The sequence below is a fragment of the Salmo salar genome, chromosome ssa11, assembly GCF_905237065.1.
Source record: "Salmo salar chromosome ssa11, Ssal_v3.1, whole genome shotgun sequence".
NCBI classification, from domain to species: domain Eukaryota; kingdom Metazoa; phylum Chordata; class Actinopteri; order Salmoniformes; family Salmonidae; genus Salmo; species Salmo salar.
In genome coordinates, this window is record NC_059452.1 from 66064404 (window position 1) to 66208582 (window position 144179).

At 43.2% G+C, this 144179-nt stretch overlaps 1 protein-coding gene across 6 annotated transcripts; it reads left to right on the top strand.

Annotated features, from left to right (window-relative positions):
• The first annotated feature begins 8299 nt into the window (after positions 1 to 8299).
• arhgef28a (Rho guanine nucleotide exchange factor (GEF) 28a) lies at positions 8300 to 115874 on the top strand. 6 transcript variants are annotated; one of them, XM_014128070.2, is made up of 37 exons: positions 8300 to 8729; positions 17373 to 17416; positions 30041 to 30191; positions 30591 to 31001; positions 35277 to 35460; positions 35672 to 35861; positions 39122 to 39206; positions 41673 to 41719; positions 48277 to 48340; positions 62026 to 62135; positions 62279 to 62568; positions 65738 to 65909; positions 66119 to 66242; positions 68838 to 68924; positions 71050 to 71092; positions 72125 to 72226; positions 73453 to 73576; positions 74486 to 74633; positions 75259 to 75314; positions 75504 to 75540; positions 75856 to 75985; positions 76103 to 76218; positions 76326 to 76466; positions 76841 to 77091; positions 77438 to 77563; positions 78920 to 79037; positions 79364 to 79618; positions 79781 to 79857; positions 80151 to 80329; positions 80415 to 80506; positions 80772 to 80957; positions 81130 to 81380; positions 84411 to 84458; positions 91858 to 92046; positions 92275 to 92577; positions 101841 to 102195; positions 113640 to 115874. In XM_014128070.2, exons 2-37 carry the CDS (start codon positions 17384 to 17386, stop codon positions 113816 to 113818), a joined length of 5454 nt encoding a protein of 1817 aa, XP_013983545.2. In that variant the 5' UTR covers positions 8300 to 8729; positions 17373 to 17383; the 3' UTR covers positions 113819 to 115874. The 6 variants fall into 6 exon arrangements, with proteins under 6 accessions (XP_013983545.2, XP_013983546.2, XP_045545813.1 ...); XM_014128071.2 differs by having other exon boundaries at positions 76106 to 76218; XM_045689857.1 differs by lacking the exon at positions 72125 to 72226.
• The last annotated feature ends 28305 nt before the right edge of the window (positions 115875 to 144179 follow it).

Consider the following 144179-nt stretch of genomic DNA (forward strand, 5'->3'; position numbering starts at 1 on the left):
TGCTGTGTGTGCATAATCTCTCTCTCTGCATGCTTACACACAAATAAAGCAAATATTATGTTTTCATAATGATGCATGCATCATTGTGTATCAAAGTGAATAACACTATTCAGCCAAGGCATATCGTGCATGTCTACAGTTGGGATTACCACCACTTGAGGGCGCATGAATGAAATACGTGCCCTTTAGGTCAGAAGTCAACTGGTTGCCATCAATATATTTCATACACGTATCATGCTGTCTGATCAAAGAGAAAAGCCTTATAGGTCTATGTCTGAACAAGAAAAGTTGAGTAGGGAAATGTTTTATTTTTGCTCTTCTATTAATACAAATGTACAGCACCCCAAGAGAGACAGGGATAGCTTTTACAGTCTATTAGTTGAGGTAATGAATCAACTTAAATAGCAGACCACCATCTCAAACCAAACACGTTTTGTGTGACTTTCCAGCCATGTGTTTTTGAGAGGTTAAGAAGAGCTTTAGGAACTGAATTTGCTCAAGTAAAACTAACCATAAGCTGTTGTTCTTGGAAGGCAAAGGTAATGCTCTTGCAGTGATACCGAGGAGAGAGGCTGGGGTAGGTGGGTCGTTCAGGGGCTACCCTAGCTGGGGTGGTAAAGGGGGCTTTTAGCTTACAAAGGGGTTGGAGAGGGGGCTGGAGTAGGGTGGGTAACAAGGGAGTGAACAGGAAGGAACAAGGGGTGACCATGGTATTCTTATCTTTTCTTATTTTTGTTGCATTGTCGAAGGCACCTGCAAGTAATCATTTTGTTGGACGATGTATCAAATTTAATTGATCACGTGCTGGGTACAACAGTGAAATGCTTACTTACAAGCCCTTAACCAACAGTGCAGTTTTAAGAAAATAGAGTTAGGAAAATATTTACTAAATAAACTAAAGTAAAAAAATTATTGATAATAAAAGTTACACAAAATAACAATAATGAGGCTATACAGGTACTGAGTCAATGTGCGGGTGTACAGGTTAGAAGTTTACTATGCGTATACCATACATACGACTAATAAAACTTGAAACTAGTCATAGACCATGCAATGGTGCATGGAATGATCTGGGATGCTGCTGGATGGTACACCTGCTTCTTCCAGTCCATAAAACCTTATGAGCAGGTTTCTCTGGGGCCTTGTTGCCAGCAGCGCCAACAGGACTGCTCACAGCGCCTGGGTCATTTGTGGCTCCCGTGCCTGGTCCTCTGCCTCCTGCTGTTTTGTGCTGGACGACTGTAGCCCATGACGTGATTTCACACAACACAACCAGCCACGGCAGAAAGAGAGGGGGTTTTGTCCCGGGACCCTCTTTTGTGCTGTTGTTTAGTTTGTTTGTTTTCAGAGTTTCTAATGAAGGAGGCCACGAGTTGTGGTCCGTCACTGCCACAGTAGGGACACCAGGGGGTCTGGAGAATAAAAAGCTTCCAGGTCAATAGCATGGAGCAAATCGCCTCGCTCTAATATCTATGTCAGTTATCACACGCAACTCCGGCCTCAGTCGCCTTGTTCCCCCAGCATGTGAAGGGCACTCGTGTGATAAGTCTGCGCTCTTGCTGTGACCATAACTCATACTCCTCACGGCATCTACAAGATAGCCTACTGAGTTGACTGTTAACTCAACCAGGGGCGGAAATCCCGGGGGGGACACGACCCCCCCATCCTGGGAAAAATATGATTTGTCCCCCCCCAATATATCACTGAAACATAACTATGTAATTTAAATAATATTAATAATACGCAATGAAAGCAATTGTGCTGATTATAGACACTTAATAGCGCGTTTTTAAGTTTCAAAAGATTGCAACCCCCCCACCCTTTGCCTCACAATGGTTTGATCCACTGCCAGTTCCTTAGCTTGCTAGGTAACAGAGAGGTCGTATCTACTGTCTGAAAGGCACTCAATGCACGTAACTGACGTGAGGTTAATCCAGTCAATCGCGCACACACACTAGCTGAATATGCAGAGCTAGCGCGCAAATATTAACTATTAAGCTAGCTAGTACCTATTCCATTTATGTGGCGTCGTCAAAGATGGAAATCAGCATGCAGATGATGTAAGTTAGTGCTTCAAAGTCCCTGTGATAATGTTAGCGATAAACTGAAATCCAAACTGAACAGAACTACACTCTCTTCTACCATTGTCTTAAATATATTTAATGGTCTCATTGCAAAAGCTAAATTGTCGCAAGTGAACTTTTATTTATTTATTTTATTTCACCTTTATTTAACCCGGGTAGCAAAGATTATAGCAAACACCACTGAAACTGAATTGGTGCTCGCTAGCTTTGCAAATTCAGCTATTGTTGGAAGCCAGCCAATATGAAACAAACTATTAAAATTACAAAAGGTTGCAGCATATGTTGTGTAAATGGTGAACTCATACAGCTGTCAACTCTTGTCATTTTAATCCGTTTCACATTTGCTAGCTACCTTTTAGATCGAAGCACCAATAGAATGATTGAAGATGATAGAAGCCCATCTCCTACTGTAAATAACCTACACACTGTGTGTGTAGCCAGCCAGCCAGCCAGGTAGAAAAATGGCAGAAAAATAAAAGACGGACATCAGAGTATTTTTCAGTACACCAAAACGCATAGTAAGAACCCTAGTAGCCTAATATCTCAAAGACTAGTTGATAAAATGTTCATAAGAAAGAAATGAAATTCTAATGGAAATGTTTCACAATGATGTCATTAGGCAGAGCAGGCAACAGATGGCAGAGTTGGGGACAGATATGCAGGGTCAGACTGGCAGACAGGGAGTCTCAGGTAAGTTTGTTGAGTCTTTGTTTGGCAACATTATGAAAGGTTCTCATTTTTTTTAAACTTGTAAAATAGGAACATAATTGGAAAATGCCATGGAGACCCCCACTCTCAACTTAAACTGGTGACTGAACTAAGATTTGTTAAAGGCAATGGTATTGCTGTTGTGATTAGTTGTGTAGTTTTGGGTACCGGTAGTTAGGAGTACGGCAAACACCTTATTTCTTTGGTTCCTCAATATACATTTACCATATTACAATGTAGGCTATGTTTTACAGCACTACTTTTGGTGTCCCCCTCAGGAATTGCTCTTGAGAAAATTTCATGTAATTGTCCCCTCAAGTTGATATCAGATTTTCGCCAATGAACTCAACTAACACTCAGCTATTGAAAGAATGATGCTGAGCTGACCTCAACCCTCTAGCAGGCTGAACTATGTTAAATCTGATTATTGGTGCATACTCATTTATGTCTGGAAAATGCCTCAACCACAATTTATTCTGTCTTTGACATGTAATCTATGTGAGTAAATGTAATCAGAATGATAATATACCATCATACATTCTTGACTTTATAACAGAAATTGGATGTGGCAGCCAGTCCCAAAATGTTGCTGAAACAGACTGGCAACCAGGCTAATAGAGAACCATAGTGTTTTTTTAAACTGTGCTTGTATGACAAATATATGTTGATAACATAAAAAATAAATGTAAATGGATGTGTAAGAGGAAGTTAAACAGATCTAAGTTTCAGGTTTTAACCCAAGCTCTTTACTCAATTGGTGTTTGGTGTCTGGGACTAGATCTGCACCTAGGGGCCACCTACCCCAATCTTGTTATTTTTTCCCAGTATGTGATGAAATCTAATGAACACATGGTGGCAGTATAGACCAATCTGTCACACTGGCACTTGACTTGCAACGAATCAAGTTCATGATGAGTAACTGAACTGAAATTGTTGCTATTGAATGTGACATCAAACAATGAGTTGGTGAGTCTGATTGTACTTAAAGCATCAGAAAGTGTTTTTTTATTGTCTTTATAAAATAATATTTAAAAAGTGTATTTCTCATGTACTGAGTATAAGAGATGCATTTGAGAAAACAATGTGTCATGCAGTCATGTCATCTATTGTGTCCAGTTGCACATGTGGGATTAGTGATTTTGACTGCAGATGGCAGAACTGGTTCAGTCCAATAACCTTGATGAATGAAGTGTTGTCATCCGAGGGGCTGAGTCCTCTGGTCTACATTTCACACATTTCTCCATTCATTCAATAATTGCTGCAGGCAATTTGGGATACAAGCTGTACTCAATGGTACAACTGTAGTGGTCTCTGCCTGGTATTCAACTGTTTCCCCAGCACCTGCACGCATTATAGGCCTACTCATAGCTTTATATTTGTTTATGGTTGTGCTGCTGCTACTGCTGTTGTTGCTGCCAATGAGCTGTAGCCTTAACTGATTCTCCAGTCCATGTTTGCTCAATTTGAGTTAATGGGTTAAGCAGGAAGGGCGGTAACTCCATTTGGACTCCCTCTCATTTCCTCCTGTTGCTATGGGCACTAGTATGAGTAATGACCTTGTAGGCATGAGTACAGCAATAAGTTAGTGGAGAACAGCAAGATATGTTTTCTGTATGGGAGGTTGGGCTCACTTATGGTAGACCATATGGGAGGACAAGCAGTGCAATAGATTGTGCAAAACTCACTTCCAATGCAAATTAAGTCTTTTGGATGGCATACAAATATAACTCCCCATGGAAATAAATTGTTCCATACGAATTCATTCTTATGTTGTTAGGCTACCTTTCTACCATGTAATGGGCTACTGTAAAAATACATGTTGGAAACATTTTCAAAAGACTCCTGTCTCTTCAGGAGGCACTGATAAGGGAACATATTATTTTCTACAGTGCCTTCAGAAACTATTCATACTCTGACTTATTCCACATTTTGTTGTGTTACAGCCTGAATTCAAAATGGATTAAATCATTTTTTTTCTTCTTCTCTCACCCATCTACACACAATACCCCATAATGACAAAGTGAAAACATGTTTTGAGAAATGTTTGCACATGTATTGAAATTGAAATACAGATATATCATGTACATGAGTATTCACAACCCTTTGCTATGTGCTTCTACAAAGTATTGACTCAGGGGTGCTAATACTTATACTTAACCCTTGTGTAGTCATATCGTTCTGTATACTACCCTTGTCCTAAGGGTAAAAAATGACCCGCCTTCACTAAACCCATAAAATAAAGTAACTTAATTGAATTTTAAACCCCAAATCAGGTTTGCATGAAGAAACAACCTGTCATTCATCACAAACTTTGATTATCTGGGTTTTCCATTTTCACAATGCAGAAAGACTGCATTTAATCAGAAGACACCACTCGTTTTTATTACAACATACGTGTCATTGTTTTCTTTATTATTATTATTATTATTATTGTTGCTAAATGTACTGCATAGGTGTAAACATACATTTAAAAAAAATTTTTTAGCAAGAGATAGCACTTGTATAGCCTAAGAAAGTAGCAGAAATGTGCAGAAAGTAGTTTTGAATGCATTTTATTGAAAGGAAACAAGTCTTGAACTTTTTTGGCAAAATAGTGATATATTCTTATACTGTACAATGAGGAATTCAACTTCAAAATACTAGTCTTCTCCCATTTTTTTTAACCATTGCCCCCTCCCACAAGGTGTATAAACAACAATATATAAGAATAAGATAATAGATACAAAACAAAAACACGAAGAACAAATCAATCAACTCTAATTAGCACATGTAGGACAGTATGCAAGTGTGTGTGCATGGACTTTGCAGATGTATTTCTCACATGTGCAGCACATAGTATTTGTTTTACAGTCCTTCTTTGGGGGACAGAATTGGCATCTCCTCCTCTTGCCTGCCCCAGCTGCAGCCTCAGGTGGATCAGGACAAGATTCAGCCCCTGAACAGCTTTCACAAGCACTGCAGAGGCTGCTGTGCGGGGGAGGTGCTCCCTTCTTTGAATTTGTGGGGTTACAAGTGCCTTTCCCAGCTGCTCCAGGAACACCCTCGTCTTGTTCCGCTTATCAGGCATCCAGGTAGGGTTGATCTTATTCCATATCACGGAGGCATTGTATGAGGACATATCAATGATGTTATGGAAGATGACCAGGGGCCAGCGGGCAGTCATCCTCCTGCAGCTGTAAGTTACAATCACCTTGTCCAGGTTGTCCACGCCTACTTTGTTGTGATTGTAGTCTAAGATGATGGCTGTCTTCCTGTCCTCACGATCACTGATCTCAGCCGCTTTGTGCAGTGCGCTCAGGAGGACCACATTCTTGTTCCTCTTTGGGAGGTAAGAAACTAGAGTGGTGGTTGGGGTGAAGGCAAACATTGATGAGAAGGCCTCTCTCCCCCTTGTTGCGAGGAGTGCAGGGGGGAGCTCAGGCTTGTTCTTTCTAACTGTGCCAACCATGGTGATCTTCCTCTTCAGGAGCTGCTGGCTGAGCTCATAAGAGGTGAAGAAATTGTCACACGTGACATTGTGCCCCCTCACTCCATCTGTCACATCAAGCACAACCCGCATCCCCTGGTTCTTCTCCGGGCCTCCACTGGTCGGCTTCCCTGTGTAGACTTGCATCTTCCAAGCGTAGCTGGATTGTGCGTCACAGGCCACCCATATCTTGATGCCATACTTTGCTGGGCATATACTGCTGGAAAGGACAGCAACCTTTTGACAAAAGAGATTACTATCAGTAATTAGTATCAGTGTCACAGAAAACATTCACATAAATCAATGATATTACAGCAATACATAATAAAATGAACAGTGAAAATCCCTTACATTTTGAAATATCTGTAATGTACTTCTGAATGGAACCAGTTGCTCATCCACTGTTACTTCAGGCCCAGGGTTGTAGAGGTATGGCAGACTCTCCACCCACTTCTCCCAGACCTCTCTTATGGCCATCAGTTTGTCTCTTACACGTCTTGCAGGTCTTGCCTCATGGTTATCAAATCGTTACATTCTTGAGAAAGTGTGAAAGACTTTCAGTGGCATCGTGGCACGGAAAATCACCCTTCCACTCTCTGCATCCCAGAGACTACATGTAGCCTCTCCTCGGGACCTATACACACCCTCTAAGATTAGCAGCCCTATGTAGGCACGCAGGTCAATCTCATCCATCCTTTTCCAGTTGTCTTCATATTTACGGAAACCCTCCAAATTTGTCATCTCCAAGATGATTTTTTTCGATGGCTGGTGTGATGAACATGTAGAATGTTGAGGCGATGTCCTGGACATGGGCAACTGCATGTCTTGTGGGCCCTTGGGTCATCCTTATGACATTTTGTGCTGCCATCCTGCCCTGGTTGTCATATGGTGACCAGGACCATGTTATTTTTCTGTTCTTTGACAGAAATGTCTCTCTTTCAGCTTGGGGGATTTCTTCATCTGAAGATGATGCATTGTTCTCTGTGTTGTATTCTTCCCCATCTTCTTCTTCAGATACCTCCTCCTCTTCTAAATCATTGTTCCCTTATTCCTGCTGGACATCTGAAAAATCAGGTCGATGACCTGTTGGGCACTGAAACGTGCACTCGTGGCTTCAGCAAAGAGAGAACTTGGGGGGGGGCTGTCATCTGCAGCACCTTTATAGCCTCTGACTGCATTCCCAGTTAGTAAACAATGCTTTCAATAAGTGTTTATTTTGTCTGAAATTTTGTTTATTTGGTCTGAACTTGAGTCATGTGGAGGGGAGATGCTGCACATGCACTAGGAAGTTTTAGTTTTGTCTGAGTTCAATCAGAAGCACACAATCACAATTTCTCATTGTGTGTCTTTGTGGTTTTTGTGGTGTGTAAATGATTTTAGAACTGCCCGGTCAAAAATGACCCTAGACTATCTTTGTACCCTGGTGGTGTACAGCTTTCATGGAAATATGAACAAAGACGATGTTTCACTTTATCTAATGTTGGGGTCACTCTCATCAAAATTCAAGTTGAAAAAATATAATTTAGAGGGTTTTCTCTGCTGTTAACATTGTGGCAGGTCATTTGTTTTACCCTTAAGACAACACACGGGTTAAATGCGATATTTATATATTTCATTTTCAACAAATTAGCAAAAAATGTCTAAAAACATGTTTTCACTTTGTCATTAAGGGTGTGTGATTTACAACAACAAAAAACGATTTAATATATTTTGAAATCAGGCTGTAACGCAACAAAATGTGGAATAAGTCAAGGGGCACGAATACTTTCTGAAGGCACTGTACGTACATAGCAAACCGAGTCCCACTCACCACGACCTCACCCCTGTGCATTAAAAGTGTAAATTAAGTGGCGTCATGTCTCCCATCTCATCCAGGTCTGTGGAAACGTGACGGTGTGACCCGTAGAGGGGAGACCTGCAGCTTCACTGATCAACCCTGTCAATACAGAAAACATTCGATTATTGTTCATTTCTTATCCGAGAATGTCACTGTAAAATAGCTAGCCACGTCCAAACCATCAGCAAACTCCCGAGAGCACCGCGTTAAGGAATTCAGAAGGAGCGTGACATTGGAGTTCGATGCGCCATGATTTTGTGTTATTAGCACATAAAAACATGGTGCTTATTTCTACATATAGTACATAATTAATGAGTGACTGGGTTGTCACTGATGGAGGAGGGGCTGGTCCACCACGCACCGTGGAGGAGAGGGCCGACCGAACGAGCCTGGCAGCAGTGCTTAGTGAAACCCAGTTCTCCAAAAATAAAGTTTGCCTACACTCTTCGTACCGAACTGAAGACTTCACCGAATAGATTCGCAAACTGTCGTGTTATTGATCTTTTTTTACTATTGCCTATTGGGGGGATTAGTAAACGTTAAGAGGTAGATAGGACGTTGGAAAGTGATCGCTCAACTTTCTACACGGGAATCGCTTTCAACAGGTCTAGCGAACAGAGCGCGGACGACTCAGGTAATGTCAAATCCGACAACACAATGTAGCGCTTTGCATCTAGTCTAGCAAAAAATATAGACAAGACAATTTGTAATGTATAACCCCACTCAAAATTCAAGCGGTTGTATGCCAACGCTCTTCTAATAGTAAATTGGCATAGGCTAGTTGACTGCAGGCAGATGATGATGATGATGATGATGAGGATGTTACAATGCGTTATAAATACGTATAACACGGTGTACTGCTGAGGTTGGGCTCTTAGAGTATAGTTCCTCTCAAGGTTTCTTCCATACCTTTGCAATTATTTGCCACTGACACCCAGAGCTTTTCTTTCTAGACACTTGGGTCCAGCCAGGTTTTTGTTAAATACTTTGTGACAAATGCAATACAATGACAAAATGTGCTGCAGTGTTAGTTCCTAATGTATTGTTAGAGGGAGGTCATTTGTTCCATAAGGTCTTGGATAAGGATCTATGTTTTGGACTCTAGTGAGAGTGTTGATAATGCATTGTGTATAGAGCTGTTTCACTTTCTTGTACACTTAGGGGAAAAAGGTGCTATCTAGAACCTAAAAGGGTTATTTGTCTGTCCCCATAGGAGAACCATTTGAAGAACCCTTTTGGTCCCAGGTAGAACCCATTTGGTTCCAGGTGGAACCCTTTTGGGTTCAATGTAAAAAATCCTTTTCACAGAGGGTTCTACATGGAACCCAAAAGGGTTCTTTCTACCTGGAAGTGGAACCAAAAGTTTTTTTTCTTATAAGTGACAAATGATATCGTGTTGGTGGCCTGGACTGACCTGGCACGAGAAGGTTATTTTCCACATTATCTCTGGTTCACTGGAGAGAGTAGTAAGAACCATATTCTATTGAAACCTGCTCCTTAATAACATACAACAGATAACATTTCCACAACCATAAAATCAATCATATTTTCATCCCAGCTATCTTCTAAAATGTTGTGAAGTGACGATAATGGAGCACTTGTCAGGATGACATAGTTTTAATAGGTTATACTGTCTGCAACTTTAATAGCATCATAAATCAGGTTGAAAAAGACGTGTCTAGTCGTTTTCCTATCTTAGTTCACCTGTGTATCAGCCCTTACTGGTTTTGTTTCCTAGACTGAGGACTCACATTGTGCTTGTCTTGGCAGCTGTGTTACATTGTCATCATTCTAGCTTGCATCCCTTTCTCAGGGGCCATGAATCAACACATAAATGAGCATTTAGCTAGATGTTCCTGAGAATAATTTCTATCTCACAACCGCACCTGTTCCAAATGCACCAAAGACAATGAGCTGCTACATTTTGGAATTACCAAACGGTATGGTGAAATCAAGATTCACCAGTTCAGGTAATGTACAGTTGACGTGGGTGATGTCATGTGACAGAAACCAGAGTCATTCACACTTGACCTCTCAGGATATTGACATTTGAAAATATTTGGGTACATGACCAGATGTCAAAACTTGTGTTCCTTCTGGTTTTGACGTGTTTGTCCTCTATTGTGTAGAGAGTGACTGGTTAGTCATTGTTTTCATAAGCTAGTCTCCTCAGGCCCAGTGTCTGGCTAGGGGCCAAAATCAGGTTTCTTACACACAGACGCACTGAAGAGTAGAGCGGTCAGGGTTAGGAGGACGTCACAACACCTGGGGCTTTTTCAAGGTGAGTGGTGTATTCAGGGCTCTAAATTAATATTTTCCCAATGTAAAAAAAAAAAGTTAAAAGCAGCCTAGACGCACCAGAATATATATACATATATTTTTTAAATTGATTGAGATCTAGCAAGAGATCAGTCATGAATTAATTTCTATGATCATTGATCTTTTGAAAAATATATTTCCTTCTTTCGGTGCCCCCAAATGTTTAGATATACTGGTAAAGTAACCAGGTTGTTAGCTAGCTAGCTAATGAGGTAACATAACTGAACAAGGTGTAAACAAATGCCTGTGAGTGGTTTTGGAGCAACCCACAACATGGTTTATGAACAAGGCCTAAAAACAACCTTTTTGGTCCACCAACCACTGTGGCAGGTAGATGAAAAAAAATCTACCAGCCACTCATTACCTGCCACTTATAAATATTACCAACCAATGCATTTATTTGCCATAGTAACACCAACAACAAATACGGTTTCTCAGTTTTGTTTTTCGAGATTTCGGATTTCCCCCAGATTTTCTTCAGGTTTTCACAAAAATCACTTATTTTAATAGAACATCCAATTTTGTTGTTTTTCCAAGTCCACAACAATCCTTAAACCACATCAGGAGATGACCTTTGAGGTCTGGGAAGAAAATTAAAAACATATTTTGGAGGGTATAGTTGCCCTTTAATTTAATTTGCGTACCTCTAGACACAGTATTTTTGCATGGAGTTTTTTTCTGTACCGAATGCACAATAGCAGAGTTTGCAAAACAAAAGACCACCCGATTTATACAATTCCACATGACATTATATCATTCTCCCAGGGTATCCTGCTTTGCAGTTAATGGTGTGCAGTTACTGGGGTAACGGGGCTCTCCCGTGGTGTCTGAAAAGATGGGAATCTTCAATGTCTCCTCGCTAGCAGTTCTTTCCAACTCAAACTAACATTGGAAAACAACCTAGCATGTGAACAAAACAAATGTAAATATCCAAGAAACACAAAGACAAAGTCACACTGAGTATGTTTACATGAGCACTAATAATCTGATTTTATACTGATTATGGCAGTAGGCCGAGTGTGGCGTTTGTCATGTGGACACTTTACTCTGCTAATCTTAATTGGTGTCAATTCAAAATCAAAGAAAGCATACCCTGATTGCCCAGAAAAGCAGTTGTTTCAATCTTTTTAATTATTAATACATGTTAACAGCTTAATCTGTGTTCTAGCAGTGTATTTTAGATGCTCATGTGCCAACAATGGTAGTGCAAGCCTCCCTCTTTTGTGTGAGTGAAGAAAGTGCGGGGAAAATGAATAGTTTTCACATACAGACTTTATATGTATGATCTCAGAATCAAATAGGCTTTGCAAACATTTATTTAGATTGGCGATTTTCTGCGTTTATTTAAATAGGGACTATGCAGAAATGTCCATCTTTGCCTGGTTGCTAAAATTAGAATAATTCGCCTAATTTCAGTTTGTGACCAAACAACCTTTTTTTAACTAGGCAAGTCAGTTAAGAACAAATTCTTATTTACGATGATGGCCAGGGGCAGGACGTCAGATTTTTACCTTGTCAGCTCAGGAATTCGATCCAGCAACCTTTTGGTTACTGGCCCAACACTCTAACCACTAAGCTACCTGCCGCCCTAGCAAGTATAGTATAAAGAATCATTGTACCATCTAAACCGCCGTGAAATATAATTTCCATAACCAAAAATATTGTATTTTCAGCTGTTTGAAGCTGGTGTACAAACTAAAGACTAAAAAATAAACTTAAGGGAAGCATAGAAATATTGCATATAGAACAGATCTACCGCTTCTTAGACTTGCTTTCAATGAGAATGACAGATATATAGCTCACATTTCTATGTGAATTTGGTCAGGTCACCTACAAGGTTACATATTGCAGGTTTAAGTCCCATCAGGTAGCCTGATTTCAGATGTGTCCATTAGTGATGCGCAGGTTGACTCATAACCCACAGTCACTGTGGTTGTATCCGCGGGGCGGGTAGGTTTAGAGTCATTAAATATTATTTTATCTGGCATTAGTACGTAATTCTAGGCTATAGGGCCTAACTGTACGCGCATCAAATAGCCTACACACCAATCACCAAATGCTTTTGGGAACGGGCAAAAAAAAGTTAACATTTATTCATGGAGGCAAAAAAGATAATGTCGGAGTTTAATTCAATAAGAGAAAAGCTGCGAAATGGAGAGTAAAGAGTAAGTAAAGTAAAGAGAAGGGAGGGCCAGAAAAGTAATGTTTTGAAAAGTTTTGGTGAACTGGTAAAAGAGGATTATAGCAGTGTGATGATTGTGAGGCACTATACCATTTCGACAGTCACAAGATAGATTTCAAATAGGCTTCAACTGTAGCCTACTGGTCAGATGGGTTAAATAGAATCTAAAATCTGGACACTGACTGTAGGTCTATAACCTCTCACATAGCCTTATAAACTCCTGCAGAATTAAGCATTTCTTGCATGTGAACAAACAGCTGACCCGCGCACCACAAGTGTCCATATAAACGGGATTATTAGGAAAAATCATTCTTCTTGCAAACGCAAACGTTTTAAACAAACTATTATATTGATCTGACTATCCATTTAACCTTGAGGGGCTATCAAGATTAACCAGTGTGAGGGAACAAACCTTGATTAGGGAGTATTAGGCAGAAAGGAGGAAAAGTGTAGAGCAGCACCCTTGGCCAAGGGTGTGCTAGAGTGTCCACCCTTAGTGGTGCATCTCCTGCCAGGGCAAAGAACAGCGGGCAGTGTGCGTCTTTGTACTATGTGAAGAGATCTATGGTGTCTCGACCGTATCTATCCCAGATCTGGTTCAGCGCTTGGGGATCGAGCCTCCAATCCCCATGTCGAGCCTCGAATCCCCTCGAATCCCCTAAAATACCTTGACTTTGTTGTCCTTAAGCCATTTGCCAAAACTTTGGAAGTATGCTTGGTGTCATTGTCCATTTGGAAGACCCATTTGCGACCAAGCTTTAACTTCCTGACTGATGTCTTGAGATGTTACTTCAGTATATCCACAATTTTCTTGCCTCATGATGCCATCTATTTTGTGAAGTGCACCAGTCCCTCCTGCAGCAGGAGGGACTGGTGCACTTTTTCCTCCAAACATAACGATGGTCATTATGGCCAAACAGTTCTATTTTTATTTCATCAGACCAGATGACATTTCTCCAAAAAGTACGGTCTTTGTCCCCATGTGCAGTTGCAAACCGTGGTCTGGCTTTTTTATGGCAGTTTTGGAGCAGTGTCTTCTTCCTTGCTGAGCGGCCTTTCAGGTTATGTCGATATAGGATTTGTTTTACTGTGGATATAGATACTTTTGTACCTGTTTCCTCCAGCATCTTCACAAGGTCCTTTGTTGTTGTTCTGGGATTGATTTGCACCAAAGTACATTCATCTCTAGGAGACAGAACCCGTCTCCTTCCTGAGCGGTATGACGGCTGCGTGGTCCCATGGTGTTTATACTTGCGTACTATTGTTTGTACAGATGAACGTGGTACCTTCAGCCATTTGGAAATTGCTCCCAAGGATGAACCAGACTTGTGGAGGTCTACAATTTGTTTCTGAGGTCTTGGCTGATTTCTTTTGATTTTCCCATAATGTCAAGCAAAGAGGCACTGAGTTTGAAGGTATGCCTTGAAATACATCCACAGGTACACCTCCAATTGACTCAAATTATGTCAATTAGCCTATCAGAAGCTTCTAAAGCCATGACATAATTTTCTGCAATTTTCCAAGCTGTTTAAAGGCACAGTCAACTTAGTTTATGTAAACTTCTGACCCACTGGAATTGTGATACAGTGAATTATAAGTGAAATAATCTGTCTTTGAACAATCGTTGGAAAAATGACTTGTGTCATGCACAAAGTAGATGTCCTAACCGACTTGCCAAAAGTATATTTTGTTAACAAGAAATTTGTAGTGTGGTTGAAAAACTAGTTTTAATGACTCCAACCTAAGTGTATGTAAACTTCCGACTTCAACTGTATATGCGACAACGCAGATTTCCTCCCAGAGATCATGGTTAGCCGTCCCGATGCATAGGAGGTTGCCCATCTCCTGTAACAGCTCCGACCTGGTAGGCCATCAGTAGGGATGTGTTATTAAATCAAATGTTATTGGTCACATACACATATTTATTGTGGATGTAGCAAAATGCTTGTGTTCCTAGCTCCAACAGTGCTGTAATATATAATAATTCACAACAATACACACACATCTAGAAGTAAAAGAATGGAGTTATTAAGAAATATATCAGTATTATGACGAGCAATGTCGGAGTGGTATTGACTAAAATACAGTAGAATAGAAACCAGTGTATACATATGAAATTACTAAAGCAGTGTCGTCGGCAAACTCAGAGTCCATACTGAAAGTGCCACAGACTCGTAGACCTTCTGGAGGATTGAGACTGAGAAGCGCTCCATCTTTCCAGGAAGGGAAATGCTGGTCAGAGAGGACACAGCTGGGCTTATGGTGGTTGGCCAAGGATTGCTCTACAACCGGAGGCTTGCTGAAACCCAGCACTTCCATGCCCTGCATGTCCAAAGCTGCAAACTCCCTGTCAGGGCATTGCTGTACAGGGGCTTTTCCTAGTTACGTTTGGCTAACGCCAAACAGGCTGGGACCGTCGGGAGGAGTTGCTTCCCTGGGATTGTGCAAGAGGGGATTCTCTTCTCATCGAACCAGACCCTCTCGGCGTTGCCGCCCCCTTCAGGTGCATTCCACCCAATATTGAGTTTGGCTGCAGCCCGCTTGCAAACATCAATAAGCCAGTACTTCTTATTGGGTTTCAATGCTCCGCTTAGGGCACTGGAGGGCCTTGAGCCCTGGGCTTGGAGTTCCTCTTCCCGATTGTCTTAGTCAGGGAAGAGACGACTAATACGGTCATCGTCATCCCCTTCGATAACGAGCTCCCCCTCCCCCGATGTGTGTTTGTCAAACAGCGGGTGGAAGTTCGTGGAGGGAGCTCAGGAGGTCTGGGGTCGGGGTTGTGGAGTTTCCTCCTCGCCCGGAGGCTATGAGGAAGAGGAGCCTCGAGGAGGGGCTGCTTTACGCAGTCTCCGTTTGAGGCCGGTCCTCGGCAACTCCTTACAATGCATGCAGGACACCGGGTGAGCGAGAGCCGTCAGTGCATGTTCTTCCCCCAAGCAGGTGATACACGAAGTGTGTGTCCTTGCCAGCTATCATAGCCCCACATGGCTAGCCGGTGCCGGGGCAGGGGTGTGCAGGTGCTGTGCTCGGTTCTCCTTGAGTAGGGGTAGCAGGTTCCATAACTCTGAGGGACACACAATGGTTTTATCCTCGAGTTAAAGGGATACTTTGGGATTTTGGTAATGAGGCCTTTCATCTACTTCCCCAGAGTCAGATTTTTGTGTCTCTGTGTCCAGTATGAAGGAAGTTAGGGGTAGTTTCACGAGCCAATGCTAACTACCATTAGCACAATGACTGGAAGTCTATGGGTATCTACGAAGCGAATTCTACTCAAAGCAAATCTTTCCTTTCGGTCAGTACTCACGTTCGGTAGCGTTATGCCTTGCAGTTCTCCTGAGAACAGTGAAGCAGGAAGACAAGGATCAAGTCGTGCTGAGGAAAGCTTAGAGAGCGAGAATGACCAGAGTGCGGTGCGTGGGGACTTATAATGAGTAGGGTCTCTCCTCATTTGCCACTCGACCTGTCTGACTTCGAAAGATGTTGTGTGATTGGACCTTCCGTAGTGATAGGCTTGTCCAACGATATCCCATAGTGAGATACCGAAACAAATATTTGAAAGAGAATATATAGATTATTCTACATCAGACAGTGACACACATAAACAGCGACCCTACACACACAAACTGTTACCCTGCACCCATATTACGAAAGTTCCGTTTTCTATCCATAGTTCCAACGTTTTTTTCTGACCCCACAGCCGTGAGAGTGATAACACCATTATAGAATGATAATATCATGAGTGACAATACCAGACAATAACACCTGTTACAGGATCATGAAAATCACGCCCCAGCCCGTGGCATCAGACACCTTATCTATTGACAAGGATATCCTCTGACTACATTAGCAACCGTCAGTGAAAAGGACAGTGATATTCATTTCCTGTGACATCCATCCAGCACACCACTCAGAGTATCACCTGTCAAAATCTCTGGGTGTTCATGTAATTTGAGGGACTTTTATCATGGAACGACAGTGGAAAATGTAACTCATAAGACAAGGAAGATTTCTTGGTTGCTTTCCTCTTTGATAGTTGTTTCTCATCATTCCCGTGTCTAGACTGAGCTATACCACTATAGGGCTGACAGCATCTCTCTTTCACTTTGAAGTCATGCAGTATTCACACACACAAACAGCTGAGAGTGTATTCAGACTGGATCAGGTGTATGCAGGTGGCTAAAGTTACACTTTCAGCATAGTGTCCTCCATTCCTGCAACCTGCCACAAAATAGAGAGAGAAACACAGAAAATAATGTACCCTGCAAAGACAGACTACACACTAAAACCTTCCACTTTTAGCTGATTCTCTAATTCTGGGAAAGTTGAGGTAAAATACATGTCTTCTAGACACCGACAGACAGATTGGATCACTCTTTCCCATGGAGTAAAAAAGAGAAATAGGAAGGGACGGAGGAATGGAAGGAGAGATGGGATAATAATGAAAGGATAACGGTGTTTCATAGAAGACCTCATGTTCCGACATACCAGGATGAAGAGAAGATTAGGTTGTGTTCCGCATGGAGAGTAGAGCCTTGTGATGCTGTAGCTCTGACTGCCCAATTTAATAAACTGCTTCAGTACTGGAATTACTGTAGAGAGGCGTTTGGACAAAATCTGGGATATATTTTCATGGCATGCTGATCATTGTTTTGATGATTACAGTGTGTCGTTAATCAGATTTATGCAGGGTTGTTGTTACATATTGGTTATTACAGTTGTACTATGGTTGTAATAATATATATGACCGTGCCACTTTTCTTCTTATTGTTTCATCAGATGCTCAGAACATGGAGCTGAACAGAGGAGAAGTGCCTCTATATGTAAGCACTGCTATACTGTTGTTCATTCTCTGTGTGTGTGTGTGTGTGTGTCCTACATGAGTGTGACTACCTGTAATGTTTCTCCTCAGCTACCTCTCTCTCTATGCCCTTTCATTTTCCCTCTCTCCGTTTCCTCTCTCTCCGTCTCTCTCCGTTCCCTGTTTCTCCCTCCGGTTGGTGGTTGACTGACTGGCGTTGTGTTGAGGTTGGGCTGCAGGTGAAATCTAACCCTGGTGTGTTACACTCCCCTGGGATAGAAACCTTTTACATCCGGCCTGGTCTCCTACTGAGACCACTAAAAGCCCATTCTTTTATACGTGTGTGTGTGAGAGACAGCATGTGTGTGTTTGATAAATAGTGTGCTCAAGTGGTAAGGAAATAGGGCCCAGTAAAAGAGAGAATGACAACTATAAAAGATGAATGTATTGTTTATTGGTTCTGAGCAGGTAGGCCCAGACCTGACTGTCTATATGTTTATTCTAAAGGTCAGTACATGTGTTTTCTATTTGAGGTGAATTAGGAGTGGGTTTTCAGAAGGTCATTTTAAAGCTTCTCATTTATTTTCATTAAATGTGTAATGACTCGCTCTCTTACTCTCCTCTCTTACTCTCTCTCTTCCCCTCACTCTAATACTGCCTTTTTTTCTCTCCCTCTTCTCCTGTGTGGTAGAATCCTGGGTGGGCCAGCCAGCCGGCTGGCCGGCCAGTCGCTGAAGTTTTGCCAGATTTCTGGACAGAGTGAGAGTAGAGTATCAGTTTGTTTTTTTACTAGTTTACCAGTGTTTCAGAGTTGACCTGAAGACGTTTTATTTCTGTTATTGAGAGCCTGGTCGCCTGTTTGATCTGTAAATCTGGCCGCAATAAGCAGTCACTGGGTCACATGGAACACGCAACATTCATGATTCATATCCTAGTTTTCTCTTGTTGTTTAGACCGTTATCTCTGATTACAGAACTTAAATTCTCTAGTGAGCCGTGACGTTTTTACAACAGTACTTTGAAGTACTCACAGATACTCACTTACTCTTACTAGAGTTGACTAGGTTTTACCATGTTTCAGTTTAACTCTCACTGGTATATGTCTGTATGGCCAGAAATGTACCATAAAGGTTGAACCTACACATCTGTCTTACAAGGTGAAGTGTAGTCTCCACCCTAAGGTCATAGCTCTGCCTCTGCAGCACGGCTCCTCTCACCTCTGAATGAGAGCCAGACTTAAATGCTCTGCTTTGTGGATGTAAGCTGTGCTATATTTCACTCATTTAAAGAGTTATTATAACTGGCCTGTAAAAGTTTTATGGTGTAGCGGACCTGCACAAAGACAACATAGAGCCTTGCCTCTCACCACACCAGAAAGTCCACAATCAGTACAATGAACAAACGGTAGTATTGATAGAAGTTCTCACTGTGTAACTACCTGTGTCTGGTCTGAAGAGGTGGTTTGTGGTTTGTGCTGTGTGTGGAACCTTCAGACTGCGATTTACTGAGTTTGAATGAGATGAAGTGTGTGTGTGTTTTGGGGTGTGTGTGTGTGTGTGGTATGTGTGAGGTGATCTGGCAGTGCTTTTGTTGGCTGGCTATGAGAGATTACCAGGTAGACGACTGGCAGACCGCTGGTGATTTGCGTTAGCGGAGGAGAATGTGAGGGATTCTATTTAAGTGATAATGCCAGAGAAGCCGTTGTTGGGTGGATATATTGCCACGGGTGTTGTGCGGCCCGAGACGAAGTCGAGCCAATATATCCTCCAAACACCAGCTTCAAGGGCGTTAGCACTTTTATGCAACATATTTTCATTAAAAACGTTATTTTGATGAATTTATTCCTGCCATTTCATCCTTCCACAAGATATAGTCCCGACACAAATCTAGGGTTGCTACCCAAGCCGGCTGGTTGTTCGTTCTATCGGTTCGGTTGCCAGAGACGCGACTCAGTCATTAAGTCTTTTTGTTCTGTATCTATGGATGCAACCCAGTCGTTTGTCCTAAAAGTTCTATTGCCATACAGGCTGGCAACGTTCTTATCCCTTGCTTACTAGCTAGCCAACTACGGCAAACTTACAGTCATGTCAAACAGTGCAGCCAGAATAACAAAAAAGTATCTGCATTTGCATAAGCTGTTTTCTAGTGACATTTATTTGCATACATCCATAACAATGAGCTAAAGATGCACGATTTCACCTGGCTCTCTCGCCAGGACACTGTTGTTCAGAGGAGTTAGCCAACAACACAGCTAACGCAATAACTTCAAACTGAAGCTGGAAAGACTGCAAACTAGCTGCACTTCGTTTCGTTTTACCTGTTTTTTCTATTGATATTTCTTTGTATATATAAAAATTATGCTGATTTATGATTTCGACTGGCTGAGAAAAGCTGCCTGCCTGTCTGTGTCATCCCGACTCCTGAAACTTTCATACAATGCCACAGCTGGAGATCGAATTTGAATCTTGAAACAATATTGCAAATGTCAGAGAGACAGACAGCAAGGTCTCCGCTGTTGAAAACTACATGTTAGTCTAAAAGAAATATGAGATAATGTCTAGATGCTTTTTATAGTGGAGATCAAGTTTATACATTTCCTGGCTGGGCTGATGAGACAGTGGATATGCGCAGTCAGATGGAACAGAGTAAATAGGTATTTTAATTTAATAGACTTAGCCGGTGGTAACTTGTGGAACAGACACCGGCTGGAATGCAGTTGTAACCAATCAGCATTCAGGATTAGACCCACCCATTGTATAGAAATAGTTAATTACAGGGGGGGAAAAAGTATTTGATCCCCTGCTGATTTTGTGCGTTTGCCCACTTACAAAGAAATGATCAGTCTATAATTTTAATGGTAGGTTTATATGAACAGTGAGAGACAGAATAACAACAAAAAAATCCAGAAAAACGCATGTCAAAAATGTTATAAAATGACTTGCATTTTAATGAGGGAAATAAATATTTGACCCCTCTGCAAAACATGACTTAGTTCTTGGTGGCAAAACCCTTGTTGGCAATCAGAGGTCAGACGTTTCTTGTAGTTGGCCACCAGGTTTGCACACATCTCAGGAGGGATTTTGTCCCACTCCTCTTTGCAGATGTTGTCGAAGTCATTAAGGTTTCGAGGCTGACGTTTGGCAACTCGAACCTTCAGCTCCCTCCACAGATTTTCTATGGGATTAAGGTCTGGAGACTGGCTAGGCCACTCCAGGACCTGAATGTGCTTCTTCTTGAGCCACTCCTTTGTTGCCTTGGCCGTGTGTTTTGGGTCATTGTTACGCTGGAATACCCATCCACGACCCATTTTCAATGCCCTGGCTGTGGGAAGGAGGTTCTCACCCAAGATTTCACAGTACATGGCCCCGTCAAATGATGCGGTGAAGTTGTCCTGTCCTCCAAAGCATAATGTTTCCACCTCCATGTTTGACGGTGGAGATGGTGTTCTTCGGGTCATAGGCAGCATTCCTCCTCCTCCAAACACGGCGAGTTGAGTTGATGCCAAAGAGCTCCATTTTGGTCACATCTGACCACAACACTTTCACCAGTTGTCCTCTGAGTCATTCAGATGTTCATTGGCAAACTTCAGATGTGCATGTAAATGTATTCTTGAGCAGGGGGACCTTGCGGGTGCTGCAGGATTTCAGTTCTTCACGGCGTAGTGTGTTACCAATTGTTTTCTTGGTGACTATGGTCCCAGCTGCCTTGAGATCATTGACAAGATCCTTCCGTGTAGTTCTGGGCTGATTCCTCACCGTTCTCATGATCATTGCAACTCCACGAGGTGAGATCTTGCATGGAGCCCCAGGCCGAGGGATATTGACAGTTCTTTTGTGTTTCTTCCATTTGCGAATAATCGCACCAAATGTTGTCACCTTCTCACCAAGCTGCTTGGCGATGGTCTTGTAGCCCATTCCAGCCTTGTGTAGGTCTACAATCTTGTCCCTGACATCCTTGGAGAGCTCTTTGGTCTTGGCCATGGTGGAGAGTTTGGAATCTGATTGATTGATTGCTTCTGTGGACAGGTGTCTTTTATACAGGTAACAAGCTGTGGTTAGGAGCACTCCCTTTAAGAGTGTGCTCCTAATCTCAGCTCGTTACCTTTATAAAAGACACCTGGGAGCCAGAAATCTTTCTGATTGAGAGGGGGTCAAATACTTATTTCCCTCATTAAAATGCAAATAAATTTATAACATTTTTGACATGCGTTTTTCTTGATATTTTTTTTGTTAGGTTTATTTGAACAGTGAGAGACAGAATAGTCTCTCACTGTTCAAATAAACCTAACAGTAAAATTATAGACTGATCATTTCTTTGTCAGTGGGCAAACATACAAAATCAGCAGGGGATCAAATACTTTTTTCCCCCACTGTATGATTATTTAGAACCACTTTTGTCAAGGGGAAATGAAAGGTATACATATTGGTGTGTGTTTGTGTGTGTATGTGTATCCCTGGTGCAACTATGCTTTGATAGAGGGGGTAAGAACTGCTGGTTGAGTCAGTATTAAAGTTTGGGTCTCTATCTACTGTACATACAGTTGTGGTTAATGATTACTGTAACCTCTTTGTTTTTAGCAGCGGTGGAAACGGTTGCAGAAGGGGGGGGGCATGGCTTAACTCTGTCCGGAATTGGCGACAGGGAATTATTCAAAATTATCCACAGATCTGAGCGAAAATGTTGCGGTGTGAAAAAATACTCTGATTGTGTAGCTTTTTATTTAGGTGATTTCTAGTTCTCAAAGATCATATAAAAAAATATTTAAGTCAATTATCTTTTCTAAATACTTTGTCTGGGATTACCGTAAATTCCGGACTATAAGCCGCAACTTTTTTCTCACGCTTTGAACCTCGCGGCTTAAACAACGACGCGGCTAATAAATGGATTTTTCCCGCTTTCAATTTATTTTATTTTTTTTAAAACACATTCTGTGACGTGCTCAGTTTTTTGGCGGCATGAAGCTTTCATTAGACCAATGAAATTGCCGAACGGGTTAAGGTCAAACAACTTTTTTGTTTACTGTTTAGATTAAATCGAGCACTCTCAAACTTATTACGGTAGTCATTTTGTCACCCTCATCATGGCAAAGACATGGAGAAATGCATATGATGCAGCTTTCAAGTTGAAGGCGATTGATCTGGCTGTTGGAAAAGGAAATAGAGCTGCTGCACGGGAGCTTGGTCTTAATGAGTCGATGATAAGACGTTGGAAACAGCAGCGTGAGGAATTGACTCAGTGCAAAAAGACAACTAAAGCTTACTGCTAATTTTTTATTTTTTGTTACAAGCCGTGTTTCGTTAAAGCCTATTTATTTATGTTACAAGCCGTGTTTCGTTAAAGCCTATTTATTTTTGTTACAAGCCGTGTTTCGTTAAAGCCTGTGTAAAGTTCATTTGTTTCAATGTACCGGTAGGCACCTGCGGCTTATAGACATGTGTGGCTTATTTATGTACAAAATAATATATATTTTTAAATTCAGTGGGTGCGGCTTATATTCAGGAGCGCTTAATAGTCCGGAAATTACGGTAGTTATTTAACTGTACACTGAAAGCATTTTTCCATCCCAAAAATGGCTTTTAAACAAATAAATAAAAAAATATATATTTGGTGTGGCCGCCGCTAAATTAATACAGGGGAAACACTGAATCTTTTAGTGTATCAGATAATGAAGTTCATGTTTTTGCCATGCCTGGTTTACCAAACTGGGATTAACAGGAAAGTCTCACCATGTCTTTCCTCTATCACTGGATGATATGAAGCTCAAAGTAGAGCAATAGATGTCACGCCCTGATCTGTTTCACCTGTCCGTGATTGTCTCCACCCCCCTCCAGGTGTCGCCCATCTTCCCCATTATCCCCTTTGTATTTATACCTGTGTTCTCTGTTTAAAAATGTTTGTACAAACTGGCCATGACTGACCCAACACACTTGGACCAGCTCCGCAACGCCATCTCCTCCCAAGGAGCCACCATTGGTAGGCACAAGGAGTTGCTTCGCGGCCTGATGGAAGGGTTCCAGGCCATGGCCGAACGTCACGACCTAGTTTTGGACGCATTGCGGGAGCAATTCCGTGTGTTGCCTACTAGGCAGTCTACCACAACGGTAACCTCCCAGCCCCTCAGTAACCTGGCTGGTAGCAGCGCCGTCACCCAGGTTTCCCAGGAACCCCACTTACCTCCCCCGGAGCGCTACGATGGAGATTCCAGAACCTGCCGGGCCTTTCTCTCCCAGTGCTCCCTTGTTTTCGAGCTGTAGCCTATTTCGGTCCCCTCGAACCGCTCGAGGATAGCGTACATCATTATGCTGATGTCAAGGAATGTTAGAGCACTGGACGGGCGCTCTATAGGCTGGGTCACCCACCATACCACCCCCATCAACCTACGAGTGTCGGGAACCACAGTGAGACGATCCAATTCCTGCTAACTGAGTCTCAGCAGGTTCCTGTGGTATTGGGATTCTCTTGGCTCCAGCGACACAATCCCTCGATTGACTGGTCTACTGGTGCCATCATCGGCTGGAGCCCGTTCTGCCACACTCATTGCCTGAAATCAGCTCTGCCTTCCCCGGGATGTCTTCCTGGGTGCTTGGAAATTGCACCGGATCTCTCTGCCATTCCTGTGGAGTACCAGGACCTCCGGGAGGGGTTCAGTAAGGCCCGGGCCACTTCACTTCCGCAACACCAACAAGTAACCAAGGATGTTAAGCCGGATGCTCTGACACGCCGCTATAGCCCCGCGGCTACACCCCCGGAAGCCGAGACCTTTCCCCCCTGCTCCAAGATCATTAGCCCCTCTGCTGTTCATCCTCTGTTGCCCTGTACCCTCCGTATACTTCCTACTTTTCAGGTGTCTAGATGTAAACCCATGTCTCACAGCCCTTCGCTAGGTGGCGTCCCTAGAGGGTGGGTACTGTCACGCCCTGATCTGTTTTACCTTTCCTTGTGATTGTCTCCACCCCCCTCCAGGTATCGCCCATCTTCCCCATTATCCCCTGTGTATTTATACCCATGTTCTCTGTTTGTCTGTTGCCAGTTCGTCTTGTTTGTCAAGTCAACCAGCGTTTTTCTCAGCTCCTGCTTTTCCCCATTCTCTCTTTTTCTCGCCCTACTGGTTTTGACCCTTGCCTGGTTTTGACCCCCGCCTGTCTGACCACTCTGCCTGCCCCTGAGCCTGCCTGTCGTCCTGTATCTTGGCCCCACCCCTCTGAATTATCGACCCCTGCCTGCCTTGACCTGTCATTGCCAGCCCCTGTTGCTGTAATAAACATTGTTACTTCAACACAGTCTGCACTTGGGTCTTACCTGAAACGTTATAATAGAGGCCTTTTGGATGCAAGCAACTATGATAAAACACATTAAGTCTACTACATAATGTGTGTTGCTACATTGCACAGAAGACCCGCTAATACAATTCTAATCTTCTGCACCAATCATCCAGTGCAATAGCCTTGGGACAAGGTTTTTAAAGACTTACATTTAGACATGATGGTAACTTTCAATTTTGTGTATCGTTCTTCATACATGGTACCAGTAGGTTTGCACCAAAAAATTCAGGTTACTTTAACAAATAAGTCCCTATAATGCTTATGATGCCATGCGAGTTTGAGTGTCAGTCATTTTGACTTTTACATTAATGTGTCATTAGTGTGCTAGAATTGTTCAGAGGTATGTGGCTCAGGCAGTGTACTGTAACATTTCTCTGTTCCGATGTGCGCACACACACACAAAGCCACCCTGAAGGCCTCAGTGGGATTCACATTCTGGAATGTACATTAAGGTTCCCTTTGCCTTGTCATGTGCATAGGTATAAAACACTGTTTTATATCTATGGTCATATGTGTCTTCCTTATCGTTCTGGAATTATTTTTGTTTGTTTGTTTGGCTTGATTGATTGTCATTGAGTAATCTTGAAATGCTTTTGGGTGTAGGATACTCATATATATTTTTTTTTAACCTTTTATTTAACTAGGCAAGTCAGTTAAGAACAGATTCTTATTTTCAATGACGGCCTAGGAACAGTGGGTTAACTGCCTTGTTCAGGGCAGAACGACAGATTTTTACCTTGTCAGCTCGGGGATTCTTCGATCTTTCGGTTACTAGTCCAACGCTCTAACCACTAGGCTACCTGCCGCCCCAGAGGTAGCCTGCTGTATAGGTGCTGAAAGTTGGTATGGCAGTTGAAATGTCAGAGTTCTATGTTGGAATGGCAGAGTTCTAAGCACTCTGGCCTCAGATCTTTGATGTATCAATGGCGCCGGAGAAGAAGGCTGATGTTTTACGTGTCCCCAACCGATTGGGCTTTTTGTTTGTTTATTTGCAACTTATTTTTTAACTTATTTTGTACATAATTTTGCCGATACCGTCTCTTATGACCGAAAATAGTTTCTGGACATCAGGACTGTGATTACTCACCACGGACTGTCAGAATCCTTTTTTCCTTTAACGAGTCTGACGAGCCCGACACAAATTTAATTACGACTTTCTCAGGAACAGGCCAGATCCCCATGATTTGCGTGAAGAAGAGGCGGAGAAAAGGGGCTAGAGGGTGGGCTGCCTTCTGAGCATTCGTAGACGATCGAATAAACCCCCACTTCCTTCCATTCTGCTAGCAAACGTGCAATCTTTGGAGAATAAAATCAATGACCTACGCGGAAGATTAAACTACCAACGGGACATTCAAAAATGTAATATCTTATGCTTCACAGAGTCGTGGCTGAATGACGACACTATCAAAATACAGCTGGCTGGTTATACGCTGTACCGGCAGGATAGAACAGTGGTGTCTGGTAAGACAAGGGGCGGCGGACGATGTATTTTTGTAAATAACAGCTGGTGCACGATATCTAAGGAAATCTTGAGCTATTGCTTGCCTGAGGTAGAGTATCTCATGATAAGCTGTAGACCACACTATCTACCTAGAGAGATTTCATCTGTATTTTCGTAGTTGTTTACATACAACCACAGACTGAGGCTGGCACTAAGACAGATGAGCTGTATTCCGCCATAAGCAAATAAGAAAATGCTCACCCAGAGGCGGTGCTCCTAGTAGCCGGGGACTTTAATGCAGGGAAACTTAAATCCGTTTTACCTAATTTCTATCAGCATGTTAAATGTGCAACCAGAGGGAAAAAAACTCTGGACCACCTTTACTCCACACACAGAGACGCATACAAAGCTCTCCCTCGCCCTCCATTTGGCAAATTTGACCATAATTATATCCTCCTGATTCCTGCTTACGAGCAAAAATGAAAGCAGGAAGCACCAGTGACTAGATAAATAAAAAAGTGGTCAGATAAAGCAGATGCTAAGCTACAGGACTGTTTTGCTACCACAGACTGGAATATGTTCCGGGATTCCTCCGATGGCATTGAGGAGTACACCACATCAGTCATTGGCTTCATTAATAAGTGCATCGATGACATCATCCCCACAGTGACTGTGAGTACATAACCCAACCAGAAGCCATGGATTACAGGCAACATCCGCACTGAGCTAAAGGCTAGAGCTGCCACTTTCAAGGAGCGGTACTTTAACCTGGAAGCTTATAAGAAATCCCACTATGCCCTCCGACGAACCATCAAACAGGCAAATCCTCAATACAGGACTAAGATTGAATCGTACTAAACCGACTCTGACGCTCGTCGCATGTGGCTGGTCTTGCAAACCATTACCGACTACAAAGAGAAGCACAGCCGAGAGCTGCCCAGTGACACGAGCCTACCAGACGAGCTAAATTACTTCTAAGCTCACTTCGAGGCAAATAACACTGAAACATGCATGAGAGCACCAGCTGTCCTGGAAGACTGTGTGATCACGCTCTCTGCAGCTGATGTGAATAAGACCTTTAAACAGGTCAACAATCACAAGGCCACAGGGCCAGACGGATTACCAGGACGTGTACTGCGAGCATGCGCTGACCAACTGTCAAGTGTCTTCACTGACATTATCAACCTCTCCCTGTCCGAGTCTGTAATACCAACATGTTTTAAGCAGACCGCCATAGTGCCTGTGCCCAAGAACACTAAGGTAACCTGCCTAAATGACTACCAACCCGTAGCACTCACATCTGTAGCCATGAAGTGCTTTGAAAGGCTGACCATGGCTCACATTAACACCATTATCCCAGAAACCCTAGACCCACTTCAATTTGCATACCTCCCCAACAGATCCACAGATGCAATCTTTATTGCACTCCACACTGCCCTTTCCCACCTGGACAAAAGGAACACCTATGTGAGAATGCCTATTCATTGACTACAGCTCAGCGTTCAACACCATAGTGCCCTCAAAGCTCATCAATAAGCTAAGGACCCTGGGACTAAACACCTCCCTCTGCAACTGGATCCTGGACTTCCTGACGGGCTGCCCCCAGGTGGTAAGGGTAGGTAACACACATCTGCCACACTGATCCTCAACACAGGGGCCCCTCAGGGGTGTGTGCTCAGTCCCCTCCTGTATTCCCGGTTCACTCATGACTGCACGGCCAGGCACGACACCAACATCATAAATAATTTTGCCGATGACACAACAGTGGTAGGCCTGATCACCGACAACAATGAGAGCCTATAGGGAGGAGGTCAGAGGGGTGCCAGGACAACAACCTATCCCTCAACGTGATCAAGACAAAGGAGATGATTGTGAACCAAAGGAAAAAGAGGACCGAGCACGCCCCCTTTCTCATCAAAAGGGCTGCACTGGAGCAGGTTGAGAGCTTCAAGTTCCTTGGTGTCCATATCACCAACAAACTAACATGGTCCAAGCACACCAAGACAGTCTTGAAGAGGGCACGACAAAACCTATTCCCTCTCAGGAGACTGAAAAGATTTGGCATGGGTCCTCAGATCATCAAAAGGTTCTACAGCTGCACTATTGAGAGCATCCTGACCAGTTGCATCACTGCCTGGTATGGTAACTGCTCGGCCTCCGACCGCAAGGCACTACAGAGGGTAATGCAAACTGCCCAGTACATAACTGGGGCCAAGTTTCCTGCCATCTGCCATCCAGGACCTCTATACCAGACGGTGTCAGAGGAAGGCCCTAAAAATTGTCAAAGACTCCTGCCACCCCAGTCATAGACTGTTCTCTCTGTTACTGCACGGCAAGCGGTACCGGAGCACCAAGTCTAAGTCCAAGAGGCTTCTAAACAGCTTCTACCCCCAAGCCATAAGACTCCTGAACATCTAATCAAATGGATACCCAGACTATTTGCCCCCCCCCCCCCCTTTTTACAACCCTGCTACTCTCTGTCGTTATCGTCTATGCATTGTCACTTTAAATAACTCTACCTACATGTACATATTATCTCAACTAACCGGTGCCCCCACTCATTGACTCTGTACCGGTGCCCCCTGTATATAGTCTCGCTATTGTTATTTTACTGCTGCTCTTTAATTGCTTGTTTCTTTTATTTCTTATTCTTGTCCTTTATTTTTTTAAACTGCATTGTTGGTTAGGGGCTCGTAAGTAAGCATTTCACTGTGAGATCTACACCTGTTGTATTCGGCGCATGTGACTAATAAAATTTGATTTGATTTCATCAAAGCTGACCCACGAAGTCACTTGTTTTTAATAAGGGCCATTCAGATCAGTCCTATTATGATTCTGTAAGAGGATTAGAACCTGTTTCTCTACTTCGGGTCTACTATGCACTTCAGTGAATAGCAGAACACAGCTCCACTAGTTGTTATTGTACATTATTGAAAGACCAGGGAAGTTAAACTAGGCGGTTGCGTGTGAGTGCGCTTGTTTGTGTGGGTGCACGCGTGCACTTGTATGTGTGGGTGAGTCCTGTCAGCATATCAGATGTGACTTCTTTTTTTCGAAATCATTCTTGTTTTGAGGCTAATAGGCTGTTTATTCAGGCCACTTGCTGTTGAACTTGTTGTTGTTGCAGTAGCTCAGGGCAGGCTCCCCTGACGTCACCTGTGTGTGTGCGGATCACTCAGAAAGAAGATCATGCTACAGAGCCCTGATCTAATGACTCCTGATCCCCCAAGAGACCACAGATGGGTTAGCGTGACCTGGCTGTTGTTGTTTTCATCAACATCATGAGAGCGTTAAGTTAAAAGTCATGTTGGTTATAGGCTTTAGAAAAATAGGCTATAATCAGGATGTGGCAGGCATGGAGGTTGGAGCAGGGCAAAGGCCATTGGATCCACATTGGGGATCGACCTATTCGGATATAGCTGATTCCCACGGGCAGCGCTGGTTTCCGGCTCTGCTTGGCCCAATTTCGGATGTGGCGTACAGTGCGTTTTCGTCAATTCCTGTGTAATATTAGGTTGCTTCTTGTGTAAATATTTTCCGTCTGGATTTTAATGATTTGTAGTTCTTCAATCAAAGTCGCGAGAGTACGACTCCCCATAATTGTATTGTACCTTGTTTCTTTCCTTCAGAGAACAGTAGTTATAGTCCATAATGTAACGTTATGAATGGTGGCCTTGATGAACAGTCACTGGAATGTGTTGATGCGCTGTCTATCTTCTTCTCATTTTCTGTTCTTCTCTCTAGATAGAAAACCAATGAAACCATAATGTGACATCACACAGTAAAACCCTTTTTCCACCCACCCCCTTTCTCTCCCTTTGTCGTTCTCTCTCGTTCTCTCTCTCTCGTTCTCTCTCTCTCTTTCTGTCGATCTCTCTTCTCAGGGACAATTGGAAGTGTGTGCTGTTCTGCAGGTTCCAGATCTAGAACCAGAACAGACAGAGTTCTATGTGGTTTTAGAAGGTTCCAGACTAGCCCATGTTACTGTAGGGAAAAGAACAGAGGATGGAAAGTCTCTGTGCTTCACTGTTCCAGGTGAGTCCCACAATTCCTGGTGCCCATTGATCCCAGATCAGTCTGACAGTCACACACAGGGCTACTGACTGAGGTTAGAACAGAACCCTTAGTTTGATACAGGGTCATTGCCTCCAGTTATCATTAGTTCCCCTTTTATTCAAATTTTAGGTCATAAATAACATGGATTCTAATAAAGTCAGATGTATTCATAGGAGTAGTTTGCCTAACTTAATGAAGACCATGTTGGTCCAAACATTGTTGCTAGATCACAAGCTTCAATAGAAATCATGTTTGGGAGCAGAAAACTATTCTTGTCTTATTGTGTCCATATTAGGACAGCCTCGGTGTCAGCAGGACTCTCAGACCATATTGTCATATTCCATCATCAGTCGCCTGTTCGTCTCCTCTCCTCCACAGGTCATGACCTTCAGGAGACTGTCTCTGTCACAGCGTATTGCCACACAGAGGGCAGAGCCAAGCCCTGTGGAGGCGGGGCCTCGCTGGACTACGTCTGTGATTTGCCACAGGAAGTGGCCGAGTACCTGCTAGCCAATAGCGACTGTCTGAGTCCCCAGAGCCACCTGGAGGTCCTGAGGAGGGTTTCAGCAGCTCCAGGGGAGGGGAACATGAAGGGAGACAGGAGTGCTGGCTCAGGAGAGCACTATCTGGGGAAGAGAGACCAGGAGGATGGCTATGTGGGTGGGAGACCCAGACCTGATCCAGAGGTGGAGTGTCGTCTCAGGGAGATGGATGAGAGGATAACCCAGGCCATGGCCAACCTGGACTACCCTCTGGAGTGGAGCGGCAAGGCCAGCCAACCTAGAGAAGGTAACTAGCTATCCTAGTTATCCACTTAGCCAATAGGCCTATGTCATATAGATTACAGTCAGTAACAGGTAAGGAAGATATGCCCCAAGACAGTTATCCCTGTTCAGAAAGATAAATAATTATTGAAATGAAACAATGAAAACAATAGCTTCTGTATAGGCTACACAGACGTATTCAGATGAATGCCATCATTTTTCAGTCATAACATTTCAGATAGTGCCATGTAATGTGTTCACACACAGAACAACACTCACTTAACTCAACTTGTACTTACTGTGGCTGGTGCCATGGAACCATGGTAAGGGCAATAATGCAGACTACACATACTCTCTTTCAATGTGCTTATGTCATGTTCATTGTCACATGAGCGTTTTATATGGTGTTACATTGTCTCTACAAGTAAGGGAGGAAATACTATAGACAGACATCATCTCTGGTGCCAGCCTGTTTCTGCATGCAACACAACAACAATGCCACATGGATAACTTGCCAAACAGGTCAACAGAACCAGCAGTCTGGCAGAGACAGACTGGCACCACTATGGCCAGATTCAAACGAAAGCCTACATGCACACAAAACTCATTATCAAAACTCGTTATTTAACTTTATCAAGCTAGTGAAAGCACAAGGATCGTGATAACATTAGTTTGGACTGTGTGTGTCATACTGAGAAGGGAAGAGTGAAGGGGGATAGAGAAAAGCACTCCATTCTAGCCACAGACCAAGTTCACCCACAGCTTCTTACGTAAGAGGGGGGGGATTGTGTTTTGTAAATTGTGCTCTTCAATGCTTGCCCGTCTCATCGGAAAGGTCGCGTATTGTCTGTGTGCCTGAGTGTTGGTCTCCACTACGGGACAGGAATCTCAGTACGCTCCGTCTTTCTCGCTCTTTCTCCTTTTCACATTCTCTGTCTCTCTCTCTCTGTCTTTCTCTCTCTATAAATATAATTTGAAGCTTTTGCAAATGAGACAAACATCTGCGGCTCTATTTTTGCTTCCGCTAAGGAGGCGCAAATGTCAAACACATATTAGTTTGCAATTTTGTCACGTAAAAATGGGCATTTTCCAGCCCTTACGCCAGGTTCGGCAATTTACCTGACTAACATCAACTCGCTGGCGCTGAGGTAGGAGGGTTGGGAATATCTGAGGTGTCCTTAAAAACAAGCGCAGAAGTGACATTTTCATGCAGCGCTAATGGGAAATTTTAAGGTCCACAAAAAGCAGGTCTTAATGTTCACGCAGTTGATAATGTTGCAGCCTATCCAGCCATGACACACAGTGCCCACGGAACGAGAGATGTGCCTTTTGTGCCGGTGAATCTCGTATTAGAAACATAAAAAATAAATGATAGGTTTCCCCCCCCCATTTCGTTTAATTTAATTAAAAACAAGCATAACCTACCCTCTCCTTAATCAAGGCTTGCTTAGTAGCTTCTCATAAGTGCTTTTTTTTAATCCTGGCCATGCATTAGCCAAGCAGCCTATAAATAAAGAGGTTTTAAATGGTCTACTGAAAGGTTTTTGCCCTCATGCTTTTTAATGATTCACAATTCACATACCTGCGTACTTCATTCCACTTAAGCTACCCGTCCCCATTTTCAAAGAGCGCCTCTCGTCCGATTACCAAAGACACGCTCTTCCAAACTATTCAGTCCTCCTGTAATGCCATGTCAAAGGCAGATTGTTTTTTGAATGTGCCTCAACGGTACAATTGACGATAGAATTGACAGGAGCCTAGTATTTTTTTTTTTTTTTGTCCTGCCCAATGCATTTGCCAAATAGCAGCCTATCAATAAAGGGTTTGGCTCATTTGACTTCTTTGAAATACATTTTAACCACCAAATCTTTATTCAAAGATCAAGTTTGGGAGCATCAAAACAGTGAGCTGACATTCTTTTTATCATTATTTTAGCCAGCTCCCGTTATAATTTTGGATGTGCGTAAAAGCCTCCAAAGTCGACCTTAATATTATATGCCCACGGGGACCAATTATGGTACCTATACCTGTCTTTAGACATACTGTAGCCTATTTAAAACAAGTTGTTTTGATTAGAATTTGATTAGAATTATTCACTCTTTTTTAAGCCTTATGAATAGTGAATTTAATCTTGCTTATTGACAATGTTCTGATAGTCCATGCCTCTGACATGGCAGATATAATGGAATGTACTGTAGGCCTCGCCCTTATCAGTGTGGATGTTAATTTTAACAATATATTTCCATATTGAAAGCCATGCAATTAGAACTACAATGTGGACTGCAAACATGTTAAACCTATTTAGCAAATATGGGATAGGCCAACATACATGTTGTTTCTGTAGGCTCTTTAACAAACTAGGCTATAAAGGATTAACATTCAAACTGGAGTTGATGACAACGCAATACATAAAAGACCCTAAATACTCAATTTTAAGCAACCACATATTTAGCCATGGAGCATGTTCTGACTGGCCAGTGAGGGGTCAAGCCTTGACACACCTACAACTTGTTTATTCATTAAAACCCAGCCTTTTCGCACCACCGCCAGCTACTGCGGCCATAATTCCGGTTGTGAAAATAGCTCAAATATTTATGGCACACCCCCGAACCTATAGCGCTAGTGCTAAGATTTAGCATTGCATTAGGTTTGTTAAAATAATGTCTCTAAGGACATTTTTTAATACATTTTCTTAGTTGACTGAACTTCGACGTGGAAGGTACAGTATTTTCCCCTCATTTACAGTTCTTGATCAAGTAATTGGGTCATGGTAATGTGGTACATCGTTAAGCATTTGTGGCACAGTATGAGTAACTGTGGGAACGAACACAGCGTGAGAAAGATATGGAGAGAACGTTCAAGTTTAGGACAGCGATTTAGAATGAAGAGATATAGACCTATCTCGATAGCAACTATAGCTTTCTTTCTTTGTCTTGCTGGAAAGTATAGAGGTTCAATGACCATTGACTGACCTATTTCCCCTCCTAAAAAATGTCATTCAGTGTGTGTAATCAAACACAACAAGGATGTGTGTGTGCCCTGCTCTGGGCTGCAGCCACCTGGTCCCTCCAACACACTGGCTTCATTAAAACATGCTGAGCAGGTTTAGAGGGTTACCGTATTTGTGTGTGTGTCTGGGCTCTTCTGATGATCTCTTGCTGGCTTCTGTCAATGTCATGATCAGGATGGGAATCCCTGTCACTCTCAATGTCTCATCTCTTCATTATGAGGAAGAGTTACTGAAGTTGCCTCTCAAATGACACCCCATTTCTGGTCATTAGTAGTGTACTAGATAGGGAACAGGGTGCCATTTGATATGCTGCCTGACTCAAACAGGGGTGAATTCTCCCAAGGACTTGTAGCTAACGTGGTACTTAATTTTTTCTCAATACCACAGCCCTAAGATACAAGCCAGTATAATTATATAATATAATAAACTAACACCAGTGTGACAAACCTGACCTGCTTTGTTGGTATGCATTCTCCATACAGTTTTATAGTCTAGATAGACTTCACACAGCATGACACACATCTGGATTGTGTGTTAGCTACAGTAGGCCTTCATACGGTACCATGTAGTTCTGTTCTTGTCTATTAATGTTCTGTATTATGTCATGTTTCATGTTTTGTGTGGACCCCAGGAAGAGTAGCTGCTGCTTTTACAATAGCTAACGGGGATCCTAATGAAATAGCAAATACCAAATGTATGTGTTCTAGCTACAGTGCATACCATCTATGTGCATACCATGTACTACTGTGTGTGTGCACAGTCAGAGTGTATTTCGGCATTCACACCTGACCTGGAGCCAGGATATGTGTGTTTAGGTCTAGAGAGTGGAGTATACACAATAAGTGTGGATGGTGAAGATATCGTGTGAAGGATAACAGGTTGAGTGATCTATAGTGGAGATGTAAGAGGCCACAATGTTCTTATACGGAGGGCTGGTCACCTCTGGCCTAAATACTGTCTGTATTCGTCTATTTTATGGAACACAGTGTTGTCTGTGTCTGCAATGTTATTAACATTGACTACCATGTTATTTTACCCCCTCTTACCTTCTCAATTCAATTGGCATGGGAAACATGTTTACATTACCAAAGCAAATACTAAAACAATAAACGTGTAAAAAATCTTCTGAAATTAACAGTAAACATTACACTCACAAAAGTTTAAAAGGTATAAAGGCATTTCAAATGTTATATTTTTAGCTATGTACAGTTTTTAAACAATGGGCGCATAGTTGAAGTATGGATATCAGGGGAAAATAAATAAATAAACTCTCTGTCTCTCTCTCTGCAGAGCACCAGCCCAGGGACACTCTCCTCCACCTCTCCGTGCGTCTGGGTTTGCTCTGTCTCTCCCGCTTCCTGATTGGCCAGCCCAGGGGTCAGAGGGCACTGACCCTGCCAAATGAGGAGGGGGCCACACCCCTCCAGCTGGCTCAGAACGGAGGAGACCACACCCTCTTTATGGCGCTTGCCACGTGAGTCTCCGCCTCTGCATCACAAAAGATTACATCATCATCATGTTTTTTTATTTATTGACTTCATTTTACCAGGTAAGTAATTGAGAACACAGTCTCTTTTGCCATAACGACCCAAGAGCAATGATTCGTGTGAGTGATTAATGTCATAAAAAAATTGCCAACTCAATCAGATAACTAACACATACCTTCCTACTTCACTTCCATACAGCCCCCCTGTCCCACAGAGGTCTCCCCCTGTCGGGGTGTGCTCCGTGTGGGCAGATAGGACTTGTGTGCTAAGGGTATGTCCTCGGTCTGGCACCCTTAACCTTACCTTCCTGGGGGGCCCTGAGAGCAGTGTTCTGGACAACATCCTGGTTCTCAGAGAAAAACTGACGGACCACAATATCCTCAGACAGGTGAGATCAGGGCCCGTATCCACAAAGCGTCTCAGATCACGTATCCACAAAGCGTCTCAGAGTAGGAGTGCTGAGGATCAATTTTGCCTTTTGGATCATAATGAATACGTTTATATGGACAGATCCTAGCTCCTACCCTGCAATGCTTTGTGGATATGGGCCCAGAATTCAGACCAGTGTTCAGTTTAGCTCAAGGTGTTTCAGGTGAGTCCAGTGGATTAGGGAGGAAAACATTGTGAAGATTTTGAGGAAAAACTAAAGCTGACTTAAACAAACTCCAAAACAAACTATTGGTGTTTGATCTGTCTAATACATGTTTTAACTAATCCACACATGATTGGTCTAGTTTTTGGACTTGTTCAAACCGGTGGATCTTTAATTACAGTTTGTAATGGGGATGTTACACACACTGAGTCGTAAACATGTGATCACTTAACTGTTGAATGACATAGATGCCACATAGTGACATGAATACGTCTGTTAAAAGATTAAGTTACATAATGTTGTTGTAGCCACCAATTGCTGCTGCTTGATTATAAAATAACTGGGAACATTCATAGGCAAATTGTAACTGTACACAGTGGTCAATTTATTAGGTACACCAACACGTTCACCAAAATGGTTCACTCCTGTAGACAGTGAGTCACATGTAGGGCTGTTATGGTGACCGTATTACCGCCACACCTGAGGTTACGAGTCATGATGGCAGTCAAATTCCATGTGACCGTTTAGTCACGGTAATTAGGCTTCTCCAAGCTCTGATGCTGCTGATGCTCATTAGTAGCCTACCAAACTTGCTAACAGCCTGGTACTCTGCACTCTATTGTCCTTCTAATCACACTGACATCAATGCAAATGTGTCGAAAATCTAATCAAACACTTTATGAGAGCCCATGAGCTCATGTTACGCAACATTTCTATAGGCTATGTAATTGTGCGAGAAAACAGAGTGATGGCCTCTATTAAAATGTGGATCCCATCAGCTTTCTATAGGCTAGAGCTACTATATTTATTTCTCAACCTTCATAATATTAAGCACATTGCTTCTCTTTACAACAGGAGTATAGCCTACCTGGCTGGCATGAAAATGAACCACGACAAAAGCGTTCTCCATTCGTTATTTAAGTGCATAGATGACATGTATTATTCTTCCCTGCCTCTGTTTTGATACAGGTGCATGGTAATGGTCCATTCTAAATCAAAGCTAATTTCACACATATATTATTTAGTATATGTAAAGAGAAGATTAAATCAAGAATAGTGGTGACAATATTAGCCTATTACTTGTGAAGGATGCCCAGCTTTAGGCAAACAGCGCATGCTTTTTTTGCGACTTTTCAAATCATAGTCGCACACCTCATGTAGCCTAGTCCATAGGCCTATATGTTTTGATAAGGTTTGTATCACAGCTAAAGTGGTCAAATAACGTCTTAAAATGAAGCACATTAATCTGCTTTTTACAATGGGTTTAGAGCCTAACTGGCATACATGCACAGCGCGTGAGTTTGGGGAAGATAATTTTCACCATAAAAGTTCACCTTTTATAATAAAAGCATTACATGCATAATCACATTTGTGGTCACTTTTGAGAATGGTGCTCTCCTGCTAATGTAACATTCCCGCTTATAGCCTACTTCCGTGTGCGCATTGCTGTGCTTATAATGTGAAGAAATAACTCAACAGTTTATCAACATTTTAAGCTAAACGTTCTCATCTGTTGCGCCAGGCTCATTGCTTATAACAGTTTTTTTATTCTAGTAGTTGTATTAATTTGCGATCGATCGCATCTCACAACTGTCCCGGACCATGTTTGTAATATTTATTTCTCGTACAAAATGGAATAGGTCAACTTTGGTACTATGGAGGATAGTAGATTGACATAGGCTAATGCTTTTGCTGTTCGTTAGGCCTACTCATCTTGTTGGCTGACGAAAAGTAAATGTGGACAGTTCTTCCCATATCTTCAATATGCCCCTTGGAATTGGATGAGGACGTGCGCAGTTGTGTACCCAATGTGTCTGTCTTCACTTGTAGCCTGTGAGAAAGACCCGATCACGTGATGGAGAGTCATGTGAGTGAGAGGTCCTTCGGCACGCAGCAGGGAGAAAGGAATTATAATTATTATATTCTGCCCAAGGGCTCAATGGCCACCTGCCGCAAAAGTCATGGATTTTTTTAGGGGGCATTATGGCCACACAAAGCGGATGCAGCCGAGAAATTCGAGACATTATCAAGAGCTTGTCAAATTGTGAATGAGAGACTGATGAAGTACTTTTTTCAAATCATCATGCAGCCTTAGAATGTATTACAAATCAAAACACATTTCCCAACATTTGTATCTCAACTAAAGTTACATTAATAACTCTAAATTAAGCATATAGGAGTACCTGTTTCTTTGTTAACTGCTCAACACAGAATAGCCGCATGTGTGGACTCCTTTGAGCATGGTATGATTGTTGGTGCCAGGCGCGCCGGGTTTCAGTATCTCAGAAACTGCCAGTTTCCTGGGCTTTTCACGCACGACACAGTATCTAGGGTTTACCGAGAATGGTGCGACAAACAAAAAAATCCAGTCAGTGGCAGTCCTGTGGGCGAAAACAGCTCGTTGATGAGAGGTCGAAGGAGAATGGCAAGAATTGTGCAAGCCAACAGGTGGGCCACAAACAGGCAAATAATGGCGTAGTACAACCGTGGTGTGCAGAACGGCATCTTGGAACGCAGAACTCATCGGTCCTTGTCACGGATGGGCTATTGCAGCAGTCGACCACACCGGGTTCCATTCTTATCAGCTAAAAACAAGAAGTAGGCACGCGATCACCCAACAGTGGAGTCAGGATTTGGCGTTAGCAGTCCATGGCCCAATCCTGTCTGGTGTCAACAGTACAGGCTGGTGACGGTGGTTTAATGGTGTGGGGAATGTTTTCCAGACACACATTAGGTCCATTGTTACCAATTGAGCAATGTTTCCATGACCCAGATAATTCAGGCTGTTCTGGAGGGAAAGGAAGGTCTGACCCATTACTAGATTGGTGTACCTAATAAACTGGCCGATCAGTGTGTATAGCTGCTTCATCAAAAAATACTTAAGTGAAAATGTAATTAATTAATTGACTATGTTTTACTGTAATAAAACCTTATAATATAATGAATGCATTTACATTGAAATTCATAGGCTGTGTATAGTATAGTTTACCTACAGTATATATGATTGTTATTATTTTTAAGAGCATGTTGTCACAGAACTCCTGTTTTTGGCACAGATCTCAGCACTGAGAGGTGATGTTGATGTTCAGATGGAGGACAGTGACAGAGTGGATGTCCATACAACTGATACCAGTGACGGAGGTGAGGGTGAAACACCAAACTCAGGATTGTGGCTTTAACTTAGTGATGAGTCTTTCAAAACAAACTCTGTCCAGAGAGTCACGGTGCTTTCCCTGGGTCCCCAAACAGCACTATTTACCAGTGGACAGTCTCACTTACCACAAATAGAACAGGAAGACCAGGCCATGAACAGTGTTTGCACATGAGACACACAGAGAGAAGGGCAAAGCCCAGTCCACACGCACACACACACACACCACGCTGACCTGCGTGTATGTGGCTCCATGACGCCACACACACCACCCAGCCAGCACACACGTGTCATGTCTGAGTGTGTTTAAATTAACTAAACAGACGATGCACACTCACTACACAAATGTCAGCAAGTTGCGTGCTATACAGGATACACACTGCACAGGGATAAGCAGTGGGAAATGTACATTTTCTTTTACTAGCAACTCAGATTTTTTTTTACCAGCCAGAATATTTTGTTTATCCATAATTGCACAAAAAACAGATGAGCATGCTTTCTAATATTTAAAAAAAACAAGAAATATATTACTAGTAATATAGTATATTACTTGCTTCATTTCATTTCATTTTTGTGACCTGCGTCTTTTAACCAATGTACAGTATTTAGATCCAATAATAAAAACAGATAAACAGTTCTACAACAGAACATCAATAATCAACAAAGTGCCTGCCCTGCCACAAAATGCTGAGTGATATGGTTTATTTATTATTATAGTTCAGGGCTCAACGCTGACATTTTTTATAAGGAGTACATGATGTGCTCCTAAGTAGAAATGTAGAAGCACACAAATAAATCTAGTTGAACAATGACTAAAAGTTAATGAATAAAAGTCCAAGCTCAATCAAGCACAGGCATTAGGTGAGACATTTTCAGCTGGCCCTTTAAGGGATGGGCTGTTACAGTGGTAATTTGGGAACTTGCTTATCTGTGATGAAAACAATCTCACACTGCAATGTCTTCTTAGCAGCAGACAGTTGTAGCAAACACAAACTAACATTGAAAAACAACTTAGCATGTGAACAAAACGATGTAACTGGCCAAGAAACACGAGGACAAAGTCACACTTTATGAGTCTTTCTTGTCTGTTCGACCAACTTTTACATCTGGGCTTTGGATTTAAAAAAAAAACTTTTTCCAAATGCTCCGCCAACGTGTCTGGTGAAATATACATTCTCACCCGCCAATGACAAAATCTACCCGCATTTGGCGTGTGTTAATTTCCAACCATGGTCTGTATGAGAGAGATTAATAAAGCAGAGGAGGGAGGAAGGGAGAGGGAGAGAGTGGTGGTTGGCCCCACATTCAGTTGGTCTGAGACCCCTTCTAAGAACCAGTTGAGATGATGAAAAAGATGAAGACACTGTCTTACGATGCTAAGTGTGTGGAATGTATGTGTCTGGGGTTTGCGTGTGTGTTTCTGGGGAAAAAGGTCCTGTCTGGTGTGTGTCTAGATGCCTCCTTCAGTAAATACAGCTTCATGGAGCAAGTCTTGGATGACCTAATATGACTTGGCATAAAATAATAGCCATACACACACACACTAGACAGATGAGGTGTTGGACATGGTGTGAGTGTGTGTGTCAGAGCTTTGGCCTCTCCGTCTAGAAGCTGTCCATATTTACTGTCTCTCACTCTGTCTGTGTCACAGACAGAACGTCTGTGAAAGGCTGTAAGTAAAGCTACACAGCTGCTCGGATAAAGCAGATTTTTTTTAACTTCAACATCCTGATATCAATTCCAACTGTTTCTCTCGCTCTCTTCCTGTAATTAGTTTAATTTACCAAGCCTTTTGGGGAACACACACAAACGCATGCACACACACACACAAACGCATGCACACACACACACACACACACACACACACACACACACACACACACACACACACACACACACACACACACACACACACACACACAGAAAGCCCTTTGTGAAAAAATCAGTGGTGTAGGTGAGAGGTTAGGTTGGGACTCATTCCCTCTCTTCTGGGTGGGCTGCGGTGGTGCCCCCCCCCACCCCCCCCCCCCACCCCACACACACACACACATCTCCTCAGACACACGCTGCCTCTCTCTCTCTCTCTCTCCGTTTCTGGTAACCGTAGTGACGGCAGGCTTGATATCGATGCATACATAGAGAGACAGGACAGGAAGTCTTATCTCAGTATCGACCTCACCCCACAGCAGCCCCAGCTAGACTGGAAGGAAGCACTACAGATCTATAGACCTGTACATAACAACCACTCTCTACCATTTTTTCCCTGTTGCTTTAGCTCCGCTGCTATAGACTTCTTAGTTCCTGCAGAATATTGGCAGAACAGGACATAGCTAGAGGTTCTAGAAGTCAAGCAGTGATTCCAGCATATTTAGTGGAGAGGTCACCTGTCTCTTCTTGTGACCAATCACTGCTTAGGGTGTTAAAGGGTGTCGTTGTGTCTTTCTCCTCTTCTGCAGGTCTAGGCAGGGGGCTGCCAGTAGAAGACCTTACACTGGTGGTTAGAGTAAGTATACTGTCCTGCTTTTCTTTTCAAATGAAATGACTTGGTACATCAACGAGTTTGGTGTGCATGTGTGGATCTGTTTTTTGTTGTTGTGTGCATGTGCTTTTGTGAGGCTGATGAGAGTTCATGTGTGCACACATTGTTTGCTCTTTCTCTGGGAATGCTTCTTGCCTTATTGTGTGTGTTTCATTATGACCATTCTGAGCAGTGCTTCGCTAATGGACTGCCCACATACATTCACCTCATCCTCTGCTCATAGGTGCGTGCGTGCATGGCTATCTGCTAAAGCTTACTTCATTTTGTATTTTTTTTATTATTTTCACTTCACTATTTGGCTTTGCAGCCTTCTTCAGTGTGTAGGTGCAATTTAATTCAAACCAGCAGGTGCTTCTAATCACGATTGCCATTCATCTGCCAATCAGGGATGTGGCTTTTTCTGGTCTACCTGTATACAAGTTAGTCACAAAGAAATACAGAATTATAAGTTATGCGAGCGGGCACGAAGGGCAATTCATGAATGAATTGACTTACACGTCTGCTCACTTGTGTGCCATAAACAAGCCCTTCAGGGTCTACAAATTCAGAATGCTCACGAGCAGCCGGTTGTTAGTCAGTGTGCCCGGGTGATTGGTTCACCTCCGTCGACCAGAAGGACACATAATTTTATGTGGCCATATATCCCCCTCACGGAAAATTCCTGAGGTTCCATTTCGAGGCTGTAGCCTCCGAGTTTCTGGTCGTCCCTTTTGGGCTTTCCCTCCTGCCTCGCACTTTTGTGGAGGGAGGATTTGGCACCTATGTGATGTCAGGGGCTCGGGATAATAGACTACCTGGACGATTGGCTGGTGGTAGCGGAGTCGAGGGAGCAGGTGGTGTGTTACACATATCCATCTGGTTTCCCATGTTCAGCTTCTGGGTTTCATAGTGAATCAAGAGAAGAGCTGTTTGACCCCGTCTCAGCACATTCCGTTTCTGAGTCTCGAGTTAGACTCAGGCAAGAATCGTGCATTCTTGTCCCTGGAGAGGAAGGCCGGTTTCCGTCTTTGCTTGGCCCAATTTTGGTTCAGTCACATTAGGGATGATGGCTTCTATGATAGCTGTGGTTCCCCCGGGATTGTTGCTGATGCGACCGTTCCAGCGGTGGGTGATAGAGACTCCACCTGAACCTGAACCACCTGAACCTGAACCACCTGAACCAATCACTCCGGGTGTCCCTCTCATGCCTACGAACACTGGCTTGTTGAAGGGACCCGCGGCTCTTGTCTTTGGGGACCCTCATCGGTTGAGTTATATTCTGCAAGGTGATCGACAGACGCATCCCCCCCTGAGGGTGGTGTGCACTGTGTGAGGGCAGCTCAATTTCAGGGTTGTGGACAGTGTCGCAGAGAGCACTGCACATCAATTACCTGTAGCTTTTGATGGTGTACATAGCACTAAGGTGTTTTCTTCCGTTGTTGGCAGGCCAGCATGTGCTTTTGAGGACCGACAGTGGTGGCATACATCAACAGACGCGGAGGGGTGCAGTCTCGCCTCCTCTTATCCTTGGCTCGCTCACTACTGCGGTGGAGCGGCGCGCACTTTCCCTCGCCACGGGCGCCTCAACACGGGTGCGGGTCTGCTATCCAGGAGGAGCCCTCGTTCTTGAGGGCCTCCCAGATATGGGAAATGTTCGGCAGGGCCGACGTAGATCTTTAAGCGTTGCGAGAAAACGTGCATTGTGGGCTGTTTTTCTGGATAAGGGACCTCAGTGCTCTGTTGGGAACGGATGATCTTGCACAACAGTGGCCTTGGACCCTCCTTTATGCTTTTTCCCCCTGTGGACCTGATTCAGCGGCCTTGGTTCGTGGAGATCATTCGCCTTGTAAGGGAGTGTGTACACTTATTAATATGACATTATTAACGGGGCACCACTTGCTATAAGTCAGCAAGAAACTTTAAAATAGCTACAATTATAACTACGGTTAACTTATAATTCTGAAGGCAATTAAGTTCCTAAAATGTCAATGCAATGCATTCTTGACAGTAGATGTCTTTACAGGATTTATTTAGAAATATCCAGGATAAAACAATGAATGTACAGGATGAATGAATAGTGGAGATTTTGATGGAAATAATGTACGAATCAGAATAAGAAAAAGGATAAGGGAGTTTGTCTAACATATTTATAATATTATTTCAAATATAAAATTAACAGAGACAGGTATTTCTAAAGGAGAAATACAGATTACATGATCACATCAAATCAGGGAAAAGAAGGTGAGGTTGAGCTGGAAAACTCTTATCTGTCTGGAACCAATGGTCTTTAGAGAACTGTCCATGCAAGCAGAGTCCAAAACAAAGGATTTCAGTAGTCCAGAGAATCCCAGAAGAGGGGCATCCTTGGATTGTTTTATGGTTCATATGACAGCAACCATGGCTGGTTGGCGTCGGAAAACACAAGGAGTGGTGTTCACACATTCAGTTTATAGTCCTGGACAGGAAGAGGTGAGGCCTCCCGTCAGGAGAGCTGTGATTGGTTCAGTTGAGGGAATAGTTTCTGGGGTTGGGTCAGCCCCATTCATCGCCTGCATTGTTCTGTGACTTATGGCAGGACATGAGTTAATCAGTTGTCCACATAAATGGAGGGCACTTTGTACACTCTCATAATGTCTTCCACCACCTGTGTGAAGACTGTGCGATCTCACAGATACCAAACAGTATACTTTTCCGTTGTCAGAAAAACATATCACACACGTTCTGAAATTAAATTTTACTACACACACATCAACACATAATCATTTTCAGTCCGTTCACGCTGTTTGCTTGAGGAAATAAGAGTTTTGCGTGCAGTGTATTGTTCTCCAATGGAGAAGTTCATTGGCTGTGTTGTAGTCATCCTCACTCTTCGTCAGAACCCTGCTTTTTCCATGTTTCCGGCAAGCCGTCAAAGCACCAATTTGGTTAAACTTGCTGCCCTTGAGCTGATAGGAGCTTTGATGTAGACTAGAGGTGAGAGATGAGAAAAGAAGGGAAGGAAGACTCCTCCTGGGAGCCTGCTGTGAGTGGTCCCCTTCTTTCTTTGTTCTCTGGCCAGTGAAGAGAGGTCCTTGTGTATTGTCATTGTGGTTGACGTTTGGCGTGGATGTGTTAACTCAACACTCCTCTACAGCCTTTTAGGCGGGGACCTGCGGCAATTCCCGTTGAGCAGGGACCTGTTGTCCCATTTGAAATCTGTGGGGGGTTTTTGGCCCCTGAAAGGTCCAATCTGATGGCAAGGGTTTTACCTTCGAACGGTATTGCTACTATACAGTCTGCAAGGGCACCCTCCACGAGAGGGTTGTATTGATATAAGTGGCAGGCAAAATAAAGGAATTGTTCCTTTTCAGAGCTCTCTGTTCTTACAGGAGCTTTCCGAGCAGGGCCGATCATTCTCCACCCTGAAGGTGTACAGTGCATTTGGAAAGTATTCAGACCCCTCTATTTTTTCCCCCCACATTTTGTTATGTTACAGCCTTATTCTAAAATTGATTTAAAAAAAATACCCCACAATGACAAAGCAAAAAAAGAAAATGTGAATTTTTTTCACATTTAGGCCAGACAAAATTGATTCACTGTTTAACGGATTTTCCCCCCAGAAAAGTGAGGCGAGTGAGCATAAAATAAAAATAAATACTATTAGGTGGATAAGGAATAACAGTACTTTACCACATTGTCCTAGGCTATATTGACATGAACAGTAGGCGAAGTATTCCATTTGACTGATTTTTAGATTATTATTAATACACAAATTAACATTAATGAACATTATTCACATAGGATGTATAATAGAATATTGCATTCTAATTATACATCCTATCATATTCAAAAATTATTGGGAAAAAAAGTCATGTATAAATGTATTATCAGTTCATTAATCTACTTAATTGTATTGCCTAACAAATTCAAGAATGATTGACAATAAATAATTGTAATCAAATGAAAATGTTGATGCAGCCTCCCGGGTGGCACAGTGGTCTAAGGCTCTGTCGCAGCCGGCCGCGACCGGGAGGTCCAGGGGGCGGCGCACAATTGGCCCAGTGTCGTCCGGGTTAGGGAGGGTTTGGCCGGCAGGGATATCCTTGTCTCATCGCGCACTAGCGACTCCTGTGGCGGGCCGGGCGCAGTGCATGCTGACCAGGTCGCCAGGTGTACGGTGTTCCCTCCAACACATTGGTGCAGCTGGCTTCCGGGTTGGATGCGCATTGTGTCAAGAAGCAGTGCGGCTTGGTTGGGTTGTGTTTCGGAGGACGCATGGCTCTCGACCTTCGCCTCTCCCGAGTCTGTACAGGAGTTGCAGCGATGAGACAAGACTCATACACAAGACTCATACATAAATCCAGCCATAGAGTATAACCTTTAATAATCCACAAAAATGTTTTGTTTCTAACATGCACAATCAGAAGCATCAATCTATATAGATCAAGCGTGACTAAATTCGAGCCCAGTAACACATAAGTATTCAGACCCTTACTCAGTACATTTGTTGAAGCACCTTTGGCAGCGATTGCAGCCTCGAGTCTTCTTGGGTATGACGCTACAAGCTTGGCACACCTATATTTGGGGAGTTTGTCACATTGTTCTCTGCAGATCCTCTCAAGCTCTGTCAGGTTGGCTGGGGAGCGTCGCTGCACAGCTATTTTCAGGTCTCTCCAGAGATGTTCGATCAGGTTCATAACCGGGCTTTGGCTAGGCCACTCAAGGACATTCAGAGACTTGTCCCGAAGCCACTTCTGCATTGTCTTGGCTGTGTGCTTAGGGTTGTTTTCCTGTTGGAAGGTGAACCATCGCTCCAGTCTGAGATCCTGAGTGCTCTGGAACAGGTTTTCATGAAGGATCTCTCTGTACTTTGCTCCATTCATCTTTCCCTCGGTTCTGATTAGTCTCCCAGTCCCTACCACAGAAAAACATCCCCACAGCATGAAGCTGCCACCACCATGCTTCACCGTAGGGATGGTGCCAGGATTCTTCCAGATATGACACTTAGCATCAGGCCAAAGAGTTCAATCTTGGTTTCATCAGACCAGAGAATCTTGTTTCTCTTGGTCTGAGAGTTCTTTAGGTGCCTTTTGTCAAACTCCAAGTGGGCTGTGCCTTTTGTCAAACTCCATGCCTTTTACTGAGGAGTGGCTTCCGTCAGGTTCTTGGTCACCTCTCTGACCAAGGCCCTTCTCCCCTGATTGCTCAGTTTGGCCGGGCGGGCCAGCTCTAGGAAACATTTCTAAAAACCTATTTTTGCTTTGTCATTAAAGGGTATTGTGTGTAGATTAATGAGGGGCAAAAATTATTTAATCCATTTTAGAATAAGGCTGTAACGTAACAAAATGTGGGAAAGGGGAAGGGGTCTAAATACTTTCCGAATGCGGCGTATATGGCCACTATTTCAGCGTGTTATGTGGAAATTGATGGGGCGATTCCAGGGGCTCTTCTCCTCGCGGTGCGGTTTTAACAGGTGTGCACCGTCTCAGGCCGGTTTTCTATTGCGCCCACTTGGGATTTGGCTTTGGATGTGCCGTGTGAGGCCCCCTTTGAACTGATGGCGTCTGTGGATCTGAAGATCCTCTCACACAAGAATGCCCTACTCGTGGCTTTGGCCTCGGCTAAAGGCGTTGGAGATCCACGTGTTATCCGTTCACCCCTCCTGTACGAAGTTCGCCTTTGGCAACTCTAAGGGGACGTTTCATCCTAATGTAACCTTTGCCCGCAAGGTCATGACTATGTCCTACAGGTCTCTAGCTTTTTAGCTTTTTCCCTTTTCACTTCCTTCGTTTGCTTCTGAGGAGCAGGGGAGGTTAAATGCCATGTCCAGTACGAGTGTTACGCATGTACATTGAGCGGTCCAGGGGTGTCCATTTGTGTGACCAACTTTTTGTCCGTTTTGCTAAATCTGCTTGTGGTCGAGTGCTTTCTAAGCAGTATCTATCCCACCCGATTGTGGAGGCTATTGCTCTGGCATATGACATCAAAGGGCAGGAATTACTGATTGTAACGAGTGAGAAAGTTACAGACGCACAAATCATACCCCCAAGACATGCTAACCTCTCACCATTACAATAACAGGGGGTTAGCATTTTTTGGGGGGTATGATGTTTGTGCGGCTAACTTCCTCACTCATTAGAATCACGCCTGACAAGGTCAATGAACACCGTGCCTCACTGGATCATTAGAATCATCATTATTCACGATTCATTCAGGACTATCCGTAATCATGGTAGCATCCACATTTATTTACAATAAAGGTGACTCCAAAATGACACACTACACTATTTACCATTAATTTCGATTGGGCACAAAATAATCTAAAACACAACCAAAACAAACAGCAAATGCATCCATCAAGTTTGTAGAGTCACAAGCTTGATGTAACCACATACTAAACTTTTGACTTTTTTAATACACATATAAGTGAATTTGCCAATACTTTTTTGGTCCCCTAAAATGGGGGGACTATGTACAAAAAGTGCTGTAATGTCTAAACTGTTCACCCAATATGTACCCTCAAATTAACCTCATAGATTTTGTATCATTTCAAATCCAAAAAGGGTTTTGAAGAGCAGCTCGTTCTCTCTCTGGATGATGATGAGGAACTTCCAACATTACAAACAGGTGAGATATATTTATCTGTTTATCTCTCTCTCTCTCAATTTAATTTCAATTTAAGGGACTTTATTGGTATGGGAAACATATGTTTACATTGCCAAAGCAAGTGAAATAGATAATAAACAAAAGTGAAATAAACAGTAAACATTGCACTCACATAAGTTCAAAAAGAATAAAGACATTTCAAATGTCATATTATGTCTATATACAGTGTTGTAACGATGTGCAAATAGTTAAAGTACTAAAGGGAAAATAAATAAACATAAATATGGGTTGTATTTACAATGATGTTCTTCACTAGTTGCCCTTTTCTTGTGGCAACAGGTCGCATCATGCTGCTGTGATGGCACACTGTGGTATTTCACCCAATAGATATGGGAGTTTATCAAATTTGATTTGTTTTTGAATTCTTTGTGGGTCTGTATAATCTGAGGGAAATATGTGTCTCTAATATGGTCATACATTTGGAAGGAGGTTAGGAAGTGCAGCTCAGTTTCCACCTCATTTTCTGGGTAGTGTGCACATTTTTGTGTTTATTTTATATTATTGAAGCCTTTTATTTTACTAGGCAATTCAGTTAAGAACAAATTCTTATTTACAATGACTGCCTACACCGGCCAGACCCGGACAACGCTGGGCCAATTGTGCGCCGCCCTGTGGGACTCCCAATCACGGCCGGTTGTGATACTGCCTGGACTCAAACCAGGGTGTCTGTAGTGACACCTCTAGCACTTAGATGCAGTGCCTTAGACCGCTGCGCCACTCGGGAGCCATGTCTTCTCTTGAGAGCCAGGTCTGCCTACGGCAGCCTTTCTCAATAGCAAAGCTATGCTCACTGAGTCTATACATAGTCAAAGCTTTCCTTCATTTTGGGTCAGTCACAGTGGTCAGGTATTCTGCCACTGTGTACACTCTGTTTAGGGCCAAATAGCATTCTAGTTTGCTCTGTTTTTTTGTTAATTACTTGACACATTGGAAATAATTCGATTTTTTTCTCATGATTTGGTTGGGTCTAATTGTGTTGCTGTCCTAGGGGTCTGTGGGGTGTGTTTGTGAACAGAGCCCCAGGACCAGCTTGCTTAAGGGACTCTTCTCCAGGTTCATCTCTCCATCAGGCTTTGTTATGAAAGTTTGGGAATCGCTTCCTTTTAGGTAGTTGTAGAATTTAACGTCTCTTTTCTGGATTTTGATAATTAGCGGGTATTGGCTTAATTCTGCTCGTTTTTTTGTGTGCTCTAGGGCAACGGTGTGTAGATGGTATTTGTAGTCCTGGCAACTGGACCTTTTTTGGAACACCATTATTTTTGTCTTACTGAGGTTTACTGTCAGGGCCCAGGTCTGACAGAATATGCGCAGAAGATCTAGGTGCTGCTGTAGGCCCTCCTTGGTTGGGGACAGAAGCACCAGATCATCAGTAGACATTTGACTTCAGATTCCTCACCCCAGGCCCTGTGGAAAGAAATGTGTGTGTTTTTTGCCCATTTTAACTGCACACTTGTTGTATGCATTTCCCCCAACACCACTTTCCGTCAATTGGTATAGCAGACCCTCATGCCAAATTGAGTCCAAAGCTTTTTTGTAATCAACAAAGCATGAGAAGACTTTGACTTTGTTTTGTTTGTTTGTCATACAGTAATTTGGTAAAAAGCCTATTTGACATTTGCTCAGTACATTGTTTTCACTGAGAAAATGTACGAGTCTGCTTTTAATGACAATGCAGAGGATTTTCCCAAGGTTGCTGGTGATGCATATGCCATGGTAGTTATTGGGATCAAATTTGTCTCCACTTTTGTGGATTGGGGTGATCAGTCTTTGGTTCCAAATATTGGAGAAGATTCCAGAGCTGAGGATGATGTTGAAGTATAGCCAATTGGAATTTGTGGTCTGTATATTTTATTATTTAATTTAGGATACCATCAACACCACAGGACTTTTTGGGCTGGAGGGTTTGTATTTTGTCCTGTAGTTCATTCAATGTAATTGGAGAATCTAATGGCTTCTGGTAGTCTTTAACAGTTGATTCTAAGATTTTCATTTTATCATGGATATGTTTTTGCTGTTTGATCTTTGTTATAGGGCCAAAAAGCTTGGAGAAGTGGTTTATCCTCTCTCGTAGTTAAGACAGTTGGTGTGTAAGTGAGAAGGTGAGAGAGCAGATTTTGATGCTCTCAGGAGTTCTCTGTTGTCAGTAAGGAATGCAATCTAAGTAAAAGCACCCGATGTGTAACTCTGGGATGCTGGCCTTCTAGGCAGAGTTCCTCTGTCCAGTTTCTGTGTTATTTTGCCCATCTTAATCTTTTATTTTTTTGACCAGTCTGCGATATGTCTTTTTCTTTGCAATTCTGCCTAGAAGGCCAGCATCCCGGAGTCGCCTCTTCACTGTTGACGTTGAGACTGGTGTTTTGCGGGTACTATTTAATGAAGCTGCCAGTTGAGGACTTGTGAAGTGTCTAGTTCTCAAACTAGATACTCTAATGTACTTGTCCTCTTGCTCAGTTGTGCACCGGGGTCTCCCACTCCTCTTTCTATTCTGGTTAGAGCCAGTTTGCGCTGTTCTGTGAAGGGAGTAGTACACATCGTTGTACGAAGTCACTTTTTTAGACAATTAATGCAAGGGCTCGTCTCCTCACTCTGCTGCTGGCTCCTGCACATTGTTTTCAACAACAATATGCTGGTTAACATTGCTATTATACCTATAGCAACATGGTTTATACTTTTTTACAATTTATTTAACCTTTATTTTACTAGGCAAGTCCGTTAAGAACAACTTCTTATTTACAATGACGGCCTACCTGGGAACAGTGGGTTAACTGCCTTGTTCAGGGGCAGAACAACATTTTTACCTTGTCAGCTCGGGGATTTGATCCAGCAACCTTTCGGTTACTGGCCCAACGCTCTAACCGCTCGGAAAGGGCGCCAATTCAACAGTGCGCTGATGTTTCAGAACAGCAGACAGCGACCGCTATCCAACGAGGGAGAAAGCTCATTTGTTATAAAATGATTGTTTTTGACCGACCAGTCGACTAAATTGGTTCAACCCTAATTCCTACACTATGGACTTCAAGGTAAATCTCAGCTTTGTTAAAATTTTTATCAAGAAAATCGATTCTATGTATCAAAGTGATTCAGGAGTAACATAAAACAAAATAATATACCCCACCAACATTAGACAACTATACAGAAAACCCTCAAATTGCTGAAATTAGTCAATTAAATCAATGATGAGAGAATAGTCAGAATAGCTGATAACTAAAATAGCAATGCAGATATGTATTATAGGTAATGAATGTTTAGGGGAACACTGCAGACTTTGACTTTGTGGCACAGCAGAAAAATGAGTGTACCTCAAATCCAGAGGATGTGAGTTCAAATCAAAGGTGGGGTCATATTTTAGCTGAACAGTGATACCATGGGGGAATTTGCACTTTTTGGAATTGCAAATGTGAAATGTCACATGTAAAGTGTTCCAAAAACACATGTTTTCACATGTGACGTCATGTGTAGTGTCCCAAAGCTGCATGTTTTCACATGATTTCATATGTGATGTTTTCCAAAAACAAAGGTTTTCACATGATTTCACATGTGAAATTTGAAATAATGTGGTTCAAAATGTGACAACATGAAACTACACTGTTAGCCATTGCTGTTCATTTTGTGTTAAGTCATTTATGGTAAATTTTTGCAGTAATAAATCAAATCAAATTTTATTTGTCAAATGCGCCGAATACAACAGGTGAAATGCTTACTTACAAGCCAACAAACAATGCAGTTCAAGAAATAGAGTTAAGAAAATATTTACAAAATAAACTAAAGTAAACATTTTTTTTAACAATATACAAGGGGTACCGGTACCAAGTCAATGTGCGGGGAAACAGTTTAGCAGTTGCCATACCAGACGGTGATGCAACCAGTCAGGAGGCTCTCGATGGTGCAGCTGTAGAACTTTTTGAGGATCTGGGGACACGTGCCAAATCTTTTCAGTCTCCTAAGGGGGAAAAGGTCTTGTCGTCCCCTCTTCACGACTGTCTTGGTGTGTTTGGAACATGATAGTTTGTTGGTGATGTGGACACCAAGGAACTTACCTCTCGACCTGCTCCACTTCAGCCCTGTCTATGTTAATGGGGGCCTGTTTGGCCCTCCTTTTCCATGATCAGCTCCTTTGTCTTGCTCACATTGAGGTAGAGGTTGTTGTCCTGGCACCACACTGCCAGGTCTCTGATCTCCTCCCTATAGGCTGCCTCATCGTTGTCACTGATCAGGCCTACCACTGTTGTGTCATCAGCAAACTTAATGATGGTGTTGGAGTCATGCTTGGCAATGTAGTCGTGGGTGAACAGGGAGTACAGAAGGGGACTGAGCACGCACCCCTGAGGGGCCCCAGTGTTAAGGATCAGCGTGGCATACGTGTTGTTTCCTACCCTTACCACTTGGGGGCGGCCTGTCAGGAAGTCCAGGATCCAGTTGCAGAGGGAGGTGTTTAGTCCCAGGGTCCTTAGTGCCCACAAAGCTCATCACTAAGCTATGTTCCCGTGTGGCTCAGTTGTGGCTCAGTTGGTAGAGCATGGTGTTTGCAATGCCAGGGTTGTTGTGGGTTCGATTCCCACGGGGGACCAGTACAAAAAAAGAAATTCACTCCTGTAAGTCGCTCTGGATAAGAGCGTCTGCAAAATGACTAAAATGTTTTTAAAAAATTTTGTTGAACGCTGAGCTGTAGTCAATGAACAGCATTCTCACATAGGTGTTCCTTTTGTCCAGGTGGGCACGGGGACTATGGTGGTCTGTTTTTAAAACCTACATGTTTCGGACTCGGTCAGGGAGAGGTTGAAAATGTCAGTGAAGACACTTGCCAGTTTGTCTGCGCATGCTTTGAGTACACGTCCTGGTAATCCGTCTGACCCCACGGTTTTGTGAATGTTGACCTGTTCAAAGGTCTTGCTCACATCGGCTATGGAGAGCGTGTTCACACAGTCATCCGGAACAGCTGGTGCTCTCATACATACTTCGGTGTTGCTTGCCTCGAAGCGAGCATAAATGGCATTTAGCTCTTCTGGGCAGCTCGCGGCTGGGTTTCCCTTAGTGGTATGTAATAGTGTTTAAGCCCTGCCACATCCGACGAGCATCGGCGCTGGTGTAGTAGGATTCAATCTTAGTCCTTTATTAGATGTTAGATTTACATTTACATTTAAGTCATTTAGCAGACGCTCTTATCCAGAGCGACTTACAAATTGGTGCATTCACCTTATAATATCCAGTGGAACAACCACTTTACAATAGTGCATCTAAATCTTACAGCAACCATGCCTCTTCAACCTCAGGTGGCTGAAGAAATTTGGCTAAGACCTTCACGAACTTCTGCAGATGCACCATTGAGGGCATCCTGACGGGCTGTATCACTGCCTGGTACAGCAAATGCACCATCCGCAACTGCCGGGCTCTCCAGAGGTTGGTGCGGTCTGCCCAATGCATCACCAGGGGCACACTGCCTGCCCTCCAGGACACCTACACACCTACAGCACCCAGTGTCAAAGGAAGGCCAATATGATCATCATGGACCTCATTCACCCGAGCCAAGGACCGTTCACTCGGCTACCGTCAGACAGACAGAGACAGTACAGGTGCCTCAAAGCCAAGACCGAGTAAACTAAAAAACAGCTCATATTACCAGGCCATCAGACTGTTGAACAGCCATCATTAGCCATCTACCAGGTGATGCACACTCACTACCACAAAACACACACAAGCTATCATACACACACACACCTCATACTCACGAACAAATGCACTCGCAGCCAACACTGCTGTTTCATGTTATAGAGACATTGAACCACTGGTCACTCCCGTTTCACACTGTGTATTTAAATATTGTAAAAAGGAAAGTGGGATACCTAGTCAGTTGTACAACTGAATGCCTTCAACTGAAATGTGTCTGACGCATTTAACCTAACACCTCTGAATCAGAGAGGTGCGGGGGGCTGCCATAATCGACATCCACGTCTTCGGCGCCCGGGGAACAGTATGTAGCTTATTCTAATATCTGTACTACTGTACATTGTATTTTAGAAACACTGTTTATACACACCAGATATTTATTTATATACAGTGCCTTCGGAAAGTATTTAGACCCCTTGACTTTTTCCACATTTTGTTACATTATAGCCGTATTCTAAAATTGATTAAATATTAAAACAATTCTCAGCAATCTACACACAATACCCCATAATGACGAAGCGAAAACAGGTTTTTATAAATGTTTGAACATTTATAAAAAACTGAAATATTACATTTACATAAGTATTCAGACCCTTTACTCAGTACTTTGATGAATCACCTTTGGCAGCGATTACAGCCTCCAGTCTTCTTATGTATGACGCTACAAGCTTGGCACACCTGTATTTGGGGAGTTCCTCCCATTCTTCTCTGCAGATCCTCTCAATCTCTGTCAGGTTGGATGGGGAGCGTCGCTAAACAGCTATTTTCAGGTCTCTCCAGAGATTTTGAAGACCGGGCTCTGGCTGAGCCACTCAAGTACATTCAGAGATTTGTCCCGAAGCCACTCCTGTGTTGTCTTGGCTGTGTGCTTAGGGTCGTTGTCCTGTTGGAAGGTGAACCTTCGCCCCAATCTGAGGTCCTGAGTGCTCTGGAGCAGGTTTTCATCAAGGATCTCTCTGTACTTTGCTCCGTTCATCTTTCTCTCGATCCTGACTAGTCTCCCAGTCCCTGCCAGCTGACAAACTTCCCCACAGCATGATGCTGCCACCACCATGCTTCACCGTAGGGATGGTGCCAGGTTTCATCCTGACGTGACGCTTGGCATTCAGGCCAAAGAGTTCAATCTTGGTTTCATCAGACCAAAGAATCTTGTTTCTCATGTTCTGAGAGTCTTTTATGTGCCTTTGGGCAAACTCCAAATGGGCTGTCACGTGCCTTTTACTTAGGAGTGGCTTCCGTCTGACCACTCTACCATAAAGGCCTGATTGGTGGAGTGCTGCAGAGTCGGTTGTTCTTCTGGAAGGTTCTCTGATCTCCAAAGAGGAACACCTCCTTGAGCAAGGCCCTTCTCCCCCGATTGCTCAGTTTGGCTGGGCGGCCAGCTCTAGAAATAGTCTTGGTGATTCCAAACTTGTTCCATTTAAGAATGATGGAGGCCACTGTGTTCTTGGGGACCTTCAATGCTGCAGAAATGTTTCGGTACCCTTCCCCAGATCTTTGCCTTGACACAATCCTGTCTCGGAGCTCTACGGACATTACCTTCGATGTCATGTCTTGGTTTTTGAACTGACATGCACTGTCAACTGTGGGACCTTTATATAGACAGGTGTGTGCCTTTCCAAATCATGTCCAATCAATTGAATTTACCACAGGTGGACTCCAAAGACGTTGTAGAAACATCTCAAGTATGATTAATGGAAACAGGATGCACCTGAGCTCAATTTTGCGTCTCATAGCAAAGGGTCTGCATGTAAATAACATATTTCTGTTTTATATTTGTTATACATTTGCAAAAATGTCTAAACATTTTTCGCATTGTCCTAATTATTGAAAAAAAGTATAATTTAATACATTTTAGAATACGGCTGAAACGTAACAAAATGTGGAAAAAGGGAAAGGGTCTGAATACTTTCCGAATGCACCGTATAAGCTTAATGTTTAGGAACATAGAACAATAACTGGGATGACATTCACTCTTATGGGACACCAAAAAGAGCAAGCTGAAAGCCATGCCTAGAATAAGCCATGCCTGCAATCTGTTGATAGGCTGACCTTGTTATAGTATTCTGCCTTTCAGCGAGTGATGTGTATGTTGTCAACAGAAGAGTCAGTGAAGCCACGGTATGTTATTGGCAAGGTTGCTAGTGGCAGCACGTGTCCTGTAGGTTACTGGCAACATTCTTCCAGTAAGTTTTGTGACTTTTAGTTTCCAGTTAAGAAATGACAAATTCACAGCAACTTCTGGGAACAAGTTGCCATTCATTTACTGGGAATTGCACAATAACCTCTTCACAGTGAAGCTCATTACTGACACATTCTCTTACCGCGCTTGCCGAACAGACAGTGTCAAAGGAGGTGCGCTACTTGCATCGGCATAACCATCAAACACTTAAACTTCTACAGCACTTCCACTGACGTTTGGCATAAATACTATTATTTCATCATGGCACCAAATATGCTAATGAGGTCCACCAGTACAAGTGCAGTGATGATCACACCTTATATAAAAAATATTGGGTAGAAAAATGTCTCGTAATACTTACAAGGTACCGAACTGTACCATTTGAGTTCATATGTGTACCAGTGAAGTGTACAGTGCCTTCAGAAAGTATTCACACCCCTTGACTTTTTCCACATTTTGAATATCCGTTTGAGCATGGTGAAGTTATTAATTGCACTTTGGATGGTGTATCAATACACCCAATCACTACAAAGATACAGGTGTTCTTCCTAACGCAGTTGCCGGAGAGGAAGGAAACCACTCAAGGATTTCACCATGAAGCCAATTGTCACGGTTGTCGTTGGGTAGAGACGACCAAAACGCAGCAGGAATGTGGATGCTCATCTTGATTATTTATTAAATAAAATGAACACCAAAAGACAACAAAAAAACGAAGACCGACAGAAGACAGTTTAACAGGCTATACTCACAACAGCAGTGCTAAAGACAACTACCCACAAAATCCCCAGGTGAAAACAAGCATCTAATATATGACTCCCAATCAGGAACAATGACGTACAGCTGTTCCTGATCGGGAGCCACACAAACCACACAGAAATAGACAGACTAGAAAACCATAGAAAACCAACACTAGAACATATACTCAAACCCCAGACTACATAAACCAAACACCCCTTTAATAATACACACAACCCCAACCATACAAAACAAATACCCTTCTGCCACGTCCTGACCAAATTATAATACAATTACTCCCTCTGCTGGTCAGGACGTGACACCAATAGTGAATTTTTTAAACAGTTACAGTTGAATGGCTGTGGTAGGAGAAAATTAAGTATGGATCAACAACATTGTAGTTACTCCACAATACTAACCTAAATGACAGAGTGAAAAGAAGGAAGCCTATACAGAATTAAAAAATGCATCCTGTTTGCAACAAGGCACTAAAGTAAAACTGCAGAAAATATAGCTAAGAAATTAACTTTATGTCCTGAATACAAAGTGTTATGTTTGCTACAAATCCAACGCAACAATTTTCAAGCATGGTGGGGGCTGGATCAGGTTATGGGTATGCTTGTCATCGGCAAGGACTAGAGAGTTTGTTTAGGCTTTCCAACATACACTGGGGGACAAATTCACCTTTCAGCAGGACAATAACCTAAAACACAAGGCCAAACATACACTGGAGTTGCTTACTAAGATGACATTGAATGTTCCTGAGTTGCCTAGTTTCTGTTTTGACTTAACCTCTATGGGCTAGGTGGGACGCTTGCGTCCCACCTACTCAACAGCCAGTGTAATCCCGTGGCGCGATATTCAAATACCTCAAAAATGCAAAAACTTCCATTTTTCAAACATATGACTATTTTACACCATTTTAAAGACAAGACTCTCGTTAATCTAACCACACTGTCCGATTTCAAAAAGGCTTTACAACGAAAGCAAAACATTAGATTATGTCAGCAGAGTACCCAGCCAGAAATAATCAGACACCCATTTTTCAAGCTAGCATATAATGTCACATAAACCCAAACCACAGCTAAATGCAGCACTAACCTTTGATGATCTTCATCAGATGACAACCCTAGGACATTATGTTATACAATACATACATGTTTTGTTCAATCAAGTTCATATTTATATCAAAAACCAGCTTTTTACATTAGCATGTGACTAGCATGTGACTAGCATTCCCACCGAACACTGCTGGTGAATTTACTAAATTACTCACGATAAACATTCACAAAAAACATAATTATTTAAAGAATTATAGATACAGAACTCCTCTATGCACTCGATATGTCCGATTTTAAAATAGCTTTTCGGTGAAAGCACATTTTGCAATATTCTCAGTAGATAGCCCGGCATCACAGGGCTAGCTATTTAGACACCCAGCAAGTTTAGCACTCACCAAAGTCAGATTTACTATAAGAAAAATTGTATTACCTTTGCTGTTCTTCGTCAGAATGCACTCCCAGGACTTCTACTTCAATAACAAATGTTGGTTTGGTCCCTAATAATCCATAGTTATATCCAAATAGCGGCGTTTTGTTCGTGCGTTCAAGACACACTATCCGAAAGGGTAAATAAGGGTGACGAGCATGGCGCATTTCGTGACAAAAAAATTCTAAATATTCCATTACCGTACTTCAAAGCATGTCAACCGCTGTTTAAAATAGATTTTTATGCCATTTTTCTCGTAAAAAAGCGATAATATTCCGACCGGGAATCTGCGTTTAGGTAAAAAGAGGAAAGAAAATAAAGCACGGGGTCGACTCGTGCACGCGCCTAAGCCCAGTGTCCTTTGATCGGCCACTTGCCAAATGCGATAATGTGTTTCAGCCAGAGGCTGCCTCAATATCATTCAGCTTTTTCCCGGGCTCTGAGAGCCTATGGGAGCCGTAGGAAGTGTCACGTTACAGCAAAGATCCTCAGTCTTCAATTAAAAGAGCCAAGATGAACAACAACTTGTCAGACAGGCCACTTCCTGTTCAGAATCTTCTCAGGTTTTTGCCTGCCATATGAGTTCTGTTATACTCACAGACACCATTCAAACAGTTTTAGAAACTTGAGGGTGTTTTCTATCCAAAGCCAATAATTATATGCATATTCTAGTTACTGGGCAGGAGTAGTAACCAGATTAAATCGGGTACGTTTTTTATCCGGCCGTGTCAATACTGCCCCCTAGCCCTAACAGGTTAAATCTGATTTGAACAAACTTGACAGAGCTTGAAGAATTTTTTCAAGAATAAATTGCACATTTTGTACAGTCCAGGTAGGCAGAGTTCTTCGAGACTCACAGCTGTGGAATAAGTCAAGGGGTATGAATACTTTTGGAAGGCACTGTACCGTTGACCTTTTTGTACCCCAGGTAACAACGTGGTACCCTAACCATTTTGTACCCCAGGTAACAACGTGGTACCCTAACCATTTTGTACCACAGGTAACAACGTGGTACCCTAACCATTTTGTACCCCAGGTAACAACGTGGTACCCTAACCATTTTGTACCCCAGGTAACAACGTGGTACCCTAACCATTTTGTACCCCAGGTAACAACGTGGTACCCTAACCATTTTGTACCACAGGTAACAACGTGGTACCCTAACCATTTTGTACCACAGGTAACAACGTGGTACCCTAACCATTTTGTACCACAGGTAACAACGTGGTACCCTAACCATTTTGTACCACAGGTAACAACGTGGTACCCTAACCATTTTGTACCACAGGTAACAACGTGGTACCCTAACCATTTTGTACCACAGGTAACAACGTGGTACCCTAATCATTGTTTTTTATATAGAATGAATAAGTAACCAAGAGATTGCAAGTTCAAATTCTCAAAGAATGAACTCTACGTCAAGTGTCCTTGGGCACTGCTAGTTTTACCTTGATGTTATGTTGGTTGTGATTATTTTACAATTATTTACTTTATTCTGGGCAGCTTTTAGAGCAAAGTGCAGAAATGTATTCTTGCCAATAAGTCTATGGCCATATCTCTTTCACGCTCGCAGATCTGGTGGTGTCATTGCACTCTTGTAGGACATTTCAGGTTGCTAGCGACCAAGAGATTATTAGTTCAAATCTTGTTTATGGCTGAGTCCCAAGTGTGGTCACAGTATGAAATTATACAAGATTCCTTACACTAATTCAAATTAGAATACAGCAGCATACTGTCATTTTATGGAAATAACACCTTCAAGTTGTTATATTTACTTTATTTTTACTGCAACTTTAGGCAAAGTACAGAAATGTATTCTTGCCAATCTCCATTATATACACTGACCTGGTGGCGCAGCAGGAACTTCAGGTAGCTAGCAACCAAGAGGTTGTGAGGCTGAATCCCAAGTAATCAGCATACAGCAGCATACTGTCCTTTAACATTAACACCTGAATTTAGCTGTACAAATACAAATAAATATTTAACATGAGATTGTGTTTTCATTTGCTCACATGTTGTCATGTGTAGTTTCATGTTAAATCGCCATGTTGTCATTTCTTTTTTTTTTACATTAATTTCACGAGATCATGTACTCAACGTTTTTAATTTATCACATGTAGCTTCACATGATGTCACTTGTTATCACATTAACTTAACATTAAATTACATGTGATCGCATGAGATCGCACAAGATCACGTGTTCACATGTGACATTCACATATTTTTTTCTGTAAGAGCAACCAAGCAGCTCATATATGGGGAATAGGAATGTGTGCTAAGAGTGCTAAGAACCTTGGCGTGATCCTGGACAACACCCTGTCGTTCTCCACTAACATCAAGGCGGTGACCCGATCCTGTAGGTTCATGCTCTACAACATTCGCAGAGTACGACCCTGCCTCACACAGGAAGCGGCGCAGGTCCTAATCCAGGCACTTGTCATCTCCCGTCTGGATTACTGCAACTCGCTGTTGGCTGGGCTCCCTGCCTGTGCCATTAAACCCCTACAACTCATCCAGAACGCCGCAGCCCGTCTGGTGTTCAACCTTCCCAAGTTCTCTCACGTCACCCCGCTCCTCCGCTCTCTCCACTGGCTTCCAATTGAAGCTCGCATCCGCTACAAGACCATGGTGATTGCCTACGGAGCTGTGAAGGGAACGGCACCTCCATACCTTCAGGCTCTGATCAGGCCCTACACCCAAACAAGGGCACTGCGTTCATCCACCACTGGCCTGCTGGCCCCCCTACCTCTGAGGAAGCACAGTTCCCGCTCAGCCCAGTCAAAACTGTTCGCTGCTCTGGCACCCCAATGGTGGAACAAGCTCCCTCACGACGCCAGGACAGCGGAGTCAATCACCACCTTCCGGAGACACCTGAAACCCCACCTCTTTAAGGAATACCTAGGATAGGATAAAGTAATCCTTCTAACCCCCCCCTTTAAAAGATTTAGATGCACTATTGTAAAGTGGTTGTTCCACTGGATATCATAAGGTGAATGCACCATTTTGTAAGTCGCTCTGGATAAGAGCGTCTGCTAAATGACTTAAATGTAATGTAATGTAATGGAAGGAATCTTTTCCAACATGTATTCTAGAACTACCAAGTCAACAGAAATTGATGTTTTTTTAGCATTCCATTGTCAGAAAGGCCCATTATGCTATTCTCCTCTCAACTGGTATTGGCTAATGGAATGTTGTTTTGATGATTGTGATTGATTGGAACAGACATTCATCTTTGCTAAACCATCATCAGCCTGTTGGTTTGTTTGTGTTTTGATAAACATCAATTAGAATATTTTTACCATTATGGTGTGTTCTTACATAGCACTTGTTATTTTGTCGGGGTCTTAGCCCTCTGTTTGACTGATGGCTCTCACCCCACACTCTTGGCTGTAGTTAGTCTCATTTTTCTTTTTTTTCTTTTTATTAAACTTTTGTTTAACCAGGAAAAGCCCATTGAGACACAGAGTCTCTTTTGCAATGGAGACCTGGCCAAGAAAGCAGCAGCAGTCAATATGTAATTTAGCAACATTTATCATTATCATTCAGAGCGTGTCTCTTGTTGTGTTGTTTTCTCCAGTGAAGTCCCAGACGGCCCACCCCAGAGGAACCCAGAGACAGTTCTCCCACTCTGCTGTGGCAGACAAATCAGCCTCCATGATCAATGGCAGGAGTCAGCTCTCCACAGAGGTACACCACCTTACCATAACTCATGCGATTGATGATGTGGTATTTGAGCAAATACTTTATTGATCTATTTATCTGTTGTTTTCTCTCTCTCTCTCTCTCTCTCTCTCTCTCTCTCTCTCTCTCTCTCTCTCTCTCTCTCTCAGGTGGATGACCTCAAGGCCAAGGTTAGTGTTGTCGGGGTAACGAGGGACAGCTCTGTGACTGACAGCAGGGTGTGGGACACAGTGGACTCAGAGGTCCTCCAACAGGCCACCGTCACCCCTCCACCCCTACCTTCCTTCGGACTAGAGGAGCAACCGTCCCCCTTCGTCTCTTATTCTTCTTCTCCCTTGTCCTCCTCTGCTGACCGAGCCCTCACCCGACTGAACAGCCTTTCCCACTCATACCTAACCAATCAGAGAGGGAGCCCACCTCTGGAGTCACCTAACCTCAGGTATCAAGCTCATTCATGCAACCCCCTGCTACTCAAGCCATTGGGTTTCTTTTTAGATCAAGAGAAGTTCTCTTTCAATTATTTGTTTCGATATCTCACATGTGGGATATGGCCAACTCCTGTTTCGCAAACATGCTCTCCGAAGCCAGGTAGTCTCAACGTATAAACCCTCAGAGGCCCCGAAACTATGATGGGGCAGCAATTTTAAAGAGGAAAGGGTCTAAACCATCTGACCCAGATGGATTATTGGGGTCAAGTTTAAGGAGCTTCTTTAGCACTTCAGACTCAGTGACCGCCTGCAGGGAGAAACTTTGTAGCGGGGCAGGGGAAAAGAGGGAGGAGCATTGGGGCTAGTCACATTAGAAGGGGTGGGAGATGAGGAAATCTTGGCCGGGCAAGGAGACATGGCTAAGTCAAATAGGAATCCTGATGAAGTGGTGATGGAAGGTCTCAGCCATGTGCTCCTTGTCAGTAACAACCACATCATCATCATTAAGGGGCATGGGCAGCTGTGAGGAGGAGGGTTTATTCTCCAGGGGCCAGATTCACAAAACACTTCTTACACAAAAATTGAAGAAGCTTCTTAAAAAAAAAAAGAAGTTCGTAAGTGCAATTCCTCTACAATATCTTAAGATTGAATGATTTTCTTATGAACTCTTCAAATATCTTCTTGAGATGTTTGTTGTTAGGCAACCAATTTAGTTAGCTATCGAGCTAGCAATTGCATCATGTTAGCATATTTTGTACTGAGATTACTGTTCTAAAACATGTTCTTGGGTTTAAAATAATCAATACTGAAACTTTCAGATTAAGTTTGAGTGAATAAAACATGTTCAATTGCTTTCATGAGCTTTTTCTCTCACTGCACTGAGTTTAAGACAAGGGTTTAGCTATCTTGGAATTAAGAAAATTTCCAATAACTTTATTTTCAATAATCTAATTTCTTAACTTTTTGCTTAAGGAAAAACATAAGAAATAGCGCAAGAAAATTTCCAATAACCTTTTTGAGGAATAGCAACTTTGCTTAACTTTCTTCTTAAGTCTACAGTTAAGGAAAAAATGGCAACTAAGAAATGCATTCTTAAGAAGGTTTTGTGAATCTGGGCCCAGGTCTTTAACCGTTTTCCAGAACTTCTTGGGGTTAGACCCACAGAGAGAGAACTGCTCCTTAAAATAACTAACTTTGGCCTTCCGGATAGCCTGAGTGCACTTATTTCTCATTTGCCTGAACGAGAGCCAGTAAGCCTGAGTATGTGTGTGCCGAGCCTTTCGCCAAATGAAATTCTTGAGGTGGAGTAAATTTGCCAGATCACGGTCGTACCAAGGGCTGAACCTGTTTTTCATTATAATTTTCTTTATGGGGGCGTGTTTGTTAACAATACCACAGAAAATATAAAAAAAGAAGGCCCAAGCGTCTTCATTAGAGGGGATTAAGCTGATTCTATACCAATTTACAGAGGCCAGGATCATGAAGGAAGGCTTGCTCATAAAAAATGTTTTGCAAGCGTCTATGACAAATCAGGATAGGTCGTTTCACTGAGCAGCCATTACGAACAGTGGTCACTAAGGTCATTACAGAAAACACCAGACTGATACCTATCAGGATTATTTGTGAGGATAACATCAAGGAGAGTAGCCTTTTCTGGGTGTTTGGAGTCATACCTTGTGGGATTGGTAATAATCAGAGAAATATTTAGGGTGTCCCATTGCTTTAGGACTTGGTCAGGTGGTTTAAGCATGTCCCAGTTTAGGTCACCTAGCAGGACAAATTCAGACTTAGTGTAAGGGGAAAGGAGAGAGCTTAGGGCATTTAGGGTACAGGCCGGTGCTGATGGTGGACGATAACACCCAGCAACAGTCAATAAAGAGCTATTTAAAAGTTTATTGCTTAAAACCAGCAAATCAAATTATTTGGGGACAGACTTGGTGGAGACAACCGAGCACTGAAGGTGTTCCTTGGTAATGATTGCCACTCCACCACCTTTGGAAGATCTCTCTTGCCGAAAAGGTTATAACCAGAAAGCTTAACATCAGTGTTGAAAACACTCTTTCTTAACCACACATCTGGATTGGAGCAGTGAACCCACACTTTCAATTGATCCATTTTAGTTAATAAGCTTCTAGTATTAACGTGCAGAAAACCCAGGCTTTTACGAAAGCAGAAATCAGTGAAGCAGATATCAGAGCATAAGTCAGAATTGGGGCTTGCAATAATAGATGGGCCAGGGAGTACATGCACATTTGCAGATATCATCAGCAGCAATACAATCAGGGCACAGCAGAGGACAGTGAGAGCTCTGCAGTGTTGATTTATGACATTTGAATGTGCATTAGATGGCAACAAGATCATACTGGATAGGAGGCCAAGAGTCCGTGTAACCAATAGAGAGTCAGAGTCCCGAGTGTGGGAACAAACATATTCTGTCCCACGGTCGGATAAACAAGCAAGTTCATAGTCAACAAAAAGCACACAGGAGTCATGAGGCAAATAGCATAAAGCACCAGAAAAAATATAACTTGGGGCTAGCCATTGTAAGTTCATAGTCACTCGCCCCAACTGTGCGTGTGTGTTGGAGGCGAGCGAAAACTCGGGAGAGAGGGGGGAGTGTGGCGGGGGTACCTGTACCAAACAGGGGGAAACAGCTTAAAAAGTTAAATAAAGGTAGTTCAAGAGCATTGAGATATCATATCTGCATTGTTGACTGAAAGAAACCAAAAGTTCTGTATCACAGTTCTGTCTTACTGTACTGCGATAATAAACTGAAGATTACATATATTGCTAGTTCTTACCTGAACAAATATATTCAGTATTTTCTCATAGTGTGAGGCTTTCTCTGTGTGGATACTGTATGTGCAATCCCATACTGTATGTGCTGAAGCCAATTAATTGACTTTTACCTTGCGCCAACTGTTGGTGGCAGCACTTAGAGTATGGATATGAGGAGGCTGTAGTAATAATATAATATATGCCATTTAGCAGACACTTTTATCCAAAGCGACTTACAGTCATGCGTGTACAGATTTTACGTATGGGTGGTCCTGGGAATCGAACCCACTATCCTGGCATTGCAAGCGCCATGCTCTACCAATTAAGTTACAGAGGACCACCAGTGCGTTCAGATGAGCCTTTATGTTGACGTTCCCTCCTCTCTCTCTCTCTCCCTGACAGCCCCATTCCGGTAGCTCTAGTGATTGACAGTGAGGAGGAGGGGGTTCTGGAGAAGTCTCCCTTCTCTCCTCTTACCTTTGACCCTCGTAGCAGTGGGGACGACACCTCCCCAGACCTCACCTGTACACGCACACACTCTGCCTCCTCAGCCGGTGACCCCACCCCCAAAAAGGTACCAGGCAGAAGCTTTCTTGTCCACCCTCACACACAGAGACTCACATAAAGAAATGCCATAGTTTCTCTCCTCCTCCTTTAACAATCTGACTGACTATTCCACTCCAAAGGAGGTTGTAAGGACCAATATATTAGGGCCTACTATAAATCTAAAATGTATCACCATTGTGTTGACCTAAGTGTTTGTGTTGTGTTGTATTTTTCCAGGATATGGGCGACCAGAAGATCAGACACCGCTCCTACTCCTACTCCTCCCCCAAGATCAGCCTGCTGCCCTCCCGCTTCTCCCATGACACCTCAGCCCAGCCTGCGACATCTGACCTCAGCCCAGGTTAGTGTCAGTGGGACCTTTTACAGTTATTAACCCCCCCATTGAGAAACCCTTCCTGAGAACTTTCCCACTAGGCACACAATGGTTGAATCAACATTGTTTCCACGTCATTTAAAAAAAAATACATTAAGCCAACCAGGAATAGATGTTGAATTGACGTCTGTGCCCAGTGGTATTACTTCGATTGGAATAAAGGTGACAGGGTTTTTTGAGAACATGATGATATTGATAGTCCCATCACTTCCAATGCCTTGTTCGTCTTTGCATGTTTGGTCCTGTCCTTCTATGTGTAGTAACGGTCTTCAAAATGGATAAAAGGTCAAAAATACAGTTCTGATAAATGTTACAGCTGCATAAGGGAGTAAGACACTCAACTCTTTTTTTATAAAAAATATTGATTGAATTATAGCACATAAAAAATAGTATAATGAGAGAGACAAAATCTATGGAATCCAGACATTTTGGTGTGACTTCAGGTATTCCATTGAATGTAAAATATGCAGTGCCTTCAGGAAAATATTCAGGCCCCTTGACTTTTTCCACATTGTGTTACGTTACAGCCTTATTCTAAAATGTATTGCATTGTTTTTTCCCTCATCAATATAAATACAATACCCCATAATGACAAAGCAAAACAGTGTTTAGAAATAATAGCTAATTTATAAAAATTTAAAAACTGAAGTATCACATTTACATAAGTATTCAGAGCCTTTACTCAGTACTTTGTCGAAGCACCTTTTGCATTGATTACCTCATCAAGTCTTCTTGGGTATGATGCTACAAGCTTGGCACACCTGTATTTGGGGAGTTTCTCCCATTCTTCTCTGCAGATCCTCTCAAGCTCTGTCAGGTTGGATGGGGAGCATTGCTGCACAGCTATTTTCAGGTCTCTCCAGAAATGTTCGACCGGGTTCAAGTCCAGTCTCTGGCTGGGCCACTCAAGGACATTCAGAGACTTGTCCTGAAGCCAATCTAGCGTTGTCTTGGCTGTGTGCTTTAGGGTCGTTTTCTTGTTGGAAGGTGAACCGTCGCTCCAGTCAAGGATCTCTCTGTACTTTGCTCCGTTCATCTTTTCCTCAATCCTGACTAGTCTCCCAGTCCCTGCCGCTGAAAAACATCCCCACAGCATGATATTTCCACCACCATGCTTCACCGTAGGGATTGTGCCAGGTTTTCTCCAGATGTGATGCTTGGCATTCAGGCCAAAGAGTTCAATCTTGGTTACATCAGACCAGAGAATCTTGTTTCTCTTGGTCTGAGAGTCTTTAGGTGCCTTTTGGCAAACTCCAAGCGGGTTGTCATGTGCCTTTTTAACATAAAGGCCTGATTGGTAGAGTGCTGCAGAGATGGTTGTCCTTCTGGAAGATTCTTCCATCTCCAAAGAAGAACTCTAGAGCTCTTTCAGACTGACATTCGGATTCTTGGTCACCTCCCTGACCAAGGCCCTTCTCCCTTGATTGCTCAGTTTGGCCGTGCGGGTAGCTGTAGGAAGAGTCTGGGTGGTTCCAAACTTCTTACATTTAAGAATAATGGAGGTCACTGTGTTCTTGGGGACCTTCAAAGCTGCAGAAATGTTTTGGTACCCTTCCCCAGATCTGTGCCTCGACACAATCCTGATTTAGATATGTGGATTTGTCTGTCTGCTTTCTTTTCTGAGTGGCGACTTTGTTTACATTATCATCTAATCCAACATCTACATTTTCTATCCCACGAAGGGAAACACTTACTGTAAGTAGACCATTTTCTCTTCTCTCTGTTCATGTAGTTGCCGTGTCAGTGCGTTTAATCCCCATCGATATATCAACTTTGATAAACACGTGGGCCAAAACCTTTTAGTCCAATGTCGATGATTCCCGATGATACTCCTGTCCTTTTGAGACATCGTTTCACACTTTTCCCCGATTAGGAAAGTCCAAGAGAAAAGGGGATTTGCACAGGTAACTGCATGAATATTGTCAGTTTCTATTTTGAAAACAGTCTGTGAAGTGACAGTTCGTTGACAATTGGTTATCCACTTCTCAAACACAGCCAATTGAAAGCTGAACAGAGCTGTATTCTCAGGTGAGCGTGGCTTGAGCCTTGCTACTATATGACTAGGGCCCGTATCCACAAAGTGTCTGAGAGTAGGAGTGCTGATCTAGGATTTGTCCCTATAATCTTATTCATTGTGATCTAAAAGGCAAAACTGATCATCCTAGATCAGCACTCCTACTACGCTTTTTGGACACAGGCCCTGGATTGATCTTATCTGAGGTAGTCTCTCTCTTCACTTATTTGGTTTGTCATGGGAGTTTGGCTGGTACAGGAAGCAGTAGGCCTACTGTCTGTTATTGGATTAGCATGCTCCCTGTGTCGTCACTAACTAACTGTAGCCACTTCAGTAGATAGTCAATACTGTTTATAGCTAACATGTAACTAACGAGGGACCTCTGACCTTCTCATCCAATGGGTTTTGAGAAGGAGGCGAGAAGAGAGGTCGCAAGGAATTAAGGAAATGTAATTGAGATTCTCCCCCTACATGGCTCTGGTCACATCTTTGCCTCCCTCTGTTCCTTTGAGTGGCCTAGTGAGTGCTATGTCCACTCTACCCTGTAGATGGCGTGTTCCACAGTGTGAGCCACGGGCGGTGTCGCCTTCAGGCCCTCTCTCTGTCTAAATCTATGTCTCTACTCCACCCTGCTAGTAAGTACAGCTTACCTTAGATCCTCTATCCTCCACCACGCGCTCCTTGCTAACACTAGGCATGGCAGACATGTGGCTACTGTGTGTGCGTCCGACGTGCAGGTGCATATGTATGTACAGTACCAGTCAATAATTTGGACACACCTACTCATTCAAGGGTTTTTCTTTATTTTTACTATTTTCTACATTGTAGAATAATAGTGAAGACATCAAAGCTATAAAATAACACATGGAATCATGTAGTAACCCAAAAAAGTGTTAAACAAATAAAAAATATATTTTATATTTGAGATTCTTCAAAGTAGCCACCCTTTGCCTTGACAGCTTTGCCCGCTCTTGGAATTCTGTCAACCAACTTCATGAGGTAGTCACCTGGAATGCATTTGAATGAACAGGTTCATTTGTGGAATTTATTTCCTTCTTAATGCGTTTGAGCCAATCAGTTGTGTTGTGACAAGGTAGGGGTGGTATACAGAAGATAGCTCTATTTGGTAAAAGATCAAGTCCATATTAGGACAAGAACAGCTCAAATAAGCAAAGAGAAACGGCGTCCATAATTACTTTAAGACATGAAGGTCAGTCAATCTGGCCATTTTTTCCAGAACTTTCCTTTCCTGTGCAATCGCAATAACCATGAAGCGCTATGGTGAGAATGGCTCTCATGAGGACCGCCCCAGGAAAGGAAGACCAAGAGTTACCTCTGCTGCAGAGGATAAGTTCATTAGAGTTAACTGCATGTCAGATTGCTGCCCAAATACATGCTTCGCACAGTTCAAGTTCAAATCAAAATCAAATCAAATGTATTTATATAGCCCTTCGTACATCAGCTGATATCTCAAAGTGCTGTACAGAAACCCAGCCTAAAACCCCAAACAGCAAGCAATGCATGTGAAAGAAGCACGGTGGCTAGGAAAAACTCCCTAGGAAAAACTCCCTAGAAAGGCCAAAAACCTAGGAAGAAACCTAGAGAGGAACCAGGCTATGAGGGGTGGCCAGTCCTCTTCTGGCTGTGCTGGGTGGATATTATAACAGAACATGGTCAAGATGTTAAAATGTTCATAAATGACCAGCATGGTCAAATAATAATAATCATAGTAGTTGTCGAGGGTGCAACAAGCACGTCCGGTGAACAGGTCAGGGTTCCATAGCCGCAGGCAGAACAGTTGAAACTGGAGCAGCAGCATGGCCAGGTGGACTGGGGACAGCAAGAAGTCATCATGCCAGGTAGTCCTGAGGCATGGTCCTAGGGCTCAGGTCCTCCGAGAGAAAGAGAGAAAGAGAGAATTAGAGAGAGCATATTTAAATTCACACAGGACACCGGATAAGACAAGAGAAATACTCCAGATGTAACAGACTGACCCTAGCCCCCCGACACATAAACTACTGCAGCATAAATACTGGAGGCTGAGACAGGAGGGGTCAGGAGAAACAGACAAGTTCAAGTAACAGACAACATCAACTGTTCAGAGGAGACGGTTGAATTGAATTTCTGCAAAGAAACCACTACTAAAGGACACCAAGAAGAGACTTGCTTGGGCCAAGAAACATGAGCAATTAGACCGGTGGAAATCTGGTCTTTGGTCTGATGTGTCCAAATTTGAGATTTTTGGTTCCAACCGCCGTGTCTTTGTGAGACGCAGAGTTGGTGAACGGATGATCTCCGCATGTGTGGTTCCCACCGTGAAGCATGGAGGTGTGATGGTGTGGGGGTGCTTTGCTGGTGACACTTGTCTGTGATTTATTTAGCATTCTGCAACGATACGCCATCCCATCTGGTTTGCGCTTAGTGGGACTATCATTTGTTTTTCAACAGGACAATAATCCAAAACACACCTCCAGGCTGTGTAAGGGCTATTTGACCAATATAGGAAAAATAAAGAAAAACCCTTGAATGAATAGGTGTGTCCAAACTTTTGACTGTTACCGTAGGTGTGCTTGTATGTCAGTGTTTATGTAGGGTGAGGGCATAGGTAAGTGCATTGGCTGGCTAGGCTATCCTGCCAAATCACAGTGTAAGCTCAACATTGCTGGGGGTGGGGGGGTGGGGTTGGGGGGGTCATCCCTAATGTTGCTCATGCAGTTTCATTTCACACAGAGGGTTCATGTTCTGTCTTGTCCTCCACAGAACGGAGAGAGTTCAGCCTATCAAAGCAACCTCAAGAAAAAAGGTATCTATCCACTGATGTAGAGTGTTTGTCTAAAGTGAATCTGACATTTTTACAGTTCCATACAGTTCTCCCCTAATTCCCAGGCTCTCCAGCCTTAACCAAGACTACTTGGTTGGTTGCTGGGCGACCGAGGGCTGTCTCTCTGTCGTAGAGTTCCTGTTTGTCTTCATATCAAGAAAAGGGGTGGCAGGTAGCCTAGCACTTAGAGAGGCTAGCCAGCAACCGGAGGGGTTGCCAATTCAAAATCCGGGTCTGACTTGTAAAGTCTGGCGGGAAGTGAGCTGGCAACCGCATGGTTGCTGATATCAAATCCTACATGCCGTTGTGCCCTTGAGCAAGGCACTTAAACCCCCACAATAACAGCTCTTTGTTTAACTCCAGGCTTTGATTGTATAACTTTGTTAGTGTGCCACAGCTTGTAGGGCTGTTTTAACCCTGTGTCACAGGTAGTGGCGTACAGATATGACACTTTTTTTTATCAGTACCCAAACTGTTTTTGTAGACTGAACTGCAAGCCCATTGTGCTCAGACAGTGTTTATTTAGCAATGCAAATGTTGTCCAATGCAAATTTCAAATACAATTACTGTGCTCAGATGAAGTTAGGCTAATACACTGTAACTTTGTGACACAGTGAGTGTAGTAGGATTTACTGTATAGTATCCTTTGAGTAAATGGCTCCAGCAAAAGTGGGACGGACAAAGAAAAGGTATCCTCTTTGTTTCCTGCTTCACTATGTCCTTCATTGTGATGAGATGCTGCCGGGAACCATGCCAACTGCCTTTGTCCTCCCTCCGTTCAGGAGTTAAAATGTCCTGAACGCACACGGTCACAGCACTATAGCGCCCTCTAGAGTATGTTTCCTGTACCTGTGCGCATGTTAGTGTGTGTGTGTGTTCATGTACTGTATGTATCAGAGCTGTGTGTGTGTGTGTGTGTGTGTGTGTGTGTGTGTTCATGTACTGTATGTATCAGAGCTGTGTGTGTGTTCATGTTCATGTATCAGAGCTGTGTGTGTGTGTGTGTCCCCCTAGGGAGTTAAAGTTCCGTAAGCGTGCCCAGTCTGCAGACGACGAGGGCAGCGTTGAGCTGGCAGAGTCCCTCCAACACCTCACCCTCTCAGAGTTCCTCAAAGAGTATGTGGGCATCGCCCCCTTCTGGGCTGACAGCCCTGGCCCTTTCTCTCCACTGGGCAGATAGCCCATAGCTTTTAACCCTACAGTAACTCCCCTGATCTGGAAGCCAGCCATCTAATCCCTAGCTTCAGCCTCTAACCCCTTTTAAGCCAACCATTTTAACCCTAGAACTCCCCTGTGTGCATCGTGACATTTAACGTCTACGTTTGTGCCCACAATGCTCTCTGCCTAGCATGGCATCAAAAATAACCTTTCGAGATCGCACTTGTATGCTGTTGATGTCAATGAATGAACCATGTTTGATTACCATACGTGTGCTGCATGTTTCTGTAACTACTACTGTGTCACCCTTAACCCATAGTGCTCTACCACTGACCTCTGACTCGGGGTGAAAATCAATTGCTTTGTAACACTAAAACTTGTGGCAAATGAGCTGCCACCAACTTTAAGTAGACGACACCTTAATGATGGAATTTTGAACAGACTTTTTGTTTGTCTTAATTCTGTAATAAACATCTATGGTTGGCTTTGTGTGGTGCATGTGCTCCAACTGTACACTTGATCCAGCCTGGTATGACCGTCACAGGCTGATTGAACTACTAACCAAGTACCATGTTTACTATAAGGCTTGTGCTTTCATAAGTTGTATGCGGAGTTTATACGTTTTTGTTTCCACGTGGCCTCATTAGCTAGGTTTCCATCCAATTGGTGGCAGATTTTCATTTGAATGTTCTAAATTTCAACTCTACTGAACGTTTTGACACGAAACACGTTGAGTTATGTAGCATATGTGCCCACTCTGGTCTTCGCACGTGCGCTCAAGCCAACAACTCGCAGATACATGAAGAGATTCCTGTTATAGGCAAAAGAGCGAGATACTTTTTAATTGTCAAAGGGAAGAAAATGATCGATCATCATGTCACCAGAATAAGACCCTCGATATTTATTGAAAGCAACATCAAGCTCATTACCGTACATTTTCACCACCCTGTGAAGTTCATAACTTATTTCATCTGTAGTAAAAAGGTTGGATGGAAACCTGGTTATAGATGAAATACTAAGTCAGAAAATTACTACTCGCAGAAACGACTGAGTAATAATTAATTTGAGATGACCAGGCAGAAATAAAGAGAGATCAGCAAATAAGACTGGTATGGATACCGTTTATAAAAACCAACAACATATGGAAAGTCACATATGATGCTGACCCCGTTGCGTCTGAACAGAATTGAAGAAGAGGAGTGGGACAAGTACAACATCCCTTCCAAGGTGGCGTCAGAGAAATACAAAGTGATTCGTACCTTCAGCTTCCTCAAGAGCCGGATGTCGAGCACACGCAACAAGAACAAGGTAAACACTATTTTAACACTAATCGTGAGACTAGGTCAGCACTAATCTTGCCGCCAGACTTTACGTTTAGAGCATATGCCATGTTCAGAGACGTACTCAACTAGACTAAATAATCACAGACAGAATGTAACACTGATTGCCTCACATGTAATCTACACCTCAGTCTCGATCTAACGATCTACAGCTATAAGGACTGCAGGACATACCCATAAAGGGCTGTAAGAACAATATAATTGACTGTCTATTATCACAAAAAAATAAGTTGCTATTATATATTCTATCTATTATCACTTAATTATCGGATACAAGAGGCTATTATCAAGCGATTTTGGGTCGTTGAAAAGCACTATATAAATACCATGTGTTATTATAATAATGATGATAATAATATTTATTATCATCATCCCAACCCTTCTCCTTATACGATAGCATTCACATCAGGATCTGTGCTTCACGTGATAACAAGAAGCAGGAAATGTTTTGGGAAATAACTGTAACCCAAAACACCACTCAAACCCTTGTGTAGCTTCTTTCCTTTTAATCATAAACCCTTTGTTGGTGGATCCGCATTTACAACCCCCCCCAATGTGTTAATGCACTGCACCGTCTCCTTCACAGTGGACTTTAAAATGGGCTAAAATAAGGCGGGGATCCTTCTCACTCAAACTGCTTCAGTTGGATTCAGTGCACATGTGTGGCTATTTGTGGCTACTTCATAGTACAAGTAACCTGACTGATATTGCTTTAAGTCGAGTCTTGCCTATGGTGTTACAGTGTTACAATTACATGATATGCTTTGATGGATTGTGGCTGAAGGGTTTTGATGTAGTTACAGTATATGGGTGTGCAATAACCAGCCTATCCATACCTCTGATGTTCACCCCTGTGAATCTACCCTGGTTTTCCAAGGGGAAGGAGAAGGAAAGGGAGAAGGAGGAGAAAGACAAGGACAGGCAGCAGAATGTACATCGCTTCTCCACGGGGTCCTGTGCTGGACCCACTGTCTGTCTGGTCTGTGACAAACCTGCTACTGGCAAGGAACTTCTGCACTGCTCCAGTAAGTAACACAGTTAACTCAATCAATCCGTCAATCAAAATGTATTAATAACAGCCTTTTTACATCAACAATTAACCAGTAGTACGTCAACTGATCAGTCTAAATAAACAACAATTTGTCGCTCAATGTTACAAACATACAAGCGTATCTCAGTGATCTGTACACCTCTGAACAATGTAAATGAATTGAAAAATATCACATTTATGGATAATACAGTATATCAATACATACTGTAACTCAAGGAAAATATACTGTATAGGCTTTTTTTTGAATTCGACAATGATCATATAATTGACAATGATGGGGCGGCAGGTAGCCCAGGGGTTAGAGCGTTGGGCCAGTAACCGAAAGGTTGCTGGATTGAATCCCCGAGCTGACAAGGTAAAAATCTGTCGTTCTGCCCCTGAACAAGGCAGTTAACCCACGGTTCCTAGGCCGTCGTTAAAAATAAGAATTTGTTCTTATAAAATTTAAAATGTAAGAATTTGTACATAAAATTAAAAATAAATATCTTTAATTCGCAAAAATTTTGCTGGACAATTGTAGAACTTAATTAATATACGATCCTATTCTATTTCCAGTCTTTCATTTCTTCTCTTTATGAACCTATCCCTCTCTCCCTAAGGTTGTACACTCATGGTCCATAAGGGTTGTAATGACTTTGCTCCCACTTGTCTAAAGGTGAGTTTCAGCCTGGATACTTCTGCCTCAACCCACAATCAAACACATAAACATAGACATGGCTAAACTAGTCCAGTGACACATCTACTACTCATCTCTCACTGTTGAACAATGTGATCTAGTTGTAATGTTTGGTTGTCTGGTATTCTACTATCCTTCCTTTTGTTAATCTTTGTTTTAAAACTATAGAAACTTGTGAAGAACCGAACGGCATCCCTCCCGCAGAGTGAGTGTTACATTGTAGAGTTCAAGGGTCACTGACTAAGGACCTTATGACTGATGAATGTGTTTGTTTTTTATGACTGTTTTTCTTTCTTTCTGCCTGCATTTTGTATTTATATTTGATGTGTGTATTTTCTGTAATTCAGGGCTCATCTCTTAAAGAGACCTTGGTCTCAGTATGACTCCCTGATAAAATAAAGGTTAAATAAAACATTTCATTAAATGTCACAGCTCTTTGTTGTCATCATGTGAAGCACACAGGAAGGAATGCTGAAACAATAACATTCCTCCCCTCCCTTCCCTCCTTCATACTTCACAGTGCGAGACAGTCCCTCTTCATGTCTGATAGCCACCTCAGCCTCTCTACCTATGATGAGCCAGAGGGACAGGAGGGAAACAGCCTCCCTCCCCAACCCCCTCTCCAGGAGCGTCCCCTCTGCCACTGACAGGTCAGCTAAGCATCCGCTCCCTCACACAGTCACTCACTCTCAGTATATTACGGTAAGCTTGTGATGAAGATTTTTTGCAATAATGCTTATGTCATTGACATATTGTCACTCTCCCAGCAGGCTTAGCGAGAGTCCGGAAGTGGAGTCTGACAGGAGATGGGGTCCTGGCCGATCAGAGGAGCTCCTACAGACCACGGAGTCATCGTCCTCCACTGACTCCTCCCTCGGAGAAGGTACTGCAGGGACGGGAACCCAGAAGGGACACTTGGAAAAGTGATCATAACGGTTAAAAGGGAAAAGTCACCATCATGTTCTTTTTGTCCCCCCTCTCGTCCTGTAGAATGTGTGGACACCGGTCTCCACAGCGACCTGGCTGCTGATGCTCTGGACTACGAGGCTGAGTCTTGGAGTCTGACGGTGGAACACAAGTTTTGTAAGAAGCAGGACAAACGGGTGGTCAAGAGACAGGACGTCATCTATGGTGAGCTAACAATGTACTCAGAACAGTTGAACCACCATATGTAACCTAACCCTGCTGTTTTGTAGTACAGTTTTGAGTTATGAATGAGTTATGACTTATGAAATGTTATGGGCCATAGCACAGGAATGTTTACGGTTTGTTATTATGGCATGTCCAAGGGGTATATTTGTCTACAGGGACCTTTGTCATCTTTGAAATGTGGGTAATTGGACTTGGAGGGGATCAGTTTGAGCAAGACGAGACGCGGAATCGCAAAAATGTACACGTAATGCGTGGTTGTTTGGGATGCAAGATGATTTGTAGATCTGCGCAGTCTGACTGCAATGTAGTAGATCTCAAACACGCACTGTTTTTGTGTGTGTCCGTCCTCTTAGAGTTGATGCAGACAGAGATGCACCACCTCCAAACTCTGTGCATCATGGCTGAGGTCTTCCGGCGAGGGATGAGGGAGGAGGTCCAGCTGGACGCCGGCGCCGTGGGGCGTGTCTTCCCCTGTTTGGACGAACTCCTCCTCCTCCACCACGACCTCTTCAACTCCATGAGGGAACGCCGCCACAGCTCCGCCCAGCCATACGGGAACAGGAACTACGTCATAGAACGCATCGGCGACGTTCTGCTGCAACAGGTGCACTGTTAAAATGAAGTGCTTGTAACAACAAGGAGACAAAAACTTAACTTTTCTGGAGTGGGGTCGGGACGGAACAGTATTGTACTTTCTGTCATACGGTCAGGAATCTGTGGAGACAGAATTAACTTACAACCCCTAAAATTACATGGAAGTGCTGATTCTCCCACAAAACATGGATAAACACATATGTTTTTTTGTGTGTGTCTGAAACATTGCCAACATCCACTCACTCTCTCCTGTAATTCAACCTCAATAGACATGACTGTGGTATTAATGTTCTGTGACTGATTTCAGTACGTTGGCTCAATATGAGTGCCTGTGTAATTTCTAATTTCTGGTGCAGTTTTCTGAAGAGAACGCAGAGAGGATGAAACAGGTGTATGGAGACTTTTGCAGCCATCACACTGAGGCAGTCACCTTCTTCAAAGAGCTACAGCAACACAACAAACGATTTCAGACCTTCATCAAGGTACGGGCTTGTCTGTTTATGACAACTCTATCAGCCTCAAGAGTTACACTACATGGCCAAAAGTATGTGGACACGCCTTCAAATGACTGGATTCGGCTATTTCAGTCACACCATTGCTGACAAGTGTATACAATTGAGCACGCAGCCATGCAATCTCCATAGACAAACATTGACTTTAGAATGGCCCGTACTGAAGAGCTAGGTGACTTTCAACGTGGCACCGTCATAGGATGCCACCTTTCCAACAAGTCAGTTCGTCATATTTCTCCCCTGCTAAAGCTTCCCCGGTCAACTGTAAGTGCTGTTATTGTGAAGAGGAAACGTGTAGGAGCAACAACGGCTCAGCCATGAAGTGGTAGGCCACACAAGCTCACAGAACGGGACTGGCGAGTGCTGAAGCGCATAGCACGTAAAAATCGTCTGTCGTCGGATGTAACACTCACTACCGAGTTCCAAACTGCCTCTGTAAGCAACGTCAACACAAGAACTGTTTGTCGAGAGCTTCATGAAATGGGTTTCCATGGCCTAGCAGCCTAAGATCGCAAAGTGTTGGCTGGAGTGGTGCAAAGCTCGCCGCCATAGGACTCAAGCAGTGGAAACACATTCTCTGGAGTGATGAATCACACTTCACCATCTGACAGTCCGACGGACAAATCTGAGTTTGGCGGATGCCAAGAGAACACTACCTGCCCCAATACATAGTGGCAACTGTAAAGTTTGGTGGAGGAGGAATCATTTTCTGGGGCTGTTTTTCATGGTTCGGGCTAGGCCTCTTGGTTCCAGTGAAGGGAAATCTTAACTCTACAGCATACAATAACATTCTAGACTATTCTGTGCTTCCAACTTTGTGGTAACAGTTTGGGGAAGGCCCTTTCCTGTTTCAGCATGAAAATCCCCCCGTGCACAAAGCGAGGTCCATACAGAAATGGTTTGTTGAGATCGGTGTGGAAGAACTTGACTGGCCGGCACAGAGCCTTGACCTCAACCCCACTGAACTCCTTTGGGATGAATTGGAACGCCGACTGCGAGCCAGGCCTAATCGCCTAACATCAGTGCCCGACCTTGCTAATGCTCTTTTGGCTGAATGGAAGCATGTCCCCGCAGCAATGTTCCAACATCTAGAGGAAAGCCTTCCCAGAAGAGTGCAGGCTGTTATAGCAACAAAGGGGGGACCAACTCCATATTAATGCAGATGATTTTGGAATTAGATGTTTTCTGAGCAAGTGTCCACATACTTTTGGCCATGTGGTGTATCTTGAGATGATATTTGGAGAAATGATCTGTCCTAACAAGTTAAATTATCTTAAATATTCCACTTGTGACTAATTATTCAATGTTGATTGTCTGTTTCTATAGCAACAAAGTAATAACTATTTGGTGCGGAGGAGAGAGATCCCAGAATGCATCTTGTTGGTGACCCAGAGGATCACTAAGTACCCTGTTCTGTTGGAGAGGATTCTACAGTACACCCAGGGTCGGTCCGTCTGCCTTTCTCTGCTCTGCTGCCCACTGCTGTTAGGATCAGATAAATCAAATCGTGATAACACGACCAGACTTCTTTTTTGTTGCAGGTGGTTGTACCATACAGCTCAGCTATCAGTGATAATATACAGCAGTTACAGTAACAGATTACATGAAACGTTTGTTGTGTTGTATTTGAAATGTTACTTCCATACTGATATGGGGCTGGTAACCGGAAGTATAGTTTTGATCCTACTACTTCAATGTGCCTGAATATTTTCTCTCTCTCTCTCTCTCTCTCTCTCTCTCCTCCCTCGATCCCCCCTCTCCCTCTTTCAGAGGACAGTGAGGAGCACAGGGACCTCTCCAGAGCTCTGGTTTTGATCAAGGAGGTGATCGCGGCTGTAGACCTGAGGGTCAGTGAGTTTGAGCAGGGTCAGAGGTTACAGGACGTCCTAAACCGGATGGACAACCGTAGTGCTGCCAAGCTGAAGAACGGACACACCTTTAGGAAGCAGGATGTTCTGGTGCCAGGCCGGACCCTCAAACACCAGGGCCTGTTACTGTGGAAGACCGCCACCGGACGACTCAAAGGTCTGAGGCACTGATCTATCAATCAATTAATCAACCAATCAGTCAATCAATCAACCGATCAAGCAATACACGAATCAGTCAATCAATCAGTTTCACACTAATGATAATATTGATTAGGGATAACATTGTTCACAATTGTTTTGCTGTCTCTTATCTCTGCAGATGTCCTGGCTCTCCTTCTCACAGACACACTGATCTTCCTACAGGAGAAAGACCAGAAGTTCATATTCGCTGCTGTGGTATGTCTGTGAAATGGTGACATTTGCTATGGAATAAGACAAAATAAACTCTACCGTTCAATTCAGTTCCTTTGGACTCGGTCTGGTAGCTTTGGGCTACTGCTCTCCATTTTATTATATCGGAGGGGTTGGGGAAAAAAGCATCCTGGATGAACTAATAAAGTATATCTGATCATATATGGGGGATTAAGACTCAAAAAGACATGTCAACGTTTACATCAGTTAGTGTTGGCCCCCTGTTTTCATTCAATTTACTAATGCTCTGTCATCCTCCCATACTGTCTGCTCCTCAGGACCAGAAGCCCCCAGTGATCTCTCTGCAGAAGCTGATTGTCAGGGAGGTAGCCAATGAGGAGAGAGGGATGTTTCTGATCAGTGCATCGGCCGCGGGTCCAGAGATGTACGAGGTCCACACCTCCTCGAAAGACGAACGCAACACCTGGATGAGACACATCCGAGAGGCTGTGGAGAGGTCAGTAAGGGGTGTGGGAAGGGTGTAAGTGTGTGGTTAGTGTGTGTGTGAGTGAGTGTGTGTATGCTTATCGCTGTCTGTCCAGCTGTCCAGAGGATGAGGAGGAGAACACTAACGAATCAGAGGAGGAGAGAAGAGCATCTGAAGCCAGAGCCCAGAAGATACAAAGACTACAGGGTAATATGCTACTGTATATTCATAGCATACAAATAGCTTATCTGCAATGATCCTTTCACTTTGATTAGCCCACATTTTCTATAGTATTGTCAAGTAGTGTGTGTTTGTGGATTGTGGGTGCATGAAGAAACTGCACATTACTTTGTGTGTCATTTCTATGTTTATTGTGTAATACTGACTGTAAAGTGCTATTTGTGTATCACTGACTGCTTGATTCTGTGTGTCCATTGTACATGAATAGCTTTATGTTGCATTTATCTATCAGAGAGCCTGTCCAGTCAGGACCATCAGATATGTTCTAGTCTGGAGGAGAAGCTACAGATCTATGCTGAACTGTCTGCCCTGAGGGGCGGCACCCAGGAACCACACCCTGAGCCACGCCTACTGGTCCAGCCACACCCAGAGGAGGTGCCCCGGGCTGCAGTACTGCTTACTGCCGCGCTCCGAGAGGGTCAGACGAGACTCCGCACTTTTAGCCTCACTGACTATTGTTAGCATCATGTACATGTTGTCTATTTCCTGTTGTAGAGTGTCCAATGTCTTTGTCTGTCTGTGGGTCTTTTTGTCTACAGTAAATTCTCTTTCTCCCTCTCTAATCACCCATCTCCTCTCTCCTTCTCCAGCTGAGAACATGAGGACCACTCTGTCCTCCAGGACCTGCTCTCCCTCCAGCCTCTGCAGCCCTCACAGGGACCCCCTGTCCCACCCTGTGTCCCCAGCCAACCCTCCTACCCTCATGGACACCCCCACAGACGTCGAAGCCTCACATGGGGACCCTGATACCAGGGACGGGGAGTGGTCAGCCTCCCAGGCCCTCGTACTGCAGTCACTGACTCAACCCCACACTGGGGACACTCATAATATCAACCTTAAGGTAGGTATTTTATACAAGGTTTTGTTTTCTACCATAGATATTGAACATTTTACCCATAACACCAAGTGGCTCAAATACAAATGGGATTTGTAGTTGTAGCCATAATAAGCTTATTGTAGTCTTTAGCTGCTGAGGTGTACGTCAGTCTGTGTTCATATTGGCCTTGGCTTCTCACCTTCCTCCACCTTCTTATGGTGGTGCAACATTGCTGGCCCAACAGTTGTTTAAATAATTGAACACCATCTATTAGAATTTCATTTCAGCCTTAATGTGCTAAATTATTAATATCTTAATACAGGGAAAGTCAATTTAGCTCTCAAATGTACCGTCTCATTAAAAATAGATGGATAGTAATATCCCAATTTCCTCGGCCACATTTGTGCTACCGTTAGCATCTTGTCCTGGCTGTGAGGTGAATGACTATGATAAAATAGAGTAATATTGACTGAATGTAATGTAGTGTATAGAGCAGGGGTACTCAACTTTTACCCGACGAGGTCCGGAGCCTGCTGGTTTTCTGTTCTACCTGATAATTACTTGCGCACACCTGGTGTCCCAGGTCCAAATCAGTCCCTGATTAAAAGGGGAACAATGGGGGGGAAATAATTGTGGAATTGGCTTCAAGGTCCAGAGTTGAGTTTGCGAGGTATAGAACCTTCAAATTCAAATCTGGACCTTGAGGCCAGTTCCACTTATTTTTTGTTATTCTTCCCCTCTAATCAGGGACTGATTTAGACCTGCTGGGACACCAGGTGTGCACAATTAATTAACAGGTAAAACAGAAAACCAGTAGTCCTCCAGACCGCATAGGGTAAGATTTGAATAACCCTGGTATAGAGCAATGCGATGTACAGCACGTGTCAATCTCATTCCACGGAGGGCTGAGGGTCTGCGGGTTTTTGCTCCACCCTTGTACTTGATTGATGAATTAAGGTCACTGATTAGCAAGGAACGCCCCTCACCTGGTTGTCTAGGTCTTAACTGAAAGGAAAAACAAAAACCAGCAGACACTAGGCTCTCCATGAAATGAGTTTGACACCCCTGGTGTACAGATTCTGTGCACAGACACTACCAGACCACAAAGTGGCGCTATATACTTACATGACCACATAGACTTCTCAGACAAATGGACTCTCTTTAGAAAATGTGCCATGTGATAAGAGGAGAAGATACTGTACTCTCACCACTACATTCTAGTCTAGTCTAGTCCGGGAGTAAGACCGTATTGGCTGGCTTCAACTGATATGGGTATACACTAGTAGTAGGAGACAAAAACTCCCTTGCCATCTACTGTAGAAGTGAACTGTTCATCTTCAGATACCAACACACTGAAATAGAACCAGGACATGTATTCCTTATCAGTTTTTCATAGAAGGAATATCATTTGTGAAGTGATAAAGTCATCTACATTGGCTTGCGAAAGTACTCACCCCACTTGCCATTTTTCCTATTTTGTTGCCTTACAACCTGGAATTAAAATTGATTTTGGAGGGGGTTTGTATCATTTGATTTACATAACATGCCTACCACTTTGAAGATGCAAAATATTTTTTATTGTGAAACTAACAAGTGTGCATAACTATTCCCCCACCCAAAGTCAATACTTTGTAGAGCCACCTTTCGCAGCAATTACAGCTTTCTAGTCTCTTGGGGTATGTCTCTATAAGCTTGGCACATCTAGCCACTGGGATTTTTGCCCATTCTCCAAGGCAAAACTGCTCAAGCTCCTTCAAGTTGGATGGGATCCGCTGGTGTACAGCAATCTTTAAGTCATACCACAGATTCTCAATTGGAATGAGGTCTAGGCTTTGACTAGACCATTCCAAGACATTTAAATGTTTCCAATTAAACCATTCAAGTGTTGCTTTAGCAGTATGCTTAGGGTCATGGTCATGCTGGAAGGTGAACCTCTGTCCCAGTCTCAAATCTCTGGAAGACTGAAACAGGTTTCCCTCAAGAATTTCCCTGTATTTAGTGCCATCCATCATTCCTTCAATTCTGACCAGTTTCCCAGTCCCTGTTGATGAAAAACATTCCCACAGCACCAGGGATGGTGTTCTCAGGATGATGAGAGGTGTTGGGTTTGTGCCAGACATAGAGTTTTCCTTGATGCCAAAAAGCTAAATTTTAGTCTCATCTGACCAGAGTACTTTCTTCCATATGTTTGGGGAGTCTCCCACATGGCTTTTGGCGAACACCAAACATGTTTGCTTATTTTTTTCTTTAAGCAATGGCTTTTTTCTGGCCACTCTTCCAGCTCCGTGGAGTGTATGCCTTAAAGTGGTCCTATGGACAGATACTCCAATCTCCGCTGTGGAGCTTTGCAGCTTCTTCAGGGTTATCTTTGGTCTCTTTCTTGCCTCTCTGATTAATGCCCTCCATGCCTGGTCTGTGAGTTTTGGTGGTTGGCCCTCTCTTGGCAAGTTTGTTGTGGTGGCATATTCTTTCAATTTTTTAATAATGAATTTAATGGTGCTCTGTGGGATGTTCAAAGTTTCAGATATTTTTTTTATAACCCAACCCTGATCTGTACTTCTCCACAACTTTGTCCCTAACCTGTTTGGAGAGCTCCTTAGTCTTCATGGTGCCGCTTGCTTGGTGGTGCCCCTTGCTTAGTGGTGTTGCAGACTCTGGGGCCTTTCAGAACAGGTGTATATATACTGAGATCATGTGACACTTAGATTGCTCACAAGTGGACTTTAACTAATTATGTGACTTCTGAAGGTAAAAAGGTTGCACCAGATCTTATTTAGGGGCTTCATAGCAAAGGGGGTGAATACATATGCACGCACCACTTTTTTTCTTTTTCATATAATTTTTTGAATCAAGTAATTTTTTTTTCACTTCACCAATTTTGACTATTTTGTATATGTCCATTACATGTAATCCAAATAAAAATCTATTTAAATTACTGGTTGTAATGCAACAAAATAGGAAAAATGCAAAGGGGGATGAATACTTTTGCAAGGCACTGTACCAACATGGGAGACTGACTGTTAGTCGTGTGTTTGATGTCTTCTTCAATAACAGGTGGCTCAGAGTGTCCAGAGCTTGACCCAGTTACTCTACAGTCTGCAGGTGAGCTCATCCCACACAAACTCTCTCACACACACACACGCATGCACGCACACACACACACTTTGCATCTATGCATCTATCTCAGTCACTCATTTCCAATTCCCACAAAGACCAATTGTGTTCTCAAATAAAATATAATCTACCGTAATTTCCGGACTATTAAGCGCACCTGAATATAAGCCGCACCCACTGAATTAAAAAATAAATAATATTTTGAACATAAATAAGCCGCACATGTCTATAAGCCGCAGGTGCCTACCGGTACATTGAAACAAATGAACTTTACACAGGCTTTAACTAAACACGGCTTGTAACAAAAAGAAATAGGCTTTAACGAAACACGGCTTGTAACAAAAATAAATAGGCTTTAACAAAACACGGCTTGTAACAAAAATAAATAGGCTTTAACGAAAAATGGCTTGTAACAAAAAATAAAAAATTAGCAGTAAGCTTTAGTTGTCTTTTTGCACTGAGTCAATTCCTCACGCTGCTGTTTCCAACGTCTTATCATCGACTCATTAAGACCAAGCTCCCGTGCAGCAGCTCTATTTTCTTTTCCAACAGCCAGATCAATCGCCTTCAACTTGAAAGCTGCATCATATGCATTTCTCCGTGTCTTTGACATGATGAGGGTGACAAAATGACTACCGTAATCAGAATGATGGGAAGTTTGAGAGCGCTCGATTTAATCTAAACAGTAAACAAAAAAGTTGTTCGACCTTAACCCGTTCGGCAATTTCATTGGTCTAATGAAAGCTTCATGCCGCCAAAAAACTGAGCACGTCACAGAATGTGTTTTTTTGGGAAAAAAAAATTCAAGCGGGAAAAATCCATATATTAGCCGCTTCATTGTTTAAGCCGCGAGGTTCAAAGCGTGGGAAAAAAGTTGCGGCTTATAGTCCGGAATTTACGGTAACTGTATTTGTCACATGTACCGAACTGGTGTAGACTTTACCGTGAAATGCTTGGTTACAAGCCCTTCCCAACTATGCAGAGTTCAAAAATTAAATAGTAACACTAGAGGAATAAAATACAGTACAGGGAGCACCAGTACCAGATCAATGTGCAGAGGTATGAGGTATTTCAGGTAGATATCTACATGAAGGCAGGGTAAAGTGACTTGGCTTCAGCATAGATAATAATAAAGAACAGAGCAGCAACAAAAGTGTGCGTGTTTGTTTGTGTAAGTAGTGTATGTGTGTGGGTTGCAACCCCCCCCCCACCCCTTTTGGACTTTACAAGGTGTCGAAAGCGTTCCACAGGGATGCTGGCCATGTTGACTCCAAAGCTTCCCACAGTTGTGTCAAGTTGGCTGGATGGCCTTTGGACGGTGGACCATTATTAATACACACGGGAAACTGTTGAGTGTGAAAAATCCAGCAGCGTTGCAGTTCTTGACATAAGCCGGTGAGCCTGGCACCTACTACCATACCCCGTTAAAGGCACTTAAATATTGTGTCTTGTCTATTCACCCTCTGGATGGCACACATACACAATCCAAGTCTCAATTGTCTCAAGGCTTAAAAATCCTTCTTTAACCTGTCTCCTTCCCTTCATCTACACTGATTAAAGTGGATTTAACAAGTGATACCAATAATGTATCATAGCCTTCACCTGGTCAGTCTATGTCATGGAAAGAGCAGGTGTTCTTAATGTTTCTATACTCAGTGTAGAGCAAAATACAGTATTCTATAGGTCGTTTTCAATAAAACGTCACAATGCGTTCGATTTGGAAGCTGGGGGACAAGGAGCCTCCTGGCTCCTCTAAAACCGTTGACAATTACGTGCCGTTTTCAAGGGATTGTTAAGGAAATGCTATAACTATATGGTTTTAATATCATCAACTGTTCTCAAAAACCACAAGAAAACCTTAGTAACATTCAGAGAACATTTTAAGAATGTTATTTTAAAAAAGAAACATCCCTTTTTCAGGACCCTGTCTTTCAAAGATAATTCATAAAAACAAAATAACTTCACAGATCTTCATTCTAAATGGTTTAATGGTTTACTGTTTCCCATGCTTGTTCAATTAACCATGAATAATAATGAACATGCACCTGTGGAAAGGTTGTTAAGACACTAACAGCTTACGGACGGTAGGCAATTAAGGTCACAGTTATGAACACTTAGGACACTAAAGAGGCCTTTCTACCGACTCTGAAAAACACCAAAAGAAGCTGCACAGGGTCCCTGCTCTTCTACATGAAAGTGCCTTAGGCATGCTGCAAGAGGCATGAGGACTGCAGATGTGGCCAGGGCAATACATTGCAATGTCCGTACTGTGAGACGCCTAAGACAGCGCTACAGGGAGACAGGACGTAACAACACCTGCACATGATCGGTACATCCGAACATCACACCTGCGGGACAGGTACAGGATGGCAACAATAACTGCCTGAGTTACACCAGGAATGCACAATACCTCCATCAGTGCTCAGACTGTCCACAATAGGCTGAGAGAGGCTGGACTGAGGGCTTGTAAATTTAGGCCTGTTGTAAGGCAGGTCCTCACTAGACATCACCGGCAACAACGTCGCCTATGGACAGAAACCCACCATCGCTGGTCCAGACAGGACTGGCAAAAGGTGCTCTTCTCTGACGAGTCGCTGCTTTGTCTCACCAGGGGTGATGGTCGGATTCGCTTTTATTGTCAAAGGAATGAGCGTTACACCGAGGCCTGTACTCTGGAGCGGGATTGATTTGGAGGTGGAAGGTCCGTCGTGGTCTGGGGCGGTGTATCACAGCATCATCGGACTGAGCTTGCAGGCAATCTCAACGCTATGCGTTACAGGGAAGACATCCTCCTCCTTTATGTGGTACCCTTCCTGCAGGCTCATCCTGATATGACCCTCCAGCATGACAATTCCACCAGCCATACTGCTCATTCTGTTCGTGATTTCCTGCAAGACCGGAATGTCAATGTTCTGCCATGGCCAGCGAAGAGCCCGGATCTCAATCCCATTGAGCACGTCTGGGACCTGTTGGATCGGAGGGTGAGGGCTAGGGCCGTTTCCCCCAGAAATGTCCGGGAACTTGCAGGTGCCTTGGTGGAGGAGTGGGGTAACATCTCACAGTAAGAACTGGAAAATCTGGTGCAGACCATGAGGAGGAGATGCACTGATTTTGACCCCCCCCTTTGTTCAGGGACACATCATTCCATTTCTGTTAGTCACATGTCTGTGGAACTTGTTCAGTTTATGTCTCAGTTGTTGAATCTTATGTTCATACAAATTGTTACACATGTTAAGTTTGCTGGAAATAAACGCAGTTGACAGTGAGAGGACGTTTGTTTTTTTGCTGAGTTTAGTCTAGTGAGTGTGCGTAGTGCAAGATAGAGTCAGTGCAGATAGTTTGGGTACCTTTGATTGACTATTTAGCAGTCTGGCTATTTAGCAGTCTTATGGTTTGGGAGTAGTAGCTGTCTTGGAGCCTGTTGGTCCGAGAGCCGATGCTACGGTACCGGTTGCCGGACAGGAGCAGAGTGAACAGTCTATGGCTTAGGTGGATGGAGTCTTAACGGGCCTTCCTCTGACACCGCCTGATATATAGGTCCTGGATGGCACGGAGCTCAGCCCAAGTGATGTACTGAGCTGTCCACACCACCCTCTGTAGCACTTTGCAGTCAAGGGCGGTGCATTTGCCATACCATGCGGTGATGTACCAAGTCAACATGCCCTTGACGGTGCAGCTGTTGAACTTTTGAGGATCCGAGAGCCCATGCCAAATCTGCCTTGCCCTCTTCACAACTGTGCAGGTATGAGTGGACCATGTTAGGTCCTTAGTGATGTGGACGCCAAGAAACTTAAAGCTCTCTACCCGATCCACAACAGCCTCGTTGATGTGGATGGGGGCGTGCTCAGGGTGAGGTTGTTGTCCTGGTACCACAAGTCTCTGACCTCCTCCCTTTAGGCTGACTCATTGCCGTCGTCAGCAAAGTTGATAATGGTGTTGGAGTCATGCTTGGCCACGCAGTCGTGGGTGAACAGAGGGAGTACAGGAGTGGACTAAGCACGCACCCCTGAGGGGCCCCAGTGTTGAGGTTCAGCATGGCAGATGTGTTGTTGCCTACCCGTTACACCTGGGGGCGGCCCGTCAGGAAGTCCAGGATCCAGTTGCAGAGGGAGGTGTTTAGTCCCAGTCCCAGGATCCTTAGCTTAGTGATAAGCTTTGTGGGCACTATGGTGTTGAACGCTGAGCTGTAGTCAATGAATAGCATTCTCACATCGGTGTTCCTTTTGTCCAGATGGGAAAGGGCAGTGTGGAGTGCAATTGAGATTGCGTCATCTGTCGATATCTTGGGGCGGTATGCGAATTGGAGTGGGTCTAGAGTTTCTGGCATGATGGTGTTGATGTGAGCCATGACCAGCCTTTCAAAGCACTTCATGGCTACCGACGTGAGTGCTATGGGGTGGTAATCATTTAGGCAGGTTACCTTCGCTTTCTTGGGCACAGGGAAAATGGTGGTTTGTTTGATACATGTTGGTATTACAGACTCGGCCAGGATGAGGTTGAATATGTCAGTCAAGACACTTGCCAGGAGCATATACCCACGTGGGTGATTGAAAGATGAATTAAGGTCCACACTCCAATCCAGTTGGTGGTGGTAATGCACCTTAAAGTTGGTTGCCAACCGCCATATAATTTCCAAAGAAGAAGAAGAAGCCTGAAGGAGGAGAGATTACTAGAAACGAACTCGGTTTACCCTTTTATCTGTGGATTAATTGTCAGAGTAGAGGACCTTGTGCATTTCAGGTAAAATAACAACCCAATGTTTATATCCCAGGACAAATTAGCTATCAACAGCAAGCTAACTAGCTAAATTGCCATAAATGTTTAATGCTTTTCGACCAATCCCCAAATTAATATAGTTGGTTCAGAGTTCGTTTTGATATTTCAACCTGCGCGTCCTGATCGCGTCTTGTGTGCAGGGACAAAATCAACATGTGCGGACGCACGCGCGTGAGCGGTCTGGTCAGCATTTTATATTCCTTCAAGTGAGCATAAAAGGCATTTAGCTCGTTTGGGAGTTCTGGATCGCTGGGCAAATCATGGCTGGGTTTCCTTTTGTAATCCGTTATCGTCCGCAAGCCATGCGACAAGCGTCGGCGCCGGTGTAATAGGATTCCACCTTCCTCCTATATTGTCCTATTTTAGTTCCACACTCAGGTTGAAGGCTTTGTGTGTGTGTGTGTGTGTGTGTGTGTGTGTGTGTGTGTGTGCTTGCTATGTGCTACTGCATGTGTGTGTGTGCGTGCTACTAGGTGCTACTGCGTGTGCGTGTGTGAGCGCGTGAGTCTGGCTGCACAACAGCTTCTATCAACAGAGATAGAACAATCAGCTGGATTGTCTGAATCTTGAACCGCCAGACAGTAAATAAGTGGCTGGAGAGAGGACCCCAATTATCCTATTCTAAGTGGAAGTAAGAACAGAGGATAGGCTTTTATCTTGAACTGCACAGGGAGCATGTGATATATAGATGGAGTCTATTCTGTTTGGTCTGTTACAGTATGTGTTTGTGTTAGTAGGTTCATGTGAAGTGGGTGTGTGTGTGTGTGTTAATCTAACAACATGTAGCTAAGCCTTTCAAGTACAGTGAGGGGAAAAAATTATTTGATCCCCTGCTGATTTTGTACATTTGCCCACTGACAAAGAAATTATCAGTCTATAATTGTAATGGTAGGTTTATTTGAACAGTGAGAAACAGAATAACAACAAAAAATCCAGAAAAACGCATGTCAAAAATGTTATACATTTATTTGCATTTTAATGAGAGAAATAAGTATTTGACCCCCTCTCAATCAGAAAGATTTCTGGCTCCCAGGTGTCTTTTATACAGGCAACGAGCTGAGATTAGGAGCATACTCTTAAAGGGAGTGCTCCTAATCTCAGCTTGTTACTGTATAAAAGACACCTGTCCACAGAAGCAATCAATCAATCAGATTCCAAACTCTCCACCATGGCCAAGACCAAAGAGCTCTCCAAGGATGTCAGGGACAAGATTGTAGAACTACACAAGGCTGGAATGGGCTACAAGACCATCGCCAAGCAGCTTGGTGAGAAGGTGACAACAGTTGGTGCGATTATTCGCAAATGGAAGAAACACAAAAGAACTGTCAATCTCCCTCGGCCTGGGGCTCCATGCAAGATGTCACCTCGTGGAGTTGCAATGATCATGAGAACGGTGAGGAATCAGCCCAGAACTACACTGGAAGATCTTGTCAATGATCTCAAGGCAGCTGGGACCATAGTCACAAGAAAACAATTGGTAACACACTACGCCGTGAAGGACTGAAATCCTGCAGCGCCCGCAAGGTCCCCCTGCTCAAGAAAGCACATATACATGCCCGTCTGAAGTTTGCCAATGAACATCTGAATGATTCAGAGGACAACTGGGGGAAAGTGTTGTGGTCAGATGAGACCAAAATGGAGCTCTTTGGCATCAACTCAACTCGCTGTGTGTGGAGGAGGAGGAATGCTGCCTATGACCCCAAGAACACCATCACCACTGTCAAACATGGAGGTGGAAACATAATGCTTTGGGGGTGTTGTTCTGTTAAGGGGACAGGACAACTTCACCGCATCAAAGGGACGATGGACGGGGCCATGTACCGTCAAATCTTGGGTGAGAACCTCCTTCCCTCAGCCAGGGCATTGAAAATGGGTCGTGGATGGGTATTCCAGCATGACAATGACCCAAAACACACGGCCAAGGCAACAAAGGAGTGGCTCAAGAAGAAGCACATTAAGGTCCTGGAGTGGCCTAGCCAGTCTCCAGACCTTAATCCCATAGAAAATCTGTGGAGGGAGCTGAAGGTTCGAGTTGCCAAACGTCAGCCTCGAAACCTTAATGACTTGAAGAAGATCTGCAAAGAGGAGTGGGACAAAATCCCTCCTGAGATGTGTGCAAACCTGGTAGCCAACTACAAGAAATGTCTGACCTCTGTGATTGCCAACAAGGGTTTTGCCACCAAGTACTAAGTCATGTTTTGCAGAGGGGTCAAATACTTTTTATAAAATTTTATAACATTTTTGACATGCATTTTTCTGGATTTTTTTGTTGTTATTCTGTCTCTCACTGTTCAAATAAACCTACCATTAAAATTATAGACTGATCATTTCTTTGTCAGTGGGCAAACGTACAAAATCAGCAGGGGATCAAATACTTTTTTCCCTCACTGTAAGTACACTCATGATCAATGTTAAACACAGTGTTGACTAACCCGTTTGGTATTCAAATCACCTGCTGCTATTGCCCCCATTCACCTTGGCTTGGAGCAACTCGTGGTCAGCCACAGTTGGACCAGTTTGGACTCGTTCAGTCAGCCAGCCAGCCAGCTAGTCAGCCAGCCAGCTAGTCAGTTAGTCACGTTATCGTCACATTTTCGTCTCCCCTCTACAGGCAGCGGTAACCATCCAAGATAGTTTCTACGAGGTACAGAAGCTTCTCCTCCGTGAGAGTGACCGCTCCGGCCCCTGCCCGCTGCGACCACACCCCCCATGTCTCCAGGAGCAGGAGAAGCATCGTAACCAGGAGAAGCGCCGTGAGGAGGTGGCGGCGGCGGTGCGGTTACAGGGTCAGCTGCGCCAGGTAGGGATGGCTAGCTTCGATTAGCTTTTTGATTTGCGTTTTTGTCCTTGAAATGGATAAGTAAGCAAGCATCCATCTAGTATGCGCTCATACCACTTATTATATTTTTCTTGGAAAACTCAGATTGAGTTGTGAAAAATAACTATATTTGGAATATTGATCCATTAATTGACCCTAGCAACTATCAACCAGTTGATTCTGAAAAACGAATATATTCCTGCTCTCCAGGAGAGGCAGCGGTGGGAGAGGGAGTGCCAGGTGCGCCACAGCCAACAGGGGGAGCTGGAGAGCAGGCTAGAGGAGAGGGAGAGACAGTGTCACCTGGAGGCCGAGAGGCTGAAGCAGGAGTGGGAAGAGCTCGAAGAGCAGCTGGGGGAGTACCAGCAGAGCCTGGAACGGCTGAGGGAGGGCCAGAGAAGCGTGGGGAAGGAGAGGGAGAGGCTGGAGACCAGCCAGAAGCTGCTGCAGAGCTGGAGACACAGCCGACAGAGGAGCCTGCCTGTCATGGTCATACCACTGGATGGTCATCAGGTGTGTGTGAGGGGGTTAGTGTGTGTGTGTGTGTGTGTGTGTGTGATGATGATGACTTCAGGTATCTCACAGAAGGCCCCCTAGCCTGTAGCTACTAACCACTGCATGAGAGTGTGAATGAGAGATCCTGAGCATGTGATTTCCATGTGTTTGATACCGTTCCATTTATTCCATTCCAGCCATTACAATGAGCCCATCCTCCTATAGCTCCTCTCAACAGCCTCCTCTGGTGTACGTATACTGTAAGTGTGTGTGTATATGTGTGTGTGAACCAAGGGCATGTTTCACCCTGGGTAAGTAGTGCATTAATGAGAAGTGCCTTTCTCCCAGGACAAAGTATTGCCAGCAGCCAGAGCTACGGTGGCCCACTCAGTCAAACAGACAATTCAATCCAGCCGTTGATATACGACCTGTGGTAATGAGAGGAATTTTCGCGGCATCCGTCTCGGGGCTCAGCAGGCCCGTTCGCTAATAAACATCTTAATGATTGATGATAATTAAACCACTGTGAATAAAAGCTCCAATTACAAAATATTTAAAAGCAGAGGCACTCAAACCCTGCAAACCAATCAATCCTATCCAGGAAAACTTTAATTATTCATATCGACGCTTTGTTTGAAAAGCAAGTTGAGCGTGCCTGCAGTGAAATATGCCCACGAGCTGAGAGGAGAGACATAGAGAATGAGGGAGAGAGGAGAGGCGGGGAGAGACGGCGAAAGGAGAGAGAAAGAGAGAGAGGAGAATAAGGAGAAGTTTTCCTATACCCTGTCCTCTGCCTGCCTCTCTACAGGACCTTGTATTCTAAAACCAATGACCTCATGAATGCAGAGTATTTACCCTCTAGGCCTCAGTGGGGTTTGAGCTTGTGTTGTGATGTTCAGCAGGTGCTATGATTCAATGAGTAGAGAGTGGAATGGAGGGGGTCTCATATGCGTGTCACTCTCCTCTTTCTCTCTCATTTACGTACTTCTCTTCTGTATGCTATATACAGGCTTGGTAAGATGTTCTCCTGCCCTATTCATTTGATCTGTTTCAAAGCTCAGGCGTAATTAGCAGTCCACCACTAACATGCGTGACAGAAGTAGGGAGTCACTGCAGGCTTATCTATATGGAAGCAGTGCACTCTCGGGCAACGTCCCAAACAGAACCCTATTCCCTATGGTCGCTGGTCAAAAGTAGGGCACTATGAAGGGAATAGGGTGCAATTTGGGATCAGTCTTAGTGTTTCCCTGCTAATCTGTGTGGAGGCAGGGCTCACATTTAGCCCCAGGCAGTGGGTGAGATGGTCAGAGACAGATCCAGTGACTCATACCGACCCTCCCTCCTTAGATCCTCTCTGATGAGATGGCCTCTCTGGGAAGGATGGTGTTTACACCACCTTGCCAAGAAGAGGGAACCCAGCTCCACTGCAGCAGTGATCTGGATATTATTTACTGTAAACATAATAAGAATTCGTATACTTAACATAAATCACACTGAAAATATGAATTAAATCTCTCAAATATGATTTTGGATGATAATTCTGTTTTTGGATAAACTGTGGATTAATCATTATTGTAAAATAGCCACTGTGGCTACTGTACTATCCCAGATGTGTAGCAGTGGTTATGCTGTTGACTCTCGCAAACTATTTTCTTAGTGTAAAATCAAATCAAACTTTATTTGCCACATGTGCCGAATACAAGTGTAGACTTTACCGTGAAATGCTTACTTACAAGCCCTTAACCAACAGTGCAGTTCAAGAAGAAGAAAATATTTACCAAGTAGGCTAAAATAAAAAGTAATAATAAAAGTAATACAATAAGAATAACAATAACGAGACTATATACAGGGGGCACCGGTACCGAGTCAGTGTGCAGGGGGTACAGGCTAGTTGAGGTAATCTGTACATGTTGGTGGGGGTGAAGTGACTATGCATAGGTAACAAACAAACAGTGAGTAGCAGCAGTGTACAAGAGGGGGTGTCAATGTAAATTGTCCGGTGGCGATTTCATTGAATTGTTCAGCAGTCTAATGGCTTGGTGGTAGAAGCTGTTTTGGTCCTAGACTTGGCGCTCCGGTACCGCTTGCCATGCGGTAGGAGAGAAAACACTCTATAACTTGGGTGACCGGAGTCTCTGACAATTTTATGGGCTTTCCTTTTTATTTATTTTTTATTTCAACTTTATTTAACCAGGTAGGCCAGTTGAGAACAAGTTCTCATTTTCAACTGCGACCTGGCCAAGATAAAGCAAAGCAGTGCGACAAAAACAACAACACAGAGTTACACATAAACAAACGTACAGTCAATAACACAATAGAAAATTCTATGTGCAGTGTGTGCAAATGTAGAAGATTAGGGAGGTAAGGCAATAAATATACCATAGAGGCGAAATAATAAACATTTAACATTAACACTGGAGTAATAGATGTGCAGATGATGATGTGCAAGTAGAGATAATGGGGTGCAAAAGAGCAAGAAGATAAATAACAATATGGGGATGAGGTAGTTGGGTGGGCTATTTACAGATTGGCTGTGTACAGATATAGTGATCCATAAGCTGCTCTGACAGCTGATGCTTAATGTTAGAGAGGGAGATATAAGTCTCCAGCTTCAGTGATTTTTGCAATTCGTTCCAGTCATTGGCAGCAGAGAACTGGAAGGAAAGGTGGCCAAAGGAAGTGTTGGCTTTGGGGATGACTAGTGAAATATACCTGCTGGAGCGCGTGCTACGTGTGGGTGTTGCTATGGTGACCAGTGAGCTGAGATAAGGTGGGGCTTTACCTAGCAATGACTTATAGATGACCTGGAGCCAGTGGGTTTGGTGACGAATATGTAGCGAGGGCCAGCCAACGAGCATACAGGTCGCAGCGGTGGGTAGTACATGGGGCTTTGGTGACAAAACGGATGGCACTGTGATGGACTACATCCAGTTTGCTGAGTAGAGTGTTGGAGGCTATTTTGTAAATGACATCGCCGAAGTCAAGGATCAGTAGGTTAGTCAGTTTTACGAGGGTATGTTTGGCAGCATGAGTGAAGGAGGCTTTGTTGCGAAATAGGAAGCCGATTCTAGATTTCATTTTGGATTGGAGATGCTTAATGTGAGTCTGGAAGGAGAGTTTACAGTCTAACCAGACACCTAGGTATTTGTAGTTGTCTACATATTCTAAGTCAGAGCCGTCCAGAGTAATGATGCTAGACGGGCAGGCGGGTGCAGGCAGCAATTGGTTGAAGAGCATGCATTTAGTTTTACTAGCATTTAAGAGCAGTTGGAGGCCACGGAAGGAGTGTTGTATGGCATTGAAGCTCGTTTGGAGGTTTGTTACCACAGTGTCCAAAGAAGGGCCAGATGTATACAGAATGGTGTCGTCTGCATGGAGGTGGATCAGAGAATTACCAGCAGCAAGAGCGACATCATTGATGTATACAGAGAAAAGAGTCGGCCCGAGAATTGAACCCTGTGGCTCCCCCATAGAGACTGCCAGAGGTCCGGACAACAGGCCCTCCGATTTGACACACTGAACTCTATCTGAGAAGTAGTTGGTGAACCAGGCGAGGCAGTCATTTGAGAAACCAAGGCTATTGAGTCTGCCGATGAGAATGCAGTGATTGACAGAGTCGAAAGCCTTGGCCAGGTCGATGAAGACGGTTGCACAGTACTGTCTTTTATCGATGGCAGTTATGATATCGTTTAGGACTTTGAGCGTGGCTAAGGTGCACCCATGAACAGCTGGGAAACCAGATTGCATAGTGGAGAAGGTACGGTGGGATTCGAAATGGTCGGTGATCTGTTAGTTAACTTGGCTTTCGAAGGTTTTAGAAAGGCAGGGCAGGATGGATATAGGTCTATAACAGTTTGGGTCTAGAGTGTCTCCCCCTTTGAAGAGGGGGATGACCGCGGCAGCTTTCCAATCTTTAGGTATCTCAGACGATACAAAAGAGAGTTTGAACAGGCTAGTAATAGGGGTTGCAACAATTTCGGCGGCTATTTTAGAAAGAGAGAGTCCAGATTGTCTAGCCCGGCTGATTTGTAGGGATCCAGATTTTGCAGCTCTTTCCGAACATCAGCTGTCTGGATTTGGGTGAAGGAGATGCGGGGGAGGAGGGCTTGGGCAAGATGCTGCAGGGGGTGCAGAGCTGTTGGCCGGGGTAGGGGTAGTCAGGTGGAAAGCATGGACAGCCGTAGAAAATTGCTTATTGAAATTATCGATTATTGTAGATTTATCAGTGGTGACAGTGTTTCCTAGCCTCAGTGCAGTGGGCAGCTGGGAGGAGGTGCTCTTATTCTCCATGGACTTTACAGTGTCTGTAAACTTTTTGGAATTAGTGCTACAGGATACAAATTTCTGTTTTAAAAAGCTAGCCTTTGATTTCCTAATTGACAGTGTATATTGGTTCCTGACTTCCCTGGAAAGTTCGCTATCGCGGGGGCTTTTCGATGCTGATGCAGAACGCCACAGGATGTTTTTGTGCTGGTCAAGGGCAGTCAAGTCTGGGGTTAACCAAGGGCTATATCTGTTCGTAGTTCTACATTTTTTGAATGGGGCATGCTTATTTAAGATGGTGAGGAAAGCGCTTTTAAAGAACAACCAGGCATCTTCTACTGACGGGATGAGGTCAATATCCTTCCAGGATACCTGGGCCAGGTCGATTAGAAAGGCCTGCTCGCTGAATTGTTTTAGGAGCGTTTGACAGTGATGAGGGGTGGTCGTTTGACCGCGGGCCCATTACGGACGTAGGCAATGAGGCAGTGATTGCTGAGATCCTGGTTGAAGACGGCAGAGGTGTATTCAGAGGGCAAATTGGTCAGGCTGATATCTAAGAGGGTGCCCATGGGTACGGATTTAGGGTTGTACCTGGTAGGTTCCTTGATCATTTGTGTGAGATTGAGGGCATCCAGCTTAGATTGTAGGACGGCCGGGGTGATAAGCATATCCTAGTTTAGGTCACCTAACGGTACGAACTTTGAAGATAGATGGGGGGCAATCAATTCACATATGGTGTCCAGGGCACAACTGGGGGCTGAGGGGGGTCTACAACAAGCGGCAACGGTGAGAGACTTGTTTCTGGAAAGGTGGATTTTAAAAGTAGAAGCTCGAATTGTTTGGGCACAACCTGGATTGTATGACCGAACTCTGCAGGCTAGCTCTGCTGTAGATTGCAACTCCGCCCCCTTTTGGCAGTTCTATCTTGTCGGAAAATGTTGTAGTTAGGGATGGAAATTTCAGTGGCCAGGATTCAGACACGACTAGGACATCAAGGTTGGCGGAGTGTGCTAAAGCAGTGAATAAAACAAACTTAGGGAGGAGGCTTCTGATGTTAACATGCATGAAACTTAGGCTTTTACGGTTACAGAAGTCAACAAATGTTAGCGCCTGGGGAATAGGAGTGGAACTGGGGACTACAGGGCCTGGGTTAACCTCTACATCACCAGAGGAACAGAGGAGGAGTAGGATAAGGGTACGGCTAAAGGCTATAAGAACTGGTCGTCTAGTGCGTTCAGAACAGAGAGTGAAAGGAGCAGATTTCTGGGCGTGGAAGAATAGATTCATAGCTTTATGTACAGACAAGGGTATGGTAGGATGTGAGTACCATGGAGCTAAACCTAGGCATTGAGTGACGATGAGAGAGGTTTTGTCTCTTGAGGCACCAGTTAAGCCAGGTGAGGTCACCGCATGTGTGGGGGGTGGGACAAAAAGGCTATCTAAGGCATATTGGGCAGGGCTGGGGGCTCTACAGTGAATTAAGACAATAATCACGTAATCAAAACAGTAATAGACAAGGCATGTTGACATTAGGGAGAGGCATGTGTAGCCAAGTGATCATAGGGTCCAATGAGTAGCAATAGGTGAGTCAGGAAGCCGATTCAGTAGTCGCTACTACTTCCTCCTTGGACGATTACATCGGCAGACCAGTCGTGATGGATTGGCAGGGCTCCGTGTCGGCAGTAAAGGGTCCAGGCCAATTGGCAAAAGAGGTATTGTAGCCCACAAATTAGCTGGTGGACCTCTTCGGCAAGCCGGGAGATGGCCTTGAGCTAGCATCGAGCTAGGCCCAACTTGTGCTTGCTTTGGGACAGAGACGTTAGCCAGGAGTAGACACTTGGACTGCAGCTACCTAGCTGCAATGATCCGGTGTAAAGGTTCAGAGCTTGCGGTAGGAATCCGGAGATGTGGTAGAGAAAAAGCAGTATGACATGCTCTGGGTTGATATCATGCTGTGCAGACTGGCAGGTATTGACCGAGCTGAGGCTGGCTGTTGTCCGAGTTAACGGTGAAGACGGCTAGCAGTGGCTAACTGAATACTAGCTAGTAGCTAGTTAGCTGGATCGCTGCTAATGGGAGTACCGGTTCTAAAGTATATAAATAGCAGTATATAAAGTATATAAATTGCAGGAGAGTATATTCAGTCTGTAGATGGAAAGTGAGATTAAAATATATACGAACGAAAACGAGGAAAACAAAAAAAACGATATTAACACAGGACAGGATAAGACAAAACACATGTCCGACTCCTACGCTATCTTGGAATTTTACAGCCTATGACACTGCCTATTATATAGGTCCTGGATGGCAGGAAGCTTGGCCCCAGTGATGTACTGGGCCTTTCGCACTACCCTCTGTAGCGCCTTACGGTCAGATGCCGAGCAGTTGCCATACCAGGCAGTGATGCAACTGGTCAGGATGCTCTCAATGGTGCAGCTGTTGAACCTTTTGAGGATATGGGGACCCATGCCAAATCTTTTCAGTCTCCTGAGTGGGGAAAGGTTTTGTCGTGCCCTCTTCACGACTGTCTTGGTATGTTTGGACCATGATAGTTCATTGGTGATGTGGACACCAAGGAACTTGAAACTCTCAACCCGATGTTAATGTCGATGTTAATGGGGGCCTGTTCGGCCTGCCTTTTCCTGTAGTCCACGATCAGCTCCTTTGTCTTGCTCACGTTGTGGGAGAGGTTGTTGTCCTGGCACCACACTGCCAGTTCTCTGACCTCCTCCCTATAGGCCGTCTCATCGTTGTCGGTGATCAGGCCTACCACCGTTGTCGTCAGCAAACTTAATGATGGTGTTGGAGTCGTGTTTGGCCACGCAGTCAGGGGTGAACAGGGAATACAGGAGGGCACTAAGTACACACCCCTGAGGGGCCCCAGTGTTAAGGATCAGCGTGGCAGACATGTTGTTTCCTACCCTTACCACCTGGGGGCGGCCCGTCAGGAAGTCCAGGATCTAGTTGCAGAGGGAGGTGTTTAGTCCCAGAGCTTTGTGGTCACTATGGTGTTGAATGCTGAGCTGTAGTCGATGAACAGCATTCTCACATAGGTGTTCCTTTTGTCCAGGTGAGAAAGGGCGGTGTGGAATGTGATTGAGATTGTGTCATCTGTGGACCTTTTGGGGTGGTATGCGAATTGGAGTAGGTCTAGAGTTTCTGGCATGATGGTGTTGATGTGAGCCATGACCAGGCTTTCAAGCACTTCATGGCTACTGACGTGAGTGCCACAGGGCTGTAATCATTTAGGCAAGTTACCTTCGCTTCCTTGGCCACAGGGAGGGACTGTGGTGGTCTGCTTGAAACATGTAGGTATTACAGACTCGGTCAGGGAGAAGTTGAAAATGTCAGTGAAGACACTTGACAGTTGGTGCGCGCATGCTTTGAGTACACGTCCTGGTAATCCATCTGGCCCCGCGGCTTTGCGAATATTGACCTGTTTAAAGGTTTTGTTCACATCGGCTACCGAGAGCGTTATTACACAGTCGTCCAGAACAGCTGGCTCTCTCATGGGTGCTTCAGTGTTGCTTGCCTCGAAGCGAGCATAAAAGGCACTTAGCTCGTCTGGTAGGCTCGCGTCACTGGACAGCTCGCGTCTGGGTTTCCCTTTGTAGTCCGTAATAGTTTTCAAGCCCTGCCACATCCGACGAGCATCAGAGCCAGTGTAGTAGGATTCAATCTTAATCCTGTATTGATGCTTTACTTGTTTGATGGTTTGATGGTCTGAGGACATAGCGGGATTTCTTATAAGCGTCTGGATTAGGCTCCCGCTCCTTGAAAGTTGCATCTCTAGCTTTTAGCTCGATGCAGATGTTGCCTGTAATCCATGGCTTCTGGTTGGGATATGTACGTACAGTCACTGTGGGGACGACGTCATCGATGCACTTATTGATGAAGCCGATGACTGTGGTGGTGTATTCCTCAATGCCATTGGATTAATCCCGGAACATATTCCAGTCTGTGCTAGCAAAACAGTCCTGTAGTGTAGCATCCGCGTCATCTGACCACTTCCATATTGAGCGAGTCACTGGTACTTTCTGCTTTAGTTTTTGCTTGTAAGCAGGAATCAGGAGGACAGAATTGTGGTCAGATTTGCCAAATGGAGGGCGGGGGAGAGCTTTTAGGATTTTTTTCCCCCCTGGTTGCACATGTGACATGCTGGTAAAAATGTGGTAAAACTGATTTTAATTTGCCTGCATTAAAGTCCCCGGCCACTAGGAGCGCCGCTTCTGGGCGAGCATTTTCATCTTTCCTTATGGCCTTATAGAGTTGGTTGAGAGTGGTCTTAGTGCCAGCTTCGATTTGTGGTGGTAAATAGATGGCTAAGAATAATACAGATGACAACTCTCTTGGTAGATTGTGTGGTCGACAGCTTATCATAAGGTACTCTACCTCAGGCGAGCAATACCTCGAGACTTCTTTAATATTAGACATCGCGTACCAGCTGTTATTGACAAAAAGACACTCACCCCCACCCCTCGTCTTATCAGAGGTAGCGTCTCTGTTCTGCCGGTGCATGGAAAATCCCGCCAGCTCTATATTGTCCTTTTCTTCATTCAGCTACATTTCGGTGAAACATAAGATGTTACAGTTTTTAATGTCCCGTTGGTAGGATAATCTTAATAGTAGGTCATCAATTTTATTTTCTAACGATTGCACGTTAGCAAGAATGGCAGGCATTGGGAGTTTACTCGCTCGCCTACGGATTCTCAGAAGGATCCTCGATCTTTTCCGGCGTCTTTTCTTCACACAAAAGGTGTGGATCTGGGCCTGTTCCAGTGAAAGCAGCATATCCTTCTCGTCGGACTCGTTAAAGGAAAACGTTTCTTCCAGTTCGCGGTGAGTAATCGCTTTTCTGATGTCCGGAAGTTATTTTCGGTCATAAGAGACGGTAGCAGCAACATTATGTACACAATAACATAATGTTGCATAATGGTTTCCCTGTATATTTATGTTCATGCTGTCATCATGGTCAGAGTTGTGTTAACATGGCATTCTTCTCCTTTATTCTCCCATAGGACTCACTTCCTGGTCAGTCCGGCGTCCATCTTGACAATGCCGGCTCAGTGTTTGTCAACGAGGCAGCGTTCACCACATCGAAGGTGCTTAACAACCGCCACGTGCACCACCACATGCAGCAGCACCAGAGAGGTGGGTCCCTGGGATACGGAGATGACCCTCGAGCCCACAACAGCCTGAACACCATACTGGCCCGCTCCAGCCAGAGACACACGCTCCAACCCCTCTCCCTCTCCAAGGCTCCCCCGCTCCACCCTGACACAAACACACCCCAGTGCTGGGCGGGGGGTGCCGGTGTCACTGGGTACCTCTACACAACCTCAGGTAGACAGGGGACAGAGCACACACCCAACGGTAAGACCCAGCTCAGTAAAGTTGTGTGAATCCATGTCTGTTAAAGAGATTTGTTTATTCTCTAATCCTAAATACAGGATGAATTCAGGCTTTCTCTGCTGAATTTGACTGATAACACACAGGATGATATGATGGGATCTGTCATTGACTGCTAAATACCATATAACTACATGTGGCATCAGCAATATAACAGAATATTTTTCTCCTGTATCTTTCTCTCTCTCTATCTCTCTCTCTCTCTCTCTCTCGCTCTGTCTGTCTGTCTGTCTGTGATAACACATGATATCATGAGTCCTACCTGCTACCTGTGAGAGAGTAAACACAACCTTTGTACACACACACACACACACACACACACACACACACACACACACACACACACACACACACACACACACACACACATGTGAAAGCAAATATAATTCAGCACACTACAGCATGCAGCTGTGGTGGTTGATGTATGACACACACATACGCACCCCACACACACACCCCACAAGGCTGTCTCAGTTTCCGTAGAGATGTGAGGCCTTGTTTGTTCTTCTTTCCCAGTTAATCAGTGTCTTCTGGCAAAGAAACCCCCTCAACCCTGACCCCCCCCCACTCCGCCCACGACCACCTCCACCAGCACCGGCCCCTTTCTCGCTTAGGAGAGAGAAAAAAAATCTATGTTTTCTCTATCTATCGCGCGTCGGGGGCCGGGGCGGACAACAGCTAGTGGATCACAGCTCAGAGCCCCATGGCTGATGGGTTGGAACATTGATCTGAAAAATCTTTACAAAACTCATTACAGCACGATTTGTCATCGCAGGAGGAGGAGGAGGAGGGGAGGAAGGGATGAGAGATGCACACACATATTCATCTGTATTTAACTGCTGACGTGTCAGCCGACATCTGTCTGCGTCTATGTGCCTCACAGGTTTCAACTGTTATACCTCACTGGTGTAACATGTACATTACACCAGTGAGGTGAAAGTATTACTAGCTATAATGAGGGCCACGTGTTGAATATACACTAGAAGGGATGCTCCTGTTTTAATGGCCTGTTTAATGGTTTTCGCTATAGTAAATATCAGTAAAACAGGCTGCTGCATTGTTTACTAAAGATTGCGACCAGAGCACAATCTCTCTCCATCGATCGCCTTATTATCCCCTACTGTTATTGACCACACATGAGCCACCGTAGAATCACAGTCTCTTGTCAATAAGACAGAGGTGTGGATACTTCTAACCCCATCTACCACAGGGCCTGATCATACCTGACATCTTACCCACAATGCATCCCTCTGCGACCCCAGACAGTCCCCATAACGCACTGCTCCTGTCCAGTTAGAGATGTACAGTATGTTATCTGACAGGTCAGCAGGATTGACGGATGTTCAAATAAAATGTTATTTTTCACATGCGCCGAATACAACAGGTGTAGATTTTACTATGAAATGCTTACTTACGAGCCCTTTCCCAACAATGCATAGTTAAAAAGTAAGAAAAGTGTAATACAATAACAAGACTATATACAAGGAGTACTGGTTCTGAGTCAATGTGCAGGGGCACGAGATAATTGAGGTAATATGTACTGTACATGTGGGTAGGGTTAAAAGTGACTAGGTAATCAGGATAGATAATAAACAGAGTAGCAGCAGTGTACAGTATGTGAAGGGTGTGAAAGTGTGTCTATTCTATTTGTGAGTGTGGCGTCAAAATGCGTGTGTGTGTGTGTGTGTGTGTGTGTGTGTGTGTGTGTGTGTGTGTGTGTGTGTGTGTGTGTGTGTGTGTGTGTGTGTGTGTGTGTGTGTGTGTGTGTGTGTATGGAATCCAGTAAATGTGCATAGAGCCGGTGCAAGAAAGTTGGTGCAAATAAAAACGGGGTCAATGCAAATAGTCAGGGTAGCCATTTGATTAACTGTTCAGCTGTCTTATGACTTGGAGGTAGAAGCTGTTCAGGAGCCTTTGCTCTCCGGTACCGCTTGCCGTGTGGTAGCAGAGAGAACATACTATGACTTGGGTGGCTGGAGTCTTTGACAATTTTTAGGGCCTTCCTCTGACACCGCCTGGTATAGAGGTCCTGGATGGCAGGGAGCTCAGCCCCAGTGATGTACTTGGCCGGGCCATACTCACTACCTTCCGTAGCACCTTATGGTCGGATGCCAAGCAGTTGCCATACCAAGGGGTGATACAGCCAGTCAATATGCTCTCAATGATGCAGCTGTAGAATGTTTTGAAGATCTGAGGGCCCATGCCAAATCTTCTCAGCATCCTGAGGGGAGGAGGCATTGTCGTGCTCTCTTCACGACTGGTTTGGTGTGTTTGGACCATGATAGGTCCTTAGTGATTTGGACACTGAGGAACTTGAAGCTCTTGACCTGCTCCACTACAGCCCCATCCATGTGACTAACCGGTGCCCCCGCACATTGACTCTGTACCGGTACCCCCTGTATATAGCCTCGCTTGTTATTTTACTGCTGCTGTTTAATAAATGTTTTCCCTTTTAATTTCTGTTTTTTACTTAACACTTATTTTCTATTTTTTTTAAACTTCTTAAAGCATTGCTGGTTAAGGGCTTATAATTAAAACTTTTTCGGGATCAGTGTCCCTTCCATGGGACAGTTGAGTTAGCGTAGGCTAATGCGATTAGCATGAGGTTGTAAGTAACAAGAATATTTCCCAGGACATAGACAAATCTGATATTGGCAGAAAGCTTAAATTCTTGTTAATCTACCTGCACTGTCCAATTTACAGTAGCTATTACAGTGAAGGAATACCATGCTATTGTTTGAGGAGAGTGCACAATTTTGAACATAAAAAGTTATTAATAAACAAATTAGCCATATTTGGGCAGTCTTGACACAAATTTTTTAACAGAAATGCAATGGTTCATTTGATCAGTCTAAAACTTTGCACACACACACATACACACACACACACACACACACACACACACACACTGCTGCCATCTAGTGGCCACAATGTCTATTGCACCTAGGCTGGAATAATACATTATGGCCTTTCTCTTACATTTCAAAGATGATGGTACAAATAAAATACAAAATAAAGTTTTTTTTTTTTCTTTGTATTATCTTTTACCAGATCAATTGTGTTATATTCTCCTACATTCCTTTCACATTTCCACAAACTTCAAAGTGTTTCCTTTCAAATGGTACCAAGAATGTGCATATTCTTGCTTCAGGGCCTGAGCTACAGACAGTTAGATTTGAGTATGTCATCTCAGGCGAAAATTAAAAAAAATGGGCGGATCCTTAAGAGGTTTTTTAAGGTCTACTCCTGTTGTATTCGACGCATGTGACAAATAACATTTGATTTGGATTGGGGGTGTGCTCGGTCCTCCATTTCCTGTAGTCCACGATCAGCTCCTTTGTCTTGCTGACATTGAGGGAGAGATTGTTGTCCTGGCACCACACTTATCATTGTCGATGATCAGGCCTACCACCGTCGTGTCATCTGCAAACTTACCAATGACCTGCCGCTGGCATTAAACAAAGCATATGTGTCCATGTATGCTGATGATTAAACCATATACGCATCGGCAACCACAGCTAATGAATTCACTGAAACCCTTAACAAAGAGTTGCAGTCTGTTTTGGAATGGTTGGCCAGAAATAAACTGGTCCTGAACATCTCTAAATCTAAGAGCATTGTATTTGGTGCAAATCATTCCCTTAGCTCTAGACTTCAGCTGAATCTGGTAATGAATGGTGTGGCTGTTGAACAAATTGAGGAGACTAAATTACTTGGCGTTACCTTAGATTGTAAACTGTCATAGTCAAAACGTATAGATTCAATGGTAGTAAAGATGGGGAGAGGTCTGTCCATAATAAAGAGATGCTCTGCTTTTTTGACACCTCACTCCAAAAAGCAAGGCCTGCAGGCTCTAGTTTTGTCTAATCTGGATTATTGTCCAGTTGTGTGGTCGAGTGCTGCAAGGAAAGACCTAGTTAAGCTGCAGCTGGCCCAGAACAGAGCATCACGTCTTGCTCTTTATTGTAATCAGAGGGCTGATATAAATACAATGCATGCCAGTCTCTCTTGGCTAAGAGTTGAGGGGAGACTGACTGCATTACTTATTTTTATAAAAACATTAAAGTGTTGAAAATCCCAAATGGTTTGCTTAGGGAATTTACACACAGCTCTAACACACACACTTACCCCACCAGACATGCCACCAGGGGTCTTTTCACAGTCCCCAAATCCAGAACAAATTTAAGAAAGTGTACAGTATTGTGTAGAGCCATTATTGCAATGAACTCCGTTCCGTCTTATTGCGCAAGTGAACAGCAAACCTGGTTTCAGAAAAAAGATAAAGCAACACCTCATGGCAAAACACATCTCCCCTATTTGATCAAGACCGTTTGTGTGTATGTATTGATATGTAGGCACATTTTTTCAATTGATGTAGTTCTGTCCTTGAGGTGTTCTTGTCTATTAATGTTCTGTATTGTCATGTTTCATGTTTTGTGTGGACCCCAGGAAGAGTAGCTGCTCCTTGTGCAACAGCTAATGGGGATCCTAATAAAATACCAAATACCAAATGATGGTGTTGGAGTCATGCCAGCCACGCAGTCGTGGGTGAACAGGGAGTACAGGAGGGGCCCCTCTGTTGAGGGTCAGCGTGGCGGATGTGTTGTTGCCTTCCCTCACCACCTGGGGTCAGCCTTTCAGGTTGTCCAGGATCCAGTTGCGGAGGGAGGTGTTCAATCCCAGGATTCTTAGCTTAGTGATGAGCTTGGAGGGCACTATGGTGTTGAAGGTGTTACTTTTGTCCAGATGGGAAAGGGCAGGTTGGAGTGCGTCATCTGTGAATCTGTTGGGGCGGTATGCGAATTGGACTGGATCCAAGGTGTCTGGAATGATGGTGTTGATGTGAGCCATGACCAGCCTGTCAAAGCATTTCATGGCTACAGATGTGAGTTGACAGGGCGATTGTCGTTTAGACAGGCTACTTTGACATTCCCTTGGCACAGGGACTATGATGGTCAGCTTGAAACATGTTGGTATTACAGACTGGGTCAGGGAGAGTTTGAAAATGTCACTGAAGACACTTGCCAGCAGGTCAGCGCATGCTCTGAGAACGCGTCCTGGTAATCCGTCTGGCCCTGCGGACTTGTGAATATTAACCTATTTAATGTTATTACTTACATTGGCTATGGAGAGTGTGATCCCACAGTCATCCAGAGCAGCTGGTGCTCTCATGCATGGTTCAGTGTTGCTACCCTCGAAGCGTGCAAAGAAGGCATTTAGCTCGTCTGGTAGGCTCGCGCCACTGGGCAGCTTGCGGCTGGGTTTCCCTTTGTAATCCGTGATTGTTTGCAAGCCCTGCCACATCTGACGAGCGTCAGAGCTGGTATAGTAGGATTCGATCTTAGTCCTGTATTGATGCTTTGCCTGTTTGATGGGTGTAGCAGGATTTATTATAAGCGTTCGGATTAGTGTCCCGCTGCTTGAATGGTGTCTGCATCCCAAATGACACCCTATTCCCTATTTAGCACACTACTTTTGACCATCCTTAGGGGTCTGTTCAAAAGTAGGACACTTTATAGGATATAGGGTTCCTTTTGGGACGCATATGTTGTCTTCCCTCTCAAGGAGTTCATTCTCCTCCACACTCTTCCATTCTTCCACTATAAACACTACATGACCAAAAGTATGTGGACACCTGCTTGTCGAACATCTCATTCCAAAATCATCGGCATTGATATGGATTTGGTCCCCCCTTTGCTGCTATAACAGCCTCAACTCTTCTGGGAAGGCTTTCCGCTAAATGTTGACTTGGAACATTGCTGCGGGGACTTAATACCATTCAGCTACAAGGGCATTAGTGAGGTCGAGCACTGATGTTAGGTGAGATCGGGCCTTGCTTGCCCTCGACGGTCCAATTCATCCCAAAGGTGTTTGATGGGTTTGAGGTCAGGGTCTGTGCAGGCCAGTCAAGTTCTTCCACACCGATCTCGACAAAACATTTCTGTATGGACCTTGCTTTGTGCATCGGGACATTGTCATGCTGAAACAGGACCAGTCACCAAACTGTTACCACAAAGTTGGAAGCACAGAGTCATCTAGAATTTCTAGAATAGTATGCTGTAGCGTTAAGATTTCCCTTCACTGGAACTAAGAGGCCTAGCCCGAACCATGAAAAACAGCCCCAGACCATTATTCCTCCTCCACCAAACTTTACAGTTGGCACAATGCATTGGCAACAATTTCATTATGCTTTTTTGCCGACGTTTACTGACACTAGCCATATTCAACGGGTGTTGTACACTTTAGCTTAAGACATGTAGCTAGCTAGGTAAAAAATGAACCTAGCTAGGTAAATAACGTGTAAGGTCACACACGTCACGTAACGTTAGCGAGTTAAACAACAATGAACATTGTGCCAAATCATGTCATTACTACCCTGCATGAATCTCCTGGGAGCTAACCAACCAGGTTCAATGTTAGCTAGCTAACATTAGGCTCTAACTAGCAAAGCAAACGGCTCTAGGACACAAATGATAACGTCATACACGTAACGTTAGCTAGGGAGCTAGCTAGCTAACAGTACACTTTAGCTTGAAATGAAACCACTTTCTGTCAAAATTAGACACGTGTTATATCTGCGTTCAATAGGATTACAAACACAGACTGACCAGCTCTTCTATATGGCAGACCAATCCAAACTCCTCTCTCGGCATGTGTAACCGATGTGAAATGGCTAGTTAGTTAGCGGTGGTGCGCGCTAATAGCGTTTCAATCGGTGACGTCACTCGCTCTGAGACTTGAAGTAGGCTTGCCCCTTGCGTTGCAAGGGCCGCGGCTTTTGTGGCGCGATGGGTAACGATGCTTCGTGGGGTGTCAGTTGTTGATGTGTGCAAGGGTCCCTGGTTCGAGCCCAGGTTGGGGCGAAGAGAGGGACGGAACCTACACTGTTACACATGTTTAGTCCACTCATTATCTCAGCCAATCATGGCTAGTGGGAAGGTTGGTGTCTGTTTCTGTGGCTTAACCAACAAGGCTCACAATTTAACTATTTTATTTGTATTTACAGATGGCATACAAGTTTGTTATTAAGGCACATGAAAGTTCACATGTTCCAGAAGGCATTTCTGCCTAAAAACGCATTTTGACAAAAAAACAACAACATTCAAATAAATGTCTCTCCTGTGAAGTCGTAACTTGCGACATACGCCTTGTTTCCTGAAATGGGTCACATATAAAACATACATTATACTTACAGTGAAGCCGCTCGACCATCTACATCACATTAGTCATCTAACAGAATCCCATCCACATACTTTTGTATGTACAGTGTGTCTCACCTTCTTACCTTCTATTGATCTCATAGACGGTATAAGATCTAACCACAATTCATTACTATTTCATGCATTGTATTTGGTGGTATACTGTATTAGTGCACTCTGAGTCTGTATACGATCCCACATCACAGAACTCTCACATCCCACAACTAGAATAGCTTCCAGGAAACCAATATCTCACCTTGAATATTTTTTATATAATGTTTATTTATCTAGTATTTGATCCAAAAAAAGGTCTTATTTCAGATGGAAATCCTCCATATCTTGCTCAGAGCTATCAGAAGTTTGATTCTATTTCTCATCCTCACCTCCAGGTGTGGACTGTTCTGCTCCCTCACACAGGGCCTTTGGGATTGTTCCCTCTCTCAGGATTTCCATAATGTCATCCTACACAGTGATAATGGAAAAACTGGAAAGACTGAATTTCCTGAAACAACTTATGATCCAATGATTCCAATCAGATATTCTCATCTCGCCTAGCTGTTGAATAATTATGGCCTTTTGAAAATAAGTAATGTACCAGAATACTAGTTTGCGTCTGAAAAGAAAGATGTTATAAAAGCTATGAAGATCAGTGCTCACTATGACGGTGTAGTGAGTTACTGTACTGGACCCATAGAAATAGAATCTCATTGTAGTTCTGTGAGTGTACCTTAGTGTGAAGATCATCCTGAGGCATTTTAATGAATTGACAAGCCTCCTGACATTACACGTGGTGTTAAATTCATTCAAAATATCCCATTGCATTTTATGTCACTGATTTGAACAGTAAATCCCTTCTATTGCATTTCCAAAATGTCCTCCATTTCTTGTAGCCTTCCGATCAGTCTGACCCACGTCCCTGTGAGGAGTGTAGTGACAAGTGAGAAAGTCTGTGTCCTATGGCTTTACAGTACAGCCCCGTCTATCAGAACCCAGTGAAAAGCCTAAGATCATGGCTAACAGTGGCATGCACTCACGCACGCACATACACACACACACACACACACCAGTGGTATTTAGACAGTCTGACACATTCTGGGGCGGCAGGTAGCCTAGTGGTTAGAGCGCTGGGCCAGTAACTGAAAGGTTTGCTGGATCGAATCCCCTAGCTGACAAGGTAAAAATCTGTCGTTCTGCATCTGAACAAGGCACTGTTCCTCGGTAGGCTGTCATTGTAAATAAGAATTTGTTCTTAACTGACTTGCCTAGTGAAATAAAGGTTCAATTAAAATTAAACAATTCCTATGGGAACACAATAAGGCGATTTATAGACCACACCATCTTTTACCACAGCCACAACAGCACACCTACTGCTAGACAGTATCCACCCCTCTGGATGTAACTCACCCCACCTAATGATCTAATGGTCGAACACTCCCTTCACTCACTCCAAGGCCATGGCTATGCACCTGTCCTACGCATGCACACACACACACACACACACAAGCGCACACTTGCGTGTGCACGTACATGCACACATGTGCACAAATGCATGCATGCCACAGGTTGTTGGTGGCACCTTAATTGGGGAGGACGGGCTCGTGGTAATGGCTGGAGCGGAATAGGTGGAATGGTGTCAAATACATTGAACACCCGGTTTCCATTTCTTTGATGTCATTCCATTTGCTCCGTTCCAGACATTATTATGAGCCGTCCTCCCCTCAGAGGCCTCCTGTGATGCACGCATCAACACAAACACAGAGACACACACACACTCTCCCTCCTTCCTCATTCTGAGGGCCCCATCTGGGCTTGCAGGTGTCATTTTTGTTCCTAATGATAATGATGACAGTGCCAAAATGACAACAGTCAGTGAAACTCTCTTTTTTTTATCAATGGCTGAACTGAGGCTGTGTTATTCATTGAATCTCTTGTGCTGGGAGGAAACAGGACACTACTGCATGCAGCTGCAGTGGTTGATGTATCACACACACACACACACACACACACACACACACACACACACACACACACACACACACACACACACACACAGCTGCAGGGGTTTATGTATGACACACCCACACACACATCCACACACAGCTGCGGTCGTTGATGTATGACACACACACCCCCCTACACACAGCTGCGGTGGTTGATGTATGTAGTTAGAGAGGAGATGGATGAGGCTCAACAATTTTAGGATGAACTCATTATAGTGGGCAGTCAGCCGGGTCCATCCTGATGGGCTATTTATCTAGCTAGCTGTTCTATTATTTTATATTTTCTTTCCTGTTCGGTTTCTCTTCATCCCTCTTTCTCCTTTGTCGTTCCCTCCTTCCCTTCTCTCCTCTGGCTCTGTGTGTTTCGCTTAAAATTATTATTGTTCATGTCTGGCTGTTGTATGTGAGAGAGATAGTTAAAGGTCCAATGCAGCCATTTCTATCTCAATATCAAATACATTCTGGATAACAATGAAATAGATTTGATTGTTTTCAATTAAAATGGTACAAAATAAACGAAAAAAGCTTAAGCAACAATTTTGGTAGGACTACTGCTATGCGATTAACCAAAATGTCAATTCTTTTTTTTGTTTTTTAAATAACTAATTGACCGACGTTGGTTCAATTATTTCAATTCCATTTCGTTCCGGTTTTTTTTCTGAGAGCTCAATGCGCACCTTGCACTGCAGTTTCTCTAGAGATAAATCATATCATGCCCAAACTGTGCGATGTAGTAGGGATTTTCCAACAGATGTTCTACATAGTTTAGGGCAGAAAACGTTATAATGAACTAAAATGACCATAATCCATCGCGTGGCTACTTGTCCGGTCTGTGTTTCGTTCACCTCATGTCCACCAGATGCATGAAACTCTTTGGGTTCCGGCGGAAGTCAATCATTGTCAATGGAGAAGTCCGCAATGCTACGTTGGGGGTGACGCGCTAGGCTAGCCAGCCGTAACCGGGAGACCCATGAGGCGGCGCACAATTGGCCCAGCGTCATCCTGTTTCGAGGAGGGTTTCGCCTGCCGGGATGTCCTTGTCCCATCGCGCTCTAGCGATTCTTTGTGGCGGGCCTGGTGCCCTACAAGCTGACTTCAGTCGCCAATTGTACGGTGTTTCCTCCGACACATTGGTGTGGCTGGCTTCCGGGTTAAGCGAGCAGTGTGTCATGAATCAATGTTCTACACTGCTTCTTGACACACTGCTCGCTTAACCCGGAAGCCAGCCACACCAATGTGTCGGAGGAAACACCGTACAACTGGCGACCGAAGTCTGCTTCTTGACACACAGGGTCGTGTTTCGGAGGACGCATGGCTCTCGACCTTCGCCTCTCCCGAGTCCGTATGGGATAAGACTGTTAACTACCAATTGGATATCACGAAATTGGAGAGAAAAAGGGGGAAAAGTACAAAAAACTACAACAAAGTATGTTGAATGGTTATAAGTGATAAGCAGTTACAGCATTCAACCCACATAATACATAGTGCATTTAATGATTAAAAAAAATATTCTAACCGAAACCAAATTCAAAAAGCACTAATCGCTCAGCACTAGCTAGGACTGTCTGGGAGTGGTCTGAGTGGGGAGGGGAAAACTGAAAACTAGCTGTTATTGGCAGAGAGGTTTGGAACTCTCTTTTTTATCGGACTATTAACTAATTTACCACCTGGTGATGTCACCAGCCAGGCCAAAACTCCATCCCACCAATTTCAGGTGGTCTTTTCATACCGCTCGTACACTAAAAGGGCATTATCATAATTTTCACAATTTCACAGTATTATTCCAATCTCACGGTGTGGAAATATATATAAAAAAATCACGTACTGGGCCTTTAATGCTGGTGGTTGGTTAAGTTTGAATATCTATGATTAATATCTATGATTAATTGCTTAAAGGGATACTTCATCCAAATTACATAATGGTTTCCGATTGACAAGGTATGAATCCATGCTTTGGTTTAGTTTCCCTGGCACTGTTTCTACTTGCTAACATTTTAGCATTTGTGGCACAAATCCCATTCAAGTCATGGGACCGATATTAGCATTTTTCGCAGTATGTTCAAATCATCTATAAGTACGTTTTATTTTTGCTTCACAATTCATTGTAGATACTTTTGTGTCATTTTGTAATATGTGTCATTTTGTATTATGAGTGAACTATCTCTTTAATATTAATGAATATAATCATAATGTATTTATACCCATACAGATATAAACACACACAGCTATGTGAGGGAGACGTGGTCCTCGACGGCAACTGTGGCTGGACAGTTTCAGGGTGTACCTCACCATGGCGACCACCAACTGGTCCTCTCCTCCTTAGTCCCCCTGGAGACGGAGAGTGGGGATGGGGAGGAGGGGGGAGAGGAGAACATTGTGTACCTCTGAGGCTGGACAGACAGACCCTAAGCCCTCTGGTTCAAATCCAGGGCTCAAAAGACTTTATATGAATTTAGTAAGGCTCGGAATCACAGACTGGATTGACTTTGATGGCTCAGACTGGATAGTAAATAGCTAGGCCAGGTTTAAAGAAGAACCAGATCTGGCACATGTAAAGTAATCTCCCGTCCCCATCATGCTTTGCCTCTCTGCCCTCCATGTTCTGAGCCAGGTGCCCTCCATATGTGTCTCCAAGTGTTGTCTGTGAGAGAGACTTTTATACTGCTATATGTATATATTTGTCAATGAATGTACAGTGTGTGTTTATCCGTCTCTGTTTAGAGTTCAGCTCCAGGTTTGCCACCGGGCCTTTGTGCCTGAGGCCCTCCGTTGACATAATCAATTTCTCTGTTTCCCCTGCCCAACCCTACTGCAGTGCCTTCCCCCTTTTTCCTCACCCCTGTATCAGTCTCCATCTCTTTGTTTCCCTGGCCCACACTGCCCTAAGTCTGCTTCAGTCTACCTCTCTCTGTCCCTCCCTTGTCCTTTAGCCCCCATCTCTCCAGCGCTATTTATTAGGCTCTCCCCAAATGAAATGGCGTCTACTCTGTTACCACAGGGAGAAAAAGAGAGAGCAGAGGGTCAGATATCACTAAAAAGGCTGAATCTCTCCAGTCGGTCAGTGGTTGATTGTCTAGTGACGGAATAAACTGCTGCTCGCACATTCATCAGACAAGCTCTATTTACAAGGCGAGCAGGATGCGGTAAACACATTAGATGTGAAGGATGAGGTGAAATGCCATGATCAGAAGGGATTTGGTGTGTTTCTCAGCCTGTCTGACTCTGGCTACGCCTTTGTTTTCATCTGAAGGACTTGTGATTTTTAAGGAATAATGTTGTGACCGTAGCAATCCATCAATGATACAGTAGAGTACACTGCACTACTACCACCTATGTGAAGTACAGATTTTATTAGGGTCAACTGCATATCGTGGTCAAAAACCATAGGGCAGAAACATTCCTATACTGTATGTTCAATGAACTTTTAAGTATTACATCTGTGACAAAGTGCACTCTATATGTAAACAATACTTTGGATGTAAATGATACCAAATATGTCAAAATTTGATTTGTTCTTTATGATTATTATGATTATTTTTTTTATATTGTTTTCAAGGCACATATTTCATAGCACGTTGTTTCTTGTAGTCTGTGTTCAGTCATTTACAATTTTGTCTGACATATAGTTACTATATTAGCAAAGTCTACGTGTCAGTAGTAGTTGGGTAGTCAGCCTGGTATCAGTAAAAAGCATCATATTGTGATGCTTTTTAGCAAAAGCATCACAATATGATGCATGGCAATGATATTGTAATGGGTTAGTAAGCTATGGTTGAAGGATGACTGATGAAATTAATCTTGTACGCACTTAAGAGGTGACCTTGCTTTTTACTAAGAGCTGTACCATTGCACTTGAATATTCATGTTCTACTTTAGTGCCAATATGTTTTGTTTTTTTAATGACCATTGAGATGTCCTGAAAGTCAGGCTTTAGCTGTCCTACAGCCACCATTAAAAACACAAATAAAAACAAAACGTTAGACCTAAAGGACATTGTAGGGTGTGTCCTGAATGGTTAACTATTCCCTATATAGTGTTCTAAGTTTCACCATGGCCCATGGGGCTCTGGTCAAAGTGTGAAAAATATAGAGAATACTGTGCCATTTGGAAGTCAGCCATAGTATGTAGTTATACACAAGGGTATTGTAATAGGTAGCTTTATCTACGTACATATAAAACAGCACAATGGTTATGTTCAGATTTTGTTGTCAATACTATGTGATACAGTCGATTACTTTTATGTCTATATTTCACTGCCTTCATTTGTTTATAGTCGATGAGCTTTATCGTTGTTTTATAGTACTCCTTGTTGGGTTATGTTATGTTGTAAGTTGGATTTGTCTGTAGTGCATCATAACACGGACATATGGTTATGTACATTTCATCTTGTTTACATCATTACTCTGTAGTAGATATCTTGGAATATAAATGCTAATCATTTCTATGTGTTTGTGTTGTTATTATACAGATTCTTCTGAATCAGAATGTAACAGGAGGGTAAAGCCATAGAAATAGGTAGAGAATTCATTCAAATTCTATGGGTAAAACCACCAAACTGACAACCCTTTCAATTCATACACTGTAACACTAGCTCAGTCATGTTGACTTGACTGAGAGAGTTCTGTATACCAGTCAATGGTTTGTGCCTGTTATTGGAATATGTTATATGGGGATAGATGGTGTTCATCTGGCCCAGTCATCCGCCCTATACAGACATGTACAAACACAGACACCTTGATGAAACGACACACAGGTGGCAGGTGGCAAGCCAGCAGGTGCATGAAAGTCATTGCTTCACTTTCTGGCTCTAAGGTTAGTATGACATGCCTGCCTGTCTCCCTAAACATGAATAAGATATACAACAGCCAGCTACCCCCCCCCCCCACCACCTTCTCGCTCTACCCCTCCCTCTCCCTTATTTTCCCCTCCTATAATCTCTCCTGGGAGTGAAGTTGGAGGGTAGTAGAAGAGGACTTATCTTTTTTGCTGACCTTGATGGGTTTGTTTAGTCCCAGTGTTTGATCTCCTTCTATTCTCCAGGTAGCCTCTTTCGTGTTTCCACTGTTTCCATTAGCCTTATTTCCCAATAGCCAGCTCTGCAGCTCAAACTGAGATTAGTCTTTGCAATATCAGCGCTTTCAGCCTCTGGTGGCATACCTAGTCTAATTGGATTTGCGTGGGTGCGTGCGGCATAGGATTGTTGTACTGTATCAGTATGTTGAAGCTGGAGCAGAAAGCGAGAGTAGCATGAAAATGAAAATGTTCCTTTATTTTAGTTTAACTCTCCAGAACCTTCACAAAGGGACTCGCTTCCAGATGTTACCATGGCAACCTGGCAGGGGCTGCCTAAGGGAGTGAAGCGGAAGGAGAGGCTGGAGAACTGTGTAAGAGTGTGTGTGTGCACAAATGTGTGTGTGTGTTCACAAATGTGTGTGTGTGTGTGTGTGTGCGTGCGTGTGTTCACTAGAGCAGCATGCAGGTCTGAATAAAGATGAGCTCTCAATGGGGGACTGACACAAACACAGACAATGGAAATATTAAAGGGAAAACATTGTTAGGCTGGTAACTGCTGAGACCAAAGTTGCTAGTGGCAATACAGTATCAATCAATCAAATGTATTTATTAAGTCCTTCTGACATCAGCTGATGTCACAAAGTGCTGTACAGAAACCCAGCCGAAAACCCCAAACAGCAAGCAATGCAGGTGTAGAAGCACGGTGGCTAGGAAAAACTCCCTAGAAAGGCCAGAACCTAGGAAGAAACCTAGAGAGGAACCAGGCTATGAGGGGTGGCCAGTCCTCTTCTGGCTGTGCCAGGTGGAGATTATAACAGAACATTGCCAAGATGTTCAAATGTTCATAAATGACCAGCAGGGTCAAATAATAATAATCACAGTGGTTGTCGAGGGTGCAACAGGTCAGCACCTCAGGAGTAAATGTCAGTTGGCTTTACATAGCCGATCATTCAGAGAATCTCTACCGCTCCTGCTGTCTCTAGAGAGTTGAAAACAGCAGGTCTGGGACAGGTAGCACATCCGGTGAACAGGTCAGGGTTCCATAGCCGAAGCAGAACAGTTGAAACTGGAGCAGCAGCACGGCCAGGTGGACTGGGGACAGCAAGGAGTCATCAGGCCAGGTAGTCCTGAGGCATGGTCCTAGGGCTCAGGTCTCTCTCTCTCTCCTCTCTCTCTCTCTCTCTCTCTCTCTCTCTGCATCTGAAAGAGAGAGAGAGAGAGTGTATTTAAATTCACACAGGACACTGGTTAAGATCGGAGAAATACTCCAGATATAACAGATAATAGCCCCCCGACACATAAACTACTGCAGCATAAATACTGGAGGCTGAGACAGGAGGGGTCGGGAGACACTGTGGGCCCATCCGACGATACCCCGGACAGGGCCAAACAGGCAGGATATAGGGAAACCTTCAACCACCAACTTACCATCCTGAGACAAGGCCGAGTATAGCCCACAAAGATCTCCACCACGGCCCAACCCAAGGGGGGGCGCCAACCCGGACAGGAAGATCACGTCAGTGACTCAACCCACTCAAGTGACGCACCCCTGAGTATCTGAGTCTGACAGTTAGGTTTCTGATGGATTAGCTACTTTAGCATTACAGCGTCATGTTAATATGAACAAAAATATAAACACAACACAATGTAAAGTGTTGGTCCCATGTTTCATGAGCTAAAATAAAAGATCCCAGAAAATGTGCATATGCACAAAAAGCGTATTTCTCTTAGATTTTGTGCAAAAATGTGTTTACATCCCTGTTAGTGAGTATTTCTCCTTTGCCAAGATAGTCCATCTGCCTGACAGGTGTGGCATATCAAGGAACTGGTTAAACACCATGATCATTACACAGGTGCACCTTAATCTGAGGTCAGTCAAAGGCTACTCTAAAATGTGCAGTTTTGTAACACAACATAATGCAATTGACATGCTGACTGCAGCAATGTCCACCAGAGCTATTGACAGATAATTTAATGTTTTCTCTACCATAAGTTGCCTCCAAAGTCATTTTAGAGAATTTGGCAGTACGTCCAACCAGACCACATGTATGGCTTCGTGTGGGCGAGCGGTTTGCTGATGTCAACGTTGTGCATAGAGTGCCCCATGGTGGCGGTGGGGTTATGGTATGGGCAGACATAAGCTACGAACACAATTGCATTTTATCGATGGCAATTTGAATGCACAGAGATACCGTGACGAGATCCTGAGGCCCATTGTCGTGCCATTCATCTGCCGCCATCCCCCCATGTTTCAGCATGATAATGCACGGCCCCATGTCGCAAGGATCTGTAGACAATTCCTGGAAGCTGAAAATGTCCCAGTTCTTCCATGGCCTTCATACTCATCAGACATGTCACCCATTGAGCATGTTTGGGATTCTCTGGATTGCCGTGTACAACAGCGTGTTCCAGTTCCCGCCAATGTCCAGCACCTTTGAACAGCCATTGAAGAGGAGTGGGACAACATTCCACAGGCCACAGTCAACAACCTGATCAACTCTATGTGAAGAAGCTGTGTTGCGCTTAGGGCTGTTACAGTTACCATATTACCACCACACCAGCGGTCATGACTGCGTTTAGTCATAGTAACTAGGCTTCTCCAAGCTCTAATGTTACTGATGGTCATTAGTAGCCTACTAAACGTGGTAACTGCCTGGTACTCAGCACTATTGTCCCTCTAATCACTCTGACATCAATGCAAATGTAATTGAAAATCAAATCAAACACTGCATGAGAGACCATGAGCTCATGTTGCACAACATTTCTATAGGCTATGCAATTGCGTGAGAAAACAGAGTGATGGCCTCTATTAAAAAGAGGATCCCATCAGCTTTCTATAGGCTAGGCCTACTATATTTAGATCTCAACTTTCTTAATATTAAGCATATTGCTTTTCTTTACAACAGGAGTTTAGCCTACCTGGCTGGCATGATCCTCCATTCGTTATTTAAGTGCATAGATTACATGTATTGTTTTCCCCTGCCCCTGTTTCGAGATGGTCCTTTCTAAATCAAAACAAATTTCACACACAGTGGATATAAAAAGTCTACACACCCCTGTTAAAATGGCAGGTTTTTGTGATGTAAAAGAATGAGACAAAGAAATCATGTCAGAACTTTTTCCACCTTTAATTTGACCTATAACGTGAACAATTCAATTGAAAAACAAACTGAAATCTTTGAGGGGGAAAAATAAAAAACTCACAATAACCTGGTTGCATAAGTGTGCACACCCTTAAACTAACACTTTGTTGAAGCACCTTTTGATTTTATTACAGCACTCAGTCTTTTTGTGTAGGAGTCTATTAGCATGGCACATCTTGATGTGGCAATATTTGCCCACTCTTCTTTGCAAAAGCGCTCCAAATCTGTCAGATTGCGAGGACATCTCCTGTGCACAGCCCTCTTCTGATCACCCCAGAGATGTTCAATTGGATTCAGGTCTGGGCTCTGGCTGGGCCATTCCAAAACGTTAATCTTCTTCTGGTGAAGCCATGCTTTCGTGGATTTGGATGTGTGCTTTGGGTCGTTGTCGTGCTGAAAGGTGAACTTCCTCTTCATCTTCAGCTTTCTAACGGATGCCTGAAGGTTTTGTGCCAAAATTGCCTGGTATTTGGAACTGTTCATAATTCCCTCCACCCTGACTAAGGCCCCGGTTCCAGCTGAAGAAAAACAGCCCCAAAGCATGATGCTGCCACCACCATGCTTCACTGTGGGTATGGTGTTCTTTGGGTGATGTGCAGTGTTGTTTTTGCGCCAAACATACCTTTTGGAATTATGGCCAAAAAGTTCAACCTTAGCTTCATCAGACCATAACACATTTTCCCACGGGCTTGGATGTTTTTCATTGTAAGAAAAGGCTTCCGTCTTGCCACCCTACCCCATAGCCCATTCATATGAAGAATACGGGAGATTGTTGTCACGTAGCACACAGCCGGTACTTGCCAGAAATTCAGTTCCTTTAATGTTGCTGTAGGCCTCTTGGAAGCCTCCCTGACCAGTTTTCTTCTCGTCTTTTCATACATTTTGGAGGGACGTCCAGTTCTTGGTAATGTCTCTACTTGATGATGACTGTCTTCACTGTGTTCCATGGTATATGTAATGCTTTGGAAATTATTTTGTACCCTTCTCCTGACTGATATCTTTCAACAATGAGATCCCTCTGATGCTTTGGAAGCTCTCTGCGGACCATGGCTTTTGCTCTGAGATGCAACTAAGAAAATGTCAGGAAAATCCTACTAGAACAGCTGAACTTTATTTGTGATTAATCAGAGTCACTTTAAATGATGGCAGGTGTGTAATGACTTCTATTTAACATGAGTTTGAATGTGATTGGTTAATTCTGAACACAGCCACATCCCCAGTTATAAGAGGGTGTGCACACTTATGCAACCAGGTTATTGTAAGGTTTTTATTTTTCATTTTTCCCCCTCGAAGATTTCAGTTTGTTTTTCAATTGAATTGTTCACATTATAGGTCACAGTAACAGTAGAAAAAGTTCTGGCATGATTTATCTTTGTCTCATTCTTTTACATCACAAAAACCTGGCATTTTAACAGGGGTGTGTAGACTTTTTATATCCATTGTATATTATTTAGTATACATGCATTCGGAAAGTATTCAAACCCCTTCCCTTTGTCAATATGAGGTATTGTGTGTAGATTGTTAAGAATTTTTTATTTAATCCATTTTAGAATAAGGCTGTAACGTAAAACATTTGGAAAAGTCAAGGGGTCTAAATACTTTCCGAATGCACTGTATGTAAAGACAAGATTAAATCAAGAATAGTCTGATGTGTGACAATATTAGCTTATCTCTTGAATGATGCCCAGCTTGTTTGCAGTAAGGGAAGAAACAGTGCATGCCTTTTTTTTACAACTTTTTCAAATCATAGTCGCACTCCTCATGTAGCCTAGCCCATAGGCCTAATTGTTTTGATAAAGTTTGAATCAACTAAAGTGGCCAAATAACTTCTTAAAATTAAGCACATTAATCCGCTTTATAACCGATGTAGAGCCTAACTGGCATACATGGGCGGTGTGTGAGTTTCAAGTTTGGGGAAGATGCACCTTTATAATAAAGCCTTACGTGCATAATCTCATTTGCGGTCACTTTTGAGAATGTTGTTTTCCTGCTAATTGATTGCATTTTGGAACATTTGTGTGCACATTGCTGCTCTCATAATGTGAAGAAAGAGCCAAATAGTTGATAAACATTTTAAGCTAAACGTTCTGATCTGTTGCATTGGTTATAAAAGTTTTTTTGTTGTTGCTAGTGGTTGTATTAATGTTTTTTCTACCGCATCCCACAACTGTCCCAGATGGTTTGGAATATTTATTTCTCGCACAGGACAAGTTGACCAATAGAAAAGGTCAACTTTTGTACTATGGGGTAGAGTTGTAGCCTACTTGTAGCCTACGTCGTAACTCAGATGTGAAAAGGGCCCGTTCATGTGACGGAATTGGTTAATAAGAATTTAGACATCTGAGAAAACCATGTGAATGAGAGGTGCATCGGAGCATGCAGCCGGGAGAAGGGAATTACAATTATTATATTCAGCCCAACGGGCACTGGCCGCTAAGGCATGGATTTTTGTTGGGGGCATTACGGTCACACAAAGAGGAATCCGCCAGGAAATTTGAGGCATTATCAATTGCTTGTCAAACTGCGCAAGAAACAAAGCAGAGCTTATGCATTTCATGCTACTTTTTTCAAATCATCATTAAAGTTGCATCATTCAGCCTTACAATGTATTAAAAATCAAAACATATAGCCCAACGTTTGTTGAACAACTAAAGTTGCATAAATAACTGTAAATGAAGCATAATAGGGGGACCTGTTTCTTTGTTAACTGCTCAACACAGAATAGCCGCATGTGGGCACTCCCTCAGAAAGGATATTTTCTCCAATTTCTATTTTATTCAGCTTTGTTAAATTGTATTCTTCATGTTATAAAATAATGCCACTGAATTATATTCAAATCTTGTCTGCTAAATGAACTAGTGTAGCCCACATCCACATCCATATGGCATAGCCAGATCAGGACCCTAACATAAGGACAACTCAGAGTATGATCTTCTGAAATATATATTTCTTTCACATTTTTTTCATATCATATCATATTTTTTTCATATCATGTTTCTGTTTCTGTCTAAAATGAATAATGGATTTATTGTGATGGTGTAGGCTATATTACATGGATGTACTAGACTTTTTAAAATGTAGATGTTCCAAAGGTCTGAATCAGTGGCTTGTAGGATATGCATTGTAGCCATGAGATGCTAAATGTGTTTATGTTAATTAGTGGTCATTTACCGTGAGATTGGCAGTTATTTGCTTGGCAATCACCAGCTGACAAAATTTCATGACCGCCACAGCCTTAGTAGCGCTTCATGAGGCAAATGGTGGTCACACCAAATACTGACCGGTTTTCTGTTTCACGCCGCTACCTTTAAAAATATATATATCTATGACCAACAGATGCATATCTTTATTGCTAGTCATGTGAAATCCATAGATTAGGGCCTAATGAATTTATTTCAATTGACTGATTTCCTTATATCAACTGTAATCGTAAAATCTTTTACATTTGCTTATTTATACACTATATATACAAAAGTATGTGGACACCCCTTCAAATGAGTGGATTCGGCTATTTCAGCAACCCCCGTTGCTGACAGGTGTATAAAATCGAGCACATAGCTATGCTATCGCTGTAGACAAACATTGGCAGCAGAATGGCCTTACTGAAGAGCTCAATGACTTTCAACGTTGCACCATCACCATCATCTTTCTTCTTCTGTATTGCAGGAGGGAGAGAGAAGCCAAGCAGCTGCTCAAGCATGGAGCGGGGTAAGGGCTGTGTGTTGTGTGTCTATGAGTGACAAGGGGAGCAGGGAGGGGGAGAGAGAGAGTAATCAAGTCAACTCGCGCTGGTCGACTAACGTACAGTAGCGGTGCGTGTGTAAAACAGTGGGGAAGCCAAGAAAAGAAAAAAAGCCATATTAACAACCTTTGTATTTGCGCTATAACCTGTTAGTTCATACTGTTTGCTGGGGCTCCCGAGTGGCGCAGCGGCCTAAGGCACAGCATCTCAGTTCTTGAGGCATCACTACAGACACTCTGGTTCGAATCCAGGCTGTAACACAACTGGCTGTGATTTGGAGTCCCATAGGGCGGTGCACAATTGGCCCAGCGTCGTCCGGGTTTGGCCAGTGTAGGCTGTCATTGTAAATAAGAATTTGTTCTTAACTGACTTGCCTAGTTAAATAAAAGTATGCCTTGCCACCGTGATATATTTTGGGCTCCCGAGTGGGGCAGCGGTCTAAGGCACTGCATCTCAGTGCAAGAGGAGTCGCGTCACTACAGTACCTGGTTCGAATCCAGGCTATATCACATCCGGCTGTGATTGGGAGTCCCATAGGGCGGCACACAATTGGCCCAGCGTCGTCCGGGTTTGGCTTGGATAGGCCATCATAAATAAGAATTTGTTCTTAACTGACTTGCCTAGTTAAATAAAGGTTGTTTCATCACAAAACTGGAGACCAACATCTGTCCGGTGAAGTCCACAAAGCATATTGAATGTAACAAACAGTTACATGACCTACAGCATGGTCAAGCAAGTTAATGTTTCCAACATTTTCGGACTACTAAACAACTAATGATTTAGAACCATGGAGAGTTACTGCAAGTTGCAAAGAAAACACTCCACTATTCCATCACCATTTCAACTTCAACATTTCAACATCATCAAATCACCTATGCTTAGTCTAATACAGTGACAACTAAAAGATACCAAAAACCATTTAGTCCAATCAAAGTAAGCTAATATGATGTGGCTGTCCATGGTACTGATTTGTGTGTGTGTGCGCGCAAGTAGAAAAACATGTTGACTCACTAACCCTGCTTGTAGAGAAACGCCAATGCCATTCTCCTCTCTTTCATGTTGACGAAATGGTCTATGACTATGTCATACAGTACACGATTTTAGTTTTTGTTGTCCTAGGCTACCTGGCTAAAATGCTTGCTTGCTAGCCTAACTTCCTTTTATGGGCAATGATGCGCCAGGACAGCTAATTAACATTAGCCTACTACAACTAGCTACATATTGAACTTTCATCCTGCCAGGGACACAATGTATGAATTTATTGTTGGATCTGAATCGCTGTTACAATCATTGGCCAGTACGGAGAATGAATACAAATTAATTAAAAGTCTAAATTCCTATCGCTATCCATGGCTAATTTAGGAAAGGGACGATTTTACCTAGCTAGCCACCGGAGGACAATGACACAACGAGATGCAACATTTAAAGTTTTTCTGTAAATTACGTTTTGCTTTTGATGTGATTGTTGTGAAGCCAAATCCAACCTGGCTTCCCTTGACGTTTTTTTGTTGTTGTTTTGCTCCAGGACCATTCACAGCGTACTCAGTTTAGCTCAACGCTGATTGGCTATAATTGTTTTATGAAAGGAGACCAAATGCTCTCTGGCTCCCGATGCATTTAATGCTACCGGCGGCAACAATATCATACTCTTTTTGTCCAGACAGCATCAGATAGATGGGCTACACATACTGAGACAGAGGGGCGCTGTTTCGCATGCTCGGATGCTTCCTCTAGTGAGATACATTCAGCCTCTTACGAATTGAAAGAAAATGATGAAACACAGAGGCGAAAGATGCAATATGTTATGTATTTTTCTTATTTTCTTGGTACATTTTTGGGGAAGCCTGACTTCCCTTGGCATCGGTGAATACACAACACTGCTAACTTATTGCTAGATATTTATCATCTCATCTAATTACAACATAGTACCTGTCTTGACAGCATCAACCCGAGAGAAGCTAGTTAAGCTATCTAGCTAGTGTTAGCTAGGCTAATTGAGACTACATAACTTTAACTGTGTGCTTTCTCCCCTTCCTACAGTAAATAACAACAACTCCATTCAGATTATTAAGTAGCGGCTTACCTGTTGGCTCTTGGTGTTGTAACCTGTCCTTTTTTTTATTTAACTTTTAGCTTTGTAATTTTAATTCCATCTTCCATTGATTAGCCTAGATATCTCCTAATAACTTGCCACACGCAGTCTCTAGCTCCTATGACTGTAGCCTATTGCGTTTTGATGTCTTGTGATTGGATGACAACAAGAAGTTACACGCGCCACTCTCGTGAAAAGCAAGAGCAGCAGCAGCACCAATGATCAAATGTTCTTTCTCTCTCTGCAGGAAGTGTGATGTAGACCATCTGTGTTGTGGAATTGTATACATTTTTCTTATCGTTTCAATAGAAAAACTATAAAATTGGCCGTTAAGAAAAATTATCCATTTGTCACCTCCCTACTTCTGAGTCCTCTGCCCCAGAGGAACGTGGAGTGTGTGTGTGTGTGTGCATGCGTGTGTGCTCTGTGTGTGCGTGTGTGCGTTCACAACCGCCGAGTGTTGAGAATGCAGAGTGCTTATGCCCTCCCCATGGGGAACTGTAATGATTTCTGTGGGCGTTCGGAATAAAGCTGTCCAGACCAAATATAAATAACAACCATTAAAACAGATCCGGCTGAGGAGGGATTTTATTAGAGATACCAACAATATACAGCATTTATGCAACTTATTGGATTCCTCTCTGGCTGATATATGGTGACACACTAGCCTCGGTATAACTACAGTCTAGTGTGTTTGGCATCAAAACAAGCTTTATGGGAGGAAAAGCAACTTTAGGTGAAACATTTTTTTCTCATTTATTTTTTATTTCCTTTTAAGACTTCCACAAACTAGTTTTCCCCGGGCAGTAGGGCTGTGGTGGCATGCCCGGGTTACATGAGGAATGGTCATAGCAGTGGAGTATGAAGGTTGGAAATTTGAGAACGTTAGTTGCCATTGCTTAGATCTATGGATATCACATGACTGAGCAGGGCTGCAGCCATGAGTGGGCATTGGAGGGCATAGGCCCACCCACTTGGCAGCCAAGCCCACCCACTGGGGAGCCAGGCCCAGCCAATCAGAATGAGTTTTTCCCCATAAAATTACTTTATTACAGACAGAAATACTCCTCTGTACATGTTGCATTGTGTTGTGTGACAAAACTGCACATTTTAAAGTGGCCTTTTATTGTCCCCAGCACAAGGTGCACTTGTGTAATGATCATGCTGTTTAATCAGCTTTTTGATATGCCACACCTGTCAGGTGGATGTAAACAAATTTGTGCACATAATTTGAGAGAAATATGCTTTTTATGTGTGTGTAATATTTCTGGGATTTTTATTTCAGCTCATGAAACATGGGACCAACACTTTACATGTTGCATAAATATTTTTGTTCAGTGTATATGTTTACCTCCAGACAAGCAGTCAGTATTTGTTGTTGTTGAATTCTATTTTAATCGCAAATCAAGTAATAATATGACAAATAAGCGAGGGATGTTATGTTAAAGGCCCAGTGAAGTCAAAACATTCTGTGTTTTATATATATTTCCACACTATGAGGTTTTAATAATAATGTGAAATTGTGAAAATTATGATAATGCACTTTTAGTATAAAAGCTGTTTGAAATTACTACTCTGACAGTCCTACCAAAATTCTAGCTTAAGAAGCTATTTTGTTTTCTTCTTCACAATTGTAATTGAAAACAATCACAGTAAGGTACTTAATTGATACCCAAAAATGATTTGATAGAGATCAAAACATCTGCATTGGACCTTTAACCCTCTCATCTTGACCTCTGACCTATAGGCTTTAAAGTGGCTCATATGTGCCCCCTTTAACACACATATTGTCCCCAACTGTATCAAGGTGGAGTGTATGCAGCAATCTTTATCCATAAACATTGTAATACAGACACATTTGGTGGCTTTAATGCCATAAAGGAAAAAATTCTCAAAGCTATGGCATGTAATGCAAAATTCTGTTGCGGAACAGATCCCAGAGTGATCCCCCTTTTCACGCACACAAACACACACATACAGACAGACAAACATACACAAACACACACCTTTGTTTCCGACGCCCCTCTTTCATGTCAGATGACCTGTCCAACTCTCAACGTTGTGTGATGGACCTGTGTTGGACGTCATCACAACATGAAGGTTTACATGGCAGAACCAGGGGATTCGTTTAGAAGCTGTCACACAGGATTAGTTTGAAAGGGGGAAACAAGATTCGCCAAAGCTTCATCCATCGAGCGTCATGTGAAGGGGTTAGAGGGGGTGTCCCCGTGTTGTGTTAGATGTTGTGTGCTGAGCTGCACGTGTGACAGCCTAAGACTTGATCACACACAAAAGCATGTTCCCACTCGCTGCTCTCTGACAGAAAGATCCATCTTCAAAAGACCATAATGGAGATTTTTTTGTTGTTGTTGATCTTTTTGAATAGTAGAAGAGGATTGTTAATTCCTCTTATTGGTTAAGATGACAGGATGTCTGAAAAGGCTTTGAGCGCATGGATAATCCACAGAGGTGCGGAACACCAGAGGATATACCCTGAGTTCGCTTTGGTTTGACGTGAGTCACCGCAAATGACTGACATATACTGTACCTGTGAACATATGTGTAACCTGACGATTATATCTGGTACTATCCCCAAGGTTTGGAAGGCGGTCCGTGTACTTCCCCTTCACCAAGGTGGCGACCCTTGTGACCTAAATAATTATCGGCCTATTTTTAAACTTTCTTGCCTATTAGAATCCTTTATTTATTCTCAGCTAAGATCTTTCTTATCTTTGAAATGTATTCTAAATGTTGGGTTTTAGACCAGGTCATAGCACTGTCTCTGCTGTGTCCCTAGTTATAAATGATGTGCTTAATTGTAAGGATAAAAGGCCACATTGTGCTGCTCTCTTCATAGACCTGTCAAATGCTTTCAATACTGTTGACCACTCATTGCGAATTCAGAGGCTTTACTCAATTGGCCTAGACCAGGCTGCATGTAACTGGTTTAAAAATTACTTGACCGATGGAATTCAATGTGTATCTACTGATGGTGTTGAATCAGGTTTCCTGGATATTACGAAAGGTGGCCCGCAGGGGTCGATTCTCTGTCCTTTTCTTGACTTTACTGCTTACATGTCTGGAAAGAATTGTAACCTGGACTTGAATGCCAATGATACTGTTGTGTGTGCTATTTCCCCCATGGTTGATCAGGCTCTATCTGAACTACAGTCTGCCTTCATTGTATTACAGAAGAACTGTATTAAACTGAAATGAGTATTGAATGCAGGTAAAAGCTATGTATATGTTCTCTAGAGCACATAAAAATAAATGATGATTTAGGCATATGTACTTTGGATGCTGTCCATATTGATTGTGTCCCTGCTTATAAAAATATCTGAATAGATGAAAAGCTGAGAATACAAATGGGCTTCTATAAAAAATTGGTCCTGCCTCTCGCTAAATAGTAGAAAGTACATTATTCAGTCTACGTTCTGATTGGCCCTACACTGAACGCAGCTGCCACTTCATTAAAGCCGCTAGATGCAGTTTGTCATAGCGCGCTGCGCTTTATTACGGGCAACAATTTTAGTTCTCATCACCTCATTCTCTACCAGCACGTTAGTTGGCCCTCTTTGATGTCAAGTAAGTTACATTTTTTTGCACCTTATTTGTGGAATCAGCTCCTGGAATTAAATGTGTTGTTTTGGTGCCTCTAGGCCAATTCAGAAAGCTGATTGAAGACCTTTTTTACGGATGAATGTGTTTGTTTTTTATGACTGTGTTTTTCTTTCTGCTTGCATTTTGTATTTATGTATTTTCTGTAATGTATATAATTCAGGGCTCATCTGTAAAATAGACCTTGGTCTCAGTATGTCTCCCTGATAAAATAAAGGTTCAATTAATTAATTAATTAAAAAAACACCCCCAGCCTCTTTATCCTCCATCCTCACTTTTTCATCTTCTCCTTTTTCTCCTGCTCTCTGACGTTTTTCCTATCCTTCTCAATCGTCTCAGTAATGGTGGGTCGGGCTGTGTGTTTACCACTTTAAAAATCTCATGATAATTATATGGTTTTGTGATCCTACTGCTGTGATCGTGCTGGCTAGTTTTCAGACATCCCCACAGGCAATAGATGGCGATAGTTTGGGATTTTGGGGAGTCCGATTAACTCGTGGATACCATTTTTATGTCTCTTCGTTCAGTATGAAGGAAGTTAGAGGTAGTTTCGCAAGCCAATGCTAACTGGACTTAGCACAATTACTGGAAGCCTACTCCCATATACACTGAGTATCCCAAACATTAGGAACACCTTCCTAATACCAAACGATACAACTTTGCCCTCAGAACGGCCTGAATTGGTCAGGGCATGGACTCTACAAGGTGTCGAAAGCATTCCACAGGGATGCTGACCCATGTTGACTCCAATGCTTTCCACAGTTGTGAAAGTTGGCTGGATGGGTGGTGGACCATTCTTGATACACACGGGAAACTGTTGAGCGTGAAAACCCAGCAGCGTTGCAGTTCTTGACACAAACCGGACGCGCCTGGCACTTACTACCATACCGCATTTAAATATTTTGTCTTGCCCATTCACCCTCTGAATGGCACACGCACAATCAATGTTTCAATTGTCTCAACGCTTAGAAATCCTTCTTTAACCTGTCTCCTCTCATTAATCTACACTGATTTAAAGTGGATTTATCAAGTGACATCAATAGGGGATCATAGCTTTCGCCTGGATTCACCTGGTCAGTATGTCATGGGAAGAGCAGGTGTCCTTAATGTTTTGTATACTATACTTAGTCATTGAGCTAATGGCAGTTAGCAATTGCGCTAACGCTAGTTAGCAACTTCCTTCGAACTGCACACAACGACAAAAATGGTATCCACAAGTTAATCTGACTGGGGAAGAAGTTGAAGGGCTTCATTGCCAAAGTCACAAACTATCCCTTTAAGCATTGTTAAAACTTAAAACCTGTGTTCTTAAGCCCTCGGCATCACCAGACATGTCTGTCAGTGTAACAAGAAGCTTGCATGCAGTCAGATAGACCGGTAGACCGATAGACAAGCTAGGACACTCAGCCATAGAGCATCTGTTTGACAGATGGAGAATAAGGAGTGAATAAGGGGGACAGGGGAGAATAAGAGTCCTACATGACCAGGTGACAGAGTGACAGCTGTGGCCAGTGAATGGACTGAACCGTCTTCTCTGATGACGTGGTGTTTCTGTAGTTTGTCCTCTTGGAGCACACTCCCTATCCCCCAGCTGTCATTGGCCCTATCATCATCCCGCTCTGTGCCAATGGTCTCACAGAATAAGTTTTATTTGTCATGTGCCGAATACAACAGGTGTAGACCTTACCGTCAAATGCTTACTTACGAGCCCCTTAACCAATAATGCAGAGTTTAAAAAAGTAAGTAAGAAAAATGTGCTAAAAAATCACAATAACACAATAAAATGACAATACCGGGGTTATATACAAGGGGTACTGGTACCGAGTCAATATGCAGGGGTACGGGTTAGTCAAGGTAATTGATGTATTATGTACATGTAGGTAGAGGTAAAGTGACTATGCATAGATAATAAACAGAGTAGCAGCAGCATATGTGAAGAGTGTGAGGGTATTTGTGTGTGTGTGTGTGTGTGTGAGGCATCAATATGCATGTGTTTTGTGTGTTGGAGTGTCAGTGTAGCAAGTGTTAGTGTTTGGTTAGAGTCCAGTGAGTGTACATCGATAAATTATTAGACTGTGATTTAAATACTTGCATGGCTCACTACTTCCTCCAGCTAAGTCAAGACCAGACTCAGGTACTTATTGTTGGAGCCATGAGCAATAAAGATAAAATACCAGTTAAAAAACCTAGGTTTTGTTTTAGATTCTGAACTCAATTTCTAATCACACATTTACTCCTGAGGTGCTGACCTGTTGCACCCTTTACAACCACTGTGATTATTATTATCTGACCCTGCTGGTCATCTATGAACGTTTGAACATATTGGCCATGTTCTGTCATAATCTCCACCCGGCACAGCCAGAAGAGGACTGGCCGCCCCTCATAGCCTGGTTTCTTCCTAGGTTCAGGCCTTTCTAGGGAGTTTTTCCTAGCCACCGTGCTTCTACATCTGCATTGCTTGCTGTTTGGGGTTTTAGGCTGGGTTTCTGTACAGCACTTTGTGACATCGGCTGATGTAAAAAGGGCTTTATAAATACATATGGTTGATTGATTGACATTAGGAATGGAACCAAAATAGCTTTTTACCTCCTGAGGAACATTGCCAAGGTGCGCCTTTTTCTCTCTCAGGCTGGTACAGAGAGACTCATCCATGCTTTTATTACAAGCAGGCTTGACTACTGTAATGCTCTCTTGTCTGGTCTACCCAAGAAAGCCATTGGTCAACTGCAAAACATACAGAATGCTGCAGCTTGGATACTGACCAAGACCAGACGGAGAGCACACATTACGCTGGTTTTAAGGTCTCTGCACTGGCTAACTGTGAGTTTTAGAATTACTTTTAAGATTCTTCTATTGGTTTTTAAATCAATCCACAATCGTGAACCCCAATACGTCAGACATGCTTTTAAGTTATGTACCCAGTAGGAACCCTCAGGTCCTCTTGCACTGGCCTTTTAACTATCCCAAAGCCTAGTACCAAGAGGCATGGAGAGGCAGCTTTTAGTTATTATACCCCCAGCCCCTGGAATAGCCTGCCAGAGAACCTGAGGGGGCTGAAACAGTGGATGTACTGTATTTAAAAGAGATCTTAAAATATACCTTTTTCTATTTGCTTTTCCTTGGGGTGCTTTTTAGTCATAAATGTTTTTTGGTTATTCTTGTATTTTTTATCCTCTTATGTTTGTTGTGTAGTAAATATTTCAGTATTTATTTTAATTGTTTTTATAAAAAAAAAATGTGTGAAGGACATTGCATTGCATTCCATTGTCTGAAATGTGTTGTATAAATAAAGCTTGATTTGTTTTGATCTGTGCAAGAGAGTCAGTCCAAATAAAAAAAATCAGGGAGTTAATGCAAATAGTCTATTTGCATAGACGAATAATAATTTATTAATAACTAATAATAATAATTTAATACACTGTTCAGCAGTCTTATGGCTTGGGGGTAGAAGCTGTTAAGGAGCCTTTTGGTCCCAGACTTGGCGCTCCGGTACCACTTCCGTGCGTTAGCAGAGAGAACACTCTATGGCTTGGGTGGCTCGAGTCTTTGACAATTCTTAGGGCCTTCATCTGACCACCTGGTATAGAGGTCTTGGGTGGCAGGAAGCTCGGCCCCCAGTGATGGTCCCATGCCAAATCTTTGTGTGTGTGTGTTCATGTGAGAAAGAGCGAGAAAGAGTGAGACAGACCAGGAGAGAGTGTACATTGCAACATAGTATTTCTGCCCGTGGCTAGCGGCAGTAGGTGAGGTGTGTGTCTGATTCTGAGTGTGTGTGGAGGTGTAAATTGACTTTGAGCATCGGCTGCGTCAAGGTCAGCTTGTTTATTAAAAGAGCTCAGAAAATGGGGGTGGCAGGAGCATAGAGGGAGAAAGAGTGTGTGTGTGTGCAATTGCATGTGTATGCGTGCTTTCGTCCATACATGTGTGCCTGTGAGTTTCAGCACATACAGTTGAAGTCGGAAGTTTACATACACTTAGGTTGGAGTCATTAAAACTCGTTTTTCAACCACTCCACAAATTTCTTGTTAACAAACTAAAGTTTTGGCAAGTTGGTTAGGACATCACTTTGTGAATGACACAAGTCATTTTTCCAACAATTGTTTACAGACATATTATTTCACATATAATTCACTGTATCACAATTCCAGTTGGTCAGAAGTTTATATACACTGAGTTGACTGTGCCTTTAAACAGCTTGGAATATTCCAGAAAATGATGTCATGGCTTTAGAAGCTTCTGATAGGCTAATTGACATCATTTGAATCAATTGGAGGTGTACCTGTGGATGTATTTCAAGGCCTACCTTCAAACTCAGTGCCTCTTTGCTTGACATCCTGGGAAAATAAAAAAATAAAAATCCACAAGTCTGGTTCATCATTGGGAGCAATTTCCAAACACCTGAAGGTACCACGTTCATCTGTACAAACAATAGTACGCAAGTATAAACACCATGGGACCACGTAGCTGTCATACTGCTCAGGAAGGAGATGCGTTCTGTCTCCTAGAGATGAATGTACTTTGGTGCGAAAAGTGCAAATCAATCCCAGAACAATAGCAAAGGACCTTGTGAAGATGCTGAAGGAAAAGTACAATATTATCTATATCCACAGTAAAACGAGTCCAATATCAACATAACCTGAAAGGCCGCTCAGCAAGGAAGAAGCCACTGCTCCAAAACCGCCATAAAAAAGCCAGACTACTGTTTGCAACTGCATATGGGGATAAAGATCGGACTTTTTGTAGAAATGTCCTCTGGTCTGATGAAACAAAAATATAATTGTTTGGCCATAATGACCATTGTTATGTTTGGAGGAAAAAGGGGGAGGCTTGCAAGCCGAAGAACACCATCCCAACTGTGAAGCATGGGAGTGGCAGCATCATGTTGTGGGGGGCTTTGCTGCAGGAGGGACTGGTGCACTTCACAAAATAGATGGCATCATGAGGAAGAAAAATGATGTGGATATATTGAAGCAACATCTCAAGACTTCAGTCAGAAAGTTAAAGCTTGGTCGCAAATGGGTCTTCCAAATGGACATTGACCCCAAGCATACTTCCAAAGTTGTGGCAAAATGGCTTAAGGACAACAAAGTCAAGGTATTGGAGTTGCCATTACAAAGCCCTGACCTCAATCCCATAGAGAATTTGTGGGCAGAACTGAAAAGGTGTGTGCGAGCAAGGAGGCCTACAAACCTGACTCAGTTACACCAGCTCTGTCAGGAGGAATGAGCCATAATTCACCCAACTAATTGTGGGAAGCTTGTGGAAGGCTACCCAAAATGTTTGACCCAAGTTAAACAATTTAAAGGCAATGCTACCAAATACTAATTGGGTGTATGTAAACTTCTGACCCACTGGGAATGTGATGAAAGAAATAAAAGCTGAAATAAATCATTCTCTCCACTATTATTCTGACATTTCACATTCTTAAAATAAAGTGGTGATCCTAACTGACCTAAGACAGGGAATTTTTACTAGGATTACATTTCAGGAATTGTGAAAAACTGAGTTTAAATGTATTTGGCTAAGGTGTGTGTAAACTTCCCACTTCAACTGTATATGTTTCCCTCTGAAACATTGGGGATTGGTGTGTGCGAGCTCAGATGAGAGGGGATCCAGGGTGTTCTATTGATGCAGGCAGAACAGAAAGACTATCTGTCAGCACAGTGTGTGAGGGTTGTGTGTGTGTGTGTGTCAGAACTAGGTTAAAAAACGAATTGAAATGTTTCAAATCCATTGTGCGTTTGCTTTAGCTTGCCTGAAGTGCCAGGTGGGCGGGGTTCGTAATTGTGGGACTGTTCCATTGGTTCAATTTAGACAGGGAAGGTCAGTCAAGCCCACATAGAGTATTTGTAATTATTTCAAAATAGTATTTGAACCCAGGTCTGTTGTGTGACATGCCTGCCTGTAGCTGTGATGAGTGAGTGAGTGTGTTTCTGAGAGAAGGGAGTTGGGTGGGGGGACACTTTAGGGGTGCTCTTCACTGTGATCCTGCACTGTGACAGAGGGGTAATCCTTCTCAATAGACACACTCATTAGACCGACTCACCCACCTGCCTCTCTAAAGAGCCCTCATTTTGAAGCTTTGTCTCTGGTACATTACAGTGGGCTGGGGTGTGTGTGGGGTGAGGTGGGTCAAAATGCGTGTGTGTGTGTGTGTGTGTGTGTGTGTGTGTGTGTGTGTGTGTGTGTGTGTGTGTGTGTGTGTGTGTGTGTGTGTGTGTGTGTGTGTGTGTGTGTGTGTGTGTGTGTGTGTGTATCTGTCCAGTGCGCATGAACAGTTTTGTGTGTGATTGAGTACATGTATACACATGTGTGACCTTACCCATTCAAGTGTGGGTTTCACAAGTTTCAGTGCTCTCCCCCTTGGTTTCTTCCCTATTAGCAGGGTTGGGTCTCTACCAACAGCATCCCAGGTGGTATCCGTCAACTGCTTGCGTGTCATGTAATAGTGCTAGCCCTCATAGCTTAGAGCTCACTCATTAAGGCTGGTGAAAACAAGGTCATTCCACACCTCCGTCCGCCTCAACACACACACACCTCCATCCACCTCAGAACACAGAGGAAGTGGCAATAACAGCTTTCAGGGGTCATCTACCATTAGTCACGGCATAGCACAGCAGCCCTGCAGCACAACAGTTCTGTATTACTTGCAACTATAACACCGCTCTGTCATCACTGGGGAAGGTTAGGGTTTTTGTTAGGTTTAGGATTGGAGTTAGGGTTAGGTTTATGTCTACGTCGAATTGGAGTTAGGTTTAGGTTTAGCGTTGGAGGGTACGGGTTATTTTAACGTCTGTTAACTATCCATATGGGACTCTCCAAATAAAGTGTTAGATTTATTAGTATTTCATATCAAGAAAAACACTTGAAAACACATCCATATATAATCCAACGAATAGCGGGAAATCAGACAAAGCTCACTCTTGTTTCTGACAGCATAATAAACAGTACCATATGGGAAGTCCATAATACTCCTAAATTATTTCCAGGAAAAACGGGCAATAGTTTATCCCCTAATAATCTCGCATCAATAAACAGCTGTTAGCTTTGACCTGCTCTGCTCAGGGAATCAGGGAGAAGGATACCCCTTGTTTGTTGTCTTTCCAACATCCAGTTCCCATCCTGAGGAAAGGAATCATATGAATGTGAACGACAAACGTTATCTCATTCATTAACACTGTTCATCTAAGGTTGAGTGGCTCTCTCATTGGTTCTGAGATGCAGTAGAGTAAAGGTGGGAATGTTTGAGCATGTTCAAAGTTGTGGTCAAACAATCAGAATGTAGACACACTTGGTTATTTCGAGTGCTGTTTGACTAGCTACTCTATTCTAGTCATAAACATGTCACAGAGTTAATAAGAAATTATTTGACAAGGTTATGGTAAACACAGTCACATTGTCAAAGACGCAGAGTGACAACACACCTCAACATCGACAGACAAACCTACTGAGGGAGTGGGCACTCAACTTCGATCTGTCAGCAATGTAGACATGGATAACGTAACATATTCACACTACTACATGTAGCATGTAACCCCTACACTGGTTGTAAAAACATTGGCCCTGCTGGCAATGTTACAATATCCACAGTAGCATGGGTCATTCCACAAATGGAGTACATTTTGTGTAATGTAACTTGGTAAAAACAAAATATATATTCATTTCACATAATTTTAATATTCTGGCACATGTTCAACTTCATAAAAAACATGTTTTCACATCTCAAGCGGTTAAATTAATAAAAAAGTTCCATTAAAGTAACAAGGTTGACCGTAACAGGGTTGAGGTTCTATTTCAAATACTTGTTTCGATGTCTCACATTGGGATTTGCACAGCGGATCACTGGGCTCGAAGAATCAAATCATATCACTCCTGCATCCTGGTCCTACCCACCTATAAGCAGAAGCTAAAGCAGGAAGTGCCCGTGACTAGAATATTCAACGCTGATCTAACCAATAGGAATTTATGCTTCAGGACTGTTTTGCTTCTGTGGACTGGGAAATGTTCCGGGTCGCCTCCAAGAATAACATCGACGAGTACAATGACTCTGTCACTGGATTAATCATGAAGTGCATAGAGGATGTTGTTCCAACGGCGACGATTTAAACATACCCCAACCAAAAACTGTGAATAGATGGCAGTATTCGCACAAAAACTGAAAGCACAAACCACCATATTTAACCAAGGTGACCGGGAATATGGACGAGTACAAACAGTCCAGCTACGACCTCCGTAAGGCAATCAGAGGCAAAAAGACTGTATAGGGATGAAGGGGAATTGAGTGGCCTGGTCTGTGAGTTTTGGTGGGCGGCCCTCTCTTGGCAAGGTTTGTTTAAAAATTGATGAGGGATTTAATGGTGCTCCGTGGGATGTTCAAAGTTTCAGATATTTTTTTATAACCCAACCCTGATCTGTACTTATTCAAAGTGGTGAGCATGTTGTGTAAATGAAATGATACAAACCCCCAAAAAATTCATTTTAATTCCAGGTTGTAAGGCAATAAAATATAAAAAATGCCAAGGGGGGTGAATACTTTCGCAAGCCACTGTATGTGACTTCTGAAGGTATTTGATTGCACCAGATCTTATTTAGGAGTTTCATAGCAAAGGGGGTGAATACATATGCACGCACCACTTTTCATTTTTTTATTTTTTAGAATTTTTTGAAACAAGTTATTTTTTTCATTTCACTTCACCAATTTGGACTATTTTGTGTTTGTCCATTATGTGAAATCCAAATAAAAATCTATTTATATTACAGGTTGTAATGTAACAAAATAGGAAAAAGGGGGTGAATACTTTTGCAAGGCACTGTAAAGTAAGTGAACTAAATGACTATCGCCCCATAGCACTCACCTCTGTCATCATGAAGTGCTTTGAGAGGCTAGTCAAGGACTATATCACTTCCACCTTACCTGACACCCCAGACCCCCAACAATTTGCATAACGCCCCAACAGATCCACGGACAATGCAATTGCACTACACACTACCCTATCCCACCTGGACAAGAGGAATACCTATATGAGAATGCTGTTCATCAACTACAGCTCAGCTTTCCACACCATAGTTCCCCACAATCTTGTCACTAAGCTCAGGGCCCTTGGTCTGAACTCATCCCTTTGCAACTGGGTGGTCCTGGACTCCCTGTAGGCCGACCCCAGGTGGGGAGGTAAAAACCCTTCCATCACGCTGATCCTCAACATGGGTGCCCCCCAGGGCTGTGTGCTTAGCCCCCTCCTGTACTCCGTGTTCACCAAGGTGGTGCAGACCTGTTGCACCCTATATAACCACTGATTATTATTTGAACATCTTGATGGACGATCTGGCCTTAATGGCCATGTAACCTTATAATCTCCACGTGGCAGAGCCAGAAGAGGACTGGCCACCCCTCAGAGCCTAGGTTCCTGCCTATCTAGCCATCGTGCTTCTACATCTGCATTGCTTGCTTGTTGGGGTTTTAGGCTGGATTTCTGTATAAGGACTTTGTGACATCTGCTGGGCTTTATAAATTAATTTGATTGAACATTTCATTGACTGCGTGGTCACGCACGACTCCAACTCAATCCTCGAGTTTGTTGACGACACGACAGCGGTGGGACTGATCACCAACAACGATGAGACAGCCTACAAGGGGGAGGTTTGAGCCCTGGCGGAGTGGTGCCAGGACAATAACCTTGTCCTCAACGTCAACAAAACTGAGCTGATCGTGGAGTACAGGAGACAGATCAGAAAGTACGCCCCCATCCACATCTACAGGGCCACAATGGGGAGGGTGAAAAGCTTCAAGTTCCTCTGTGTGCACATCACTGAAGACCTGAAATGGTCCCATCACATCGACACCGTGGTGAAGAAGGCACAACGAGGCGGCTGCAGAAATTTGGCATGGCATGGCTCTCACAAACTTCTACAGATGCACCATTGAAAGCATTTGGTCGGGCTGCATCACCGCCTGGAATGGCAACTGTCGTCAACCGCATGGGTCTTCAGAGGCTGGTGCGATCAGCCCAACGCACCATTGGGGGCACACTGCCTACCCTCCAGGATATATACAGCACTCGGTGTTGGAGGAAGGCCAAGAAGATCATTAAGGACCTCAGCCACCCGGGCCACGGACTGTTCACTCTGCTACCATCCGGCAGACAGTACAAGTGCATCAAAGCCAAGGTTATTATAGTTTTGTGTTTCTATATTTGTTTTAATTTCTTATCATTTTGGGATTTTTATTTTGAATTCAGTTTATTTTCAGATAGATAGCAGGACTGATTTCCTAGTTTTTATTTAGTTTTATATTATTTAGTTTTAATTTTAGTGTTATGGGCAGAAAGCATGCATGGGTGGCTAGGAGCCATTTGGGTTGTATATTTTTGGTTTCATTTTTATGTCACTTTCAACTTGGGGGCAGTAATATATAAGGTGATGGGTCAGATCATAGATTAGGTTATCCCTTCTCATGACTCATTCCACAGCCCATTTGATTAGCTGAGGTGATTTGGTCAACTGTGAAACAATTGATCCTTGATTGCCATACGGTTTTGGAAACCTTGAACACTCAACTTGATTATCATCCAAAAATAACTTTACATATACAAAAGATACACTTACTGTTAGCTGTTTTACCACACATTTTCACTGAACAGCTGCAAGCCAACAATTCTTTTGTTCCCTCCCGAGTTACCATTAGCTCAGGAAGTGCACCACAAAACACCTCCGTGGGAATCTGTGTTAAAACGGCGCACAATAAGTGTATCTTTTGTATTTGTAAAATCATTTTGGGGTGATATGAAAGTTGAATTTCTGAGGTTTCCAAAATCATATTGCATGTGGTGACTATTAATGGTTATAAAATAGCATTGGGACAGCTGTGGTCAATTGTTCAAATGAGAACCCTATGGCTGTATGACCTTAGGTTCTCAAAAGCTCAGGTGAGGTTAGGTTTAAATGATGAAGTCAGTTTCAATGCGACTTGGATTTAAAAGGAAAAGCGCAGCGACTGGTGCAAAACATATGGTGGAAGGAAACTCTCTTAACCATGTTTACATCAATCCATTGCTTTTTAACTTTAGTAGTACATGTAACAAGAACCTCAGCCACCTGAGCCATGACCTGTTCACCCTGCTACCATCTAGAAGGCTGGGTCAGTACAGGTGCGTCAAAGCTGGGATCAAGAGACTGAAAAACAGCTTCTATCTCAAGGCCATCAGACTGTTAAATAGTCACCACTAACCGGCCTCCAAGGCCGGGTCAGTACAGGTGCATCAAAGCTGGGATCAAGAGACTGAAAAACAGCTTCTATCTCAAGGCCATCAGACTGTTAAATAGTCACCACTAACCGGCCTCCACCCAGTACCCTGCCCTGTACTTTAGTCACTGTCATTAGCCGGCTACCACCCGGTACTCAACCCTGTACCTTAGAGACTGCTCCCCTATGTACATAGTCATGGAATGTTTACATACTGTTTTACCCATATGTGTATACTGTATTTTAGTCAAGGCCTATCCTATTTAACTATTGTTGTATATATTATTATATCCTACATATTCTACAGATATACTGCCCATTCTATCCATATACTGTCCATAATATCTAGACATCCTATCATATACATTGCCTTCAGAAAGTATTCATACCCCTTGTCTTATTCCAAATTTTGTTGTGTTGCAGCCTGAATTCAAAATTGATTAAACATATATTTTCTAACCCATCTACACACAATACTCTATAATGACAAAGTAAAAACATGTTTTTAGAAATTTTAGCAAATTTATTCAAAATGAAATACAGAAATATCGAATTTACATAAGTATTCACTCCCCTGAGTCAATACATGTCAGATTTACCTTTGGCAGTGATTACAGCTGTGAGGCTTTCTGGGTAATTCTCTAAGAGCTTTGCACAACTGGATTGTGCAAAATGTGCCCATTATTATTTTCAAAATTCTTCAAGCTCTGTCAAGTTGGTTGTTTATCATTGCTACACATCCATTTTCATGTCTTGCCATAGATTTTCAAGCCAATTTAAATCAAAACTGTAACTAGGCCACTCAGGAACATTCAATGTCGTCTTGGTAACAACTCCAGTGTTTATTTGGCCTTGTGTTTTAGGTTATTGTCCTGCTGAAAGGTGAATTTATCTCCCAGTGTCTGTTGGAAGCAGACTGAACCAGGTTTTGTTCTAGGATTTTGCCTGTGCTTAGCGCTATTCCGTTTCTTTTTATTCTAAACAAATTCCCTAGTCCTTGCCGATGACAATCATACCCATAACATGATGCAGCCACCACTATGCTTGAAAATATGAAGAGTGGCACTCCGTGATTTGTTTTTTTTTGGATTTGCCACAAACATAACACTTTGTAAGAAAAAACAAAAGGTTTTCCGACACATGTATGAACACAGAAGTTTCACATGGATTTTTCACATGTATGGGTGAAATACTGTTATTATCCTCACATGTGGAATTGCAAATTCTGTAATGACATTCTATAAAAAGGTTACTTAGCCTACCTGAGTGTAATAATTCTAGTGCATTTGGACATGTGTGAAGCTTCAGATGGAACAAATCATGTGAAGAAATTGACATTTTTTATCTTTATTTAACTAGGCAAGTCAGTTAAGAACAAATTCTTATTTTCAATGACTAGGAACAGTGGGTTAAGTGCCTGTTCAGGGGTAGAATGACAGATTTGTACCTTGTCAGCTCAGGGATTTGAACTTGCAACCTTTTGGTTACTAGTCCAACGCTCTAACCACTAGGCTACCCTGCCACCCCGAGTCAGACACATGTTTATTTTTCACATGTGATATTCTAAGTTTCACATGTGCTTTTGGAGCTGGCGGAATTAGAACCCAATGCAGGTGTTGAATAAATATAAGACAATACATAACAAATGTATCGTTCTCGTGTAATTTATATCTAAAGCCTACATTGATGTTTTTCTTTCATTCTTTTCAGGCTATCTGGCCAGTAGCCAGGCCAGAAAAAAAAGCCATATTACAACCTATTTGTTGTGATAATTGCGATGTTTGCTCTATAACCTGTTAGTTCATATGCCTTGCCACCATGATACAGTATATTGGCCTAAGGGCCAAGACAATAAGAAGACAAAGTGGGAGAATAAACCACACCTTTGTTTGATCATAAAACTGGAGAGCTGTCCGGTGAAGTCCACAAAGTATATTGCATGTAACAAACAGTTACATGACCTACAGCATGGTCAAGAAAGTTTATGTTTCAGACATTTTTGGACTATTAAACAACTAATGATATAGAACCAAGGAGAGTTACTGCAAGTTGCGAAGAAAACAGGAGCTGCCTCCACTATTCCAGCACAATTTCAACTTCAACATTTCAACATCAAATCACCTATGCTTAGTGTAATACACTGACACCTAAGATGCCAAGCTAAATTTACTAAATATGATGTGGCTGTCCATGGTACTGATTTGTGTATGTGTCTGTGTGAGCGCATGCGTGCCTGCAAGTAGAACAAACATGTTGACTCACCCTACTTGTAGAGAAAGCCAATGCCATCCTCTCTTTCATGACTCTGTCATACAGTACGCGCTATTAAGTTTCAGTTGTCCTAGGATACCTGGATAAAATGCTTGCTCGAAGGCTAGCCTAACTTCCTTTCATGGGCAATGATGTGCCAGGCCAGCTAGTTAACATTAGCCTACTACATCTAGCTACATATTGAACTTCCATCCTCTCAGGCCAGGGCCACAAGGTATGAATTTATGGTTAGATCATTATAATCATTGGCCAGTATGGAGAATTAAGTTAAACCGCAAGTCCAAATTCCTATCTCCATCCATGGCCAATTTAGGAAAGGGCCAATTTTAGCTAGCTAGCTAGTCACCAGAGGACGATACAATGAGATTCAACAATTCCATTTTTTCTGTAAATGACGTGTGCTTTTGATGTGATTGGAGTGAAGCCAAATCGAAACTGGCTGCCTTTGACACACCACAGACAGCATCAGATAGATAGCCTGAACATACTGAGACAGAGGGATACTGTTTTGCTCGCTTGGATGCTCTCTCCGGTGAGATACATTCAGCCTCTTGCGAATTGAAGGAAATTGATGAAACACAGGCACTGTATCTGGAATTACTGAGTAAACCTATAAGCTTTAGGGCCTAACTGTATGCACACCAAATAGCCTACATGCCAATCGCCAAATGTTTTGGGGAATTTGCAGAACAGTTCATGTTGATCCACTGAGGCAAAAAGGACAATGTCGGAGTTGAATTCATTAAGAAAAAAGCTGCAAAATAGACAGTTGAAAAGAAAGAGAAAGGACGGCCATAAAAGTCATGTTTGGGAAAGATTTGTTGAAGTGGTAAGAGAGGATGATAGCAGTGCTGGCTATGCTACAGTATGTGTGATAATTGTGAGGCGCCATACAAATTTGACAGTGACAAGAGGAGACTTCAAAAAGGCCTATGGCACGCCAAGGGAGCTGTAACCTAATTCTTCAGATGGGTTAAATAGAAAGTGAAATCTGGACACTGACTGTAGGTCTACAACTCTCACATAACCTTAATATTAACTCCTGCAGAATTATACCTTTCTTGACGTAAAATGATACACTAAATGTATATTTTGACTTAGGAACAGCATCTTGAGAGAATGTCAATGCACAGTTAGGGACATCTGTAGAGATGCTATCTTTATCAGCATAATAAAAGCTGAAAGTATTTCAACCACATAAAAATATGCATCCAAGCCGAACTGAAATACTATTGTAATTATGTTGGGTCATTTTCACATATTTCTGTTCCCTGACAACCGGTCAAACTGTATGGAGGACCAAACCTGACATTAATTCGATTTTTTAAATTATAAATGCACACATAAATGGATAAATAAATGAATAAATCAAGGAATCCACACATTATTAAATAAATGAGCAAGAAAATACAAAAATACTGACTAAAATGTATGAATTTTCTCTACATATCTGTCTTTAGTTGTCTATGTATTATCAAATTATTCAAATGTTATTCATTTATATATTTATTTATTTCTGTATTTCTTCCTCCAATATCAAATCAAATGTTATTTGTCACATGCACTGAATACAACAGGTGTAGACCTTACAGTGAAATGCTTACTCACAAGCCCTTAACATCTTCTACCCT

What these genes read in the sequence shown, in the direction of transcription:
- arhgef28a (XM_014128070.2), top strand. Translation starts at nt 17,384, where the DNA reads ATGGAGCTGAACAGAGGAGAAGTGCCTCTATAT. An exon ending in AACGGCATCCCTCCCGCAGA is followed by an intron (nt 75,541 to 75,855) that starts GTGAGTGTTACA and finishes CATACTTCACAG; the next exon opens with TGCGAGACAGTCCCTCTTCA. An exon ending in CTCATAATATCAACCTTAAG is followed by an intron (nt 81,381 to 84,410) that starts GTAGGTATTTTA and finishes CTTCAATAACAG; the next exon opens with GTGGCTCAGAGTGTCCAGAG.